This window comes from Pyxicephalus adspersus, chromosome Z (genome assembly GCF_032062135.1).
Source record: "Pyxicephalus adspersus chromosome Z, UCB_Pads_2.0, whole genome shotgun sequence".
In the NCBI taxonomy this organism is placed as follows: domain Eukaryota; kingdom Metazoa; phylum Chordata; class Amphibia; order Anura; family Pyxicephalidae; genus Pyxicephalus; species Pyxicephalus adspersus.
The window spans coordinates 33,781,083-33,882,011 of NC_092871.1; the positions used below are offsets into that span (position 1 = coordinate 33,781,083).

Sequence of the window (100,929 nt, forward strand, 5' to 3'; positions counted from 1 at the left end):
TACAGCATCGTTCATGCATCGTGCACTCCCTTGTCGTTGGAAAGGATCGTGAAAGATCCTTTCCAACGACAAAAATTGGAAGTGTGTACGCAGCTTTAGTCTTGTCTCTGTGGAGACCATGGGTGGTTCCCCTCACCAGAAATAGACAGTTTTACCTTTGATCTGACTATCTGCATGAACCTGACAACCCAGCCACCGTACTGCCAATGTACATGGAGCTGCTAGTGGAATGCAGAGGTCATGTCATTGACATTTGTGAAGTTTTCCTTCGTGACAATGTCTGTCTGCAAACATTCAATAAGAAAACTGCATGAAAATGTTTTATTATAGGTGTTTGTCCCAGGTCTTGATATTAATAAAGTGGTTCACTTTGCTTGTTTTTAAATGTATATAGACATGTGTCAGAAGAACACACATCAGATTCCTTGGCAAATGATTACAATGTGTTTGTCAAGATGGGGTTCATGCATCCTTATCGGCCTAGTAAACATATAAAAATAAGTTATTGAAAATCCAGAGCAGTACTTCCTAACCTGAGATCTATAGAACTGTAGGGTTCCTCTAGAGCAGGGGGTGCCAAACTCTGGCCCCCAACGTCCTTTTTTTTTTTTGGCCCCAAAGGAATCCTAAATATGAACTGCAGCTGACCCGCCGCTGCATTGAAATAGTGCTGCTTCAATTCCTGGGGTCATTTACGTCTATAGACCAGCAGGCTCTCTGCCTATGCGGCGCTATTTCAATGAAGAGGGAGTTTCAGAGGTGGGCCACTCATAAGATTTAGCCCCGCATTGGCCACGTCTGGCATTTCCAGCACTCCCCCTCAGCTGCTACTGCTACCTTTCCTTCCTACTCCAAGACATGGACTTGAATGGTTGGATTTTCATAAAAGAATATTGTTATACCTCTTTCTCTTTTATAAGCTTGTTCCATATTGAGTGTGAAGCAAACCCTCTTTGTTTCCATATGAAAAGGTTTTATATCTAATGAGAAGGAAAAGTTTCCTCAATTTTTTTCAATTTTGTTTTGAAAACTTTGCTCTATACCTGTATACTATATGCTGTAAAAAGTGGTTAGGGCAGGTTTTTTACAGGCAAAATGCTACTTTTGGGTGACAGAGAGAGAAATGTATGAATCAGTCTGCCTTCCTATAGTATATCTGTTTAATATAATTCAGTTTTATACTTGCTGTATGACATTATTCATAGTAACCGTGTGCAGAATGTGTTATTGATTACCCAGCCACTACTATAAAGAGAGAGATCCATTTTCCAGGGAACAATCAATTTTCTGCTGATAATTTACCTAGTTGGGTATGAGGACGTATGATCATTCATTCTAGGTTGTTATCTCAACCGTGTGTCTGTTCCTTGCCAGTTTTAAACAGGAATTACCTGTTTTGGGCGTTGTACACCAATCAGCTATTTGTAGCTAAGGAGGACACGGTTGGGCACTGCATATGCATTGTATTATAATGCTGCTCTTTCTGGGTCCTTTGCTGAGAAGTAGTAGTGGGATCATTATCTTTTATTTCACAGTAGATTAGTTGATTGATATCTAGTAGCTAATAGCTTCCACAGCAATGCAAATTTGTAGAAATATAAAATTCAGTACATTGCTGCATGTTTTTTTCAGATGCTGCATGCAATTTTCAATGGCAATTTGCCACCCCAGCAATCTGAATAGATATGAATTGGAAATGCTTGTCACCACTATGGAAATATTTTAAACAATTGCAAACTTTTTAAAATTGTTTCCATGCAGTTCCAATAAAAAAAAATAAAAATAAATAAAAAAAAACACTTGCACAGTTCTGAGGCCTAGAAGTTGCAGAAGGCAATGTCATCATTTTTCACTGTTAATGTGAACCAAACTTAAATGAATTTAATAGATTGTTTACACTATCATAAGTGAAGATTTAAGCTACGTACACACTTCCAATTATTATCGTTGGAAAACGAACGACGAACGATCCTGCACGATATCTACGAACGATCGTATAGCACCGATCCTGCACATACAGATAACGACACGATCGTTCATAGATATTGTACACACAATAGATACGATCGTTTGAGCGATAGAGGAACTATGTGCACGACAGGAAAGTGAACGAACGTTCGTTCATTACGCATGCTCAGATCATGGACGATCAACGAACGATGTTCAACGATCGTCGTCCAATCCGATCCGCCGATCGTTCATTTCCAACGACTTTCCTCGTTCGTCGGCGTCGTTGGTTACTTTTTTTACGAACGATTTTTGCCCAATCGATCGTTCGTCGTTCGTTTTGAACGATAAAAATTGGAAGTGTGTACGCACTTTTACAGTCTGTTATTTGTGCACATTGAATGTAAATGTGTTTATCTGCTTCACAGGCACAAAGCCAGATCCTTCCTCACTGTGGGGGTGTGGATGTCCACTTCAATGGAGTACTTGATTGTTTTAGACAAATTGTAAAGATAAAAGGTCTACTGAGCCTTTGGAATGGATTGACTGCAAATTTACTGAAGGTGACTTGTTTTTTTCTTAAATCCTATATAAACACTAGAGGTAACCCCCTCTTATTTGCTTTCTTTTGATCTGGTACATATACAAATATTTAGATATATGCTTTCTCTGATTCTTCCCTTTGTCTTCACATAAAAGCGATCATTGATATAGATGATAAAATAAAGTTCAAATATAGACTACATTAATATCCACTAATGTTAATTGTGTGTGTTTTTTTTGCCAGATTGTTCCTTACTATGGCTTAATGTTCAGCACTTTTGAATGCCTCAAACGGTACTTTCTATATCGAAATGGTTATCTAGTGTCACCACTAAGCAACCAGCTGATGCCAGGAGTGGATCAGAGTCTGGGGCCCAGGGAGCTGCAAGAACTGCACAAGTTTCTCAGGCAAAAGAACATTCAAAACAGAAATTCATCTCTAAAAAGCTAATAGATAATACTGCAATACTAATTTTGTACATATGTACCCTACCTGTAGATGTCCTGAGAGAATATTTATTTTTGGAGCAGCTGCTAGTCTATCATGGCTTGTAAAAGGGTATTTCTCCCTAAAATATTTTCGGCTTTGCCATGTGTTCAATGAACACCTACACCAACATTTACCCTTTAACCTATGTGACAAATTATGTGCATTTATTCCTACTTAATCAATCACCCCTTTTCTGCTTTGTTACAGTTTTGTATTTAATTGATACAGTTTTGCACTGAAGACAATGAAAACAGCCGATTTGAATTATTTGACGTTTCAGAAATCCACAATAAATAATTTATCAAAAACTAGGATCATTTCACTACTATATACAGCTCTATATTTATCTAGTGTGATATATCTGTATTGTAGTGAGCCTCTTGCTAGTTTTGACTGCCATTACCTTCAGTGATTATTCAAGTTTAAACTTTCAGATTCCAACTTTGATTATCCTTGATTTTGGTTAGAACTTGGTGGTTAAAAGCAACAATATTGTTTTATATTGAAAGTATTATGTGAAAAGTCAGAAGTATGGGGTAAATACTAATCAATAATGGGTACGTATGAGCAATAAAAGTGTTCTAGCACTTAATGTGTATGGCCAATGAGCAAGACTTTTTAAAATTCAATACAGAAAAAGAAACATCTTTTAAGCCAGATCTCATATTGTGCAGGAATGTTCTACTGTGTTGGCTACATAATATAATACAACAGATCTTTCTGGTCTTCATAGAGAACTGCCTGTACATGGCTTCCTTCAGCCCACAATGGCCAGTCAACGTAGATCCATAATTTGCTGTGTATGACCATAACAGGGTGTACATCTGTACTGCCTTATTTTTAACTATACATGTGCACTGATTTATGTGCCCAGGCTGTTATGACAGCAAGGCTGTGGTTATTTTAATTTTAGTAATTTTCTAATCGTAAAAAAATCTAATGTAGATTGCCAAACTCGCTGTTTAGACAATATTACAAACGTGTGTGTGCTGCATGATTTGTTGTAAAAGTGCACTTTTCATAGTGAATTGTAACTACTAATATGCATGTATCATGTGTCATCTTTTGCTGTTGAGTGATCTCCCCCCTTAATATGTGGCTTTATCCAGGTGGTATACTACTGAGCACAAGACCGTTAAGATAACCATAGACATAAGGTTATTGTTCGGCTGATTTCTGCTATTGATCATCTGGCCTATGGATAGTACGACTTAAGCCGCATACACATGTGCAATATTAGTCATTGGAAAGGCTCTTTCACGGTCCTTTCCAATGAATAGCACTGCACGATGCATGAATGAGTGCTGTACATACACCACCGTTCTACTCTATGGAGGGGGGGGGGGGGGAGAACGACAGAGCGGCACCCCGTTCCGTGCTCTTCCCCTTCCCTTGCATTGGAATTATTAGGCGTCCATCGTCCGTGGATCTGCCAGGACGGTCGTTCGGACGATGGACTACTGGGGCAGTACACACGCCAGATTATCGCCTGATATCAGCCCTGAGCCGATTATCGAGCGAGAACCGTTGGACGTGTGTAGGTAGTTTAATACAGAACTAGGAAATGCTTTGTTGGTTGTATTTCAGCAATCACTTGTTTTCCCGCAGTAGAGGGTTTTGGGCCATACTTACCCTCTTTGCTGAATAGGAATATACATGCAAGTGAACCTCTCAGGTACGCCCTAGTGTTACATAGTTGTTTATAGTTTGCTGAATTGAGCGGGTATACTGAAAACAAAATATGACTGTGTGGGGCTGAGTCCTCAAAAAAGCCATCTAATGTCTATAAAAAAAAACACTAGTATATATGTTAGTGAAAAGCAGACAAGATACCCTTGCTGTCTCCTCTGCTGTACATCTCAAAATTGTGATCTTTACCATTTCAGTGAACGTGCCAATTTATTGAGGGGCCTAAAAGTAATGTGTGTGTGGAAGTTGGGGGGGGGGGGGTGCGGAAGGGAGTTTCTGCTTTCCAATATCAGTACATGCAGAATTTTATTGCAGCCTTTTTACTTCCATTGCAATTAGTTGAGAGTAACCACTGAGAATTTTACTGCTGTATGTTAATACAGCACTGAATATTTACTGAACAGATTACTAGAGCTAAAATCACATATGATGAAACAAATCTATAGACGGTGAACGTAAATTAGAGATAGTTAGGCACAATCATTTATATTGTCATATTCCTGTACAGTATAAAAGGTAAAATGCTGCTGTAACATTTGCACTAATAGGTTAGCCAATATTGTGTTTCAAATGATATTTCTTATCGTTCATAATGTACTAATGTTTACTGCAGCTTATATGTACCCAGTATATTAAAAATTATTTTCTGTTAGCATGTTTTGTGTTAGAGCAATCGAGGGCACAGAAAAGTCATGCAAGCTATGCTTTTGAAAACTGGTGAGGTTAATGTAGAGTGAATTATGAAGGAAGATTTACATAAAGCGCTTTGTGCTTTGGCTTGTGGTTACTTATGCATTTCTGGATGAAAATTCACGTGTTATCCCAATGCACCACTGGGAACTGATTCTTTCCTCCTAAACATACAGTGTATACTTACAGGACTAATCTAAACTATTAGCCAACACATTCCTGCATTAGAATTATGTAAATATTGTATTATTTGCTGCTCAATGAGACATCAGTCTCATATTAGTCTGGAAAAAAATGCCAAGGGCATACAAAATTGGAATTAGCTCACCATGTGATCCAACTTGTATTTCTATCATTGAAGTCTTTTATGTTACCAATCAACAAATCATTTTTCTTGTGCTGCTTGTGTGGGATTTGAGACGAGCAATACTGCCAAGGCATAAATAATGTATAAAATGTAATTGTAATGCAGGATTTGTAAAAAGCAATATTCTGCACCTTGTATGCCCATCTTCAGTTTGGAAAGAGTTACACTTTTATATTGGTAAAAGGGAAATCCAGTTTGTTGGAGTTTGTAGTTTAGTGCTATTCTTTACTGACCAACCTAAAAGAAATCTCCATTTCTTTTTTTAATAGCTTGTCCAACTTCATGTGAGCCCAGGCTGTCATGGATCACCACATCAGCCTGGGTTTATAGAAGAATACTGGAAGCAATTGGGCTGATCTGAGTTTCAAAAAAAAAAAAACACTGCAGGGTAGAGATTCCAAACTGGGAATGGATTGTAGACGTGCTGGCTTTTAAAACAAGATATCTCTATCTAAAAAGTGAATCTCACCTTTTACTATCCAAAACAAAAGCTCTGCATTTTTCTTCTTATGTCAGTGGATAGCATTAGAGATCTCACTCTGTGCTGATATCAGAGGATCTTACTGAGCTAGGATTATGTTTATTACTTAGTTGGGTCAGAAAAAAGCAATAGCATCTGTTTCTGCCAAGCAGTGCTCTGTCTTAGCTACATACACACTACATAAGCTACGTACACACTTCCAATTATTATCGTTGGAAAACGAATCCAGACGAACGATCCTGCACGATATCTACGAACGATCGTATAGCACCGATCCTGCACATAGAGATAACGACACGATCGTTCGTAGATATTGTACACACAATAGATACGATCGTTTGAGCGATAGAGGAACTATGTGCACGACAGGAAAGTGAACTAACGTTCGTTCATTACGCATGCTCAGACCATGGACGATCAACGAACGACCGTACACACGAACGATGTTCAACGATCGTCGTCCAATCCGATCCGCCGGTCCGGTCGTTCGTTTCCAACGACTTTCCTCGTTCGTCGGCGTCGTTACTTTTTTACGAACGATTTTTTGTCCAATCGATCGTTCGTCATTCGTTTTGAACGATAAAAATTGGAAGTGTGTATGCACCTTTAGTAGTGTGACTGTTAAAGATTATTTCAGTGTTATTCTACAGCCCATATAGTGTATGTGATTTTATATATATGTGAAACTACACAACATGCATGTTGATCTATGTGCCGTTATAGTCAAAGGCTCTTTTCAGATCTGATTGTTTTTTGGAACGTCTAGCAATTACAATCATTGCTACATATGGAACTGCAAAACACAAGGCATTTTTTTACCAAATTTGATAAAACACATTGGGCACAATACCACTGCTCTTGAGTTCCTGGTCATCTCATCTCATACATCCCTGGCATTCCCCTGTAATTTAGAAACAAACTGATTATCAAAGTAGTGGTAATGCTGGTGCACGTGCAAGTTGCTTGCCTTAGCTTTTATTTTATCTGAGACGTGCTGTCAGTAGACGGGGGGTGTTCACCAAATAGGAAGTGCATCAAAATCCAACATGGCTGCAGCTTCTTTGTATTTTTAGGAAGTTGTGGCAGTGGGGTTTGTGAATATAATGCTCTCAAAGAAATCAAATTGTGGCCGGGGTATTTACTGTCCTATACAGTACAAAAAAAAACTGTAAATAGGTGATTTATTTTTGTTTTTTTTAACTCTATGCAGTGTTTAGAAGGAATCCTTTTATAAAATATATATCGAAGAAATACCTCATCCGTGTTGTAACAAAGCTATCGTATTTTATATAATAAAATCTGCCTTAACAATCCACGTCTTATTTTTCTTTGTAATAAAAAATAATAAAAGTGTGGTTACCACTTTGCAGGCACCCAAAATCACTAAGCATTCAATAGCATTTGCATGCTAATGATCTTGTACAGAAAATGGAGAAGTAAAAAAAAGGAAACAAGGAATTTCTTAGTGCTTTGTCCTAAACCCTTTAACAATGCCTTTCAACTGCTTAAATATTCTTTTCAGCTGCTCAGCAGGTGATTTAAAAGTCTATGGAAGATGATGATGATTTAAAAGACTATGGAAATGGCTCACAAGACAATGGACAAAAGGACATTGCCTAAAGCTACGTACACACACGTTCAATAATTGTCCTTGGAAACTAACAATTGACAACCGATTGTTCAATAATGGTTAACAAAAAAAAGTGCACAACGATGCAGATGAACGAGTAATGTTGCTGGAAACAAATGACCATTCTGGATGACAATCGTTCACTATCTATTGTGTGTACGGTCGTTCAGTGATCGTGGATGGGTCTGCGGTACACTTTCTCTGGTACATGTCACTAACTGCATCATTCAAACAATCCTATCTAGTGTGTGTATATTATTGGTGGATTATGTTTGAACAATCGTATCATTACAGCATGTACAGAATTGTGCACTATACTGTACATATTGAATAATGGTTGATCTGTTGTTAATCACTTGTTTTCTAATGACAAAAATTGCACGTGTGTACCTAGCCTAAAACTATGAATCAACCACTTCTCTTCACAAATACCAATAAAAAAGCCAGTTCTAATTTGTTTCCACTATAATAGGAAGGCTTGATGGTTTGTGGGGTTGCAACTGTCCATGTGAACAAGCCTTTGTAAATAAAACCTCACAATAAAACTATTTATACTATTGGTGGTAACTTCTTTTTAGGCTTTCTTCTAATTTTCACCTGGTAATCCTGTGACACACACACCTGTTTTATGGTAGCCTTGCTAACTCAATCCACTATGGTGGAAGCCATGGTTGTTTCCTTGGGCTGCTTGCTGGATTAGAACAATAAACATGTCCATCGCAAGCAGGGGTGGGGGGATTTGTAGGAAACAAAAGAGCTTGTAGGGAAGATAATACTGGTTGATATGATAAGACCCAAAAAAAGTAGGTTTTGGTAGTCAACGAGGACAAAAGAAGTTTTTTTGTTCACTGGCTTGTGCATTACATACTAACTGATCATATTGAACTTGCTTAGACTGTACGCCTCAGGTGCACTTTAAGGCATTCCAAAATAGTTAGCTGCTGGTGAATTCTCTTTTTAAAGCACAATGCCCACCTTCATATGGCACCACGACCCTCTAATATTATTCTTGCGCCTGTGGAATTTTTAGGGTGCTTCAAAATGATTATGGAATCTTTAGCTTTATTCACACATTAAAATATACAAAATATTTTGCAATCAAAGACATATTGTCCACATATAATTCATACCTAGTCCCCTCCCCACTTTAGAATACTTTTACCACAGTTGGTTTCTAGGCCCAGGCACTGAATACCTGGACTGTGTCACCAACTGATGATATAAAAATATATCAGCTTCATATCAGTCTTCTCATTTTATTTATAACATTGTCATTCTGAGCACAAGTTTATGTACATTTTTGTAATAAAAAAAAACATTTTACAAGTTACATAGTTTGAATCTGTGATTTTAGAAAATTATACATGAATGTTGTGTCCTTAGAAACTGAAAATGTGACATTTTAATAAGAAAAAACAAAAAAATGGTATTGTTTGAAATATAAATTAATATACATATTTTACATTGCAAGGCAAATAAAGTCTTATAACCATAAACAAATGTTAAGGGATGGTAACACAAACATTTACTGATCAGTTATCACATTCATGAAAGCTGAACTCCAGGCTAATAACTAAATATACAGGAGAAACACTTACTGTATATATAAGCTGTTTTGCCTGCATAGGATTTCCCAGTTAGGTTGCACATCATAGCCTTAAAAAGGAGGGGACCTAATTTTTCTCTGCTGCAGTTTGACTTTCCCTAACTGTTCTCCATCCAATGCCTAGCCTACCCTGTGATTGGAGAGTAAAAGGAGAATCAGCACACCAAGTAGCTAAACTATTTGCCATTTTACCCTTTTATCAGCATATTCCTTAAATTTGAGTATACCTCAAAGGGAGGGCTTCTCCTTCTTTTTAAACTCTTCTGCACAGCTTAGATTGCCTGAGGCTGATACCAAATCAAATCCAGGTGCTTACATTCCTTGCATTTAAAGAATATGTTTACCTTTACATAGAGGATTACAGAGCTTCACTAATGTGTGCCTTATATATGTCTGTGGTAAGGCTACATACATACGCACGTCAGATGATTCTCTTCTGATAATCGGCTCAGGGGTGATACGGGACAAGATATACATATGATGAACGATCGTAATGAAAGAGAGAGAGAGTGCAGCGGGGTGCCACTCCGTCGTTCTTCCCTCTCCATTGAGCAGGAGGGCGCTGTATGTACAGCGCTCATTCATGCATCGTGCAGTCTTTTGTCGTTTGAAAGGATCATGAAGGATCCTTTCCAACCACAATTATTGCACGTTTGTACCCAGCCTTCGGCTTTAGGTACACGTAATGCTGCATTGCTAAATTCTATTGTATTTTGGTATCTAGAGGTTGCAACATGAAGACAATGTTGTGCAGTCCAGAAAATAAAACCAATTTATCTAACACTGTTTCAAACATATTTTACAGGTAAGAACAGCTGTTAATAATGAAACTTCGGGAGGTTGGAATATTTTAAAGTCTGTTCTGAGTAAAGGAATGGTGCAAATAGGAGGTGAAAGGTAACCGTATTCACAAATTATGGTGAAAAGCAACTTGACACCTTAGCACTGTTTTTTTAAAGCTTTCCAAGGCTGGATAAAATACACTTCATCAGTAAAGCTGGGTGGTCCGGCAAACCTGGAATGAATCTGGTCCAGGATTGAAAACATTTGCTACCAAATAGCAAATGACAAATCCATTCCAGGTTTGCTAAATTACCCAGCTTCGCTGATGAAAGTGTATCTTCTCCAGCCTTGGAGAGCTTTAATAAATCAGGGCCCTTGCTTACAAAGAGTTGATCAGAGTGGAGTTGCATGCCATTTCTAATTTTAAGTAGTGAAAAGCCAGTAATTCTGACTTTTCTTGGGATCACTTTTCCATTTAAACTTTCAGTTTCTTGCAGCTAAGGCCAGGACATCCAACAGTATAATTTTTAAAAAATCTGGACTAGAGGGCTCATAAATTTTTTCCACCATCCATTTTTTTTCCTTAGAGGTACGATGATAAAGTGTTCTGTCGTCTGCTGTAGTTTCTGTGACCACTGTCTGGACTCGGTTGATATTATGATTGTGATCCAGTGCGGCTAGTTGGGTGCGTGCCACCATTCCACCCATACAATAATGTTTATGCTTTGATCTGTACTTCTGTATGGTGCTATGAAACACCTCTAGATCACCAGAGTGGCAAAAAGAAAGTTGTTTAAGATCTTTAATCAATTTTTTGTTCAGAACAATGTCTTTGAAAACTCCATGTGCTGCTGATCCTGTTTCCAGCCAATCTGTTTTTCCGTCTTCCTCCTCCGTGATCCCTGCATGATGGCACTCTTTGTATAAATCGCCTGTATGCCAACAGTGTTGGTTGGTGATGTGATAAACTATAGAAGACCACTGCTCCACAAGCAGGGCAGAGTTATGTCCACATGCACGTGCTGCCCATCGCAAATGATTTTTGGTTGCTTTAACCCATTTGGACAGTTGAGCACACCTAGCCTTCCGACTTGCTGCAGCAATTTTATTTCCAATCGATTTGGCCACATGCCATATGCCAAATTGATGTATAAGGAAACTGTAGTGATCCTGCAATAATTTTCTGATTGACATGTTTTGATCGGTGCATACTACTTTGATACTGATACCTTCATCAAGTAATCGATCAAGTCCAATTTTAAAAGCTTTGCACTCTAATGCAGTGGCATTGCTGCTGGGCTTGACTTGTTCCATGTGGAAATCTACTATTTTTTTTGATTTGGCATCCATAAAACTGTACATGCAATAATTTTCAGAGTGTCCAGGTAAATCAAACTGTCCATCACCCACAATGGCTACTGGTTGCTGATCTAAGGACTTCAAGGTCTCTCTCCGATTTAGCTGCCACTGGCGGGTAATCGAAGGAAAAACAAATAATTCTTGATTTTTGCAATGGCTTGACTTGCTTATGCCAAAAATATTTAGCAAACTGAAAAAACTTTTCATATTTACAAAATTAGATCCACTACATACTATCCCGGCGGATATCAGCAAATTGCCAACAGGTTTGCGTCCAATCATGGGCTGACTCCGCCACAACTGAAAATGATGCCTGTTAGAGCAATAAGCAGTGACAGACACGGCTGATCCAATACGGTATTTTATTATATCAGTTATATTACCCTGGCAAAAGCGATCAGCTTGACATTTGCAGCACTTTAACAGTTTGTCTAAACACGATTCAAAGACAATTAGTTTTCTTTCAGTAACAAAATTAGTGGGCAGATATTCATTTGCTAATAGAATGAAGGAGCTATCCAGGTCATCAGGATCAATGTATAGTTCTTTATTACCCTGCATGTCTTGAAAGACCTGTTCCTCTTCTCTGGCCTTTGGCTGGTAGCTTGCATCAAGCACAACTCTTTTTGGACTGTTCATGCCTTCTTTTACAGATTGTGATCTATCAATTTCTTCTTGCTCATTATCACAAGAAACACCTAATTGTGAAACATCAGTAGGTAAAATACCTGGTCCATCTTCTTTACCAAGCAAAGGCTGACTGGGTTCTGCCACTCTATGAGACATTGGTGGACCCTGGAAACCTACAGAACTTCGAGTTTCATTGATGTCCATGTTTTTAGGCTGATGAAAAGATGAGCCTTCGGATAACCGAGGTAAACTTACAAGGTTGCACTGAATGCCAATAGACCGACGTGGGGGTCTTCTAAGGGCTTGGATATTTTTATCTTTCATACCCATTCGTTTATCAAACTGTGTGTGCTTGTGAGATTGCCCAGGAAAATATTCGGTGGAAGTATGTATGGTACGAGTTAACTTTGTTTTATGTGTTCTTTCTACTTTTTCGTTTTTGCGGGCATATGAGGTTGAATTGTCCACATCAGGGGTGGACCAGGTTTTTATTTCTTCCACTGCTTGCACCCCAATAAGTTCAATGCAACTTACATACTCATAGCTTACGGGAAGAATTAGATCAGGCCCTGAAAAAGGTTCTTGTGGCTGTTCAATAGGTACTGAAACAGCATTGGCCACTGCAACATCAGAAAGTGGTGCTGTTGTTTGGGAGGTAGATGCAGTCTCTGGGCTATCTTCCTCTAGTTTTCTTTTCTTTGCATAAGTGTGCTCTGATTGATTTTCTGAGTCTAAAAACAGAGAGGGAAGGGCATCTTTTTTTAAAAAATAGCTAGATCCTCTTAGCTCATATGAATCCTGTGTGAAATGTTTAGAACATATTCTATAAGCTCCGGTTCTATTCGCCAGGATTACCCCAGAAAGACTATACACCATCTCTCCTTCATGACCTAGACGGAACAGCCAACGACTGATCATTTCCTGGTCTCGAGGAAAAGAGTGCAGTGTATGTTCCTGCTCTTTTTTCTTGCTGCCTGACTGGCATCCCCGTACAAAACAGGATGGCATGTTGGTGTTGGATTCTGCAAAAAATATAATAAAAACATGAATGCTGAAAAGAATCTTTAAAAAAAAAGATCTTCAAAAAAAGATTCTTTTAATCTATTCATTTAGAAATGTACTTTATAATTTATTTTATAATAAATTCTGGTGTCATGGTATATACAACACATTGTTGTAAGCTGTTACAAAACAAACAAGCCAAGTTTAAAAAAAAAAACATGGCAATCTTGGCAGGTTGAATATTACCTGCTCACAAAGAGTTATGCTTGCTGAATGACAGGGTTATCCAAATTGAATGTCTGTAATGGGCTTGGATAACACAAGAGTGATGTCTCAAGTGAAAGCTACAAAAGAGAGACAAATGACAATATGTTATTACAAGTGAGGTGATGATTTACCAGCTTATGTAGAATTGCATAATAAACATTATTTGTGATTTCACATACCAGTTCAATAACCCCGTCATTCCAGTCCCTTTGTAAATAAATGCTGAAACTATTGCTGTTTACTAGGAACTAAAAGGCTGCATCCCTCGAGCCACAGGTTGAGTATCAGTATGGTGCAAGCATCATCTAAACCAGGATTGTCAAAGTCAAATACACAGTGGGCCAAAATTAAAAACTTAGACAAAGTTGTGGGCCAAACTTGAAATTGAAATGGCACCGCTACTACAATTCCCTGCATCAAGAAAACAGTCTGGAACTCTCTCTTCACTGAAATTGCACTGCTCAATATCCTGTGTCCAATGCCGGGCCGCACATAGGCAGAGGCTGCTGGTCTATAGACGCGAGTGATGCCAGGTGTTGTAGTAATGGCGCTATTTCAATGCAGCAGTGGGCAAGCTGCAATTTATATTTAGGATTCTTTTGGGGGCCAAAAAAAGGACATCGCGAGCCAGATTTTGCCCGCAGGCCAGAGTTTGACAACCCTGATCTAAACAAAAAACATTTCAACATCACAGATTATGGACTGCCCCTCTCACTTTCTTCTCTTTCCTCACCACTGTTGCAATCCCTCCACATGCTGTCTATGGGAAAGTTACATCATCTTGTCTTCTGTCTGCCTTTCACCTCCATTATGAACATTTGGTTTTATAATTGTAAGCGATGAAAATCCAACAAATGAAGTCTGTGGGTCACATTCACAGCACACAAACATCATCCTGGGGCCTATTTACACCACAGTGATGCAACTGATTTGTGGCACATTGCACTAGTCAGCCCATGTGTTATAAAATGGATAATCAATGTACCTAACCAAATAGAAATATATTGATTTTTTATAGTACACAAAGCATTAATATATATGCACATCATAGCAAGCTATAGGACAAATATCTGTATAGTGTGGCATGCCAAGGCACAGGCACATTGCAGATAACTGTGGACATGCGTTGTGGTATGCAATAGGACACCATAGACGTGTTGCATAACAAAGTATAAATATGTAAAAGCCCTCATATCCAATTTTTTTGTAGCAAGAATATTTGTTTTCTAAATCTTGATCTTTGCTTTACAACCTAATAAATCCCCAGCCTGGAACAAGCATGTTAGGCAGTAGATCAGACTTATCAGATTTCACTGACAGCATGCTTGTTCCAGATCAGTGATTCATTAGGTAGCAAAGCCATGACATCAAAGCCAGCCTTACAACTTTAAATATTTGTAGGGGCATACAGGAGTTGTCATTAGCCAAGAATTCTGCAATTATTGGAAATTGTAATCAAAGTTGCTAGATGATTTGCTCCTCTTCTACTATTCAGTATGGTGGCCATCATAGTAATGAGCCCATAGCAAAAGTACTGAGGGTTAAGAGCTATGTGTGTATATCAGTACCCTGGTATTTAGGGCAGCATGGTGGCTCAGTGGTTAGGGCTCTAGCCCTTTGCAGCGCTGGGTCCCAGCTTACAAACTCGGCCAGGACATAATCTGCATGGAGTTTGCAGGTTCTCCCTGTGTTTGCGTGGATTTCCCGAGTATAACATGCAGTTAGGTCAATTGGCTTCCCCCCAAAAAAATTGACAGACTGTATTTATGGCACTGTATGCATTATTATAGGGACATTAGGTTGTGAGCCTCTTTGGGGGACAGCTAGTGACATGACTATTGTCTTTGTACAGTGCTGCATAATATGTTGGCTATATACTGTGTAATAATAATAATTGCTATGAATAGACGGATGTACCATATCTCACTGCTCATACAATGCCGCAAACAAGAAAATGTAATAAACAGCACAACACATGCAATGATGTGAGAACAGAACCTACAACCCATTATACTGCTGCAAGGAGAAATGCTGCAGCCTTATTACCCTGCAGGGACACAATACGATTTCACAGGACAGCTTGGCCCATTGTTTCCTATGGGGGTTTTCTGGGCCTAGCAGAAGCCTATTATTCTCTATTGTGAATGACCTTACAGCTATTCGGTTCTGTGAGAGGTTGTCTGGGCCCAGCATAGTGTATCTATACGGGACGTATGTTTGTGAGGGAACCCTATGAATTGCCATGGCGGGCCTAGCAAGATAGTGATAGCAGGCCGGGATAAGAGGTGCAGGGCACGCGCAATGAAGCGGTAATTACCACCCCGGCTACACGGGGTCACAGATGTGTATTAAACGGTCATGGAACTTTGTTTTATTTCATTTCGTTTTTTGTTGAACTCCGAACCCAATCGCCACTTCATACACCATAAAACCGCCGTATGGAAGGCCCCGGTTACAGAGTCCCGGACTTCCGTCTCCTAGCAACACACTCCCACGTCACCGCTAACGTTCCTCGCGCCGCCTCCCCGCCTCTTACCTCCTTGTTCTGCGCGCGCCACCAAAAATGAGGCATTCCACTCCAAGCCTTACATTCCATCCCCCCTTACACGACCAATCAGAGCCCAGGCCCCGCCCTCCCTGCCGCCTGCTCACTATAAAGCCGGCCATTTCATCGGCACTCTTCCCAGCCCTCGGAAGCTCAGTGCTGCAGTAAGAGCCACTCGCCAGTACAACCGAACCGACATCATGACCGACGCAGCAATCTCCTTCGCCAAGGACTTCTTGGCCGGCGGTGTGGCCGCTGCTATCTCCAAGACCGCTGTAGCACCAATTGAAAGAGTCAAGCTTTTGCTGCAAGTAAGGAAGTGGGTGGATGCAGCATCGTAATGCCGGGAGGGTGGGGGGTCACATTCATCTTACAGGGCCTGCTGCGGTATTTTGTGTTCTAGGGCGTTTGGGTGGGCAGTGGCGGTAAGTGGGCTCGGGTTATATAACGAACGATGCGGATGCCCTTGCAGCGTAATATGTTGCGGGCCTCGGTAATCCGCAGTGTCCTTGTCTTGATCACCTACAGCTAGCATGAGATTAGCCGGGCTCCCCGGTACCCTGGTCACCCACACACAGCAATGCATTAATTTCCATGTATTTCTCGTTTGTGGATCGGCCGGTTTATCGGTCTCCTTGCTGCGACCTTGGCCGGTATCCGATCCATTGCCGATGATTGTGTCCCCGTATTACACTATTGTATGGGGTCACACGTGTGTGCACGTGACATCGGACCGATCCGGCGATTATTTTAGCATTTCGGTGGCTCGGGCCAGACAACCCGCCTGTAGGTCAAAGGGATCGGGTGTCCTTTGTGTACGAGTGCCCGCCATGAGCGGCCATGCTGCTACCTGTGCCGGGCTCTCCAGGCCTCCCCGATGACTCGTCCTTCCTGATGGCCCGGCAGTTGTGTAATGATTTCCCGGGATTCTCCCCGCCGCTCCGCCCCCTTCCGTCACCACGTGTCTGCAGCCGGCACAATGAATGGGGCCCTGGGCTGGGCCCTGACCCGGAGACTCGTGGAATCCTCCCCCTCCATTGTCATGGCGGCCGCCTTCTACATTGCTAAGGCGATGTGCAGGCCCCAGGGCCATCGGTATTGTGCAAGGCCTCACCCCATTTAAATCTGCAGTACCCCACCCATCCTCATTTTATTAAAAAAAAATAAAAACCTTTGCCCCGCATTTATGTTCAGCCCTGCAGATTATGGCCTAGCATCAGGTTTGGTAACGGGCCAGGAAGGTCACACATCCAGGAGGACACTGCGTCAGATGGGTGTCAATGATGAAGGGTTACCCTTTGTCTAGTCCATCATACAAAGACAGCTCATTCATTGGAATAGTTTGATATTTCCAAAGATGTAATGTGCAATTTTTTGCATTGCTAAGTTACTTTGAAATGTCATTTATCAAGATTTTTTTCAGTCTGGTGTGAAGCCTTTGCTTTTAGAGTCATTGATCTGGAAGATGTTTTGGTTTATTGTAATTTTAAAATCAAAGTTAATTGAGTGAGATAATTGACCTGTTTTTTTTTTTCTATTTCAGGTCCAACATGCTAGCAAGCAAATCACAGCCGACAAGCAATACAAAGGAATTATGGACTGCATTGTCCGTATCCCCAAAGAACAAGGTTTCGTGTCCTTCTGGCGTGGTAACCTTGCCAACGTGATCAGGTATTTCCCAACCCAGGCTCTCAACTTTGCCTTCAAGGACAAGTACAAGAAGGTTTTCCTGGATGGCGTTGACAAGAGGACCCAGTTCTGGCGTTACTTTGCCGGAAACCTGGCATCTGGTGGAGCTGCTGGAGCCACCTCTTTGTGCTTCGTCTACCCACTTGACTTTGCAAGAACCCGTCTGGCCGCTGACGTTGGTAAGGCCGGTGCCGACAGAGAATTCAAGGGTCTTGGAGATTGCCTCGTCAAGATTTTCAGATCCGATGGGCTTAAAGGCCTCTACCAAGGTTTTAATGTGTCTGTCCAGGGAATCATCATCTACAGAGCTGCTTATTTCGGAATCTACGACACAGCTAAAGGTAGGTCAACTTGGCTGAATAAGTAAATGGCTGATAAGCCAAGTGTGTGAAATGTTTTGAGCTTGTAACATACCTATATTCTTTTTTTACAGGTATGCTTCCAGATCCCAAGAACACACACATAGTGGTCAGCTGGATGATTGCTCAGACAGTAACAGCTGTGGCCGGCTTTGCCTCCTACCCATTCGACACAGTCCGTCGTCGTATGATGATGCAGTCTGGAAGGAAAGGAGGTACGTAGAGATTTCTTTTATCTTAAAGCAATCTTTGCCAAAAGGGCCACTTTGAGCAGTTGTAGGTCTATGTAGTTCAAATGTACAAGGGTACAGTCTTGTAAAAACCTAAAATTTGGGGATGATGCAATTGGTCGTTGTCTTGTACCCTGCTTAAAGTTGGTTTAACAATTTGGGTAATTGTATTCTTTTCCTTCTTGCAGCTGAGATCATGTACAGTGGCACAATTGACTGCTGGAGGAAGATTGCAAGAGATGAAGGCAGCAGAGCTTTCTTCAAGGGTGCATGGTCCAACGTGCTCAGAGGAATGGGTGGTGCTTTTGTCCTGGTCTTGTATGATGAGCTTAAGAAAGTCATCTAAATTTGTCCTTGTTCAGATGTCTGTGACCTGGCATGCTGTTTTATGTAACATACCCTGAATGTTCTGGACTTTCTATTTTTTTTTTGTCAAACACACCTTTTATTTATAAAATGTAACTGGTAACTCTACTGGTTGATATTTGGGGGAAACAATTTTATTCCATTTCACCAGCTCTTTCCACATTAACAAATCATTCCCTTGTACCCACTTACTACCAGGGTGGCATTTTATAGTGTACTACTGACAGTAAGTGAGCTTACCCGATGGGACTCAATTCATTGTTCCTTTTATTTTTTATTTCAATCATTCATGTTTTTAAATAACCTAGGTTGGAGGAAATAAAAAATATGGATCTATCTTATCTCTTCTGTGTTCTTTAATTGTGAATAGATGAAAACAAAGAATGTAAATGGAGGTACTCTCTTTACAGGTGTTCTAAAAGGGTGGTGATTGCACTTGCTGTAAATGTTCACTGCTGGGTAAAGTCCGTCTTCAGAATGAGAAAGTGACACTGATGATGTCAGACTGCTGTGCCTTTATTTACAGCAAGGTTATATAGAACAGTACAGGAAATAAGAATATGGTACTTACTCTCCCTCGCAGTTCCTCACATAGAATGATCAGTTTAGCATAACTATACCGAGCATGAAATGGGGTAAATAACCTAGTTGGAGTGTAAATAAAGGATCACACGTCCTAAAAAATGCACAAGATCTGTGCTAGCTTGCAATAAATTCCTATCAGCCAAAAAGCACTCTATGTAAAGTGGGCAGCCATAGCCCATATCTTAACAAGAAACAGGTTCTCTATGAAGGCCAGCATGCGGTATGAGATCCTCTTGAGACAGTCTTCTATTACACTTTAGAGTGGTTGCCTTCAAGCCCAATACTAAGCAAGTGTTTAATTTTAGATTTAGTAGCAAAGAACATTTGATCTGCCAAAGTGTCAGCCCCCCCCCCCCCCCAAATAAAAAGGGGGTTAATGTTTTCTTTTAACCAGACAACTATAGGTTATATCTCTGGAGGCTGATGTCAATATAAATAGGCTTCACTCTTCCCTGTGCCAAAACCTATTGTGATTTAGGGTATTCTGTGGTGAGAAATTTATTGGGATGAACAGCTATGCAGTTGGTGGTTTAAGAACTGTGTGGAGCTCCTTGCCTTTTACATTTGCTGCCCATGAGACTGCAGGCCAGTGAAAGCACATTAACTTGGGGTCTATTCATGAAGAACTTGCACAGTGAACCTTTCCTGGACATTCTTCTGTACCTTACACAATTCAAGTATTGTTTTTAATTTGGTCAGTGGCATATAGTGTATTAGATTTTACACAAGTGTCACCTATTTGTATGGAACATAAAAAATTCCAGTTGGAAACAATGTTTGCCTATTAGCTTTCACATTACACATAAACCAAATTCTCTTAAAACACAGTAAAATACTGAGAAATTTCCACTATACATTCTGTAAATCTGTCTGTTTACATACCAGCAATCTATTACACATCATAGTTATCCATCATGCAGATAAATATTATGCAAGGTATTTACATTTCTCCCAAGGGTCAAATCCACATTCAGGATGTTATTCATGTCTGTAATGCTGTTAGATATTGGATATACACAGACTGCTTGTTAAAAAGCAGTTGGACTTTCATTCATGCCCTGGTGTCTTGGGCATTGAAGCTTTGCCAGCATTAAATGCCATGCATACTTGACATGTGCGAGACTAATAAGTGTCTAAAAAGACCTGCCCATGCAGACTGACCTGTCAGTCAGTATGTTTACATGGCCTTTAATACCATTTACCATTTGGTAAAGAGTCTCAAGTGCTGTGCACAGCAATAAATAATATTTAATTTTTTTAATTGTAATGTCTAACAAAAAAAACAAATGATAAAATTGTAAAATTTAAAGTAAGCATTTATGAGTTTTGCTTTCCCATGTTTGAGGTGCTTCATCAAAACAAAATTTTACTGAGCAGTTCACTTGGCCGTTCCAAGGCTCCCCTTGACCTACTTTTGCATTGCACAGTGGATGCATTATGTACTATACAGGTGCATTTAAACTTTTCATTGTGTGGATTAGAATATATAATCAAAAGCAAATGTGTTTGCTATTTAAACCAAAATACATTTAAAAAGAACCCCTATAGCCCTGCTGATTATGGCATATACTTACCTGTGTTTAGGCATCCAGCAGTGATCATAGGTCCATGAACCCTGTGGTCAGTACATTTTTAGAAAGTCTTCTTCGGCGCTGGCTCCACGGTGAACTTCTTGGGAAGACATCTAGGTCATTAGATAACAATTGATGATGTAACTCCTGCACATGCCATCATTGTCCTTATGACTTTTTGTTCTTTGAGTTTGCTGAAGGTCTGCTTTAGGGAAAAAATTCTCATTCTGATGCATTGAAACCTCCACTTTCCATGACATGTTCAGCAGATTGACTTAATTGTGGACTGGCTAAACCATTCCAGAATTCCATGAATACAATTTGCACAGGAGCAGACAATGTTTGAGCTTTGTATTGTTTAAACCCATATAGGTGTTTTCTGTTCAATATACAAGCTATATATGAAAATTATATTTAATAAAGTTCAAAAACTGCTTGGTCTTCAGCCTACTAAGCATTATGACCTGTCCCATGGTTCAATATATGGTGTACCCACCAATGTACTGTTACAGATGTCAACAGTAGCCAGAAGCTGTTACTCACCAAAACATCCAGGGTTCATTCACTGGTAGGGGTTTCTAGAGCTGTGAGCAGTTTGTGCCTCTCAGATTTGTTTACCTGACAACAATGATCTTTTTGGCTATACGTAAGGATGACATTCTTTCTACTGACCACCATGCTAACATTCTGTAAGCTGTGGATATATTAATTATAGCTGGGATATCCTGAAGACCTTGAAAGTTATTTTAAGGGTTCCTCCATGTTAAATAGGTTGAAAATCCCCAATCAAAACATCAAATACATAAACCAATTTCACCACGTTATTTTATTTCTGTCTGTATCCTGGTTGGAATCTCCCAACTTCATGTCTGGTCACTGGAAAATAATGTAAGTAAAAATCTAACCTAAAGGGGCACATAAATCAGTAACTTGATATATATTCCAATCCCTCCCTACTCTCAAAAACAAGGAAAAAATTTGAGTTGGATTTGGGCTTTAATAACCATATAAAAGGTTTTCTGGGGATGTGGGTACAAAAAAAAAGCTGTTATACAAGTTGACATTCAAAAATCCGGCTAATCCGAACCTGAGGAATGCCAGATTTTCGAACATCCTGGATTTTATATGGTTATATATGCTGTATATATTTAACAGAAAATGACATTCTTTGCAAAAAAATGATAAAATGTGAGGGAATGAGCAGGTGCAAGCAAGACCTAACAGCTGATTCTGGAGTACAGCGCTATCAAAACAAACGGAGCCTCCAGAAAACGGTGGCGCACCAATGTGGTAAATTTGAAAATCCATGCTGGAAATGTGAAGGAACTGGATTATCGATGGCCGGATTTTTGAATGTCAACCTGTATTCTTACCCTATAAAAAGGAACACCAAAAAAAAAGGAGTTTTTATCACTCAAATATTTATTGAAATATGCAAATACTATTATACTACTACAAATACTACTATATTGAACGAGAATGAAACTGCTGTTTGTAGGACATCTCTTTTCAGCAGAGCTCTGTAAATTGAAACTTGCTGATGTCTGTAATTGTGTAGAAGCTGTAAGGCTTGCGCCTTGCACAGAATGAGGAATGACCTCTACCATGGGCCTGTCAATGATATGGATCCAGCCAGAGTCTTACTGGCTGAGATTGTAACTACCCAGGAAGTAAGACGTAGCACGTTAACTCTCCCTGTGCCTAAGCAGAACAAGTGTAAACCTTTGAAGCATGAAGGCTATGACCTTATACAACAACAGAAGTCCACACAGATGTATACACAACATCCTAAATAAGAAAAAGAATCTAAACTATGCTACTTGTTTATACACAGCTAAATTTACAAGCAAAATACAACATGATACATTTACAAAAGTCTAAAGCTTCATTTTTTTTGTAACGTATCATTTTATAGTTATACCTTGTAACCTTGTAAATATGTAAAAAAATAAAAATTATTGTAATAGAAAAGTCTAAAAGCATGTGTACAATAGATGCATCAGCTCATCACGAAGTTTTAAAAAAAATAAACTAAATATAATGCTGGAATATTAATATTTGTAGAAGTGATCTCCAATTAAGCATAAAAAAAACTTTCATTTTTTAATATTTAGCATATTAAATCTGTTTGGGCACCTCTTCTAAATTGTTGTATTGTAGTTCTCATCCCCCTGGGGTGGGGGTCATACAGTCTTACCCTGCCCCTTCACCATACTATTTGACAACTGAAGAAGTGTAGAAGAGTTTGACAGTACCATATCAACTAGGTACAGCAAGAAGATGATCTGAAAACATCCACCTTTATACCTTGATAGTGGTTGCCCGACAATGGAGACCTGGAATATGTGCATTCTGCCCATTATTCATCTCCTTTTTTCTATCCATTGGGATAAAACATGATATGACACTTTTGTGGATGCCTTCACTTCTGTCTTATTTTTTTTTATAGTTCAGTAATGTGTTTCATAAAGTTCTTCGAAAACTGCAATGTGTATTGAAATAAATCTGAATAGACACAGTTTATGTTCCCTAATCCCTTACCATTCACTCTATATGGTCATATTTTGGAAAATGAATAATCTGTGAACAAGTCTTTCCCACTGGTCACATACATGTTTACTCCTATCCTGGAACCTTTTCATTGCACCAGCTAGGAGCAATATAGGGCAAGATGAACACTTTGGAAGTTTCATTTTTTTGGTACTAAAATAATTAGAGAAAGATAAATGGTATATTAAAAATATGAACATTTGTTTTTGTAAGTAGAGCTTCTACATTTTTATGTCAAATGTTGATTTGACCAAAAATATCTTGAGAATTGACATATGACAAAAAAAAAAAAAATTAAAAACACTTGCAGAGGTACAATACTGAAATGCAAATGTAAAACGTATTAACAGTTCAGATTCAGCAGCTACAATTACATGGGGATCTGGGGTTATATTACCTCTGTAAAAGTCAGTCTTTGCTTTGCCTTCCACATCCTCTTTTGGTCTGCAAAGTTTTCCATCACCCTAAGGACCTACAGACATACAGCCAGGATAGATACTTCAAACCCCATTTGCTCTATTTAGCTGGAGTGCATGCATGCATAATGGTTATTACTATTATTACACAGTATTTATATAGCGCCATCATATTACGCAGCACTGTACAAAGTCCATAGTCATGTCACTAACTGTCCCTCAAAGGAGCTCACAATCTAATATCCCTACCATAGTCATATGTCATTAATGTAGTCTAAGGTCAATTTTGAGTGGAAGCCAATTACCTGGAGGAAATCCACGCAGACACGGGGAGAACCTGCAAACTCCATGCAGATAATGTCCTGGCCTGAGCCACCTTGCTTCCCTAATGGTTGCAAAGAAACTACAGATGATCAGCAGTACTGAAATGAAACAAAAAGATTACAAATTTGTGAAAACATGTTTGGACTTCTGCAGGCTGTCAGCAAATGCAGATTTTAGTTAAATTAGGTGACACGATCATTTTTGTTTATTCAATAGAAAAACTGTAACGACTTTGCATATATCATCCATAGATTAATACTTTTATTATTAGACTATTACTCTTTTATCCAGGAGAAATACCTGGATTATTATTTGTTGCTATAAGCAATGGCGTTAAACTTTCTCCCTTTTTTCAGTCATGCTTTTGAAGGATGTTTTCATTGTACTGCAGAAAACCAAACACAGTATCACAAACTGCAATTGTACACTTTGGTAAAGGTAACAAAGTAGGAGTGTTCCTCTAAATCAGTGTTTTTCAACCAGGGATCCATGGATCCCTAGGGTTCATCCAGGGGTTCCCTGATCAATTAGCAATTTGTGCCTTCCAGGTCAGTTACCTCTGATATCAATGACCTCTCTGGCTGCCACTGGCCAGCAATGTAAGAGACATTCTTCCCACTGCTTACCACACTAATGTACTGTGAGCTGTGAATATTGTTATTACTGTCAGGTTCCATAAACCCTGCAAGTTATTTAAAGCAGTGGTCGCCAACCTTTTGGATGTCACAAATCACCAAATTTACCGGCTCTGGTCTGCGCCCCCCGGGTCCTTCTCCTGACACCCCTAGGGTTGTGCACTGGCCAGAGCTGCGGACCACCAAAATTTTCCTGCAGACCACCGGTTGGCGACTGCTGATTTAAAGAGTTCCCCCCGTGTTAAAAAGATTGCAAAAGTCTGCTCTAAATAATGAGTAGCAACTTGTACAACTGCCTAATGGTAAGGCAGAATTCCACAAATATACAGGCACTGCCCTGTATTTGCATGAATCAGTAACACACCAAGGCGTAGTTTTTGAATGACAAGTGAAAGACGAAGTAGGTGTGACTTTCAGTTTCTTTACCAGTAAGGTCATACTAAATGAAAACACTGACACTGACAGTTTCTGATACAGGACATAGAAGAAGAGCATTTTTCTGTGTGTATGTGCTCATTTTGCTTCTCCTTTACGGAGTCTGCATTGAAGAGACTTGTTCTACTAGCACTCTCCAGTCAGGGGCAGGTTAAACCAGATATCATATATGTAGATGCCACTGCCCTTCAGAAAGGCTTTGAGGACACTTTGGAAGACACAATCCTGAACTCTGTGTGAAATTAGCTTGTGAGATTTTTTTATAGCAACTAAAGATCAAACTCGATCTAATACACATATTTATACTGATAAATAAGCAAAGGATATGTTCCATGAATATAATAATGTATCTTGTCATGTAATTTTACATTCCTTTGACCAAAATGAATGTAAAATTACAAAAGAAATCTTGGACTAAGTGGGAAATAAGACATTCTGAAATATGATTTTGTGACCTTACGCATTATTAAAAACTTATGAACTTTCTGTTCATTTATTCTGTTCGCTTTATTTATGGTGTTTAAACTCCTAAAAATAAATTGGAAAATTATGAAACAAATGAATACATACTCATTTGCTGTAATTAAATAGCCTACCTCTAAGCTTGAGAAAACATACTAAACTTATAGAATGTTGGAATAAACTTTGGAGGAACTTTGGAAGAATTTATGCTTAAAGCTGGTTTGTTCTGTATAGATAGGGATAAACGTTGAGGAAAGTCTGCTATTAGGCTTGATTTTGTGTGGTAGCTTGATGCAATATTAATGTGTCAGCACTTTATGATGGGTTTTATGATACTGCAACACAGGTGCTTTAGTAGGGTACATTGGTATTGCTATTTTGAATAAATGGCACCATAGTGCACCAACATGCATGAGTCGCAGCAATGCAATAGTGTGAATCCAGTATTTCTCATGAGTTATTGCATAGTTTATATGCTGAGTGTCTCTTTATTTTAAGCTGGCAAAAATCCCTCTCTTCTTTAAAAAGCCTGTGTTTATAAAAGGCAACACACATGACTAGCAAAAGGTGAACAAACCCTAAAACCATTCCAGTGTTTTATGTGACAATTGGTGAATAGGTTCACCTTCTAATGTTACATGTCATTGTTTAACCTTGAACCAATTATCCAAGGTATCCAAAAAGACAAAACTTTTTTTGCATTCTAGAATGGTTAAATTTTTTTTAAAGTTGTAAATGTGGTTAGTTGCCATATGGCTCTGGACACTGGGTTGAAATCCCACCTAGGATGCTATCTACTTAAGATTTAAATGTTCTCCCATATTTGCATAGATTTAAAGAAGTCAATAATACGGGTCTCTATGGCTTAATGAGACCTGAGTTGGTCGGAATATTCTTGAGCGGTACAACATACAGTCATTGGATGCCCCATGGTCAGGTCATACAGAATACACATTTGTGTATTATGCTGGGCAAATAAATTTGACAACCTAATTCTATATTTTAGTTCAGGGCAATGGCTATTGAGCTATATAAAACTTGCAATGACTTTGTGAGGGTGTCAACAGTATAATAAGCCATGCATGTATATACAATATGCTAAGAATAAATGTTGGCACAGCTTTACCACATGGCCATTTGTCAGCTGACTAGCAGCATATTGGGGGAGGTCTGCCTTGGAAGGTTCTAAGAATACGAGTGTGCAGCAAACTTGCAGGAATGTGGTTACCTATAAATGTGTCTCCTGCTTCCAAGGACACAGCTTTATTGACACACCAGCAATCACGACTATGTCAGTTACCTCAGAAGGACTGCAACCTTTGTGCACTGATACTAGTCACCGCTTGTAACATTTCTGTTCACGATAGAAAAAATGATTACGTTCTGCATGGCTTTAACTATTTCACTTTTTAACTATACACGTGGATAAAAAACATCTGAGCCCCTGATAGCTGAAAATATTCCCGCATATGCTGACCAACATGACCAAAATAATCTAATACAATGCTAGTGAGAAAGGTATACCATGCCTGAGTACAAGGTCAGGAAAAATATTTATTTATATATATATATATATATATATATATATATATATATATATATTCATACTCTTGTATATGTATTCCATATTGTGTTTTATCTGTGAATAGACTGTTTGCTGTAGTGAGATTTCAGGCGCTGAAGATTTAGGCTAGGTACACACATGCAATGGTTCTTATCAGATAAATGTCTCAGGGCTGATATCGGACGAGAATCTTGTGTGTGTACAGTGCCAGTCGTACATCATCCGAACGACCGTCCTGGCAGATCCACGGAGGATGGACGACAAATGACGGATGATCGTAATGGAAGTAAAGGGGGAGAGAGCGCAGCAGGGTTCTGCTAAATCGTTCTCCCCCTTGCCACTGAATAGAGCAGAATAGTGCTGTATTTACAGCACTCGTTCATTCATCGTGCAGTCATTTGTTGTTTATTTTTTATTTTGTTTATTTTGTACATAGCCCTAACATTAGGCTTTCTTCTTTTTTGCAGACATTGCTGTAATCATTAAAAAAATCAATAATTATTAATAAAGGGATTTATATACCAAAGGTTGTCAGAGAAGGTTAGAAGGCCTGGATATGACTGTTGAAAATTATAGGAGGCTCAGATCATAGCTTTAAACTGGGCCTAAAATTTACAATACATGTTTACTCACATTGCAGATTATCAATTACATATTCAGCACACTACCATATGGATCACCATAAGACATTCATCATATGGATGTCTTTATAATCAAGAAGCAAAAAGAAACTGTAACATTTATTATGAGTGGGAAATTTCTTGGATAGCATCAAAGAGCAATACTACCCTTCTGTTTTGTAACAGCTACACTGAACTCAGTTGTATAACTTTTGGCAAGCTTGTGCATTTTTAAGGATTCAAGGTCTTTCCCAGGCTACCATAATTTATCACAGTACAAAACTTTAGTGTGAAGGTGAGCATACACAACAGATACTACTTGAAGTACAATGAAGGATTTTGATGTGAATTACACAAAACTGGATAAGTGGTAAAAATTCTTTAAGGGGAGACCCCCATTGGTGATAACTGGAAAGGCACTAAATCATCATCATCATCGGAGGGACCATAAAACTAAATATAACCGCAAGAGCAAGTGAATCACAGGCTGTACCTCTAATTTAGACTTTGAAAGCACAACTTAGAACTAAAGACAACTTCACAAGGTCACACAGAACTGGCAGCTAGATTTGACACACACTGTTGCATTCACACTCTGTACTAACCCTTGGACTGCCAAGTGAGCTTTTGCTAAGCATTAACAATCTACTTGTGTCTTTGCACTGTACATACATCATAGGACTTTAGACCAAATGTGATGAGCAATCACTACAACATGATACAGCTTCAATAGACTTGGCAGATCATGAAATATACTCTTTAATCATTCACTGTATTGTCACACAAGGCAAATATTGTACAAGCCCTAAAAGGCAATGACCAGTGTAATGGCCAATATTAGGTTTATTCCACACATTATTCATACTACAATATTTACATGCTGCACACGAATAGTCAGTACACAAGGATTGTATAGGAGGTTGATTTCATCACAATTTGGTAAGTTGTAAACCCACAGGTGTCCTTTCAGAATTCGAATAAATGTCACAAAAATTATTCTGCCCACGATTCTCCAATAATCCCCATTCTTGCCACAATCAGTAGGATGATGGAAATGTATACCCTTATAGTTATACAAATAAGGGTATCGAGCAATACAATACAAAAGAGTATCGAGCAAGTTCTAATTTAGGAATAAATGGAAAAAACTTGTTTAAGCATAGTCATGGAGGTAACTGTGTTCCTTTGCATTAAACTAAATGTTTCTTCTTGGTACTCCAGTTTTCTTTTACATTCCAAAAATATGCAGTTGTATTAATTGGCTTCCCCACCAAAATTGACTTTAGACTGTATTAATGACATATGACCATGGTAGGGACATTAAATTGTGAGCCCCTTTGAGGGACAGCTAGTGACATGACTATAGACGTTGCACAGTGCTGCGTAATATGTCTGCGCTTTATCAATACTGTGTAGTAATAATATTAATAACAATTATTCAGTTCCAAAAGCTGTGCAAAAAAGGGCAAAGGACTAGTAAATAGTATTGAATGAAAAGGCTGATCTTGTCCCCTGGTAGAGGCAGGGTGTTCCTTCCTCATGCCAGATCCTCCTTTCTAACAGAACATTGAGCAGCACAGTAATATCACCAATGTCACTCCAGATCTCCTGAGACATGGGCCACAGTTCCTAAAATCTCACATTGCAGATATACCAGTATAAGGCTCTACACACAGAAGTGCCTAGGCATTCTTACATATCTCCAAGTGCATGGGTATTTTTGGAAGTAATTTAAGACAAAAGCTATTTCAGGATATTCCTTAGATACAGATACATTCTGTTGACATACATTGAATGTTTACTAGCATATCAAATCCTCACTTTTTTAATACACTTACACTTAACTAATCCTTCATCTGTATCTTTTATATCAACATGGCAGGTTTGAAAGATAGGTTACACACACCACCTGGTAACTCAGCAATTGGGTTTCTATAGAAATGTGAGCACTACAGACCTTCCCTTTAATTTGGCTCAGGTGCCCCACAGCTAAATTGACTGTAATTGACTCCTGTGTCCCTGTGAGATGACGAGGTATGCCTAATGACAGGCTTTGAAACACATTGTAGAGGGATTCTTCAGCGCCAGCATTTTTTGGAAACCCAGTTGTTGAGTTGCCAGGTGGGGTGTAGGAGTTTATGCTATAAGGTGAAAGCTTTTAACCTTGATAGGTGAAGCTCCATTTTACTTTTCAGTATTCATTGAAGGAGGATTAAAGAGAAGCAGTGCACATCAAGGTATACCCCCCAAAATTAGAAACTGTTGCATTTTTTATGTAAAACTAAACAAATATAATGGTTATATTGCAATATATGCTTAATACCATTAAAGTGTAACTTTTTTTTTACACATATTGGGCCTGATTTATTAAAGTTCTCCAAGGCTCGAGAGGATACAATTTCATCAGAGAAATTTCATCACTGGAAAGTTTATCCTCTCCAGCTTTGCTTTCTCACAACTGCCTATTTTTTGTCCACATGGTGCATGATTTTTCACATTTATCATTACAATTGCCTGTTTTGTGCCTATATAGAGTCACAATTGCCCATCCAAAGCCCACACATTGTCACAATTGCTTATTTGTTGCCCACATAATGCTTTGATTGCCATTTTGTTGCCTGCATATTGCCACATTAATTGAACATGAAATAGAGAAAGGAAGCATTAAAAAAACGATCCGCCGTCGGTGTTAAAGCAGAGCTAACCCCCTAAACTAAAAAACTGAAACCAGGCAGGTCTTTTATTACAGGGACAGGCGATGTCCTGTCTGCAATAAAAGTACCTTATCGTAGTAGCTGCCATCTTCATCCATTCTATTTCTGGGTGTCAGATCTTTGACCATCTTGACTGTGTAATTATCTTGACTGACTGAATTTATCACCTGTCCCTCCTGCAAAATAAAAAAAACCCTGTCTGCTCAAAGTTTTTGAAAGTGGAACCATAGTTCTGCTTTAACCAAGATAATTACACAAATAAAATAAAGCTAATATTTGTTCTTTTTTAAGGGGCAATGCAGAGCATTATTTTACGAATACAGTATAGGAGGTTTATGTGGGTACCCCATGGTGCGTGATTACCTTTAACCATTTCCCTGTTGTCCACTACCTGAAAACACAATGAATACAAATGATCACACAGCAGAACTGTATTTGATGCGCAACTCATGCTGCAGATAATCCAGTCAGAGACAGATTATGTGCTATTTTCTGAATGCCAGATGATTAGTAACCTTTTAATACAGCCTCTCTAGCTGGGAGAAAGTACACAGTATATTCAATGTAAAATTCTCACACTCTACCAAAAAAATGATAAATTGCATATATAAGTCTTCATATATATGAAGACTTCATATATATTGGATATATGAAGTTTTGGAGCTTTACTAAGACATGCAGGTTTATCTAATAAAACAGATCACCTTGGTGAATGTTAATATTAATATTATTATTAATAAACAAGATTTAAATAGCGCCAACTTATTTGTACATTAAATAGGGGTTGCAGTGACACAGGAGGAGGGGAGGACCCTGCCCAGAAGAGCTTAAATTCTAAGAGGTGGGGAAGCAGCACACAATAGGAGGTATAGTGGTGGAAAGTGAGGATTTTAAGAGACAGAATAAGATGGTCCGGCAAGTTTTAAAAAGATGGGTTTTAAGTGCTCTTTTAAAGCAAGGCTAATAGGACGAGGAAGACCATTCCAGAGAGTGGGGGCAGCTCTAGAAAATTGTTGCAGCCGTACGTGTGATGAGATTATGGATGAGGAAGTCAGTAGTAGAATTTTTGGTTCCATATTCTATTTTCCTCTAGATTCAGTGGCCATGTTGTTGGAGTCTGTTGGTGAAGCCACAGAAATAACAGTTATTTATAATGCAAACCAGACACTCTGCATAGCAATTAAATAAAAAGAGCAATACAAAAGCTGGATTGTCCAGTTCAAAACCGGTTGAGTGGTAATTCTAGGTATGAAGGGAGATCAACCTGGGGATGGGGAAGGGGGAGGGTATCGGGAAATGACGGAAAGTGATGCACACTATGCAGGCTTTTAATTTTATGCATCTGCTTTCAATATATATTTGATATGATTTGAATAGATCAGTGTTTCTGAACCAGGGTTCTCCAAGTGGTTGCTAGAGGTTAATTGAGCAATAAGCACTTTCTGATTCTCAGGTCAGTTTAAGGGACACCTATGATCTTTTTGGCTTCTTACAGAAGTCACATTTCTCCCACTGGCCATCAATGTAGGAGGCATTCTTTCTACTGATCACCACACTAATATACTGTGAGCTGTGGATATAGTAATTATAGATGGAGTTCCCTAAAGACCTAAAAATGATTTCAAGTGTTCCCCCATGTTAAAAAGGAAACACTGAGATTGCGTGTACATAGGGCAGTATAACTCAACTGAGTACTGTCTGTAATATATTCCTCTATTTTTTATCATTTGAACCTATAATGCAACCCCTACAAATCTACAAACATGATATATGTCTATGCAGATCTCCTATTCATCTTCTACACTACACCATTGTGTTCATACATCATTCTCCAACATGCTGGAAGATATAAACCCATAAATGACACTAAAAATCTAATATACGCTGTAAATACAAAATATAATTTGTTCAGTATAAGTTTAAAATTCAGGTAGGAAAAACTACATAATGCATGGTTACATTTATAACACTGAATCAAACAATTTAACGCATTTTGGGAAAGAATGAATTCTTTGGGTAATAAGTAGAATCCCTGAGCAGCTGATCACTTTGGTTGCAATGATCATTCTTTCTATAAAGTTACAAACTGCTAAATACAAAAGTATTATTAAGTAATTACAAAAGAAATAAGTTCTTGTAACAATAATGCAGCAGATACATATAAATCCTACAGCTACAAGAATGGTGGAAATGACCTTAGTGCAGTGAATGTCACAAGGAAAGCCTGCACTGATCACATGACAGCAGGTCACCCTCCCCGGTGTCTCACGCTGGATTTCCATTTATGGGCAGATCTGTAATGAGGATATCTCTCCGCCTGAGCCTTCCACTATAATACAAAGTGCCTGAGGCCTGACCTCTAGTGGACCTAATACGAATTACAAGGTATTGTTTTATTAACAACTCACTTCTCTGTATTATATGGCATTAAATAGGGCTAAGACCTACATCCTAAAAAAATGTGAATTTTATTTATATCAAAGAAACAAAAATCAACTTAGTGTAACCATTTATATTTAGTACAATTATTCCTTTTTTTCTAAGGCCTCCACCTATTTGGAGGTTATAATCTGATAGTATATAGAATATCATGTGCATGCTAAGGATATTGCACAGACCAAGTGAGCATAAGATTGAGGGGAATGACGGTACTGGGGTCATAGAGATTAGTAAAATATATATAACTTGCTATTTACAGGATACAAGGTATTCTGTGTACGGCCAGGGATATTGATGCAACACTAGAAGTACCACACATTGGCAATAAACAGATGGCACTAAAGTGGAGTCATTGCCCTTGATTCATCAATAAAATCCGCGCTCGCTGGAAGCGCGAAAGTACGCGCGGCCATCGATCGCGGTTTACCGCGGTCCGGACTCGAGTGTGCGCGTACACTCGCCTCACTGCCAGCCGGATTCCTGCATTCACAATAATCCAGTGTAAAGCTGCCGGAGATGCGCGGCTCCGGCCGCGAGCTTTTTCAGTTGCTGAATAGCGCGATGGCGTACGATTTCGGATCGCGAATACGAATGCGCGACCGATAATCCGATTCTGCTTGATGAATCAGGGGCATTGTATACAAAGCCATGGGGAAAGTGTGGTTTACTAAATGTGGTAACTTTTTATGCTAAAATAATTATCCCTGTTTTATTTATATAGCTAGTATTGTTCTTTAAATGGTATCTATACCTTTGCAATGATCTTCTCCTATTTGCTTAATCATGGTTGAGTCAAAATATGCATTTTGTCATATTAAATGAGTGCTACAAAAACCTGTTAACACTGAAAGCTATTCTAGTTTTTCTGCACACTTTCTGTGCTATTTCATAGTATATATTCAGCCATGTTAGTTATATGTTATATGTTATCTTGGAGCATGGAATAATTTGCATTTATGTCGTAGAGATGTGGAAATGGTTGAGTGGTTTAGCAAAGGAAAATAGGCACGGCTGAGTCCACAAAAATCCGGTGTGTTGTCAGTGTACAGTAGTTTACAAACTGAATGCATTTCTGGCAGAAAAACAAGTATTGTTTGTACTTGCAGGATCTTTGATGCTATAAACTCAGGGAAATGTCCATGTATTGCAAAGATATAGCACAAAAGGTTTGAGCACCAGATTTAGCCATAAAGTAAAAAGAAAGTCCTTATGTTGTGTAAGAACCATTATGACACAAGTAAGATAAAAATATAGGGGGTCTGTAAATAACATATAAAATAAACTCTGCATCTATGAAGAATAGTTACTGCTTTGTTTGGTTGTTTTCAGAGACATGCAACAGAAACAATCAGCGGGATGACCCTGAAAGCTGAGAACAGAATGGCTGATAAGAGACCCTTGCGGTTAATACCACCTTCAACAAGAATCCAAGATGGCAGACAGTCATTTCTGTGCCAAAAGTTCACAGTGATTTTTACAACCCTATTAACTGTTTGTGAACTTTAATGCTTATATGGACTTCTGATTCTATGTTATTGGATAGTCTGCTTAATGACAATTAGATAACTTACTCCCTCTCATTCTGTATTCTCTCATTCTGTATGCCTATAAAGATTGATGTATATCCTGGTTTTAGTTACAATCTCTATGCCTTAACTGCTAAGCATTTGATTTTCTCTCCACTGTCTCGCCCCTGATGGTCCGTTTGGAGACCCCCTAAAAGAACTGGACAAAATTGATCATGTAGCAGCCAATTTACCATCTAAAAATTTGTTCTCCTTAGTTTTGCTTTGCCAGCAGAAAATAACGGTCAATAAAAAGCTGAAATTTCAATAGGTTGGAGCCAGACCGCTGAGTCCTTTTTGCAGGAATTTTAGCTTAAAAAAAGTTGCAAGCTTGAGTAGCTTCTCTTTTTAAAAATGCAGCTGGCGATGATCAAGGCTCATCAGCATTTTGCAGAAATGGGGGATGGTCCAGGCTGGGAACAAAGGGAGTATTTTCTTCCTGGCCAGAAAAATATTTTGTCTCAATTTATAAAACAGAAATTCCGACATTACCCCCAAAAATGTACTTGTAGGAATCTTCCAGTCCCATGTGTTTTATTGGCAGTAGTTGATTCCCACTAGGGAATGTTTGAGGAATTGTCTGAGTCCCTGCTTTATAAATAGAACCCTATGTGTTGTGTTGGTTATAGAGCTCAATCAGAGCTGCAGACAGGGACATCTGCTGGCCATTATATGACTTTTAGCTTTCTGTTCAGACCTACAATCTTGCTCCTGGTATATTAAGGTATTTGATGATTTCCTATGCAGTTTTAATATTTCAATTTTCAAGCTCACTGAGGTAGAAATGAAAGAATATCTTGATGTTGCAGGATGACTACACTCAAGGCCCCCTTAATATAAGCCTGATACCCTACAGTTTTTAAAGGATATTTATTCATCTGCATTGCATTAGGACAGCTGATTTATTCAATAGGTTCCACAATGCACCACAATTAACTAAAACAATTGTGAATGCTATGATGCACTGCATGGTGGTCCACGGCTACATCAAAGGTGTGCTGGAACGGGGAATTGAATGAGACTGCATTGCAGTAACGTGTAATGTTGGTTAACAGGTACAATTGTTTGGCAGCAAAACGTATTATAGCACTGACAACATCCTGTGCCTGGAAACCCAACATTTTTTTATTGCCATAACTGCAGACAAGGTATTTAATGGGAAACATTTATCATGTATGCAGTAAAATAAGGATCCTGTGTATATAGGGCTGTTCCATAGGCAGGGCCCATCCACCATGCTGGCAAATCATGAAGGTTGGGGGGGAGGGGAGGCCAAGATAAAAAAAAAATGATTAACAGCCAAATAAAAATGAATCAGAGTAACATCTTCATAAGGGGATTTTAAATTGTGAGGCAAAAATGGAATTTATGAGTATAGGTTCTCTTTAATCAACCACTAAGATAGCCCTATGAAGATCTTACCTTCCAAATAAAATTGTGTGTGCCCATTGGGTGGGTATTTTCTTTTTGCTTTTGATATGCAAAGCAGGTCAAATATAACCCCTTCTTGTTAAATGATGTGTTTTGCTTTGAATGCATGTATATATCATGCATTTCAAATACAAATGCTGCATTTGACATGAATGGCAATCAACGCACACAATTTGTTAATTTCCTCCCTTAAGGACCTTACAATAGATTAATGTATTGCTTCACAGAATAATTAATTGCTTTGCAAAATAAATGTATGAAACTTCAAAATACACTTTCTTCTACTGACACTCCAAGGTAGAAGAAAGATTATGTACACATATAACAAATATTTTTACAGTACATTATGTACATAGGGGCAGCAATTTGTGCTATAAACAGGCTATCCTTTATCCACTGGGGTTAAGAGGGGGGTATACATTATATTAAGACAATTAAAAATAACAGAATGTAAAAATGTGAAAGTCTAATCCAAAATTGTTTTAAAGTGTAGGCACGACCAAACATTTCCATAAAGAAAGGTTCTAAACCCTAATAATTGCTGTCTGTGGTCCTGCTGGGCAGATTTTCCCTCCATGTGTCCTGGTGACCATTATCACTGAGACTTGTGAGATAGGGCAGACTTGATGGACCACTTGTTTTTGGTGGCTTTGTTCTGCTGAAGAGGGGAAGAGAAGAGATCTTCCAATCAGGTGAGCTGTTCTTATTACAACTGCGTAAAAGTGGATTTACCTCACTTTGGGTAAGTTTCCTCTGAGCTTTTATGTAAAGGTAATTAATTAATACAGGAGGTTCCTGTATTAGGAAATATCTTCATAGGAGTATACAGGGCTATTAGGATTTTATGATTTTATGATGCAGAACTGAGGGAATAACAGTTCTCTACAGTACACAATTTTTGTCACAATCACAAAAGTTCTGAAATTGGGAAAGCTTTTTCTAATAAAATGATAGATTCTAGGAATTAGAGATGCTTGGTGTGTAGCAGGGTAAGTGAGTTTAGTTAAATCATTTTGTAAATTGCAGATTAATTTTATTTCATTGCAGAAGAGATATATCCTGTGCCTTCTACAGTAAAGGACCTGACTGCTGTGAGTTTTTATTCTTTTTTTAGGTTTAGTTGCACATCAGGTATGAATAGGCTATCTCAAGCATCTGGGACTGCAACAATCATACCAAAAGTTGTGAATGATTTATTTTTTATGTTTGTTTTCATGCAGCAGTAATAACAGAACTATGTAAGGAGGAATCTAAAAGCAATAGCTTAAGTCTTTTCCTGGCTTCAGGAGATGAGACTCAACTGAATAGGATAGATAACCTTTTTTCCTGTGTGGTGTCTGTTCCCTTCAAAGTCTATATCAGGGGTCGGCAAACTTTTTGGACTACTAGGCCATTTCAGGAGGTCAAGAAGGCACACTAGGCCAGAAGAAACAAGGTGTCCAAGGAAAGGTTTTTTCCAACCGTGACTGCAAATGAGCAGCCTCAGTCTTGCGCAGTGCAGCCTCTGTACGTGTGCGCATGCTTGGCATTGAAATGCCCCTTGAGATTCAACCGCTTGAAAGTGCTGTTGGTGTCGTTGCACACTAAACACAGGGCTTTGTTGCCGCCTTGGACAAAGAATAATTCGTCAGTCAATTCGCGGTTGAAGATACGACGTTGGAGGTCAACCTTCTGGAGACTGGTAGTTAAGACTGGTTCTGCTTTTTAGGCATAGAAATTTGGGGTTACTGCGCGGGAACTCGATGAAATCAATGATATCGCAGGAACTCGCGATAACGTGAAAATTCAATTAGGCCGGATCCAACAATAAATATCTAGGGGGGAGTTAGGCCAGACTACTGGAATAAGGCTGAAGTTTGCCTACCACTGGTCTATAGATTTATTTAGCATATGATTAAAAATATCTTGAGTGTGTACAACTGTATATGAGCATATTTCCCTGATATCAAATGGTAATACAGGAGCCCACTCTGCTCCTAGAAAATGACCAGATGTCAAAGTAAGCATTTTGAACTAGAGCTATAATTAACAATATGTGCAATAAAACAAAAGTATACATTTGATCCTTTAAGTAGAAGGTATTAGGTAGGACAGGATCATGGAGAGAAAAAGAAGAATTTAAAAACACAATATGATGGGAATTGGGAAAGGGGGTACGTAAAGGTGTAAGCAAGATAAAATGGGTAGAGGAGTTAACTAACTGGTGCCCAACATGTGGGCAACATGTGGCTTGCTGGCCTTAAATGTGCCGCGGTGTCTTTGGCTGGGTCCATTGGGCCATTCCACTAAAATGTTCTTCGTTTTCTAGCACCCAACACTGACAAATAACAGAAACTTTTAGGAAAATGTTATTTCACCTAAATATAGTTCCAGCCTTGATAGGGAGAGGGGATAGAGCAGCACCATTAGTAACATGAATGTGGTGACACCATTAAAGGGTTATTTGTTGCTTTAATGACACCAATGTGATGGTAAAATTGTGGCACTTGACACAAATATCTAGCTGTCCACAGAATTTTATACAATAAACAATATATGTACCTTATGTATGAATAAGGCACCTTTCACTTGTGGTAGAAAAACACATGGCTGCGCAGCCAAACTTCAGGACGCATACTAAGCGTTTGCTATGTACCCAGGAGTGGCAAACCACACCACAGGTTACACATTTTCACGTGGTTGGAGCTGCGGTTTTTGCTCCAGAGGAGAAAAATCAACTGCAGCCAAACATACTGCTTTTTGGAACCACGCCTGACCAAAATGTACATATTTAAAAACTATACAGGCCACTGCCTTACAATTAGCAGCAGCATTATCAGCCTGCCATGTGCTCTCCTTCAGTTTACCACTGGGCTGTCTGCTTTGCACATGTAATGCACCCAATTGGCTGACATACTGCCAACTCAAAGGTGACACCGCTGCTAAATATGAGACATTGAAGCAACAAGTGTTGTCACCTGCAGAATGTCATCATTTTGATTTCATGGACTGGATTTCAGATGATTGTAGAGTACTGTATTCTTGGCAGTTTCACAATTTGCACTTTGGAAGTTAGTGAATGAGGTGTACTGTAAGCTACCCCCCCGGCGGTATTTCTGAGTGTGGCTCAGGGTGAATTTTATTATATCAAATATATATATATATATATATATATATATATATATATATATAGCCACATTTGGGGTAGCATAAAAAAATCCTACCTGCTCCCCACGATCCAGCGGCATCCTCTAGCGAACCCAGGCCGGCTTCTAAATCACATCCTCGGCTTGATCGATGTAATGCGTAAAGTGTCAGTACGCTGAGGCGGGAAATTTAAAAGCAGATTACATTGTAAAACGATGATACAGTGATAGAGTGTTAAAAATATAAAAAATAAATCCAAATATTAAATCCAAAAGTTTATTCTATTAAGTACCCTTGTTAGAACAAATTTAAATTTTTTTAAAATTTTAAATTTTTTAATAAAGTTTATTTTATTTATAAAAAATTTTATATTTATTTATTATAATAAAATTTATGATTTGTGTTTCAAACTTTATCATTATTATTCCTAAGAATTACAGGCCTAAAATAATAAACAACAAATTTCCGTGCAAAACCACTTTTGACATAAAAATACTTGAACAATTGGACCGCCAGGAAGGTTAAAGTGCTCTACTGCCATAGTAAATCTACTCTTCGACATTGGATATCGATTCTGTGTGCATGAACTTATTAGTAGAAAAGTAATATACATTGGCTGTCCAAACACAAGTCACTCCAATATTTAATTGGACTGCCTTTAGGTTGAATATGGCAGGCATTCGCCATGATATCATTTTGATAATCTTATGCAATATCACAACAATTATTTCCATCCAGATTTGTATATCGTTTTGGTCGAGATTTTGTATTGATGGAAAAGTCTAACAAATGTCTTCTCCAAAGCATCCCAAAGATTCTAATTGGGTTCAGGTGTGGATTCTGTCTTGGTCTATCTATACGTGAAAATGATTGAGTCTAATATATCCTGGCATTGTCATCTTGGAATATACCAGTGCTATCAGGGAAGAAAAAAATCCATGGATGGTAAAACCTTGTCATTCAGTATATTTAGGTAGTCGGCTAACCCTTTTATGGGCACATAGCATTGTTGAACCTAGAACTGACCAACTGAAGCAAATGCAGATCATAACACAGCCCACAGGCATGGGGAATTTTATTAGCCAGGCAGTACATCAAGATGTAACTATATAATAAATCTCAAAATCTCACTGCTTCCGTTTAACATAGGCTGATTTACATTTGTAGTTCATCTCAAGAGGTTTGTAGTTCATCTCAAGAGTTTTATAAGTCTGTGCCAACAAGGTAATTTATATTGCTTTAAAAAGAGTGCATGATTTGCACACAATAACAATAAAAAATGGAGAATTAATTACCTCCTTACATCCAAAAGCAAGACAATCCAAATCCAATGCTTAAGGACCAGGATCTGCACGCATTTTTGTATATTAATTTTTTTACTTTAAAAAAACAGCAGTGAATGTATAGAATTACAAAAGGCCAGACCATGCTTTGATTATATGAAAATCCTGGCCAGTTTGTGGCCCACAAGCCTGGGGTTAGACAGCGCTGGATTATTATGGGTCCAACCAAAAAGTTGTTTTTACAGTTTTGAATAGATTGGGTAAGCATACGAACACTCACGTTTGCCTGCTAATCGGGACTTCATTAGAAATATATTATCTCTGCTATTTGTTCCTGGTGTGAATGGTTTCATCAGACAAGAAAAGAAAGTAACAGAAAAAACATTTTTTTATTGGAGCAGAGGAAGTCTTGAACCCATTTTACTGTTTGTTGGCGCCATCTACTGGTAAATGACACAACGCTGTTATATGCATATCGAAAGCGACAAGTGTTTGGAAAGTGTGCAGCTGGCAATTACTTGATCATGCCTCCTTATAATGGGATTAAACGCTCCCTACTTCAAATCTTCAGTTATCCTGTACGCTACATTAACTCTGTGTGTGTTTGGATGAAATCCATGATTGACAGCCTAATGGATTCTGAGCAAAAACAGCCTAAGAAACTCACATATGAAGAAACTTTTGTGCAAGCTCAAACAAGTACCAGGGATGAGACGGTATGTGAAACTGTAATAAACACTGGCAATAGCTGAGCTGTTTACAAGGTAACTAGTACTTGTAATCTTGCTAATTTAGCAAACCAACCTGTTGATCGGCCCGAGCAAAACTGGTATTTCAGATAGTTTTGCAATGTGCTGACATTTTCCATTTCTGAAGTAGCACTTCCCTCCTTAACCTCCTGGGCTGTTCATTTTGGTCTGGATTTATGTCTAAAAGCGGTACATTGTCTTTCATGAAAATGTAATATATAATAGTATGAGTATAATAAAGTTTGAAACACAAATCCATGTCAAAATAAATAATTAAAAAAATACATTTATTAATAAATTTAACATGATTTTGTGTTTCAAACTTTAATATACTCATACCATTATATTATACTGTAAAATACATTTTCATGAAAGACAATGTACCACTTTTAGACAAAGAAATCCAGTGTATTGCATTCAGTACAGTTATTTTTTATTAAATGCAATACAAAATAATTTGAAATTCCTGCCGCGCCCCTAGTGACGGCCGCACGCACCAACGTCACCAGGAACCCCCGAGGAACGTCAGCACGCTGGCGGGGGGACAGCTCGAAGGAAGAGAATGTGGCCAGAGGAAGTTATCAGATGGGCAAGACAATGGAGGATGCCGCTGGGACCAGGTAAGTCTTTGTTTATTATTTTTTTTAGCTACCCCGAGTGTGGCTCAGGGTTACCGCTATCAGCTGTTTTTTTGTTTTTTTTTACCCCGAGCCACACTCGGGGTTAACGCCCTGGAGGTTCATGGATTTAGATAATGGTGCACGATGTTAGGGAACACAGATGGAAGCCAATGTGGGGAATTTTAGCTGGGACTTTGTGTACACAGCCCACCACGCACTATCAGTACCTAAATTATCACGTTGAGGTGGTCTGATCCTTTTCTTTTGGAGAATTGTTTCTCACTTTTTAAATGTAGCTACAAATTAGTATTGTTACCAGTGCCTCTCTGTTTGCTCAGTATACAGAGTTCATCTATAACCCCAATATGTTTCTGCTGCAGCTGGTCAAGCAGGTTTTCTCTGTAAGGAGAAGGAGCCTTATTTAATTTTATGCATGACAGGTGTTAGTAAATTTAGGGGATGACCTAACTAAAGTAGTAATTATGTTTGCACTCCTATGGTTCCATTCAGCTGCTGGGAACAGACTGCCTCCCTATTTGAAGCAGGTTGCCAGTTACCAAGCAAGTTTCATGCTCCTCTATACCTTGGAAGTATACAGCAAAGCAGTATACACTGCAGAAAGACCTGACATGAAGTGGACCCGTCACTGAGAGATAATGAAAGCCACCATAGCTGACCTGGTTCAAAAAAAAAATCAGCATACCTGGTTGGTGTTCTGATCCTCTACCTTTAATATCTGAGTGAGTAATAGGTATACAGCTCAGTCACACAGTTATCTGCATCACTTTTTTTCAAATGTGTGATGGAATCTACTGAAAGCAAAAGATCTGCACACAGGGAATTAGCATTTATTAGTCTGAATTGAGAAATGGCAGCTTACATCGTCTCTCTGAGGTAGACCCACTTTAAAGAATAATTTTAAAGAAGAAGACCACTAAAGTACAGGTTTGCCTTAGACAAGGTTTAAAGGGATGCATTAACATTTTTTTTTTATTAGGTAGAAAATATGTTAAGTAAAATATTTTGTTTCAATGTTTTTTTGGGGGGATTTTCAGTTATGTAAAATATTTTAAGATTAACTCCATCAAATGTTTTTTTGTTTTGGATAGTGTAGGACAGGGGAAACACATCTGTAAAGTTTCTTATGCTGTCTGCGTCTATGTTCGAGATTGCACCTGACTTCCTGTTCCTGTGCAGTTGGATCTTAAAATGTTGTGGTTGTTATGGGCTCCATTGATAAATAAAAAATTGCTGGATTTTTGTGTACAATCAACATTTCTACTGTTTAGTAAGATAACTTAAAACAGTCATTTTCAACCAGGGTTCCTCCAGAAGTTGCCAGGGGAACCGACTGACCTCCCATAAATATTTATGGGCCTGACACCACTTGGCAGAGCCAGCTACACGAAACCAAGGACCTTTTGAGCTATCTGTAAAGGTTGTATGGGGGGGGGTTATTCTTCCCACTGGGAACCAATGAAAATAGCATTTTCCCATTGACTTATTATAGCAGGGGTTCACTGACACCTGAAAATTATTTTAAGGGTTCCTCAGGAGTGAGAAGGTTGAGAAAATACGGTTTGGACTAAAATGGTTGAGTTGCTGCTATTAAATGACCATTGCTGTGAAATCAGATATTTGTTATATCAATGTTGTGGTAGTCATCTGCTGTCAAGCTGCGGACTTGTAAATTAGCAGTGACAATGCGTGTAGCTGCATCCCTTGCAACATCTTCTCATCTGTAATGCAAGCAAGCACAGCCTATATGATGGAAAAGGCTACTTTGCATTCAGTTGCAGTAGTGCAAGGTTGCTCCGTCATAACAGGAATCTTCACAAGGAACAGGAACCTACTCTTTGCTGGCAGTCCCCATCACAGGAAGCTTTATTAGATTTATTTTACTGGTTGTCTCCATTAGGTGGACTTTAATGACAGGAAGTCCAAACCCATAATTATCCTTGTTATTACTAATCATTTTAGTGCACCAATTTGTCATCTTTACCCTTTTTTTAAGGTACCTGAAGATACTGTAGACTTCCCTATCAATGCATCATTGCAACAAGCCCTGGAGGGAGGTAAAGTATCTAGAAAAGAGGGCTGACCTATAAAGAGAAATTATAAAATATTTGCTGCTAGTATATTTTAAGGGGAAGAACAGCAGGTGGAAAAACTCAGTAGACAATCACTTCGAAGTAGCTATATGTTTAAATTCATCCACATGTTGAGTTTCTAAATACACTGTTTTTCTTTTTTACAATTTTAAATTGAAAAGTTTTTAACGAAACCTATAAAAAAACAGCACATTGGTGTCAGTGACAGCCATTAAAACTCTCCACTTTGATGCCAATGGCAGCCATACCAGCTCAAATTATTGGAAGCCATAATATTTCCTCAATAGTGGCTAAAATTATTACTCCAAGCATCGATGGCAGTGGCGGGCTTAATAACATACAAACATTGAATATGCACGTTTGTTGTGGTTCCCCAAGTAATTTGTGTAGTTTGTGTTGTATATCCAACAACGAAAAGCCCAACGCCAATACTTTTAAAACAAATCAGCAATTGTCACTCCTTTATGGATATGTGCTCCCCCTGACAGCATGCTACCCTAGATCAGTGTTTTTCAACCTTTTTTGAGCCACGGCACATTTTTTACATTAAAAAAATCCTGCGGCACACCACAAATCAAAAATGTTACAAAATTACACTTTGTAGCTAATTCTCGCCTCTAAAAATAAACAAGGCGCTTGAGCTACCTACTGCCACCCACTGACATGGAAGAGTATTACATTACTCTGCCAGTCACTACAGCACAGACACTCGACAATGATAATTGGATAATTTTCCACGGTACACCTGAAGATCTCTCACGGCACACTAGTGTGCCACGGAACAGTGGTTGAAAATCACTGCCCTAGATGGCCTGAAGTGGTTGTGCAGAAACTTGGCCCTGTTGTCAATCATTTTATTATTTACTAGATTTACTAGATATTTTATTTACTAGATTAAGCTGTACCTTAAAAAAAACATGTAATATACATGAAATTGTAAAGTACAACTGTCATAAATGTTTGCATTTTTGCATATTCAAGCATTTAGGATGTGTTCATGCTATGGTCAAGACTTCTCAAGACCTAAAGAGAAACATATCCACCTTGTGGTTAGTTCCCATTTCACCTTCTGCATCTTGCTTTTTTTTTTCTCCCCTCTCCTCCAAATACTGTATACCCATCTTCTTTTTTCCCTTATGCTCAGCATTTATTTTTATGTCTTCTTACAGTATCTGGGGCTATTTACAAGCTGTATTTTTCAAATTGGCACTGCCCACCTGAGGAGATGAAGGAGCAGCCTCTGTTTAAGGAGATCAATGCTGCAATATATGGAATCTTCTATAATATTAAAGCTAAAGTCAGGCCCTTGGAAGAATATGAAATCCTTATTGCTATTGTTAATGCCTTGATTACTCATTTAAAGAATTTCAGGAAAAAACGAGTGACATACAGGTAAGTGTACAGGTAGGAAATGTATTCTGTGTAAACATGTACTACATTAAATTGAATTGTTGTCTTCCAGTACTGTTCTATGTAAATGAATCGCAGCTATAATTTTAGTTATTGATAAGTAATTAAAGGGTAAAGCACATCATTGCTCAGCACTGGGTTTCATGAAGGGCTTGTAAGGGAATTAGATGTCTCTCTTTTCCAGTGACTGGAGAATGAACAAGCCGAGAGGGGAGGAGTCTCACTGCACCCTCTTCCATATGAATGGCATCAGAGATCCGCTGTACACATGCTAGATTTTCATCTAACATAAATACAACCATTTGTCCCGGGTGATAATGATGTAGCACAAGGGTGCCCAACCTATGGTCCATGGGCCACATCTGGCCCGCGGAGCTGCCAAATCTGTCCCTCTGCTCATTCCCTCTCTGCTCATTATCTTGCAGGGGATGAGGCGCACACATCTCCTATGTTCCTCAATGAGATTGTGCTACCAGGAATGGGAGAGACTGGGCGAGTCAATAAGCCAGGCAATCGGCTGTGGCTGCTCCCTGCCCACCTTGTACTGTGAGATAATCCACACAGCAGCATGGGAGCTGTTTCCCCATGTATAAACCTACATATCTCCTACACTGTCATGGGGTTGTGAACTTTTCAGGGAATAAAGGGGACCCTGAGATCTGTTACTAAACCAAATTTAAGCCCCCTAAACATTACAAGTTGGATACGGGGTCACAAGCATGAAATCTTAAAACAATTGGATATTTTCACATGGGTTTATGGCTATTTCAATACCATGGTCCCCAAAATAAGTTTGCATGTTAGGGACCCCTGGGGGCCACTTCCATGGCAATGAGCATTAGGGTACTGTCAATTCGCTCAATTCGCTCTGGGGCCCAAAATATATACTTGCTCGTTCACAAAACTTTAAGACTGCGGTTACCCTTTCCCCGTGCCATGGAACCCTGGCTAGGGGGAGACGTTCAGTTCTGCTCACTGTAGATCTGCAGACACTGTGATGCGAGGGACTGAGCAGCAGGTGGGGTGCCTGTTACACGTAGCTGGCCACTTATCTTGTCTGAACCCCAATTTCTCTGGAATAAAGCGATTTTTGGCAACTGGAAATGTGGGAGCCAGTAGGAAAACCCTTCTGCAGCCCCAATAAAACTTTTTAGCAATCATATCATGATACCGTGTCACACGTAGCTATCCCCTTACTCTCTATGAACCCCTCATTTCTTTGTAAGAAAACTGGAGGACCCTTGTGGCTAACTTCCCCTAAAACTTCATCAGTACGGGGCCATCACAAGATACAAAAAATTTTACCTGTCATATTGTGCTACCCTGGCACACATATCTGGCCACTTACCTTCTGTTAACCCTAATTTCTCAGGAACGGAAAGATGTAGTAGTAAGAAAATGTTCCTCTTTGCTATGTCACATGAATTACATTTTTCTGGAAATAACTGTAGCAGAGATTTTGGGCTTGGCAGCCCCCTATAACTTGCAGGAGGCATTGTATGATGTTTCTGGTCTTTGGTTACAGGAATGGTAAACAGGGGGAGCAATATATGACTGGCCAGCACTGTATGATAGATTTAGTATTGTATCTTTCATTAAAATGTTGCAATAAAAAATGAGCATCAAAATGGTGAGTGCAGAAATTCTCGATCTCTGTCATTTCTTTTATTTGGTGCATTTATGTTACGGAAGCATTTCAATTTATTATTAACTATTCTAGTTGTAAACATCTGTAATGTTTGTTTGCATTGTGGCCTGCGGGTTTTATCTCAATGTCAATAGCGGCCCCCAGATGAAAAAAGGTTGGGCACCGCTGATCTAGCACATGTACATAGCTCAACACTTCCTTTCCTTTCTGCCCATTAAAAGTTTGTAGCCCTAAATTGTTATTAACACTTTAGTATATCCAAAGCCAACACTTTGGAGTTAAAATCTATTTTTTTTTTCACCATTACAGAAACTGCACTCCAGTTCTGTCCTAAAGTTATAGGAAATCTTTGTAAATTAAAGTAAATGCTATTTTGAACAGCATGAGCTATATGTTTGTGTGATGTACTGTTAGGCTGCTGATTCAAATGCATGGCCTGTCAACTACAACACATAGCAACATGCACCACAAAACAAAACACTCTGCAAACCTATGGTGAGAAGCCCTTAGATTTTCACTCATATGCATCAGAAGACAATAGAAGAATTCATTTTCAGGGTAACTATTTATTCCACCATATTCTCCATACTATATATATATATATATATATATATATATATATATATATATATATGGAAAAAAGTTTTTTACTATAAACAATCTTAAAGTGCAGTTGAACCCCCACTAGTTGTAACAGTAATGCAGTCAGAATGCATATACAGTTAAAGAAAAAAGATATATGGGGCTCTTTTCCTTTTTTGTATTGCTATGTGCTTTAGAAAATGCTAAAATACTGGCAGCACTTTAGAGAGTCAGGCCACTGTCCCACACAAAGAGGTGGTCCTGCTGTCCAGCGATTCAAACCCTCCAAGCCCCATCCCCTAAAGGATGCTTGTTTTAATTGGCAGCTCTGGCAGAACCCCTACCCAATTCTCTAGCCCGTGTGTTTTCTCCCTTCTCATCCCCTCTGCACCCTGCATTTTCTTTCCCCTGCATTTCTTTCCCCTTTCTTCTGCATCATACCCTCTTTATTGTCAGGTGCCAGTCATTTTCCTGACTTCATCCTCTGCACCGTTTTATTTCTCTCTATTGTCCTTTTTGCTTTTATTCGGACGTTATATTCTGAAACACAGTTCTACACTACATTATCATCAACCTTCATTCAATATAATCTTTTGCAACACACATAAGTACAAGCTATGCTGTTTGATTGCATCTGATTTAGACCTGGCTTGCAAGGCTACTGGAGGTGAAGCCAGCTGACCTTCCACATGTTCAGTCTCTGATAAGTCTGCCATTTGCAGCCATTGGTCTACAGTCTCTGTGCTCATATTTCACTGGAACTGTAAGTGGCTACATAAGGAAACCCCATCTTAGATAGTTACAATGAATAAAAACATTGAGTAATCATTTCATTTATATGAGTTATAATTGCATGCTGTAATGAAACCTACTATATTTATATTTATTGAAGTAAAATATTATATTCTTGTTGCAGATATAACACACCACAAGAAGAAGCCGATTTTCTTAGAAAACAAACCAAACAGCTTTTGTTATACTGGTTACCTGATTCTCTAAGAAATTCCAACCACATTGTTGTGTTTTTAAATGAGATTGTTTCAATAAATGGTAAGAATTGTTTAGTCATCTTGGATCAATATATGTTATTTTTAGAATTAATTATCTAATTGATAATAATGTATTTACATACATCAGTTATAGAGGGGGTCTGTTGGACTGATTCATCCCTGCTTGTGACATTTTGGAGATTTTAGCAGCTACATCCCCCTGTCTAGTGCCTGGTTCTGTTCTGTCCAACTTGCATTTTGAATGTTCCCGTCCAATTTTGGTATACCCATTTTATTGGTGTTTTCTGCGTATTTCAAATAAATAGCCAACTGGTATTAGCGGTACCTGATATTGGTTGTAGCAGTTCTAGTCACAGATCTTAAAGGAAAAAGTTTGTAAAAAATGTATATAGTTTTCTAAACAAAAGCTGTTTTGTAAATTAATAATAATGGGTATTTCCTTTGGATTTTAGTCCGTGGTTCCCTATGATTTTAAAATATAGAAAAAAAATTGAAAACCTCACCTTTTGCAATTATGGAAGCACAAGGAATGTCCTGTACATTTGGGCTGATTGATCAAGATAGACTGTCATGGGTGAACTTGGGTGATCCAGCAAACCTGGAATAAATTTCTTAAACATTATTTGCCATTAGTTAGCAATTTTTTTCAATCTGGACCAGAACCATTTCAAGTTTGTTGATTCACCGATGATAGTACTATCTTCTCCAGTCCTAGCAAGCTTTAAAAAATCAAGCCCATTGTATACACTGCATCCCTGTCTTTTTCAGCAGTTAAAAAAATACATAGCAGCTAACTCCCAATTAGCTACACAGTTAGATTGATTAAACAGAATACATTTGGATTATAATACCCACAAGCACATGTGTTTGTTTTCCTTCTCTGCTGATTTTACTAAAAAGTAGTTTTATTGGTGATTTGTAGACAGTATATCTAATCCCTAAAAGTGATTTTTTTGTTTGCTCTCTTTTGTTCTGCTAAATATACCATCAAAAGTACTTAATCAATGTACTTGCTATGGAGATGGGGGTGGGAGAAGGTGGATGAGTAGGAGACTATGTTCTTTTATTACATCAGTAATGCAATAGCCAGTACTGACAACATGTGCTTAGTAGGTTAGCTTTACAGCCAAACATACAAGGTGTTGTCATGTCAAACTGCAAGCTAGGAGCGCACTATATTTCTGGCACATCAACAGCTATTCTATTGTACTTACAGTGTGTTTAATGATATAAAAGATGGGAAATGTGCATCTATTCATAAGATTTTTTGGTGTGACATAGGCTTTAAGACAACTCAAAATATATTATCTTATGTATTTACAGTTCTAAGACCGTCTATCAATGACTTGGCAGATTCTACATTTATTAATCAGTCAATAGTAAAGACTCTGGGCAATGAGGAGTTGCTTGAGAAGTATAGGTTTGAATCCTGCAATACAAATATAAAGCCTGATGAGTGCCCTGTGACAGACGTGCCTCAACCTGTAGCTCACAACTCAGAGGACAGTTACACAGACTTGCATGCAAGTGACAGCATTACATCCAGGTAGGATGAATGGAATATTAGTATTTTCTTATATTTATATAGCACCGACATATTACACAGCGCTGTACAAAGTCCAAAGTCTTGTCAATATCTGGCCCTCATAGGGGGTCACAATCTAATGTCCTTACCATAGTCCTATTTCTGTAACACAGTCTAAGGTCAATTTTGGGGGAAGTCAATTAACCTTACTGCATGTTTTTTATAATGTCGGAGGAAACCGGCATACCCAGAGGAAACCCTCACAAACACTGGGAGAACATGCAAACTCCATGCAGATAGTGTTTTGGATGATTTGCAGGCCCAGTCTACAAGGGTGCAGGTGCTGAGCTCCATTGTACACATCATTGCTTTTATTTGTTGATATTTCATTGTTACTTGTAAAGGGTGGAGCAAGTCTGTTTGATTTCACTTTCAAGTTCTACTGGTAGAAGCAAACAATGATTGATTTTCAGTATTGCTTTTGACCTTGGACCATTTAATGAATTTGCTTACCTAATTATCTTATAAATTTCAATAAACAAGATCTAGTAAACCTGTTTTTTTTATTTGTTTTTCAAACGAATAACAGAGAAATTAATAAACCATCAATTACAACATAACAGAAAATATCAACACAGGTGAATCAACATACCATATACTAACAAATTAACAATACTGAGACACAGACATTAACTTAACATTACTTAAACAATTATCAATGCAATTACATTCGCGTAAACAAAGTCTTAAAATAGAGGATACATTAGAAAATGCATTACAAGACTACAGGTGGATCATTATCCAATAGCTTGGTGACCTACCAGGAAGTCTGCTCAAACATGGATATTATACACCGTTTATTAGCCAGTGGTAGCATATTTATATATGACTCCCATAGCTCAAAAAAATGTTGTCCTTAAATCTTTGTGAATTGAGGCTTCTATCCAGTCCATTTTGAAGACGTGTCTAAGCTTTACTAAAAGTAAATGCAAAGTAGGGGGGTCTGCACTTATACATTTATGTAAAATCGCCTTCTTGGCCACCATTGATATAATTGCAAGGAGTCTGCTGCATCCTCTGGCTACCCGGACCTGATAAGACAATTCTCCAAACAGAGCCTAGATAGGAGTAAGCCGGAGATATGTTACCAGGTGATTCAGTGCAAACCGCACCACCTGCCTCCAAAATCTAGGGGATAGCCCTGGAACATGTGGAATAAATCTGCATCAACTGCACCACATTTCAAGCCGTTTGGAGAAACATGGGCATCATGAAAAAATTTGAACATCATTTCTCTCTACATGGAGGAGGGAATCGTCCTCCAGGCTCTATGGTAGTCAGACAGAATTTCTGTTGGGGACCTAGTTGGGAGAAACACATGCCATCTACTTAAACCTGTACTCCTCTCCTCATAATAAAGTGTTGGTTTGTAGACCAAATAAACTTCTGTTTATGGTAGATCTGGGTTATGCACATCGGAAGGTGAAGGGTAGAGTGACTATTTAGTTGGAAAAATCCCTTATCTGGTGCCACGCTTACCAACCTGAGTATAAAAGTGGGTTTGTTATCATCTCAGCTGGGAGCAGCTCCCTGTGCAGATGTAGCATATATTTTAGGGCGCATTTCGGGAAAATTTGCTGCTCCAAAAACATGTCATCATAATCATTTGTAACATGTAGCCAATCCCTAAGATACCTCTTGAGAGAAGCCCAATTATACAATTCTACATGGGAAAAATTTAGCCCTCCATTCTTAACAGATTGGTTCATAATTTACATGCTTACCCGTGCTCTCTTGGTTCCCCTAACAAAAAAAAGGGGAATAATCTATACATTTTTTGAGATCTGGTTGGCGAAGCAGGATTGGTAACATTTGAATAGTGTACAAAAGCTTCGGGAACAAAATCATCTTAATCAAGCTCACTCTGCCCAGTTAGGAAAGCGTAAATGAGGACCATTTGTGTAGTTGGATCTTAACAACCCGCCACAACGGTTTAACATTGGCATTGTACTTTTTAGACGTTTTTTTGGTGATTTGAACTCCTAGGTATTGGAGTTTCTCCTTGCACCAGACCACTGGATATACAGAACCATAAACAGGTCTAACACAATTTGTTAGATACAGGGCTTTGGATTTATCCAAATTAATAGAGTATCCAGAGACCGAGCTGTACAGGGTGAAAAGATTCAGGATAACGGGGAGGCTAGTTCTTGGGTTAGTAATATAAAGTAGTAAATCGTCTGGAAATGCCAATATTTTTACCCTCCTGGTACCTATTACTGTATAAATTAGTATACCCACAAAGTCTGGAGAACATTCACGAAGTCTCAGCAATGGGTCGGTCTAAAGCCAGATTAAACAGCAGTGGCGAGAGTGGGCATCCCACAAGGTGCTATTATTAAACAGTTGAGTTTGCGGTTGATTATATAGATACTGAATAAAAAACTAGAGTAAACCTGTGTTTTATTTAAGTATTAATTCCCACTGTCTTTTTTTGTAGGAAATTGAAGGGAAAAAAGGAAACTATTCTAAGAAAAGTAAAAGGTATGGGAATGCTTTACAAATTTCTTATTCATATGTTCTCCTTTCTATACCTCCTTTTGTGTGGCTACCTGTATTTTTATAAGCCACATCTGTAGTTAACTACCTAGGTGTGTTCCAAATCAAAGGGCAATCCAACAAAAACAGACCCCATGCAGAATAATTATTTTTAATGACAAATAAATACACTTTACTAATTCATGTGATATTCAGCACGCAAAAAACACACAGATGAACCACATTTTCACATAATGCACATTTGACACAAAATGCGCTGATGTGAATCAACTAACGGATGCATTACAATTGGCAGCCAATTCAAAAAATAGCACTGATTTACTGTATCACAAGTTATTACACCAAAAGTATAAACCAGCCCCAAGGTTGGGGGTATGCAGTTCATAAATCTCTGCTTTTGGGAAATAGCATGATTTTATTGGCACTGATTTCTTCCCTAGCCTTTTATACACAGCATTAATGCTAATATTTTAACATTTAAAAAGAAAAATTTCTTCAGCTTCACATCTGTCACACTTTCAGACGTGCAGGATGCCTGGTCCCTCTGCTTTACTGCAGGCCATAAGACAAGTATAAAACAGTTTGCTGTAGGGGGTATCACTGTTCTAATTTTGTTAACACCTACTTTCTCTTATATTATCTTTTTAAAATAACAAATGCAAAAGTATAGAGGTCGGATACAAGGCATAGGGTCTTTTAACAGTTTAATTAGTTATATGGAGTTCCTTCAGTGGAGGTCTACACATAAAACCAAAAAGGAGAACAGTGTGGTAGAAAAGAAGGACTGAAAAATTTCGTACAATGAGGGACAATAGGGTAAAATATGTGGTTAAAAGAATAAAAAGGAACGAAGTAATGTTTCATCACCTCCTGTCTGATGAAATGCAATGTAAATCGCATTACAACTAGCCCACTAGTCCCACTAGCACTAATTTAAATAGCATTAAAAAACAACCAGTTCTAACCTTTCCCTCACTCTATCCAAAACCAGAACAAGTTTTTGGCTTAGCATACATTTGAAGGTTTTGATGCAGTATAATGGAATCTAGTTAGTTTTGACACATTATTTCAATATGAAACTGTATTTTTTTCATTTAAGGAATGGTAAAGCTTTCACCAAGTAAAAAACCTGAAAAACGCCCTGTATTTCGAACATTGTCAAGAACCCAAATAGAGGACACTATAGATGTCTGTACGAATCTAGCCTACATGGTTACTGATGGCTGTACAGATACAGTAAGTACAAATGCACTTATCTGCCCATATCATGCCATTTGCTAAAAAGATTAGCTTTGATGACAATGTTTACCTAAACACGCATGCTTCTAAAAACACTTTTATGTACTGTACCTCAATTTTCACTTGAATCATTAAATGCTAAAGGAAATGAATAAACATTCTCCAGAACAGCATTTCTCTACCTTTAGGGAACCCCTTCTATAATTCTATAATACTGCTCTAGAATGTTACTGTATGTAGTATTTTATTATCCCTCTTGAGTGCCGTTCAGTCATGAAAAATGGCATTGTACAGGTATTTCTTTGTTATGAAAATGTGCAATACATTTTATTTGCATTTGTTTAAGGCAACAAATATAAAAACTGAACAAGTTTGTGCTTGAACAAGTTTGCATGTGCATGTTTAAACAATATCCCAAGCAAATTTTTCAGACCATACAAAGGACAATATAATTATTTCTAGGCCACATACAGAGACACATACAACAATATGCCTAAACCAGTCCTAAGTTTTCCTATGCTTTATTTGTTTGAGCTCTGTGCAGCAGAACTTTATTTAGCTCTCTGAACCCTGTTGAACACTCATTGCACTTTCCCTGTACTATTAATAGTGTTCAGTGGGTCACTTTCCCACCAAATTCATAGCAACCCTTCCATGTGAACAACAAGGAGGCTGCCTTTGCAGAAAAATGTCTGCCTGTTAAGTTACATACATACGTTCGATAATTATTTTCTAAAACAATTGAATATTGACATATTGGATAATCATTCAGTGAAAATGCATGCAGGATCATGAAAAGATTCCAGGTGTATTGAACAATCCATCCTGAGTGATACATCCTGGTAATAATCTATCATCCTCTATCATCTATCATCATTTAAAATATGTGAACAGGGTATAGAGAGTATGTAGTAAAAGGTAATGATAAAATATCCACATATAGGCATTCTGTACTTGGGCCCTAACAGTGTGGGTGACATATATTGCAAGTGTGCCCTTTTCCAGACCTGTACATGGCAAGCTATATCACCAGTCACTATCCTTGTGCTTTTTCTTCGTAGAATTTGTATGTATTCCTTTAAATAATAATTAGTTACCTTTGCCTCTGTGAAGCCATAGTTGTAAATGAGCACAAAGTCTACATTTTATTAACATGAATACATGGGTTGGAAATCATGCTTTAGAGCAAATATACATATATCTTCTAATTAGGTTAAAGTTATAGACAGGTCCTTAATTGTTAAAACAGTGGTTTTTACATTCTAAAGAAATTGGAACACTTTGGACACTTTGTTGTGCATTAGCAAGGTTTCTTCATTTATTTAGGAGTTTGCCTAGATTTATGTTTACATTTGTAAAGGCAAGCAGACTTCTGTTAAAATTCATCAATAATGTACTGTATGTTTATGAAATCGAACAGCAGTGCCCTACCCCCTGGTTTATTACTGAAAAAAACTCTAATGGGTAATCAGCGTGCAACCTTACTTTAATTAAAGGAAAAAGATAGATGGTTCTAGCCATGCAAGGCTTTTGACTTCATGGAAGCTAATCCTTCTTCAGCAGGAGGCCTAGGTTCACTGATGAAAGTGTATCTCCTCCTGCCTTGGAGAGCTTTAATAAATCAGGCACACTATGTCTGTTATGAGTGTATTTCCTCATTTGATCATTCAAAATAAAATAGGTATGCTGATTCTGAAAGTGCAGTTGGTTTTCTTCTATCTCGCCAGGTTTTTTTCCCCACCACTTATATTACAGATTTGTAATATAAGTGGTGGTCTACGTAGTGAGATCATGTCTGGCTCTGCTGTTTCTTGTCGTAAGTGCCTAAACAACCCTAATTCATTTTGTTATATCTGTGGCAGTTTCACCATTCCTAGTCAAAAGGCGAACATCAGCACATTTGTAGATCAAGCCTTTTTGGCAAACTTCAAAGTTAAACTTGGTGATCAAGATAAGTCTTGGGCCCCTCATAAGGTGTGCAAACAGTGTGTGTGTGTTGAGGGTTTACAGATGTGGACAAAGGGAACACGTGATAAGATGCCATTTGGTATACCTATGGTTTGGCGAGAGCCAGGAGATAATTTCAGTAACTGTTACTTTTGTATAGTGAAAACTTTAGGATATAACAAGAAAAATAAATGTAACAAAGACAATGTTTCCTAGTCTCCCATCGGCTATACACCCAGTGGCTCTTTCAGATGAAGTCCCAGTGCCGGTTTTCGTTACACTACCCTCTCTTGAAGAACATGATTATGGTGATGAACTAGGTGACAACAATGATAAAGAGTTTAAAATATGATGAGGACTCTGTTTGTAAGGGATTTGATCAGCATGAGCTGAGTGATTAGGCACGTGATTTGGGACTAATGAAGAAGGCTTCAGAACCCCTAGCATTAAGACTGCGTGAGAAAAACATACTTTGAAAAATGAACAAAGGTATTGTACTTTTGTATTTCTGCAGTACTTTAGAACTGACAATGGCTTTGTGTATTGCCATAACATACCCGGTTTAATGGAGGAATTGGGAATTCCAATCTATACCTCAACTGAATGGCGACTATTCAACGATAGCTCAAAGTGGAGCTTAAAGTGTGTCCTTCTTCACAATGGCAATATATTTGGGTCAGTCCCAATTGGCCATTGAGTTTCTCTTTGTGAAGAATATGCAGACAAGTCATTGAAGTTGTAGCAATATCACCATTACAATTGGGTCATCTGTGTACGCTTCCTTCTTGGTCAGCAACGCGGATACACCAAGTATCCCTGTTATCTGTGCAAGTGGGACAGCAGAGCTTGTGAGAGGCATTGGGTGGAAAGGAATTGGCCTCCACGATCTGTCCTAAAACCAGGTGATCCAAACATTCTAAATGAGCCACTTGTTGATAGAAGGAATATTATATTCCCGCCTCTGCACATGAAACTGGGTCTGATGAAGTTCATTAAAGCTTTGCCAACTGAAGGAGACTGTTTAAAGTACCTCATTTTGGCATTTCCTAGCCTGTCATTTGAATAAAGGCCGGTGAGTTTGTTGGTCCACAGATTTGGCAGCTCATCAAAGATGAACATTTCATCAGGAACATTTCATGGTTATCATTCAAAGCCATTGTCAAGGACTTTCTTGGAAACATACAAGCAAATAATTACACAGAAATTGTCCAGAAACTCTTGGAGAGCTACAGAATGCTTGGTTGCAATATGAGCATCAAGATGCATTTTCTGCATAGCCATCTTTTTAACTTCCCGGAAACCTTGGTGCAGTCGGTGATGAGCAAGGTGAACGATTCCACCAAGATTTAAAGGTCATGGAAGGACGGTATCAGGGTAGATGGGATGTACATATGATGGCTGACTATTGTTGGAGCATCCGGCGGGATTGTCCTAATACTGAACACTCCAGGAAAAGCTATAAGCATAAATTTAACCTTAACCACTTACCCGATTATTTTCAAATGTTTTACTGTAAAAAAAAATGTCAGTAACAATAAATCATTTGTCTGAACAAAATAAATTTAAATAAATGGTACATTCAAGTTATTATTTCATTATTTTTTCATTGTATGTATTTTGACAAAAAAGGTGGGTACCCTGTATTGTAAAAACTGGATGTGATAGCAAAAAACTGGGGTCATTTCTGGATTCACCACCCAAAAATTAGTAAAAAAACAAGTGTAAGATCTAATTCAACAAAAAATGCGTTCCCCAGTGTTATTGCTCTCCACCTTGCTCTTAAGATCTTTTGACATTCTGCTCATACCTGTTCATGGCCATCTGCTTTCTAATGTCTTTGTCTAGCTTTCCAACTAGGAAGCATCCCAGTGTAATGCTTTTATTTCATTACTTATAATCAGATGCTACGTGAAGAAAGAAAGAATAGTGATCTTGTTATATCAGTCAGTAACACTGCTCTTCAGAAATGGATACAAGAAAACTGGACTGCAAAAATCAATGAGGTATTGTAAATACATTTATTGTTTATCTTGACTCTCATCATTACCATAGGTTTTCCAGTACCTAAAATGATGAATTTTGACGTATAGACAAAAGTGATTTGTTCACTGATACAGGTTTATAGTATATGTTTATTTTAGTTTAATGAAACTAACAACATTTAAAAAAGCAGAAAGCTGACCCAGAATATAGTAATGATCTACCAGGGAGTAGCGAAGTGATCACACAGACAGAAGGAGGTGTGTGCATTATAAGTAACTTCTGGATAAAAAAGCTAAATCCTAAGTTAAAAAAATAAATGCCGGGGGACATTTCCGCATGTTTTTCGGGAATGCCTGAGAATTCCTCCATTCTGGGGGAAGGTGCACAGGCTCCTTCCACGTTTCACAGATTACCCAACCCCATTCAAAGCGGGTTTTTTCCTGCTGCAATATATCACAATCCTGAAGAAATATATTGTGGTTCCCTCCTTATCAGATTGGTTGAAGCTGCACGAGCCTGTATATCTGCATTATGGTGTCAAACAGGGGCCCCTACTATTTCACAATGGTTTCAACAGAATAATGACATGTATATAATGGAAGACCTGACCGCCTCTGTAAAAGGCACAGCAGACAAACATAACCAGCGATGGTTTTATTGGGTCCTATTCCAAGACTCGCCCGACTACCTGACAGCCCTCCAAACTAATATATAAGATTGACCAATATCTGTATAGCGCATATCTGTCTATCTGTCCAACATAAGTAACCCTTTGCTTCACATATAGCTAACAGACAATACGTCTCTACTGCTCTGATGTTCTCACCCCAGCACCCCCCTAACCCCTGTACCCCCTTCCAACTATCCTACCTCAATTTCAATAACCCCCTCCCTATTGTCCTAGTAGTTTTTTTTTATCCCCAAATCTTTTTCTACTAAAATACGAGTTGAGTTCCCCAGGACTGGAACATGTTGATGAATGTTGCTGTTTATGTTTTTGTATGCCAGATATTTTCTGACTCTTGTTTTAATATGTTGTTGTACAACAGTTTTGTTCATGCTTACTGTGTTATTTGTAAACCTGAATGCCCTTGAACCTTCTTAATAAAGTTTAAATTAAGAAAAAAGAAATACCCCTGAAAGAATTCTGTAAAGAAGAACTCTTGTTCAGTGTGTGGAAGCAGTGATATTTCTTTACAATATTCCCTGCTGAGTTAAAGTCAGAGCTCCCCAATATGCAGGGAGCATGAATTCTGTTGATTTGGTGTGCCCTAGCTCTGACGTAGCAAAGAACATGGTAGACCTGTGCAGAGAGATTGCCGCTTTCAAACCGAGATCATTATTAATAATTACAGCATGCAAGCAGAGGAATATTGAAAAAGAAAATTAACTGTTAAGGTCTGATTTATTAAAGCTCTCCAAGGCTAGAGAGGACAGACTTTTATCAAAGCAAACCTGGATTGGAGCAAATGTTTTCAATCATGGACCAGATCCGTTCTGGGTTTGCTGGATCACCCAGGTTCACTGATGAAGGTGTCTCCTCTCCAGCCTTTGGAGAGCTTTAAAAAATCAGGCCCTTAGTCTTTACATGACACTTGTTTTGATGTGCAGGTAATATATTTAGCTGTTTTATTGCAGAAGAGAAAGGACAGAAACATTTTCCCTTCTGCAATAAAGGTCCTCCCTGGTCAAAGTTTTTGTCTAGAGTTTAGTTTTTTTTTAAAAAGCACTAGGTTTATTACAAACCAAGCACACACAAAACGCATGAATGATATAAATACAGAACTGCAGACTTAAATGACTATGTTCTGTACAGAACAGGACCAATCTCTCAAATGATTTGTTGAGAAATTATTATTAACATTTGAAATGTTTTTCCAAAAGATAATTCCTGCATTTACATTTTTGATCTTTTTAGAGTCCAGCACAAGACCAACATACTTACAAGATCTGTGTATACAAAGAGGATTCTTTAGGAACAAAATTATGGATGACAGAAAGGCATGTGAAAGACTTTAGGCAGATCTATACCATCATACGCAGGGTAAGTTCTTCTACAGAAAACCGTGGCTCCTATTACAGAGATTATATCTTGTGTTTATCAGCATTTACTGGCACCCCATCTATTCAAACATCCATATTGTTCAAAATATAGTATAATGAGAGTTAAAGAAAAATGTCAAAATAAAAGCAAACAAAAAACATTGTCTTTTTTTCAGGAGTTTCAAGATTTAAAAATAATTCCCACCTTAAAGGATATAAAAGAAGCTGACATAGATGAAGACAACCAATTCTTCCAAGCCATTGGAATCAACCCGGATACATTTGTAGATGTATGTTGAAAGAATATAGACTTAAACTTATATATATCATACATATGATTCTTGTGCCCTTGAAAATGTTGATGATTTTGAAGTTTTGAAACCACTTTATTTCTTTTCAGATACTGTTGGAACTCCTCAAATTCTATCAAAGCTCAGAAGCATTTTTGTTCTTTTCCCCTTTTAATTATAAAGAGGAGGAAAGAGAACTTTTAAATACATTCTTTGATGATGATGATGTAAGTGATTTATAACCTCACATCAATTTTGGATTGTTTTGTTTGGTAGTCTATTATACTGAATACATGTTGTTTTTAGGCTAGGGTAGGGAAGTCTTTGGATATCTGCCCTGTCTATTTGGGTGGCTTTGTGGTTATGTGGCTGGCACGCTGGCCATATAACAACAGGGTCCCAGGTTAGAATCGTGGCAAGGACACGAACTGCATGTATGTTGTATGTTATCCCCTTGAGTTTTACAAAGTTACAGTCATAACTACGACTCTGTAAAGGACTGCACAATATATTGGTGCTATATAAATACAAAATAATAACAATAATTGTAAAAATCACCCTTATGAAGACACAGAATGTAATAAAACTGTATGCGGTACCAAATCATGAGCTGCACAACCTAAGGCGGGAGGAAATGTCCATATTCAAAACAGTAAAGGAGAATCACTTGTCCTTCTCACAATGTAGAATGTTTTATAGGAGTTCAAAAAATTTAGGATTAATGTTTACCATCCTCCATGCTAATAAACAATATACATAATTAATATTAATATTGTAAACAGGTATCAAACAGATTATGTAAAACCTATGGTTCGTACAGGATCAATAAGTAGAAGGAACGAATATTGAAAAAACAATCTAAAGTGTGACATAATCTAATAAAGAATTCTAATTAATAAATTATATGCACAGAAAGTAGTAACTAAGTAAAAGTAAGTAAAGTATAGTACTAAAATCACAAAATCTCATATGCACCAGCTCAACACTCATGGGTGTCTAATAAGATCACTGGGATCCTTTCATCATATATGATTTTAATTAAAAATCCTTTTATCCTTTACCTGTCTGTAGTTCTTTACTAAAGATACTAAAAGATGTGGTGTGATGGATTATCCAGCAACCCTCTACTATATAAAAGCCTAGAAAATAACTTACAATAAAATAACTACATGTCCCAGCACTTCATGCACTGGTTTATGTATGAAAGAATGTGTCCCTGGCACCCTGTAGATATTCTTTCTCATTTCCATGTAATCAATAAACGCAGATCAGTAAAGTGCACAGCTAAAGTCTCCATCACATACTAAGCATCAGGGTAGAGCATCCTACCTGCTGGCCATGGGTGGTGCAAAGGAATGTTGGTAGATGTAGCCATTATACAGTCTCATCACCATGGGCATTTTTCTGATTAACCTATAAAATCAATAACTGTTGCTGTTACAGGGGGACGTTTCAGCTGGTGAGTCTAAGGTAGAAGAGGAAAAAGATGAAGAAAGCATTGACGATCAAAATGGCTTTTATGAAAGTGATGGTTTTGGATGGATTCAGCAGAAATTTAAGATACCAAACAAAAAATGTAAGTACTTTACGGCTAATGGTTGCATTACAAAAAAAAGTTAGGAAAAAAATAAATAACACAAATGATTGAAAATGTTACTAAAAACACTTGCTTTTCTTTTTTTTTTTTCTGTTAGTCAAGGATGGCTCTGGCAGCAGTGAGGACCATGTACCGCCAATGGTGGAGAAACAAGAAAACACTACTTTTGGCGGGAAGAAAACTATATCTAGGGTATGTATCCTGAATTTATATTGACTACAGGAGGTGGTGGGGGAGTGGTGAATATGTGGGGGGTTAAACTGGAATTGGATCTTAAAGTGGAAGTAAACAATAAATTAACCCAAAACAAAAACAAAATCACACTTACCTGCAATCCCGCAGATCAGTTTATCCATCCTGAGGTTTCTTCTATCGTGTCCTACATCGTCACAGTCGGCCCAGAGGGAGCGCCAGACGCCGCCATCTTCTCCTCTGTTTTTCTGTGTTCTTCTTCTTGTGTCACCTGATCTCGCACTGCACAGGCACGAGGTTGGGTGATGTAGATTGGGCAAAATCTTGTCAATCTCACTGTGCAAGCGTGAGATCTGCAATTTTTTTCCCTATTGGTGAAAGGGCTCCTTCTGAGCATCTCAGGCATGCGCAGAAAGCGCAGCCAAGAGCCTCCTGGGATGCGTGACGTAGGTATCCCGGGAGGCTCTGCACTACAATTTATTCTTGATTGCCTAGGCGATCGAAAATAAAGGGGCGGTGCTGCACCCTTTTTTTAACATTTCAAAAAAAACATTAACAAACAAAATTTTTACTTTAAATAAAAGGGTTGTCCACCCTTTTATGCAAAGTAAAAAATTCTGAGTTTAGGTACGCTTCAAGTGCGAAGTGTGGTGGAAACAATTCTACTTTTGGGTTACCTTTTAAATGGCCTGAGGGTCAGTCATCAAAGCACCAGACCATTAAAATCTCGGTTCTAGCCCCCAAACATAGTTACCCAACTCAAAGATAATTTTGACTTCATGTGGAAACCCAAAACAATCACCTATCTAGGCATTCAGATTACATCTTCTCACCAAGATGGTAAGATATGTGGATCCCCTCTTCTAAAATACCTGCGATTCTCTGTCCTTTACTTTCATATGCTCTCTCAGTATGGAATAGACAAAAAACTAATTTTAACCTGCACTCCCCCCATGCTCCACTTACTCCCCTATGGCATAATCCTGAATTTCCCCCAGGCTGTGAACCGGCTCAATTCTCTTGGCGCAACAAAGGATTTTTCAGAATGGGGAATTTTCTTGATGGCAAGGCTATTCTGAGCCTCTCCCATTTACAAGAGAGCCTCTTCCCTTCTTATACAGAATTTTTTCGTTATCAACAAATCAGGTCCTTTATTCAAAATAAACCACCCTTCCAGAGTGCAAGATTTGAAAAAAACAGCAGTTTTATAACTGAATCCAAAGGGAGGATCACGGTAGTATATAACACTCTTTTCTCACACGATAAGAAACTTTCCTATATGAAACAATGGGAGTCAGATTTGGAAGTGGAATGCCCAAGAATGGCAGGATCTATGAGTGTCCATTTCCAAAATATCTCTGAACACTTCGATAATGGAGGCAAATTATAGGGTTTTGATGAGATAGTACCTTGTCCCGGTTGGGATCCATAAAGCCAATCCTGCTGTCCCTCCTCTTTGTTTTCGAGGATGTGGTCAGAAGGGCACTGTACTCCATGCTTAGTGGAGATGTCCTAGGGTTCAGAGAGTTTGGTTCAGCATTTTCAACCTAATACGCTGTGTCACCCAGGTAATCATCTCAAGGAAAATAGAGTGTGCTCTTTTTTCCCAATTAGAGTCTATAGCTTTGAAACAGTTAAATAGACTGATTGGATTACCATTGCTTGTTACTGTAAAGCTTCCATTATTGAGTTCACCAAAGACAGTAACAAGGATACTTAACTGGATATTGGTCAACGACAAATTGACCTGTGCTCTTTAAAACAACCTTAACAAATTCTACAACACATGGGACCACATGGCACGTTCAGGCATGTTTTTGAGCGTTATCCTAAATGTTGCTTGCAAAGTTTAAAAAATTAAAACGTTGGATAAATGCAGAAAAACGCATGAAAAAGCTTCCATTGAACTCAATGGAGGCTTTTTCAAGCGTTTTTAAGCTTTTTATGAAAGCTTTCATTGAAAACAGTGGGGGCTTTTATAAACGTTTTTAGCAGGACTTTGGACTCTGGAAGCCCCCTTTAATAAAGGGACTCCCAGATCTCCACCACCCCACCCTGGGGCATGAGTACAGGGGTACATAAAAAACCCTTACTCATTCCCTGAAAGGGTTAAAATTTAGTGCCCTGCGATCCCTCACTGTCGGGAGGATTCCCAGGGCTGTGCTCATGTCAGGATTGCAGCTCTGGGAATAATCCTGTCATTGAGATAACCTGTAAAAATAAAAAGTTTAGTTACACAAACACACACACATTTAATAAAATAATTGAACATTAAAGCCTCATCCAATGTTCTACACACATTTTAACCCTTTCAGGGAATGAGTAAGGGGTTTTATGTATGCCTGTACTCATTCCCTGAAAGGGTTAAACGTAAACCTTTTATAAATGCAAAATCGTGGCAATTGGTGGTAAAACGCATCATAGGCGTTTTATTAAAGTTTTTTAGCGTTTTAAAGTTAGGCTTTAAAACGCTTGTAAAAGTGCCTAAAAAGGCATATAAACGTGGTAGGAACGTTTATATGCATTTTTAAAACCATTCATGTAGACCCAAGATAGAACACTTTATAGATGAAAACTTAACAAGGAAAGAGACCAGAGATAACATGTAGGATAAGTACATAAGTAGTAGATCTTTTACAGGTAGTCTTGGCAGTATGATGATGACCATGTGTTTTTTTTAAACACCTAAAAATAAAGTGAAAGAAAAAGTTATGATATGTGTTTTTAAGACCAACAAGGGTTACCGTATTTTTCGGACCATAAGACGCACTGGACCGACAATCGGATTGCAATATAACATTTGTTTACATTGTGTTTGTGTTGTGTACCGTATGTGTGATTTTACTATGTGTGCTGTGAGTGATTCAGGGAACACTCTCAGCATGATTGGCTGACAAAGTCATGTTAGGAGAATTGTCAGCCAATCATGCTGAGAGTGGGAGGACGCCGGGAGCAGGATACAGGAGACACAGTCACTCCGGCTGCGCTGGAGACAGGAGAAAAGGCAGAGGGAGGACGGGACAGCAGCTGGGAAGGATACATTTTGATACATTTGGACCATAAGCCGCAGGGAAGTGGGGGGAAAAAAGTGCGTCTTATGGTCCGAAAAATACGGTAAATTGCATCTGATTTTGGTTAAAATACAACATCCAAATGTTTTGTAATTGCCTTTAAGATCTAAATTTTTTTTTTGCGAAATGTCACAAAAACACATATTTTTGCAAAAATGTTTTACTTTTACTCATCAGCAGTTATGATCCTAAATGTATTATATAGGGAAAACAAAGTGACACTGCAAAATCTGGTACAGAATCCTTCAGTGTTCCCACAGATGAACCAAGTGTCAAAGTTAACAAACCCAAATCAAAGCCACTGTTAAGAATAGAGGAAGAAATTAGTACACAGAGAAAGAAGCTGGAAGACACATTCCTTGATGCTCTGTATCACTTATTTGATGAGTTTTTGGCAGGTATGTTATCTTTTTTTTTACAAATATTAGGGCTTACATAAACTCTTCTCCAAGTAAACAGAGAGCTACTTGTCTTTAGTGGAAAATGCTCCTTTTTTGCTGAAGAGATCAGACATGGCCAATTGCATTTCAAATTTGAAAAAATAGGTACCTTTGAAAACATTAGTGCTTATTAATATTATGTTCTTAACCTCTTCACTGTTTTATATGCCTTCTCTACAATACATATACAAGTAGTATCACTTATAATTTCCATGCTGATGCTGAACCCCAACTCATAGACATTACTTTTCAGCTCCCTCGCTACTTTGCTGGCAGAAATCCTTTCCTAGCTACCTCACCACCCTCTAACGTACATATCTCCTGGACTCCTCACGTCCTACTGGCAGACACCCTATCCCTGCCTCCTCAGCGATACTTTCAGCAGTTGCGAATCAGCTGGAAGAAGGACGCGTTGCCAATGATCCAATTCTGTCTACATTAAATACTTCAAATAATTATTTAGCTGTATTATGTATCCCCAGTCCTCCCCAGCACCACAAACTGCAGCACCACACAACATGTCACTCATTGCTATACCCTTCATACTCCTCTCCTGCACATCCTGCCCACTGCCATACCGGATATACGATTCTTCAGCACACATTGTCCACTGGTTTAACACTTGCAGGCCTCTGCTGAACATGTTACTCATTGTTATACCCTTCATACTCGTCTCCTGCACGACCTGCCCAATGCTGTACCTGATGAACGCCTCTCTAGCACATATTGTCCACTGTCATACCATTTTCAGGCCACTTCACATACCTGTTGTAGCAGAAACTGACAATGAAATATTATTATGTATTACAGGTGGAAAATCTATATTTATATTTCTGCATCGTACTGGGTAAGTAGAAACTGATGTGGGAAAAAGGTCATTTTTGACCACAAACAATCTAAACCTGCAAATCATTGAACTTCTAGCGAAAGTAAATTGGTAAGATTTGGGCATTACTGCGGATGACCAAATCGGCTGACTAATATAACAATTTAAGAGTAGAGTTGCTTATTATTACAGGTAGAAATTGGTGATTTTTTTCTTTTTAAAATGTGATATGAGCTAAGTAATAGATGGATAACTAAAGGATTATTTCCTCTGTAGTATTTTTTTTTTTGTGATTATAATTATGTGAATATAGTATCATAATATTTTGTGCATCAGTGGATTTTAGTTGCTTGCATTGTTTTTTTTTTTCAGGATTTTAAAACAAAAAAGTAGAGATATACTGGCTGCCATACCAAAACTATATGCTGAAAAAAAGATTGTACAGTACCTAAACCAAACTAGTGAATTTCTGCTGACTGAAGAGGGCCCCTTCCCAGTACCTCCACACAAACTTCTTTCAGAGGCACAGGGGATCTTGATGAGCAAACTGAAAAGTAAGACTTGTTTTTGAAAAATCAGTGCTTTGAAACATTGAGCCTGATGTATCAAAGCTCTCCAAGGCTGGAGAGGATACACTTTCACCAGTAACTCTGGTTGATCCAGCAAACCTGGAATGGATTTCTCAAAAGTCATTTGCTATTTGTTAGCAAATGTTTTCAATCGTGGACCAGATTTATTCCAGGTTTTCTGGATCACCCAGCTTCACTGGTGAAAGTGTATACTCTCCAGCCTTGGAGAGCTTTAATAAATCAGACCCATTATGTGAATAGGTAGGATATAGAGGTGAGCAGAAAAGGAAAAAATCTGAGACAAATTAAATCCAACTGGATCAGTCAAGAAAGCCAATCAAATTCAGAATTCTGAATCTGGAACTATTTGCAATGATTTAACTTGGTTAACATTTGCTAAATCTAAACAATTATTTATATATAACATAAAGTGGAGATTTTATTGTTTTTCCTTACAAAGTATTTTGGTTGTATTTTTTAAAGAAAACAATATTTGCTACTGCCCCATTTTTATTGCACAGTCCCTCTGTTTTCAAAGGCTGTATAGTTTTACAAACTTTTAAAGCTGTAGTTTAAAACTAACCAAAAAAACAACAAAACAAAGTCTGGCCACCAGGTAAAAAAAATGTATGACAGGACCCGGCAACGAATGGGTCAATGCAACATTTAGTGCATTTGTAAACAAATTACAAATATGGAAGTTTAGCTGGCATCCTAAGTCCCCAACCAACAGCTGACCAACCATACTAAGGGGCACAACTCTGATTCTACATAATCTGAATGCAGTGAATCTGTTTTTAATTTTTTTTTATTTCTTTTACTGACAGGTCTGCTAACAAATTATTTTGTAAAATGCCTATTTGAAAGACAGATTTTGAAGAATATTACAGCATCTCATGAAGCTTTTCAAAACACGAGTATGAACAAAGACACTCTTTTTGTAAGTAGTGACTTTTGAATGGGGATAAAAATAGGTAGTTGAGCTTTTCTTGTAGGATGTGGTAAACATATGTTTACAGGATGCCTTTAGAAAATGTCAATAGGGTTGTTGGTACCTTACAAGAAAATTGTGGTTGATAATTGAATCTTACAATTTTTACTAACACTTTGGTACGAGAGAGCCACATCACAAAGGGTGGACTCCATTTTTGCCTATTTTGTCAGAATGGTTCTTAAATTAGCCCTTCTTCATTGCAGACACAAGGGGTGGCACACACAAGCAGATTTGTTACCAGTTTTGCCGTAACTGAAAGATTTGATTAATTTTACAACACATCAGATGGTTGTTATGTACATAGTAGTTGTACTTTTTTGGACTATCAAATAGTAGTTAGCCAGATTTACCTGGACTTGTAGGAAATACCTCAGCTGGGGGTAATTTCTACACTGGTAGATCTAAGAAAGCAGAGAGAAAAAGTATACAAAAAAGGACTTAATATAAAATGAACTTCAAATGATGGACATCATATAATTAATACCAAATTCAAAGCTAAAATGCCAGAAAACTTTATTAATCATACATTAAAAAACACCAGTTTAACATATTAAAAAGCCTTATCTGATCTCAATTTGTTGACTGACGCATTTCGCAGAAGAAAAGATTACTCTGCTTCATCAGGGGTTGCATTTGAGATCTACAAAATGTATACAAATAATCCATATATAGTAGTTCGCATTTAATCTATTTCAATTCAAAACAATTATTTAAACCAATAATTATAAACAAACCATTACCAATTGCAAATGCCTCAAAATTTTGGCCTACCGCACCTTTTGAGAACCATCAGGGAAGAGGCACCACCACATCCGAAAGGATCATTGTAGCTCTGTTAGGAGAGTTCCAGTCTTAGAGATTTTTTACATAAAGGGAAGATGGCAATTCAAATCCAAAAACTCGAGGAAAACAACATTTGCATTTTTATTATTATGCTTTTTTAGTCACTGCTACCAATGACTCACGTTATCCAAATTCTCATAACACTATACAATCATACAATCCACTTAAGTCCCTTTATCACTGTCTAAACTAGATCATTTATTGATAATAATGAGTAGGGAAGTCAAGGAGAGGGGAGGAAGGACAAGACAATTCCTATATATCATTGCATAGCCCTATTTCCCATTTAAATAGTTATCGGACAATTAAGCAGTAGCACATTTCAGCCATCTCATTAAATAAAATAAAACAATAAATGTATCCTCTTCAAACAACCTAAACTCAGGATTCCATTTCTCCCAACCTAATACACCTTTTATTACCCTAACATTATGAATGAAATATTTCAAAGGATTTAAACAGCATTATTATAAAAAAGAGGCAAAGTGTTAAAAATGAAGCAACTTGAAAGCTGTGCAAAAAATGAAGAAAACTAATAAAGCAACTTGAAAAGCTGTGAACCATTTTCCATATTACAGGAACAATTTTTGTTGAATGTGGCTACTAAGTATACAATGACCTAAATAAGGGACAATATTCATCCTGTTGGCTAGTGTACCAACCGACAGGAGAATGCCCCATCTGTACATAGCAATCATCCAGTGTGTACACTGGGTACTCTTCATGGTGCTTACTTTTGGTGTACTGAAAGAGCAATTTCCCTAACAGTCATTTCTTGTTCTCTTTTATGCTCACAGAGAATACTTGAAGACCTTACCAAGATCATCACTAATTGATCAAATAAAACTGGAAATGATTACCACCACCTCACATGAATAAAGCGCTGATGAGAGATAACACTATGGCTACTCTTTAGTCAAAGTAAATACAGATAAAATTGTCATGATGCTCAAATTGTCAGGTGCAAAGTGCATTTTATAATACTGTACTCTTGTTCATATTTATACCCTGTAGCATAATAGGCATGTAGAGAAAAAGTGATATGCCAATAGCAAACTACAAAAAAAAATCACAGCAGCCAGAACTATATTAATTAAGGTGACCATTCACTAGTCAACATAGACTGGACTAACCCTAGGGTTCATCCAGAGGTTGCTAGGGGTTCCTTGAGCAATAGGCAATTTGTGCTTCTTGGGTCAGTTTAACTGACCCTAATTATCTTTTCTGACATTCTTCCCACTGACCACCAGGCTAATACACTGTGCGCTGTGGATATAGTAATTATAGTAGGGGTTCCCTTTAAGACCTAAAAGTTATTTTAGGGTTCCCCCATATTAAAAACATTAAAAAGGGTCAGACTAGGCCGGTAACAATATTGAATCTAATGAAAAATTTAATATATACTAGGGCGCTTAATCACAAATTGAAATATCAATCAAACATTTGAGAATTGACAAAAGAATTGGCATTCCCAATCAAACATGGAGGACAACTATACACTTTAGCATATATAGACGGTTGCATGAGTTTATGCCTTTTAATGTTTAGCAGGGTCACTATATGAATGGATTTTTTCAGATTTAGAAGCAGAAAGGTAGCCCTGCATTTATAAAAGATCAGACTACCAGGATGGCCCAAAGTTAAGTCACTGACCATACTTGAATGAACAGGTTTAGGGTGATATAGATATCACCTCTTTGTTACTGGGAAGAACAAAGATTGCTAATGTCTCTTATCTCATCTGTAATAAAGAAAATTATTTTTTATTCCTGTCTGCTTCATATAGGATAGGGTATTCACAGTGTGCTCCCCAGTACCTTTTAGTCAGGTGCAACACCCTGCACTTTTCAGTAACGAACCGGCTGTTTTTGAATGGTTACTGAAGAGTTTGGTCACAAAACATGGGCTACAATTTCTTCTTCTGACTTCTACAGCTGTCATCTCATTTTTATAGCTGTTGTAGTTTAAATTTGCTTTATTAACTTTGGGAAATATATTACCTGTGTCCTCTTGCTAAATTAGACCTAAATGTTTGTTGCATCCCTGCCTTTTTTATCCTCTTAGATGTCCTAAATTGTATTTGGTAATAAAGTGATTTTTATAATCGCCTGCTTCAGGACCTGGCACCGATTGGGTGGTTCTGTTGACCACATGGAATATCAATGTACAAAAGTAATAATTTAGATCAGAAGTCAGCAAACTCCGGTCTTTAGGCCAGATACGGAACAAACTGCCAGAGCTCCAAAGCTGCATGCGGCTCTTGAGCCTCAGTGTTGTGGCTCCCTTCCCTATTTACCATGGCCGACGTTAACACTTCCGCCAGGGGGAAATAGGGAACATTTTCCTTAAGGGAAGGTTCCTGGTGGGGGGTGGAGCCATTAGGCTGGACTCGAGAAAGAGTCCAGCGTAGTGTGCTCCTGCCAACCCCTGAAATTGCCTAGTGGCACATCGTTACTGAACGCCCCTTAATTCTTGCTAAAAACATAACTGGAATATGGTCATTGGACTACTCTTTTGGACTAGAGGAATTTCATCAGATGAACCTAAAGAGCAATGATCTGGATGACTGTCATCCTTCAAACTCGTATGAAACCAAAGCAACATACCTTTTTTCACTGAGCAATTTTAGAGTGATCTATGAAAGTTTGATAAAGGTTTTAGGATAATCCCTTCTGTTTACATGTTTGTTTCTATTTCATAGTATATTCCTTAACATTTTACAATTGGTTTACATTTTAACTACATTTGAATGTTGCTCTTTTAAAATATTAAGAATGTATTGACACTGGTGTATGTATGTGTGTGTATAGATAGAGATATATATATATATATATATATATATATATATATATATATATATTTATTTATACATAAATATACATAGGTCTTTGCTTTATAAAATAAAGTCCTACATGTCATATAAACTTGAAACTATGTTTTTCTTAAAATGTTGTTGTGTGTATTTTAAATGAAACTACTTAAAGATCTCTATTTATTTTTTTATTTCAATACATTTTTTATTGATTTTTGACAAAAGTCAACAATACACATAATTAAAGAAAACACCAACAAAAAAAGAAAAGACATTTCCTAAAATAGTCATACTAAGAGGGATTGGGCAAAGGGTGCGCTCACCATCGCTCCCAAGCCATAAAAATTTTTTCTTGTGTGTCATTTAAAATGCTAGACAACTCATTTAAAAACGTGTTGTCGATTTGTAACAACACCTCATGCTAGCTATTGTTTGTTTAGTTGCAACAAGGATGTGAGCGCATAATCTGAAATGTATGTCTTTAAGGGTACTAGGTTTAAACCGCAAAAAAGACCACCCTTTGGTCCCTAGGCACTTGCATTTTGAATCCCAATAATGTTCCCAGGAGCCTGAAGATCCTACCCCAAAATCGGATCACAAATGGACACATCCACCATATGTGTAGGTCTGAACCAATCTCCTGGCATCCTCTAAATCATTGGTCAGAATTTGATCAGGATATGTGTTTTATCCTTGTTGGTACCATGTACCACCTCATCATTTAAACCAGATTCGACTGTAAGAATAATCGTTGAGCATTTAGAAATTGTTGTCCAATTGATAAACCACTCTGCATCTGATTTTGCACTGCCCAAATCTCGTTCCCTGTGATTTGTTGAGGAATGCAGTCCAATTCTGAATCAATCAAGCCGATATGGAATGTGTTGCAAAGCTACCGAGTTGTCTACTCAAACAGATATATAAGAGCTCCAAGAAGCAAATAAACAGATTTTTTTTGTACTTTCAATATTTTGTAAAAGTTAAAGCATGGGGAGGTGTTCATTTTTTGTTCTGCTCTGATACACTCTACACGTTGATAAGTAGTCATACTGTACTGACCTTTTACATACATTATGCACTGCCCAAATCTCGTTCCCATTGGTTCTCATAAGTGTGTAATGATTCCCTTTGTACCTGGTTGAGTTTCGAGTATAAAACTGTGATTTGTTGAGGACATAAAGGTGTTCCCAAACATTTATATTCAATAACAGTCAGTGTGGTCATATGATTGACATTGTGATATATTGAGTAATCCAATGGCGAAGTTGCATAAATCCAAAGAATTCCTTCCCTGGTACTTCATGTAAAGAACCAATCTCCTCCCAACTGGTAATCCCCCTTCTACCCACTAGGGAATATACAGTGTGATAATTATGTGCCAACCACCATGTGAAAGCCTTTGGTGACTCCAACCTGGGGGAAAACAAAGGGTTATATTGAATGGGTAGCAGAGGGTGAGGTGGGGACTTTGGGTCTCTTGAGTATCGTACCCCATCCCAGACCTTCAAAATCTGCTTGAGATGAACACCCATAGATTTATGTCGTAGTGATCTCTATTAATAAAACGGGGAATCGGACCTTCCTTCAGACATTCCCTGGTGGAAATCTGTTACCGCCATTGAAACACATAAATCTGTACCATTCTGACAAAGGAATGTTTGAGGGAATGTCTGATTCCGTTTTATAAACAGAGCTCAAAATGTATTTTTAGTAGTTACTGAGGATATTGTATTTGAGATGTTCCTTCAACAAAGCTGCTGAGAGGTCATTTTCTAATGAAATAGACAAGTCTCCGCAACTACATATCCCAAGAGTTCCTTCCCTGCACTCAGAATCATTGTTTTGTTAGAAAAGAATCACTGAATGCAGTCCAATTCTGAATCAAGCCGATATGGAATGTGTTGCAAAGCTACCGAGTTGTCTACTCAAGCAGATATATAAGAGCTCCAGGAAGCAAATAAACAGATTTTTTTTGTACTTTCAATATTTTGAAAAGGTTAAAGCATGGGAAGGTGTTCATTTTTTGTTCTGCTCTGATACACTCTACACGTTGACAAGTAGTCATACTGTACTGACCTTTTACATACATTATTTGCAGTTATTTTCCATTGCTAGCATAAAGGAAGAGTACCTTTAAAAGAGGATTTTTGGGTGTAGCTAGTTATTTTTATAATGATAATTCTATGTGATTCATGTATCAAGGGGCATGGCTAAGGTGTTTCCTTTGTATACGTACTTTGGACTAGAACGTGTCTCTCCTTCCTATAAGGGAAATGTGGAAAGGTATGCTGGTGTGCTGACACACTGGTTTTTTTACTCTAAATCATGACTGGAGTCAGTGATTTCAGGTACTGGAACCCATGTATTAGTACAAGAAGAAGGTTAGGGCATTTTCAAAAGAAATGATTAGCAACGACAAATTACATGTTTCTCTCCTACTGGTTTATTGAAATATACCACCTCTGTCTGTGATCCTATGACAAATCTTGCCTAAATCTGGCAGAGGACTAGCCAAGCTCTTTGGCAACTATGCTATAGTAATGTGTTGACCTAAGGGTTTTCTAGTTGTAAAACCCATAGCTGTCTGGACCAAAGATTAATTATTATATAATGGAAAGCATTGGCTGTTATACGTTGTATAACACCCAGCCTCTAAATGATTTCTTGTCATTTTTGTCATCACTGTTATACTTTACATAACAACAAGGCCTCCAGTTCCTAATGGTGTATATTAGTTATCAGGCAAATCTATGATAGCCATTAATATCTTTATGATATTTTTATTTGGATAATGATTAGACAAAAAACACAAATTGATTAAAAATAAATTAAAACTTTTACAATTTAATTGTAATTGCAAACATTGGGGCAGAATGATAATCTGAAATATGACAAAGCTTTGTTTTTTTTATGGGTTAAACATAGTATAGAATACCCATGAATTTGACTGATGCTCAAGTTTGTTTGGTCTTTCATTGTCTGTTTGATGATTGTTTGAAAATTTGTGGTGCAGTTCTGGTGGATCTGTTGGTTGTGAGCTGAGCGTCCAGTCCCTTGCTGATTGTTCATGTCCTCCTCCATAATATCTATGCTTCCACTTACTGCGATCACACACCGGTATATAAAGGGGTTGGTCCCTCAAATCTTTAAACTGGCACCAGAATCCAGGTCTAGTTTTATCTCAGAACCACTATCCATGACATACAGTAATGCTTGAACTCCATGAAGGTATGAGGAATACCATAATTCTGTGTCTGCCAATCAATACATTCCATTTATTGATGCATAACTTACTACTAAATTAAAAGTATTCTGGGGGTTTGCAAGAGTGTACTGTAAGCCTACCAGTGGAATTCCACATCTATAGCAAAGCACAATTTCCCCCCCCCCCCCATATTCTCCCAGCTAAGGCAGACCTCCTATGACTTCTGACCTCTATCACTCAGACTAAAGCATTGGTTTTCAAAGGACAGGGGGGAGTGAAAGTGTTTGGGCAAGCAGTAACGTGACCTAAGCTGCGTTTTGGTAAGCGGTCCTGGGAACAGGATGTCAGCGAGCACTGCAGCTACCTGCTGAACTAAACTAACTGAACTAACTAAATTAACAATTACTGTGTATACCCGTCTGAAATTTATACTGTAATTTATACTGTAACTATGGGAAATTCCCAAGGTAAGGGGAATAACCCAGAGGAACCTAAAGATCCCTATAAGAAACATGTAACAAAAAAAAAAAGTGTGCTAGAAAGAAACCTGACAACAGGGATGCCCCCTATAAAGTTAACTGTAGAGCAGGAGGTTACATTACACCTGAAAAATGGAACGGAGAACATAAAATATCCCGATCCATCCCAACTCCTGCACAAACAAATGTAAATAATTATCCTCTTATAACTGAAGCACACTATAAAACCTTATGGGAAGAGTTACACACTGAGTTTGTAAGATTACACTGAGATAGGAAATCCATGGCTACTGCATTAGCATGCAAGCAAAAGCCAGGAGAACCTACGGTACATGTGATTATGCTAGAAGGTTTAGGAAAGTGTGGAAGGAAGAAGCAGGTTTAGGATTAGGAGGAGTTTAGAGTATAGTATTTATTCAGTCACTGAATAATGGAATGATTCCTGAACATGGGCGCACTGCCAAAATGATTATTGCCAACTGGAGCACTTTAGATGCCCCAAACATTTTTGCCCAGTTATTATCAAAGGATGCTGCAGGATGTTTTGAGCTGCCCAAGTCATCCAAACCCCATGTACAGGGACTCCACCACCACTTTAGAGATCTCTGACCAGGCTGATGAAAACCCAATAATCACATTAGAAGTTGGACAATTCCTGACAGACTTCTTAGTCGACACAGGAGTGACGTGTTCTGTCCTCCGATCCTGGTCAGGTCCATCTACATCTGGTGGGCCCTCTTTGGGAATAAACGTCATCACCCCTACACAACACACACCTCACATTCCCATATGTACAGTACATAGAGAATACATTACACATCACTCATTCAAGATATTACCTAGTTCCAGTTGTTAGGAAGAGACCTGATGGGATCTCTGGGAATGTCACTGGTTGTTGACCCAAAGGGAGGAATAATGTCAGTACAACCTTGCAACTGCCCTTATTGGATTTTCTAGTTCCTGACAGCACATGGTCCACTGGACCATATGACGTGGGATTCCTGGACTGCACCCCATATACAGCACTTACAAAACCACATACACCAATATACCTATAGCAGTACCCGCTAACTAAAGACAAGTAAGATTCCTTAGCACCCATGATTCAATCTTTTTGCCAGCAAGGCATACTTAAGAGACCCTGCTCTCCTTACAATACTCCAGTAAATCTTGTCAAAAAAGCCTGATGGCTCATACTGCTTTACACAGGATCTCAGAGGAGCTGATCACACCCCTAACACCAGTCATGTCAGATCTTAGTACCATCCTTACAGCAGTACCGCCCGAGACCCAATGTTACAGTGTTATTGATTTGGCCAATGTATTTTTCTCCATACCATTATTGCCTGAGACTTAGCCCCTTATGGCTTTTATTTTCAAGGGACAACAATATACCTGGTGCCACTTGCCCCAGGACTTTGTTGACTCCCCGGCAGTTTTCTCAATTGCCCTCTTGCAGGTTCTTACCAACTGGCAGCTGCAGCATGGTTCCACTTTATTATTATGTACAGTAGACCCTCTCAGGAGGCATGTCAGAGGGACAAGGTGTCATTGTTGTGTTTTCTGGAAAAGGGAGACAAAGGGTGTCGCAGAAAAGGTACAGTTCTGTCTGCAACGGGTCACATTCCTGGGAATGCTTTTAACCCCAGGATCCCGGCTACTGGCCCCTAGCCGTGTACATGCCATTACCAGTCTGCCTTGCCCACAGACAAAGAAACAGCTGCTCAGCTTTCTTGGCATGATCAATTTCTGCAGACACTGGATTCTTGACTGCTTGTATTGGGACCCACAGCCCAGTCCTAGTACCACCCCCAGTGCCCCTAATAACATTCAATGGTCTGATAAAATGACTAAAGCATATTTGGTGTTAAAAGAATACCTGTCCTCTGCCCCTGCATTGGGAATGTCGAATTTCAATGTACCATTTGTATTGTATGTGAGAGATTTGTAAAACCATGGCTGCTGTGCTTGCTCAGATGCATGGAGGTAAATTGAGGCCTGTGGCATATGTCTCTAAGACACTGCCTGTTACTGTGCAAGGCATGCCAGCCTGTCTGCTTGTGCTGGCTGCGTGTGCAATGGCTGTACAAAGGGTCTCACTACTAACTTTGGGTCACGAGATGATACTTTACACATCCCATACTGTACTACACTTGCTTAAGATTTTAACCACTCAACATATAACAGCACAAAGGTTGTGTGGTTATGAAGTTATCCTAACATCCACTGCAGGATTAGGTGTAAATATGCTCCTGCTACCAGCGGTCCTGTCACTGTGCTCAATGCCCTCTTAGGTCTTAAAGGGCCGGAGGATGAAGTGCTGGAGTTACACTCATGTATCACTGAAATTCACCTCCCCAATCAAATAGCCATTGTTAAATGTCAAGCACACACTTATTCCAGTTCTTTTAATGCCAGGGGCAACAGACTAGCAGGTTTTCATGCCAAAGTGTCTGCTCAGTCTACCACACCCACCACTAGCCCCCTGATACACTTCTGTTCACCATCCCAGCTTCCACTGAAACCAACACAATTACAGTCCATCGCCACTCCATAAGACATTGAATTCTGGGAAAAGGAAGGATAGTGGGGCTGCCCCAAATAGCAGTACCCCTCATTTGTTTTCAAATCCATGGTATGGGACACAAGAGCAATAAAACCACAACACAAGAAATACACAAGCGATTTTGTGCCCAGAATTTAAAGGAACAGACACAAGTCATACTTTCTCACATGTTTAACATGTTAACACTTACATTTCAACTTAGAATCAAATTCAAGCTCCTGTGCTTTGCCTTCAAAACCCTCCACAGTTATTGTCCCACTTACCTATCTGACCTAATAGAAAAATACACCCCTAGCCACTCTCTTTGCTCCTCCTATGACCTACTAATGACTTCCTCACTCATAACCTCATCACAAGCACAGCTTCAAGACTTCTCCAGAGCTGCCCCAACTCTCTGGAATCATCTTCCTCGTCCTATTCAACTTGCTCCTACTTTCTGATTATTTAAAAGAACACTCAAAACCCATTTCTTCGAATTGCCTAACCATCTTCTTCTGTCTTTTGGAACTGTCACTATGTCCCACCACTACATATCTCCCATCCTACTGTGTGTTAATTCCCCCATCTCCTAGATTGTAAGCTGTTTGTGGCAGGGTCCTCTCCTCCTCCTTTGTCACTCTCTATTCGTCTGTCATTTACAACCCCTATTTATTGTAGAGCACTGCTTAATATGTTGGCGCTATACAAATCCTGTTTATTAATAATATTATTCCTGTGCTCGTTCCCCAGAGGACACCACAAAAACATGGCTATCAGTGGGTTTTGCAGACCCTTTTCCCTGCCCGCACTTGCTGGCTTCTCGTGGGTAATGCCACCTTTGGTGCCTAACAATCACTTATCAATTGCTCAGGGTATGCACGCTACAAATGAAGTCTCATTTATATACCTTTGAGGGATGAACCACATTTGGGGACAGGATTCATGTTCCCCTGGGGACCCCTGGTTCAGAACCCTTTAATATTAATGTACAAATAAAATTTTTTATACTCATTGCCAGGCAATTATTGTTATGGTGCCAACATGACAGTAAAGGTATGGGCAGGGATACTACCATGCCATGCTGGAACATTCATGCCTGGCGCTGATCTATGAAAGCACATTTGGCCGGGTCTACGGTACTACTATATGTAATGCTGGCATTACAATAAACTCTATACTACGTACAACGTATTTTATTGTCTCTTACCCGATGCCAATCCATGGCACATTACATATGGCGGTACCACGTGGTTGCCATGTTGGAGCCATAGAAAAACATTTATTTTTGTCTGCGTTGCCTTTTGTAAAATTTTCAGCAGAACAGGAAGTGAGGGGAAATCTGTAAGTGACCCATAAAACCCAACATGGGTTTTACAATAGAAAAGTTTTGGTTGAACATTCACCTCACACTGGCTTTATGAATATTTGCAGCTCCCTGAATTTATTCACTCATAAATCTAAACTGAATGAAAAGGTAATGATTCCTCTATAGGGAAGTGGTGAAAGCCCCTCCCACACCTGTCAATGAGACGATCCACCCCACACAAACCAGAACAGTCCGAAAGAAGTCCCATGACGCCACGGACCCCGCCTGCCAATCATCAGTGATGGGTGTAAATTTATGACGTCATCTCAGTGGAGCAGCTGTTTTGCCGATGACACTGAAGAGACCGTACCAATTGTTCGTATAAAACAAAGAGCGGGAGCGAACTGATTTCCTGTTATTTAATCACTGTCTGGTGATAGTAGATACATTTTATTCACATGTAAATCTAAATTCTTGGCCAGGGCCGAAAAGATGAGGAGGATCTAACTGTTATTTCAAAAAGTACACCCCTCAGTAAAAGAGGTGAGGTTTCCCATCCCGAGGAGCAGGACTTGTTTTTCTTTCACCGTGCCATCGTGTATCCTTCCGCCAGGGTCGGAGCTCCCGGAAGAGAGAAAGCGGTTTGGTGTCCTGCCGCTTTTGCTAACAGTGTATTATTCTTGTTTCCCGGGGTGATCGCCGTGACATATTGTGTGGAGTATTATAGATATCACGACAGCGGCTTCTTCTTCCTTCCTCTTCCTCCTTTGTGTCTTTACAGTCCGGTTGTTTGGTTTCCGGTAACAAATGTCAACCCCGGCGAGACGGCGTCTTATGAGGGATTTTAAGAGGTAAGATATGGAGTCTCCGGTAAGGCAGACGTGGCAGGAGGCTGAGTTGTGTAAGTAGTGCTTACCGGGTGTTTTGTTGTGTTTTGGTACAGGCTACAGGAGGACCCCCCAGCTGGAGTGAGCGGTGCCCCATCTGAGAACAACATCATGGTATGGAATGCGGTCATATTCGGGTAAGAATACTGGCACCGGGCCATATCGGGGTCACCGGGTACAAATGTGGGAATTTCTAGTATATTTGTGTAGAAGGGCCAGCTCTGGGCCATAGCGTGGTCATACGCCAGCAGGTACAAATGTGAGAACGTTGTTTATATTCAGGATAAGTGTGCCGTCACTAGAGCGTGCCTGGTGCTATGCCATGGGCTAGAAAGATGGCACCCTCATGTCATAGCCATGTCAGGGAAACATTTAGAGACCCCTCACCATATTGTAGTAAGGCCGCCTCTGCTTGGGTATGTTGGGGTTAGCAGGAACTAAAAGGGGCAGCTCACCCCCTCATTCCATCATATTTGGGTACCAGGGCCATCCCTAGGCCATTAGGTACAAATGTAGAATCCTCATGTCATAGGTAATAGAGCCATCACTTGCAAATGTCTGGGCATCAGGAAAAAAACATAGAGGCCCCTCATATTCTGGTTAGTGTGCCATTGCTAGGATATGTTGGGCTCATCAGGTACAATATGGAGCTCTGTCTCCCCCCCCCCCCAGGTTATATTCAGGTACAATATGGAGCTCCCTCTCCCCCCGGGTTATATTCAGGTCCCATATGTAGCTCCCTCTCCCCCTGTGTTATATTCAGGTCCCATATGTAGCTCCCTCTCCCCCCGGGTTATATTCAGGTACATGATGGGAGCTCCCTGTGCCCGCAGGGTATATTCAGGTACAATATGGGAGCTACCTATCTCACAGAGTTATATTCAGGTACAATATTGGAGCTCCCTTCCCCCCCAGGTTATATGATTGTGATCTTTGATGAACAATAGGTTATACATCTTTTGGTCTGGCATGGATGTTATTTGAAAGTCATACAAACCTCAAAGGTTATATTCAGGTACGATACGGGAGCTCCCTCTCCCCCTAGGTTATATTCAGGTACATAATGGAGCTCCCCCCTTCCCGGGTTATATTCAGGTAAATGAGCAATCACTAGGCCATGCCTGATTCCTAGGTCATCACATACAAATATAAGATAGTCAAAGTCTGGTAAGAGATTCATCCTTGGCTACATCTGGATCATCAAGTAAAAGTTTAGGAATCCTTTATTATGTCTGGGTAAGGGTGCTGTCACTAGAATACAATTAAGTCATCAGGTACAATATGGAATCCCATTATAGTCAGAAAAGGGTGCCATCAGTGGGCCAAGTCTAAGGTATTGGGTACAAATATGAGAACCCCACTCCTCCCATAATATTCTGGTAGGAGTGCTATTGTTAGGCCATGTTAGGATCAGAGGTCCCTAGGTATAGTTTACAGGTACCCCCTCCCCTTTCATTTGGGAAAATTTGGTTTTACTGGACTCGTGGTCAGCGGTCACTGGGTAAAATTTCGGGGACTTGTACGTGGTATAAGTAGGGGTGCAAACATAAGGCCATGTTAGTTTCCGAAGTCGCTAGGCACTTTTTTATGCCCGTCTCCCCTTTTATATGGGTAAAAATTAAGTTGCTGTGTTGGGGGTCATAGATCAGTGTGCAGTGTATGGGATTCCCCTGTCATACGAACATATTTGAGCAATTACTGGGCCCTATCTGATTGGCTCAGGGAGAATACATCTGTTGCATAATTTGCACATTTCTAAGCCAATAACTTTTTCACATTGCTCAGAACCAATAATTCATTAACCTGAAAATGATTACATGTTGTCACATTTTTACATATCAAGAATTTGTGTATTTGTGTAAGGTTTATTGTTTGTACGTTGATTTAGCCTTTTCAAAGTATACTTAAACCTTAAAATAAAAAAAAAACAAAAAAACAAAATGCATCCCATCCATTGTTCCAGCAGTTCTTGGTGTTTCATTCACCTAGTGAATCTCCCAGTTTATTGACTTTATTTTCTATGGGGGGCTAAACTTTCCAACCAGCAACATGTCACTAAATGATGTTCCTGTGAACTCTAAGCCGATGTGCAAAAATAATGTATTTTATTATTGCCCCGGTATATTCATATTTATTTAGACCGAAACATTCAGATCTTTGTGTAACCAAGGCATGCTTGGTTCCTTTTACCACAAAAAACTGAAACCTCCTATTTAAAAGTAATTCTCCATATATTTTTTTAAATAAATCATTCATAGGGTATTTTGAACTTTAAACAAAAAACAAAAAAACCTCTGTCCGTAAGACACATGCTCATAATATGGTATGAAATACTGTTTAACATTGTCACTGTTCAGTTTGTTAGGACAGTTTGTTCTACAGTTTGGGCGTATTTTCTTTCATTCACTAGTACAGGTGCAAATTGTATCATTTAAATCAGCTAGAATGGGGACTGTCATACATGCAAATGTAGAGCTATAAGTCAAGCACTGAACACTGCATTTGCATGTTTGTCTTCCATGCCATGTTTTCAGGCCTTATTTGCCTATAGTTTGAAAATTAGAAGACATTTTAGGCCTTGGAACAAACTCCTGAACCCCTCCTGGGTGATTTGTTTCCAATAGCAGACAACACAGTGTGTTTTCAGAGCCTAAATCATAATGTGGTCACTTGTTATATGTGATGTGGGATCCAAAGCAGTGGGCCTAATAGATCCTGGTCTCTTACCTCCAATAGCAAAATCTCATTTGTGTAAGTGCTTTCTTCGCAGGATAAGAAAATGCTAATGCTGAGTTTCCTAATAATGTGTCCCCCCCCCCTCCAGTATTTGTTTTCCAATTGGATCATTGGACACATTTTGCTAGGCTTTTATTGCTACCGTTTAGGAAAAGGGGTCACACTTAAAATCCCATTTTTATGCATTTTATCGCATTTTTAACATAAATGATACTTTCCAAAGCCTACCAGTTAGATCCCTTACTGCCACCTTCCTCAGTTGACAACCAATAGGAAGTGTCCATGTAACCTGAAGAACGATGTCCATATTACCACCTGTTAGTCTTTCTATTTAAGTTAAGGCAATGCTTTCATAGGGCCAGTTGTATTCCAGAACAGACATTTTACAGATGAAATGCTTCTAGAAAAAGGCCAACTGAACCCAGTGGGTGGTCCTCTGAGACCAGGCTACATTTTAGGCATTGCAAAATGCCAGTGAACTTGGATGAACAATGGGTTAATACATATTTTGGTCTCGCATAGATGTAAATAAACCCTTTACATTAAACAAAAAAATGTTGTTTCCTTGCTCCATTTCCTGTATTGAGGAGAATTGTTATAGTATTGTTAGCTTCAATTTAATTATTGTTTTTTTCTTCTCCTTAGTCCAGAGGGAACACCATTTGAAGATGGTGAGTAATAACTAGGATTGTCTTATAAATGTGTTTTGATGTGAGGTTTTCATGAACTTGATTTTATGCTGCCATTTGCTTTTAATAGGTAAATATAGCTGCATTTTCAGTAAAATGGAACTTGGTCTGTTTTTTGTGTAACTAATGATACATGACTCTTAAAGTGAAACTCACTTACTTAGGTAAAAAAAAAAAAAAACACAATCAGACAGGTCATTTATTACAGAAGGGACAGGCACCGTCCCTTCTGCAATAACTGCCCGATCACATTTTTTATTTCAACTCCTGTCTCTGGTACATCACCGGTGACACCATCTTCTCTTCCAGGATACTGATCTTTGGCCATCTTGATTGGCCTCTCCCCTTCTGGAATAAAGACTTGTCTGAAGCAAACTATAGTTCCGCTTCAAGTTTTGTGCAAACTAAAGTTAAAAAAAAAAAGAGATATTTTGTCTCTATTGTAAAAATGTGTTTTTGCCTTGCTGTGGTCCTTTTTTGTCACTGGTTAGATAAGATAGTTAGCAAGCATCTCCTTCCAGCCAGAAGCTAAATCTGCTCTTTCCTGCATTCTAATGGCAAGGTTTTAGCAAAGTGGAAGATCATTCTAGTGCTCAGCTGAAACAATAAACCTGTAGAGCCGTGTGAACTGTTAAAAAAGGTTAGCACTCCTCCTAATAAACTTGATTGATCTACAATCTGATGTGTTGTATTGTGGTGTGTGTAGTGTTATGTTTTCATCAACTCACACCAGCATAGCTCGTTGTGATGTGGTCCCAATGAAAATGAAATGGGTCCCAATGAAAACAATGGGTTCCTGCTTGGCATTGGGTTTGGACTGCACTGAGCTCCACAGTCCAATGCCCATGGTGTGAGTAGGTCTTGTTGTGGCCTTCTAGCTGACAAGTGCATACAGTGGTAAAAGAATGAGGAAAGAAACCTTGCAAAGTAGGAAGTTTTTTAAAGCGTACCTAAACTGAACATTTTTACTTTACATAGAAAGGTAGACAACCCTTCTAAATAAAGTAAAAATATATATATTTTTTTTTTTTATAAGTGCAACCCTTTTTTTTTTTTTGTTTTTTATATAAAGGTTGCCCCTTTGTGGCGATCAAGACCTAATGGGAGTGCAAAGCCTCCGGGTATACCTGTGGCTCTACGTCATGCATCCAGGGAGGCTCTGGCTGCTCCTAGAGGAAAGAGATGACAATCTCACGCATTCGCGTTTTTTTTTTTTTTTTTTCGTTATTTAATTTCACACCTGTATTAAAGAAGACAGAAGTGAAGATCGAAGGTGGAAGTGCCTGAATCCCATGACAAAGAAGGACTATCGAGGGACCTGCATGATTTAAGGTAAGTGTAATTTTTTGGTTTTTACTTTAATTAACCCTTTATTTTAACTTTTTGTTTATCCTTTAAAGCATATATTGGCTTTTAAAATAGGTTTTACAAATATTGTACCTTGATGTTTTTGTCAAGGCTTTTATGTTCTATATTGTGGTAAATGTAACCTGTACAGTTTTTTTATTTTTTTAAGAATTGTAGAGGCAGTGAGTACGGTATTATTGCTATAATCCATTATCTGTATTGTGGACTACCATGAATAATAGCAATTGCTGACCTTTCTAGCCTTTAGAGCAGGAGTGGCTGGCTGTAAAGCTACTTGTGTGAAATAATTTTTGCCCTGACATTGTACATCAGTCCACCCTCGGAAGTTTAATGACCAATCTGCAAAAGCTTGCTTTGCTTTCTTCTGGAGGAGAACACAGTACAGAGCTGTATGCACAGCATTCTTTCATTCATCTGTCATTGAAAACTATCATGAAACATCAGTTTGAGCAACAGCAATCTGACGTCTGTATGGGGCTTAAAGCAGACCTATCAACGTTTGGTTTGTGTGTGGTTCGAGGGCTTAGAATAATGTATTGTTGTTCCCATTCCCAGAAACGTTAGATTATTGTATTGATGCCCAGAGATCCAACATGATCAGCCTGTAACTTCAAAAAAGCTGGCTAGTCCTTTTGAAATGCTCCAAAGTTGTGAATGACAGCGGCTTCAAGTGCTGTGCACTTATATTCATGCAGAGAAAAATGTGGTTGTGTGTGGATGTTACCATCTCCCCACAAAGAAATGTGTAATCTTCAGAATCACAGAAATTTTATTTTACCTTTTGTTTCATGTATACAAGGTGTGATAATGTGCATCAAAAAGATGGAGAAATTTGTCTTGATTGTTTTCTTTGGCGAAGATGAAGTAAAGTGCCACCAGAACCACTGTATTGGTGGGTTTGATGAGGATTACTAGATGGCCACCTGATTGTGCTTGGGGAGATATTTATGGATAGCCTTAGGTTATTATCCGAGTTGTATAAACTGGACAATCCTATCTTGGTGAGCTGCTTGAACAATGATGTGCTAAAGGGTCTTTTACCAAGCTGGACTCCTGTATTATAAAACTATATTCAGTGTACCAGCTTTGCTTACAAAGCCTTCTTTTCCACAAGGTTTGGTTCGTATGGAAATAACAATCTTGGACAGAGCCAAGTGATATACATGTACCTGACATTGTATACCTTTTTATAAAGAGACACGGAGCAATTGTCTAACTCTTACTGTCTGTAGTGTTGTAGTGTTTTTAAACTTCATAATCTTTTTAGCCAGCACTTGATTTACAATAAGTACTGAAAATTGAAATCAATATGTTTCCTAATTAGTTTTTGTTCTTTCCAGTGATGTAATTCTTCCTTTTGTATTGATATAGTAACCTTCACTTCTAGTACTCACTTGGGAGGACTGCATATTGACTTCTAACCATGGCTTTCTTTCTTCCTTTAGTTTATAGCTGCTCTGGATAAGATATTTTGTCCAATAGAAGTCACCAACCATGTTGTCTCTCTGTCCTGTGTCTGTGAGATCTAGGCAGAATTTTAAATGGTTGTTCTAGAAAGCATCGTTGTTTATATTACTTCAAATGGAAAGTGTCAATTTCTCTTCAGTAAATGCACATTGAGTTACCGCATTTACTTCATTACAGACCTCTGCAGACACACATACATGACTTCCTTCTGTTCCCTGATAGTCCAATCAGTAGCTGTAAGTGATAAGTCCCTGGGTTAGTAGCTCACACATGAGCTCTCCTGTAACAGTTCTGAGTTGGTTCAACCACAGGAGTCCCATGATCTTCCATACACCGATTACCAGGTATTTGCTTCAGTAGAGTGGTCAGTCAATGAAGGAATTGTAGTTAAAACAAAGCTAAAGTCAGCGCTATAAAAGAACCCACAAGCTTCCCTCCCCTTCCGGTCCCTGGTACTTTCCTAATTTTTAATTTTTACCCCTGGACATGATTACAGGGGTTGTAAACTGTATACCCCTGCTCTTAACGATTATTCAGCCTTTTCAGTGATCAGGAGTCCACACAACTTTCTACGTGTGTTGAAATTGAATGCTGAGCTTTATTTCTTCCTCCCTCAATCCTTGACCTCTTTATCAGTTCACCTCTACCACTGCCAGACTGCGCAATAAATTGCAATCCTTGGCTTTTTCGTATTGTCTGTGTGTGCAGGCACACTGTGCTACCCTCTGTGTCGACATTCTAACAGCCACATTGTACCATGACTTGCTTAACTGTTTTGTGACTTCATTATTGGAAGCCTATTAGAAGTTGGATTCCTTAGTTTACAGTACAGCACTGACTCACACACTGTATCAGCATGTCAGGCATTCGTAGATGGACTACATTTGCATGTAGATCTCCTAGACCAGGGGTCAGCAAACTCCGGCCTTTAGGCCATATACGGCCGGTAGTTCGTTCCGGCCTAACGCCCCCTGGCCGATTCGGCCCAATGCTGGCCGGCAACCAGTGTCTCCGGAGACGTGGGTTGCCGGAGGATTGGCTAGGGGGGGTTAGGAATTACTGGAGCTCTGAATTTGCTCCCCTATTTACCGCGGCCGGCGTTGATACTTTTGCCACTGTGGTAAATAGGGAAAGCTCCCTGAGGGTAAATCCCTCTCCTCTGCAAGGCATATGGAGGAAAGCGATTTTACTTCAGCGGGCGTTCCCTGGTGCTGGCGGGGCCATTAAGGCGGGTCTGGCCTAGTGTGCTCCCGCCCACCCCATAAAACTTTGCCGACCCCTGTCTTAGTCTTTTCCTACAGGAGACAAACTGACTAACAGTAGATGACAAATAGCTGAAAGGGCAGAGCCCTTACAGCACAGTTGAAAGGAGTGGGCTGGACGATCCTTCAGACAGGAGTGGAAGGTAGGCTAAGGGCATCTGCTCAGCGTCTAATGCTGGTGTGGAAATCAGTGTGCAGAGAAATGGGACTAATAGCTTCCAAGACAGAAAAAGGAAATATGAATCTAGTGTAAAGTAAACCTGTTGCTTTGTTCTTAAGTGACCCTTTCATTTATGATGTGATATGTATTACAACAAAATACCAAAATGTGCCCATCACCAATGTTTTATGAAAAATATATTCATTTAATCTAAGTAAAAATCCCCTTGGAAACATCACCACCATCTCACACACCATTAAACATCAACGCTATTTTTTTGCTTCCACGTGGTGTGGGCCAGCAGATTTATTTTATAAACCTCATAATGAAAAATCCCAGCAATGATACCTGGCATTTGGAGAATAAGTATTTCATGTTTTTTTTTTTTTTTTTATTCTTGTTCCTAGGAACATTTAAACTCACAATAGAATTTACAGAAGAATATCCCAACAAACCACCTACAGTTCGATTTGTATCTAAAATGTTTCACCCTAATGGTAAGTAAAGGTGTTTTCATCTGTACTAGGACTTTGATAATCTATCCATATCTTATTCATTTGTATTAGGATTGTAGTGTGAGCACAATACACTTGTCCTTGAAAATGTAAACAGTCTTGTAATTGGTACCTAAACCTTATTTGGTGAATGTCAGAGGGCAATCCAGGCCATGTGGGCCCATGTCATACTATTGCTTTATTTCCAGTGATTCTGTCACTTCATAGCTTGCATTGCCTGCAACCTCCAAGTGATCCAAGAATTCAGTACACTTTCCTATTTCATGATATAAATATATATACATTTATATATCACATGATCATCAAATAACAATTTTTTGTATAGTTTAAAATTAGGAAACTTTTTAAAGGAACATTGAATAATCAGAATGGTAAAACTAGTAATTCTTTTGTCCTATTTACCTCTTATTTGTTCATGTATATTTTTATAGCTTCATTTATTTTATTCAGTTTCACATTAAAAAAGGTGCAATTTATTTTAATTGGTAAATAAACTTGTCTGTGCTTAGTACTACAATGATAATGTTAGTGTTAGGATAAGGTACACCAATTTTTTTTTGTCTGTGATAGCAGCTGAATGCAGTTACTTTGTGAACAAATGCCATAATGTCATATTGTGCCTTTCAATGTCATGATCACAAACTTTTTTTTTTTTTTTTTTCTCGTATTTTAGTGTATGCTGATGGCAGTATATGTTTGGACATTCTTCAGAATCGTTGGAGTCCAACTTATGACGTGTCCTCTATTTTAACCTCTATACAGGTAGGTTAAGGCAAGTTGTATTGTTTTTTTTCCCTGCCATATCTGTGGTGAGCAGTGTATGGCTTCAAATGATCTTTCGTGTGTTTTTTTTTTTTCAGTCCCTGCTGGATGAACCAAACCCAAACAGTCCGGCAAATAGCCAGGCAGCACAGCTGTACCAGGAAAACAAGCGAGAATATGAGAAAAGAGTTTCTGCAATAGTAGAACAAAGTTGGCGTGACTGTTGACCCTTGGCCTTGTATATGAACACTCTGCCCATGAGGAAAATGATATATATGAAGTGTTTGGGTGATCTTCCTTTTGCTAGAACCTTTACATTTACATCAACCGCAAATGGCTGTTGTGCTGTCACCACCTTTCTTGGCCCCCAGCTGATGCTTTCCTCCTTTCTTGGACACCTAAAAGCATTTGTGTTGAAATCAAATGTACAATATGTGGGTTACTTGCAAAACTTTTTACTTCCTTTGAGGTTCACAATTGTTTATTATTGTAGGAGCAATGGATAAACAAATTGAATCCAAAACAATATACAAGGACATCAAGTCTGGTGATCAGTCTAGATGATGATCAATACATTTTATTTGTTTTAGAGCGTTTTTTTCTTTTTCTTTGCAGGTTAGAGTGACAAAAATGGAAGTTGTTTAGATTTAAAGTGAAATTCCACTCTAAGTTATGCTTAGCAAGGGAAATGGTAAGAAGACTCAGATTTTTATTGTTGTCTCTTGGACCGTAATATTTGCCGTCTCACTTACCATACCGGTTATTGATATAGAGCAAGTACCATAATATTTGCTGTCTCGCTTACCATCCCGGTTGTTTTGATATAGAGCAAGTAAAGTGAAGTCCAAAAATTTAGTGTTACTAAAACAAGATGTGTGGGAAATAGTTGGGGGCACAAGTCCCTGACACAGTTCTCAAACTGTTTTCTCCTCCCTGCTAATGTTACTTCCTATTGTCGGCAGGAAATGAGGGTGAAACATCTCAATGGCGACACATATTACAATTCAAATCTGAGAGTTTGTAATCTTTACTCTGTTTACCTGGAGTTTGCCATTATGTCCCATTCAACATCTCTCCTCAAATTAGGGAGTAAAGTTGTAATGCCACACAGATGGTGTTTTTGTGTATTTACCACACCAAAACAATCTGGAAGTTGAAAAAGAGGACTCTGCTTATGTTTACTAAATTTGGTTAATTTCAGGAAGAATTGTATCTTTTTAACATGCTTTACCAAAAGTTTCACCACAATCAAGGGGCCCCTATATTTCAGCCATTCATTAGAATAATGTAAAGAAAGCTCTTCACCTTCAATTTTTTTTGACTCTGTATAACATACATATAGGAACTCTGTGTTTGTTTTCTTAAGCCTTTTTAAGTTCAATTTGGTTACATCTGCATAGCTAATATTGACCCTGCTTCATTTTCTAGTAACCCATGTAAAACCGTACATCATATAAACTTGTAAATAAAAAGAAAATAACTTATGTACCTGTTTTATGTAACATTTGAACTTTTGTTAAGAGTTTGAAGAATGATGTTTCAGAAATAGTCTGGGTATGGACACCGGAGTGTGAGCCCAAGGGTCCTGAATCTAAATCAAACTATTTAAATATTCAAAAACATGAGGTGACATTGTGAGGTACATGAGGGTTTATATATTGGTAGTGCAAGGGTTTCTGGGAAGGTTCACAGCTCAAAGCCAAAGTAGCCATATTAACCCTCTACCCCTTCCTTTTTCATTGATGTTAGTAATAAGTATCCCTAGTCAGTGGTAGTAATGCCCCCCACTCACTCCTACTTAATAAATAAGACTGTTCATTGGTAAAACAAAAGATTTTTATATGATGTATTTTCAGAAACTTTTTAAACATTTTTTTTTAGAATCAGTAACCAAGACAAAGGGAGAAAAACTCTTGCAAGTGGGGACACATACAGTAATAACATCTGGCAACCCTGCCGTATATATATTGAGACAAATCATATGGGAATAGTGTCCTACTTATAGTAGGAACTCTAGTTTCCCCTTAGGCCCACTTTGCCATCACTTCAACAGAGTTCTAAGTGGATCTGCTAGGCCAGAAACATTATTTACAGTAATACAAAGCAAGAATGAGTGGTGCGTATGTAGTACATTTTTTTTTCCTACAAGAACAGCAGCACCTGATGACTGGCTCTCCCTGCAAGTTTTCATTTGTTTGCTTCCTGCTGGATAGTAAAGCTCTGTTGGGTCCTCTAGGTGCTGGTGACTGGTCACCTCTGTTGCTATTTTTCCGGTTTTGGTCCTTGAGCTTGGCCAGGAATGGTCCTGTTTCCATGGTTTTGGGGGGCTTGTTTTCATGTATTTGTTGTTCAATAACCATCTGACCAGTTTAGAATTATTATAAATGGAGAGCATGTGCCAATATTTTATAACATTCATTTATGATAACCCTGGACCTTTAGAATGCATTCCTGCACATCCTATCCATCCAGCTCACCTGAAGTTTCTAATTCATTCAAAATAGGGAATTTGGCAGTTCAGACCCTTACATTTTTGCCTCACCGCAGCTTCAAAAATGTTTACCAAGGTTCTAGCAGGGGGAATGTCATACATACAAATCAATTTCACTATCCCATACCTAAACAACATTCCTATTTCCCCTTGAAAAAACAGGACAACATAGTTTCTTACTGTGACTCCAAAGAGCCTGGATTGGCTTTATCAATGTTATCACTGAATCATCAAAAAAAATCTGCATCAGTTCCAAGTCAAATCACTACCTTTCTCAGCTATGGGTGGATTTGTCATCCCAGGAAAGTGTAGAAACTAGTTATTGGGGATAGATGACTATTTATTTGGGAGGGCATAAAAACCCTGGGCTAGCCATACCAGCAGTGACATTGCATACTTATTGGTAAATCACAAACCTGGTAGACTTCCACAGCCAAAAGCCGATTCGGCACCACAAGTGGGAACTAAACCATCAAATGTTTATTTGCAATTGAAATTAGGAACTGAAAAAAAAGGCTTCTTTTAACCAACCCTGGAAAGAGGGCAGACTGTTACCTCATGACACCCTTCTGGTGGCTCAAGAGGATATGGTTCACTAATCTAATAATAAAATATGTAGATTTGAGCCACATGGCAATTGACCCTTTAGCCAGGCCTGCTAAATCTAAGGCCATTTTGTCATCCCAAGATCAAGTTCTTTCACTTGGAGCCAAGGCTCTTCCCAAAAGGACAGGGCTGAAAAATATTGAAAATTTATGCCAACATGGAAAATCTTTCATCACAGTCCATTCGATACCCTTCCCTACAATGCTGGCATTTCAGCATTGAAATGAAAATGATCTGAACTTCTGCACAATAAAAGTCCCGAAAGCAGCCTTATCTGTATTTAAAGACCTCAGCCTAGCAAACAACAGATTCATCAAAAGATTTATGATTGCACACCACAGATGAAAAAAATCAATGAAAAAAAACCTGTCACACCCTGACTCTTAACAGAGGTCCTTAACAGTTTGACTAAACCCTTTTGAACTATTTTAAGGCTGCTCCCTTAAAACTAACTAAACTAAAATAGCCTTTTTGCTAGCCATCACCACAGCTTGTAGAGTAAGGGAACTTCAAACCTTTTCACCCAGGTAGAGTGATCCTAAAACTAGACCCGTTAACCTTTTTTTTAACAATGCTAGAAATCCTCAAGAAAACAAATTCCACACCCTAAAGCTACGTACACACGTCAGATTTTTATCGCCCGATAATCGGCATCGGCCAATTATCGGGCGAAAATCTGCCGTGTGTACAGTCGGTGTCGTCCATCGTCCGGATGACCGACCTGCCGGATCCACGGACGATGGACGACAGCCGATCGTAATGAAAGTGAAGGGGAGAGCGCGCAGCAGGGTGCCGCTCCGTCGCTCTCCCCCTCCCCTCTCCATAGAGCATGAACGGTGCTGTATGTACAGCACCGTTCATGCATTGTGCACTCCCTTGTCGTTGGAAAGGATCGTGAAAGATCCTTTCCAACGACAAAAATTGGCAGTGTGTACGCAGCTTAAATGACCACACTAGGGATCCTCATTAGGTTTGAGTTAATGTATAATACTTCTTAATGGGCCTGATATGGGGTTACAGGTGTCAAAAAAATGTAATTGCCAGTTGGATTTGAAACTATTGCCATATCTTTAGGGGGGGGTGATGTCCTACCACCATCCATTAAAGCACATTCAACTAGTTTGAGGGGAGAAAACAGGGGTATGAAATGTAAAGTTGCCTCATGGTCTTCACTTCTTTATCTTAAATAAGGAACAAGGAGAGGGTCTTTTACTGTGTGTAGATTGTGTTTTTTTTAGGGAAGGGTCAATCATCTCTCGAGTTCTGCTATCCTAGAGGAATACCATTACCAGTACGTTTGACTGGATTTCTTTTAACTATGCTAATGACTAAAACAGAAGGTTTCTAGGGCATAAAATAAATGAAGTTTCTATACTAACTTTTGTTATGCAGTCATGCTGCATAGACAGATATGTTTTGTCTTTATGTTACTTTGTACTTCTGGATAGATACCGCAGAAGCCCAGGTTTGCTGTTGGTATTGGCCTGGCTGGCTTTAGAAAATGTTGGTGGCCTTGAATGTTGTCAGAACTTCTGCTTGTAGTAACTCAAATTAATGGAACTGGAGAACAAGCATTACAGTCAGGCATCTAGAATTTTCAGAATGTGGTCAGCCATGGTAACCAGCATATAATACAGGCTTCCAGGAACAGTGCATTCACTGTAGCCAAACAAAAAGTACATGAAATACAAAGGGTAGAGCTATATAAATGGATTAGACCAGATTACTCACAACAAAATACTGTTACGCGAGTATAAATATTTATAATGTAGAGTTATTAAAGGTTTACTATGTACAAATATCCTATTAAAAAGGAAAATTAAAATGCCAGTTTAAAGCAAGCTGTATTCCAAATGCAGAAAAAGGTTTCTTTGGAAAGCAGCCACAGCCCAAGTAGGAAGCTGTGGTATGTTTGCAGGGGTTCCACAGACCCCTTTTTTCCCCTTTTCTGCAGACTGACCCTTCCACTCAGACCTTATTACTTAAAAAAACTATAATACTTTGAATGCATTAATCATATTTAGCTGTTTTAAACTGAATTTTTTTAGGAGCTCGGAATTGAATCCAAAGCCAAAATATTAGTTTTTCAATAAAAGTGGGGAAGTTTAGGCTTTAGCTACAATTTATTTTCAAACAATAAAACTCAACCTTCTTTGGACCATGAGAACATTCAAATATTATACAAAAAAAAGTTGTAACAGAAACAAAACAACTCCCATTAGGGTTCACAATTTTAGGAACAAATGCCAATTGAACAGGTATCATTCTTCTGGTGTGTGATTCTCCCTCCGTGTCTTTATCTGAACGTCCTGCACAACACTAAAGCTGAAAATAAAATTTGCCAGAAGCTTCTTTAGATGAGTGAAAGGGTAAGGGGGGAAAAAACTGGATTTTGTCAACATGGAAGGATATCAAAATGAGATTTAGACAACTCTTTACCTACTCCTTTACCTGGTTGTTTTTTTTACAGACCTTCTTTATTTCAGTGAACTAAAATAATCATTTATTCTGTTTTTATATTACCAAACACACACTGGGCTCCATTGTATACAAGTACAACCTTAAATTGAATTAAAGGTAAAACTTAGCATTAATTTTCGGGCATAACGAGTGCATAAGATCCAACCTGCCCCTCTTGTTTGAGCTGATGTATGAGTTCTTGTCGGTTTCTTTTCCTACTTACAACCAGAAATCTCTCAGTACCTTGTCCATGAGACTTGCTTTTGAGACCATATTTCTGGGCTATCTGATGAATGTATTTTCTTTCCTCATTGGTCAGCTCCCTGGAGAACATTAGATCATCCTGATTACAGGAAGATGCATAGTTCCTTATCATTTGTTCAATGTCTCTTTTAGTGATCTTTTGGTTAGTTGTCATTAAGCCGAGCCCCTCCCGACTGAACTGCTCTTTTACAGAAATAGGTTCGGCTATTCCTTCTCCTCCTTTGCCCAAACCTCCACCAGTCCATCCCATTTTTCGTAGAAGCTGGTTTCCGATGTTGTCCTCTTTGATTTGCCGTTTGTATGCATCGTCGTTTGACAGCCCTTGGATCCGTTTTCGAGAAATTACATCTTCAACAGAACCTTTTTTCAGATTGTTAACAACTACAGGCTGGGTTCTCTTTAAAGCCCTCACGGCAGCCTCTGCAGCATCATGTTTTACAGTTTTCTTCATACCAACAGCTTGTGCTACAAAATGCTGTTCTATGAGAACCTTACACTTCCATTTCATTCCTGATACCCTTTCAAAGACATACTCTATATTAACCTTATTAAACTGAGCCGTGTCATTTAATGTACAAACAGGATTTGAGGCATTTTCATAAACCACGATGTCTTTCAGCTCCCTTGTAAGACTCTTGTCTGTGTTGATTGCACTGTTGGAATTATGTGTATTAGGTTGCATTGTCTTTAGAATTTTTACTGCTGCCTCAGCCGCTGCACGCTTGCTGTTCTTTTTATTTCCGTATCCTTCAGCTACTAAATGATCTTGCACATATACACAGCAACGCCACATGTTGTTGAGAGTTGTGTCATACTTGTATTCGACTGTCATTTTGTTAGAGGTAGCAGAATTGTTTAGAATGCCTATTGCATCACAAGCATTTTCAGTAAGGGTGAACTCTGACCATGGTCTGGATGAAGACCCTTTAGTTCCTTCAGAAAACTGGTGGCTTGATGGACCACCATCATTAGTTGAAGAATTCTGTTGCTTTAGTGCTGGAGGAAAGTCATCCATGCGAGTGTCAGCTGAGCAAGCCACCACGTCATCACGATAACCAGGACCACACTTTCGTTGCACAGTGGCAACATCCAACACAGGCTTCTTTAAAAGCTGGATGGCCAATTCAGCAGCACGGTCTCTAGCCACAACTTTGCTCCATGAATACCCGGTAGCTAAGTAAACATCTTGGTACCTCACCTCACAAGCATACCCATCAAGTGGAATATTCTTACTTTTGGGGATGCAGCCACGCGGTAAGTTTTTAATAGGTAAATAAATATATTCTGGATTGGCTTTACACGCTTGAATGCTGTGTGTTAATACATGGGTGAAGTTAACGTGTTTGCTATCTGCAACCATTTTAGGATTTACCATGTTCTGTTTTACAATTGCAGAAAGCTGCTTAATAATGCTGGCTTTATCTGAAGACTGTACTGTACGAGTCACAGAATTGTTTGCACCACTTGTTTGCTTGTCATTTCCACTCCTGCCTGTATTTTTCAGTGGCTTTACAAATCCAATGCCTTTTCTCCCTTGCTGATTTACACCTTTCCAGCTATTCAGAACACTGTACCGAAAGTCTTTGCTCAAAGATGAATAATGAGATTCAAATTTTGCCGAGTAGTCCTTTTCCAGTTTGGTCATAAAATTGCTGGAAACATTCTTATTCTGATCATCAGTGTCATTTGGGTCATAGATAAAGGGACGGCAATTCAGCTCCATTTCTGTGGTCTCTTCTGGATCTGAATGATCACTTGTAGTAACACATACAGGTGCTGCTTCAGATTTAACATCCGAGGGCTGCGTTGGGTCACCTTGTTTTTTTTTTCTGTCCAAGTTGGCATTTGTGTCTTGTGTTTTTTGAAAAACTTTGTCCTCCTCCATTGTGCTCACTACAAAATGCACAGGTTCAAAACGTGGCCTTGGTCCAAACTTTTTCTTTGCAGGTTGTCCATCTGAAAGGGAAAGTAAAAATTATATTTACAAAATCCATTTTAATTAAAGTGAATGTTTATATATAGATACCACTGCTGATTATAATAAAACTAACAGAGGAAATAATCATTATTTTGTATGGCTGAAGTGTTCAAAATGATTTTAAATATATAGACATTGGAAATCTTGGTCACTCACTGTTGATTCAAGCTTTAATATGTTGAACATGTAACTTTTAAAGGACTATTCACTGTCCTATATAAACCTGTACAACTTTACCAGTGCCAAAGGATCAGCGGACAACTATCTGTCTTCACACAGTGAAAACTCAGAGTATGAAGTCAGGAAGGTAAGTAAGTGTCAGAGTTCATGTGACTACTGATCCTCTTGCCTCTTCGGCTGCTGATTTATCCTATATGTCCCCTTCCCATATATCCTCATAGTCATATTGTCTTAGTTGTGGTCTTTATCAATCAACTCTCAAATATAGCATATACCTTAGGAACTGGAAATATATAAATTATTTTCCATGAGCTCTGGTACAGAAACAGAGAGGTCTCAATCAGGCAGACATATTTTTATTGTATATGCATATATGCGTATATGCAATGTCAAGTATACAAGGGTTTTTGTTGACCAACATATCCAGAGAGATTTCCAGCGATAAAACAGATTTCTTACTCCCAATATTAATTCAAATGACACAACTATCCATCATTTAAAAAAAGTAATCATTCTTGGGTACTTCTGTGCACATCACTGGATCCCAAACTATGGGTGTATAGCACAGAGAAGACTTACAATATAGAGATAATCTATAATATGTTGGCGCTAAATAAATCCTGTTTATAATAATAATGATAATAATAGATAGATAATTAAATAGAAACCATGACCTCTGGGATAAAGCATAACTCCATTTCAGAACTACCCTTCCAGTCAGTGTTCACTTCTTTCCTCTAATCTGAGTTGTAGGTGGACCCTTGGTGTCCTTGTATACACTGCAGGAATTCTGGTCCTGCATTTTGGTAATAAAGTCAGAATGGCTGCAGCCTAATCCTTGGAAAACTGGTGGTAGAAAAATAAGTAATCCTGTCGGAGCAAGAAATAAGTAAACTGCTTCCTAATGATACCTTAGACAAAACTTAGTCTTTATACATTGCAGTGCGGGTTGAGCCCCCTTGAATGGAAGTTATTAAATACTCATGGTGATTAGGTTAAAGATTGGGGAACAATGAGACAGTGTGATTAAAAAAGTGTTCCTGTCAGATGTATATTAGGCTTGCAGAAAAATAGAAAAAGGCACGTCTAGCTGAGACCTGGATCACCACTGATTCCAGGATGTGGTCGTGGACCAGGTCACCTGCTGATTGAAGCAAATTGCAGGGGGTATAATAAGAATGAAGAAGAGATAAAGGGGGTTAGTTTTTTATAAGTGGAAATAGCATTTACAAGTGAAATGGGAGGACATTCGTGCAGAGTTTGTGAACAGTTTTGTGATCCCTGCCTATCATTATTTAGGAAAGATCTATTCGTCTATGGTAAGCCAGGTGTAGCTCTGTCATTCTTTCTAGATCTGGTAAACAGATTAGAACCTGTTGGAGTGTTGTGCATTTGTAAGCATCATTTAAACAAGTGCTGATCAAGCCAACATACCCAAATCTGATGAGCTAGATCTTTTTGCAGCTTTGGCACCAGGAACAAGCTCAAAGGATGGCATCTCCCCAATATCAATTCCTTCAGCCATTTTGTGAACTTTCTGTGTTAGCTGTTCTCCATAGCTAGTGACAAAAACAAAAAACACATGAGGAATGTACACAGATAGATATATGTTATTCACATATTATGCAAAAACTTCACCAGAAGGATTTATTGATCTGATGTGGTCAGTGGAGCTTTTTTTTGTTGAGATACTTTAGTTAGTACAACGCTATCTAACCTGTGTGTTAGGCTGTATTTTGAAACATATGACACAGGCACAACCACCAGGAGGTGAATAACATGCGACATGGCCACAGCTAGAGATTCCACATGAGGGCAGGAAGGATTTTTAACTTTTGACAGATGCAACAGGGAGATATGTGTGACATAGGCAGAGCTGCTGCATGGGAGGATATATGTAATATGTGTATGCTTGTAACATGCACCGCTGCCACATAGTACGTCATGTGAGACACAGCAACCACTTTCGTGGAAAGATATGTATTATACAGGCACAACAGCCACAAAGGGGTGAGGGACACATATTGCTATGTGTGTAGATAAACATAGAACCACCACAGAAGGAAAACATATGACACGGGTACAGTTGCCATAGGGAGCCACATAATTGAGCACAGTAACCATGAGAGGGATTTGTAACAAGCACAGGGGTGTCATGGGGGTACATGTGGTTGGGGTACAGCTGTCGGAAGGGGGACATGTGATTGGGGCTAGTGGACATTGGGCATGTGTCACAGTGACTTTTCGGTGGTTGTGGGGTAGGTGTGACTCGGACACATTTGCCATGGGGGTGGCATGTGATTTGGGCACTGTCGCCATGTGGGGGATCAATATGAAATGTCACAGTTGCCAGTGGTGGTGTTGGTGGGTATGAGTGGCATAGTTACCACATGGGGGGGTGATATTTGTGACCCGGGGCACAGCTGGGTACCTCTCATGCTCTTACCGGTTCCCTATGAAGACAATGTTGCTCCACACCACAGACAGGGCAATAAGTTGGTCCATCTTCCGTCCAGGGTACTGATGGATATGTCGGGCCAGGAACTCTCTGCGGGCCTTCCATTGTTTGTCATTCTCATGGTATTGGCGGAACTCCTCCAGGTACTCCGGTGTTTCCATTACAATGCCGTACACGTTTCGGGAGACGGTATCCGTCTACATATAACAGGTGACCGCCCAATGCACAGAAAAAACCCCTTAGAGATAAAAGACAGAGATCCTCCAGCTGAAACCGCTCTGTTCTCCCACACCGGGCCGGGAAACTTTCTATTGGATTCACGGGGACACCGTTACCGACAGCCCGGACTTTGACGTCTCATGCGGCGCTACAGATGAACCATCGAGTAGAGGAACCATAGAGTCTTTTCTACTGTAATTATGACGCTGCACAGCGACCTCTGGGGGGCGGGATGGTATATTGCCTGTGATTACATGAAACCAGAGAGAAGGGGACTAAGAAAAATTGCTTCTAGGCAAACTATTTTACTTCCTACTGTAGGCTAATTTCCTTTGTTTTCGTACCCAACATTTACCAACTTCAATTTTTATGTGTCTCCATCAACTATATAGGCATCAGCTCATGTGTACTGTTATAAAGAAACTACTTTGGGTATTGTCTAAAAAAGCATAATGAAGGTCTGACCCAAATGATGGCTATTGTATTTCTTTTTGTAAATGGCATAAATCTATCTGAAAACAGGAGGGCTGCAATGACGATGTAGGTCAGATTTGGATACACAATTCATTCTAACACTTCATCCTGCAAAAGATTTAATTGTTTTGGTTAACTTCACTATATAGTATAATGGAGAATAAGGCTATGAAGCCTATGGATTTCTATTGTGCACATGGAGACACTGGAAATTAAAAGTCAATCCTCCAAGTAAACATGAACTAGGATAAATATGAAGCTGTGTGCAGAGAAGGTGGGTGAGCCCAGGAGTGGGAAGGATTTGTAAAAATTAGTTTAGTTTATGTCACTCTTTAAAGCAAATTGAAGCAGGTTAATGGAGCGTATGCCGTAAAATGTAGGTTTAATGAACCTGTTAAAGATCTTTAAAAGCAAGCTGCATTTTTTCATTAACACAAGCCCAAAACCCAGACATGTAGGTCTCTATTGGTAATATTATAAAAAAAACACAGCACCATGTTAAAAAAACCTCATAAGTGTGAACATACCCTCTTTCCTATTCCAGATCACAGTGAAGCAATAGTGAGCACACTGATTTTGTGATCTGAAACTGCACAGCTCTGCACAGGGGTCATAAAGCGCTGAAGATCTTAAAATAGTTTAACCCAAGTTTTTTGGTTTTTTTATACATAAAGTTTATTACAGAAAGCTATAGCAGAGGCTGTGCACCTCCTAGATCTGTGACTGCACTCCACTTTTGTTTTCATATATGCAATTACAATAAATGTTGTACTTAGTAACAACATGCAGCATATACCGTATTTTTCGGACTATAAGACGCTCCGGCCTATAAGACGCACCCAATTTTAAAGGAGAAAAACCTAGAAAAAAAAGATTCTGAACAAAATACTAAAAAATCACTCTGTGTCAATGTATCGCCTTCTAATCACTCTGTGTCAATGTATCCCCTTCTAATCACTCTGACA

At 38.7% G+C, this 100,929-nt stretch overlaps 6 protein-coding genes across 8 annotated transcripts in view; 4 read left to right on the forward strand and 2 right to left on the reverse strand.

Moving 5' to 3' along the window:
• SLC25A43 (solute carrier family 25 member 43) overlaps positions 1–7,520 on the forward strand; it is an 18,716-nt gene extending 11,196 nt beyond the window's left edge. Inside the window, exons 4-5 of the mRNA XM_072430663.1 lie at positions 2,376–2,510; positions 2,735–7,520. Of these exons, the coding sequence (XP_072286764.1) occupies positions 2,376–2,510; positions 2,735–2,941 (342 nt within the window). The 3' untranslated portion in view covers positions 2,942–7,520. The remainder of the gene's footprint in view (positions 1–2,375; positions 2,511–2,734) is intronic.
• A 1,558-nt stretch (positions 7,521–9,078) lies between these two features.
• LOC140343787 (uncharacterized) lies at positions 9,079–15,398 on the reverse strand. The gene is made up of 2 exons (XM_072430662.1): positions 13,464–15,398; positions 9,079–13,237 (listed from the first exon to the last, which is right to left on the reverse strand). The coding sequence occupies exon 2, from the start codon at positions 13,221–13,223 to the stop codon at positions 10,710–10,712; it is 2,514 nt and encodes an 837-aa protein (XP_072286763.1). The 5' UTR covers positions 13,224–13,237; positions 13,464–15,398; the 3' UTR covers positions 9,079–10,709.
• A 755-nt stretch (positions 15,399–16,153) lies between these two features.
• On the forward strand, positions 16,154–19,014 carry SLC25A5 (solute carrier family 25 member 5). The gene is made up of 4 exons (XM_072430664.1): positions 16,154–16,340; positions 17,573–18,059; positions 18,152–18,292; positions 18,496–19,014. Exons 1-4 carry the CDS (start codon positions 16,230–16,232, stop codon positions 18,651–18,653), a joined length of 897 nt encoding a protein of 298 aa, XP_072286765.1. The 5' UTR covers positions 16,154–16,229; the 3' UTR covers positions 18,654–19,014.
• A 21,856-nt stretch (positions 19,015–40,870) lies between these two features.
• Positions 40,871–71,502, forward strand: LOC140343693 (uncharacterized). 3 transcript variants are annotated; one of them, XM_072430527.1, is made up of 18 exons: positions 40,871–41,109; positions 43,777–43,837; positions 45,043–45,265; positions 48,430–48,563; positions 49,847–50,069; positions 52,549–52,592; positions 53,707–53,843; positions 57,695–57,796; positions 59,695–59,820; positions 59,996–60,109; positions 60,220–60,336; positions 61,553–61,685; positions 61,804–61,898; positions 65,175–65,367; positions 66,220–66,256; positions 66,608–66,789; positions 67,632–67,744; positions 69,439–71,502. In XM_072430527.1, exons 1-18 carry the CDS (start codon positions 40,918–40,920, stop codon positions 69,475–69,477), a joined length of 2,265 nt encoding a protein of 754 aa, XP_072286628.1. In that variant the 5' UTR covers positions 40,871–40,917; the 3' UTR covers positions 69,478–71,502. The 3 variants fall into 3 exon arrangements, with proteins under 3 accessions (XP_072286628.1, XP_072286630.1, XP_072286629.1); XM_072430528.1 differs by lacking the exon at positions 40,871–41,109 and adding an exon at positions 41,850–42,502 and having other exon boundaries at positions 69,439–71,501; XM_072430529.1 differs by lacking the exon at positions 43,777–43,837 and having other exon boundaries at positions 41,014–41,109; positions 69,439–71,501.
• Positions 71,503–79,376: 7,874 nt separating this feature from the next.
• On the forward strand, positions 79,377–90,318 carry UBE2A (ubiquitin conjugating enzyme E2 A). The gene is made up of 6 exons (XM_072431049.1): positions 79,377–79,839; positions 79,932–80,012; positions 83,257–83,282; positions 87,965–88,054; positions 88,746–88,834; positions 88,933–90,318. The coding sequence occupies exons 1-6, from the start codon at positions 79,796–79,798 to the stop codon at positions 89,059–89,061; spliced, it is 459 nt and encodes a 152-aa protein (XP_072287150.1). The 5' UTR covers positions 79,377–79,795; the 3' UTR covers positions 89,062–90,318.
• A 3,717-nt stretch (positions 90,319–94,035) lies between these two features.
• Positions 94,036–99,683, reverse strand: NKRF (NFKB repressing factor). Its single transcript, XM_072431048.1, has 3 exons — positions 99,260–99,683; positions 98,248–98,372; positions 94,036–96,611 (listed from the first exon to the last, which is right to left on the reverse strand). The coding sequence occupies exons 1-3, from the start codon at positions 99,430–99,432 to the stop codon at positions 94,522–94,524; spliced, it is 2,388 nt and encodes a 795-aa protein (XP_072287149.1). The 5' UTR covers positions 99,433–99,683; the 3' UTR covers positions 94,036–94,521.
• Positions 99,684–100,929: the final 1,246 nt, after the last annotated feature.

Excerpts from the sequence above, each read along its gene's own strand:
- LOC140343693 (XM_072430527.1), top strand. The coding sequence starts at position 40,918 with ATGCCTCCTTATAATGGGATTAAACGCTCCCTACTTCAAATCTTCAGT. Across the intron at positions 43,838-45,042 it reads GCAACAAGCCCTGGAGGGAG|TATCTGGGGCTATTTACAAG; the intron begins GTAAAGTATCTA and ends GTCTTCTTACAG. Across the intron at positions 50,070-52,548 it reads AGTGACAGCATTACATCCAG|GAAATTGAAGGGAAAAAAGG; the intron begins GTAGGATGAATG and ends CTTTTTTTGTAG.
- UBE2A (XM_072431049.1), top strand. The coding sequence starts at position 79,796 with ATGTCAACCCCGGCGAGACGGCGTCTTATGAGGGATTTTAAGAG. Across the intron at positions 83,283-87,964 it reads GGGAACACCATTTGAAGATG|GAACATTTAAACTCACAATA; the intron begins GTGAGTAATAAC and ends TCTTGTTCCTAG. Across the intron at positions 88,835-88,932 it reads CTATTTTAACCTCTATACAG|TCCCTGCTGGATGAACCAAA; the intron begins GTAGGTTAAGGC and ends TTTTTTTTTCAG.
- LOC140343787 (XM_072430662.1), bottom strand. The coding sequence starts at position 13,223 with ATGCCATCCTGTTTTGTACGGGGATGCCAGTCAGGCAGCAAGAAAAAA.
- NKRF (XM_072431048.1), bottom strand. The coding sequence starts at position 99,432 with ATGGAAACACCGGAGTACCTGGAGGAGTTCCGCCAATACCATGAGAAT. Across the intron at positions 98,373-99,259 it reads ATTGTCTTCATAGGGAACCG|CTATGGAGAACAGCTAACAC; the intron begins GTAAGAGCATGA and ends TTTTGTCACTAG. Across the intron at positions 96,612-98,247 it reads ATCTAGCTCATCAGATTTGG|ATGGACAACCTGCAAAGAAA; the intron begins GTATGTTGGCTT and ends TTTCCCTTTCAG.
- SLC25A5 (XM_072430664.1), top strand. The coding sequence starts at position 16,230 with ATGACCGACGCAGCAATCTCCTTCGCCAAGGACTTCTTGGCCGGCGGT. Across the intron at positions 16,341-17,572 it reads GAGTCAAGCTTTTGCTGCAA|GTCCAACATGCTAGCAAGCA; the intron begins GTAAGGAAGTGG and ends TTTCTATTTCAG. Across the intron at positions 18,293-18,495 it reads GCAGTCTGGAAGGAAAGGAG|CTGAGATCATGTACAGTGGC; the intron begins GTACGTAGAGAT and ends TCCTTCTTGCAG.